Below are 144,179 nucleotides of genomic sequence, written 5' to 3'. Positions count from 1 at the left end.
TCCTTGGGAAACCATATTACTTTACCCTTATTATTCTGGAGTGCTTCTCTCTCTGTGTGAAAGGTGAAAGGGAGTTCCTAGGAGATATTTAGTCACAGCTTAAACAGACCTTGATTTTACAGTTGAGTTTGATGGCTTGCAGAAAGTTACTCCTCCCTTAATGAGCCCCTGGGAATACGGTTGTGTGTTTTTTCAAGATCTGTGATGCACATATGTATCTATCTGGCATCATCCCAAACCTTCTCAAAGATAAAATGTGAGCTGAACATCTGGTTCACACTATTACAATCTTTATTAAACACTAATTTCTTCTCCAGAAAAGCACCATCTGCCACAGCTCCAGCCCTTGTTTTCTAACAGGAGTTTTTCTTCAGAAGTACACAATGAAATAAATCTTCACACTTACATTCCCCAGAATTTCCTGAGATGAAAAAGCACAGTGACAGTAGCAGGCTCCAAGAGCTGATTTGCTTCAAAAATTCTACTTTATTACTTAATTCAGTAAGAAACCATATTAGCAAGGATACTATCTCCACTTCACATTCGGAAGAGTTCTGTTAAGCATTTCGATAAATCCATTGCTGAAGGATTTGATACCTTTTCAGAGCTTAGAGCACTGCATCCTCAAGTCTAGAGAGTCAAGGTGTGGATTTTGCAAAATCTCCCTTGCTTTTCACAAAATTTTTTGGAAAAGAGAGACAGCTTCATGCCAGTTCAGTCCCTGTCTTTATGACCCATGTTCATAAGCCCGGTAGTACCCAAAAGCCAGGAGACAAAACACCTCTGAGCCATTATCTGCTTGTCTACTTCAGAGGCAAAAGGATTCCCTCATTTTCCTATGGTTGGGGCACAGTCCTGAGACACTCATGTCTTTTTTATGACATTTGGAAATTCATCTCACTCTGCATGGGAGCTTGAGTGTCTGAAAGGATTAGTCTCCTGGGCTCTTAAGTCCTTATTCCTGCCTGTTACCAGAAGCAAATCTAAATAAATACTATTAAGAAGCTAAATTCAATTTGCTGTCTCTTGGTGTTCCAATATCACATCAGTAAGAAGCTGTGTGTACACCGCTGTGCCCAAGGAGCACCATGTACGCCTTCAAAGGGCTTCGTAAAGTGCCGAGTCCTTAACGTCACGGCACTGGGTAGCAATGGTGCATGACTCCAGCCCCTGCAGTCAGCCCTGCCTGGAGAAGATGAGGCTGAATGAGCACATTCAACCTGATTTCAAACCCCCTCAGGTAGTGACAGTTGAAGAGATTTGCAAAGAATGAACTGCTGTGATCAGTGTTGGGTTTAGGCTGCAGGAAAGGAGGGATTCCAATATGGACTTTGTCCCCCTACCTGGGCTGGCTGGGCATCTGACTTGACATGCCATGGCCAGGCAAGTCCCTGCAGGGTGTCCCTGCAGGGTGTCCTTCTCCATAAAAGGCTACTACAGGTGCAGACAGACTCCAAAACCCTGATTTTATACGTACTGAATGGTTGGTGTCAATGACAGCAGAGAGGACGGATGAACTCCATAAACACTACACACTGATGCTTTCCTCCACATCAACTTCCAAGAGCAGCCCCCCCCCGCTCTCTGTGATAGCAACACACAGCTACACTTGTATTTGTAAATCCTTCCTGTATTTTGCTGCCTCTGTAACTGGATTTTTGATGTACTGCATGGTCCACAGTAATAGCCTTGGAGACTGGGCCTTCCACCCTTCTCCACTAGCCTGCTCTTCTGGAGTGCCCTCCCTGCCTGGGTACTTCTCCCAAGAGTTTTCTGGAGTTTATGGTCACAACAATAGCAAAAAGGAGTAAAGAAAAGTAACCTTACCGTGATAAAGCTCCATGGTGGAATTGTTAAAGGTTACTCTACATCCTACAAAAATCACCTATTTCTAGTCAGAACCTGTTCTTTGAAGAGCATCAGCAAGTTGCACCAAGTAGTGACAGTAAGACAGATAAGGAGTATACCTTTTAAATTAAAATCTGAAATGGATCCCAAATGTGCCGCTGAAAACAGTGCTTAAAGAAAATCCTTGGGGGCATAAATGGTGTAGTGATTTTCATCAGAGTTATGACCCAGTGGGTGGAGGTTCACCTCTATATCAGCTTCACAGTATGTGTCCCAAAAGTAAGGGATAAAGAGATAGAAACTGAGATTAGAGATAGTGGGCGAGCATCATTTGGAGCCAGAAATGCCTGCTCACATCACAGCGGACATGAAAAAGGTACAAGTGATGCCATGCTGACTTAAGAGAAACTGGAGGTTTTCCTAGAGAGGTTCATGGAATCTGTACACCTGAAGGGAGGAAAGGTTCAACTTCCCATGGAAATGGATACCAGCAAGACGGGTTCAAAGGACGCTCAGGCAGCCCATGGCCACAGCTATCCCAGGGAAGAACGACCTGAGTGATTTCTGGATTTCAGTGGAGCTCCAGCTCAGGTAGTCCCCACTTGCCCTCTAGTACCAAAACCAGATCTTGAGTGTCTTCAAGAGATCAATTGAAACCATTGCACCTCTCCTGTTGGACATTCCCCTACCCTTGGTGCTGCCCCTCCAGACACCATACAGGTACAGAGCAATCTCAGAAGCTCTATTATCTCAACTGGAAAAGGGGTTGAAATCATAGGGAGCACAATGAATAGGTATCCTCTCCAGATGTGCCTATTGCATAAAAATCCTCCTGTTGCTCCTCTGACGATGCACCCTTGCCAAAGAGCTGAGGGCTTCAGCATACCCGATACTAAAACTGAAACATGGGCAAATGGAAAAATTTGCTTCGAGATCACAGAACATCCTGTTCTTGAGGACAGCACTTGCAGAGCAGCCCAGGGCTGGCAAGTTGCTGCTCTCACCATTACCCAGCTGGGTCCTTTGGAGGAAGGGAGGTCAGAGGTGGAGGTTGCCTCTGTGTCACCCTCCAGGTCAGAGATCAATCCTGTGGAATTCCTTAAAACAAGAAGATTGAATGTGTAACCCCAGCAATGTCATCAACATTCCTTCTGACCATTAAACAAGCTGAAATAGGCAGCCAGAGCTACTGGAGCTGCAGTGCCTGAGAATTACCTACACAATGTGGTTGCATGGTTGCTATCAGCTGATGAATTTCCACTGCAGTTTTACATACCCCAAGTGTGAAAAAGGCAATACAAAGTCAAATTCCTTAGGATTTATTCCATGGCAATTTTAATTTTAAATGGCTTCTGCCTGCATGCAGGGCAGGTACAGAAGGTGAACTCAATGGGCACAGGGCATGCAGTCACATAAACAAGACTCTGAATGAGAAACATTTGTCCAGAACCAATATCTACTGCTAAGCACATGCACAGACTGATGAAACCCAAAGTGACAAACTCTAAACGTGTGCACTGAGCTGATTGTGCGAGCCGCTTCCATGCACTGAGCCAGGAGATTACAGGAACTTGCTGCACTGGATAATTCCAGTGGGGTGCGAGGAGTTTCATCCCATTGCCTGAGGGTGGTTTGATTACTCCGTGCAGCGTGTTGCAATCCTCAATCAAAACGTTCCACTATGTTCAGTACGCCGCATGGGAACATCTGGCAATTTACAGCCGAACGCCTTGTAGCATCTAATGCCTGAGTATCTCTTTCCTACAACCTATTTTCATTTGACTAAATAAAGACCCAATTTCCTGAATTTTTAAAAAGTCTTGCTAATATAATCAAATTACCATGATTACTCGACAATGATTCTAAAAAGTCCTAAAAGCGCTGCTCCAACTTTGCAATGAATTCCTATTACATGTAAAAGATTTTGTAAACACTTCAAGTAAAATGCTTTTAATTCAATCAGAAGAGTAAACAGTGTTTGTTTTTAGCTATTCAATGTATTTGAGCCACAAGCATTTTTCCAAGTGAGTGGCTGTGGGGGTTTGTAATGCAATGCAAAGCAAACAGTGAGAATATAAAATCACACTTGTTCAAACAGGATTGGAGAGTTTATTCTAGCAGAGCTTCCAAGGATTTCAAAGAGAAAATAGCAATTTTTTTTTTTTTTTTTGGGGTTACGGAGGTGGAAAATACACTATGCCTGGTCAGTGATTGCACTTGGTAGGATCCCAGCAGTACCGTGCAGCCCATTCTCCTGCTGGTTAGCAGGGCGGGGATGCCATTCATTTTTCACAGCCTCTCAGCCCTCTGCAGCTCACTCCAGTTCTGCCTTTGCTGAGCAATTGCTTTCACTGTATTTTGTTAACATGAACTGGAAGCCAGCAAAGCGCTAAAGCCTATTTCTGGCATGCATAGAGCAGTTGATAAAAAAAGTAACTACTCTATGCTTTTTATGTATGTCTTTTGCAGGCCAGATGTAAGTCATGATGAGAAAGGAAGCAGTTTCTTGTCCTGGGGTGTGGACTAGAGTTACACAGAAAGCAGAATGCCTCAGCCCTAGCTTGGGTGACAGCTCTCACTCTTATGCCCATGCTGCTGAACTTCTCCCTGCATCCCTCCTTCCTCTCCATCCCTCCTTCTGCCTCCTGCAAATGTCTCCAGTACCTTTTGCCAACATTTCCCAGCAAAACTTCCCACCCAGTGCTGGAAACATCCAAACACACAGGGTGAGCATCTTTCCTCCTCTGCTTTCAGATGTGTTGAAGCACATGGTGGCTGCCATCCTCTCTCCCACACCCTTGCCCAATTCAAATTATTAGGTCACCCGGAGAGGCACTGTAGACTCCCCTAGAAGTATTTTCTAGGTACTACACTCCTATTTTTCCATGATCATAAAGTAGCTGCTGCCAGGGGCTGTGAATACTTCACCCTGGATGGTGGCTAACAGGTCAGTCTGTGAGCCCCAACCCATGTCTCCAAATGTATTTGTTATTCATAAGCGGTCACTGAGTTACTTGGACAGATGATTTGCAGATTACAGGTTGTGCACAAGTTTTTTTTGTTTCAGCCATTCAGGACCCCTTTTGTGCAATTGGCAATTTAGGTGACACGGTGTCATTTCTGATCCCGGATTAGATGGCTGGAGTATTTTAAAGAGAAGAGATGAGAGGGGCAGAGAGAAAACAGTGTCGTTCTGCTGCAAAGACGCATTTCCTCTGCAGTTCATCATCAGCTTCCATGGGATTTTTGTAGCATTGACAGCAGTCCAAATACTGTCAAAATGTCAGTAAGGTAGTTCCACCACTCGCAGCAAACTGAATCCAGGGTGTTAAGGAATATGTTAAAACCATAGATTTCTTTTGCCAATCAGCACTGTGTGTGTGTGCATACATCTGTGTAGGGGCATATGCGGGCAAACAAACAGAAAAAGAAAATATTAACCCTGTGCAAATACTGTATGCACAAACAGTTTCTGGGCTTTTACTGTGAAAAGGGATCATTTTGCAACCCCTCTGCAATGTCTGAAGAAATGTTTAGCGTCACCTGTTACCATACAGAATTTCTGAAAGCTGCCTTGATTTAGCCCTTTGTGAGTGCTTTGTCTCAGCAGAGAAACAGAGAGAGAGCAAGCTCAATTTTTGTCATTGAGCTGGTGGTCAAAATAAAAAATTATTTAGGCACTGCAATGGTGCCTAATTATTTCTGCTCAAATTCAGGACTTTGGGGTGCTCAAGAGAGCCTGGATAGTAAGAGTGAAAATGTCTGCTGTCATTTAAAGGTATTACCAACATCAGAAGTCCTGATATAACATCAAACCAGCTATCCACATGGATATTTCCCAAAAAAGGGTGATGGTGATCCCAGGCATTTTGGAGAAGGGCAGCAATGTGCTGTGTCCTCCTCACAGCTCCACGACTCTTCCCACCAAGGGCTGGGCAGCAGGATTTTGAGGCTGTGAAAAGCAAAGCTTGGCAGCAAGTCCTCCCCCACCAGCGCATTTCAGGGCTAACAAAAAGTGAGTGTTTGGGTGTGTTTTCTTTTGAGAGTTCCTTTTCACCTCATTGATGATCTAATGATCACAGTCATTTGACCAAAATAGAAAGGATGTGTTTAAAATAGGGAAAGTGAATGTGTCCACTGGAAAATTTAGATTCTGAAGAGTTATCATATATATTTGTCACATGGGTGGGAGGATTTCCCCATACAGCTTGCAAGATGATATTGCAGAAGGACTACATATAAGGATAATATTAAGCAATAGTCATATTTTTAGCAACCTTTTAATCAACTGAGCAGCTGGGAGTAAGAAGAAAGAATCACTCCCACGTGATTCGTGCTGTAGGATCTGCTTTGCAGGCTAGAGTTTGGGATGCTCTGTGCTACCAGTAGCTATTTCTGCAACATCTTCCAGTGTGACACTGTGAATCATTCAGCACCAGCATGTAGTGCTTTCTAATCAACATGTATTGTTGTCACTTCCTTAGAAACCCAACTGCAATGGCAAAGTTTTCACAAGAGGATCTTCAGACACGAGACTGTGTCTCAACCTAGAAATTACCCTTGTCCATAAATCTAATGGTGAGGAATTCCTTGACGACAGCTATTTCTCAGCTGGCTGCATGACATTTCCATGGTGCTGAGGGGATGTGAGAAAGGCTATGATTCTATTGCCCTAAGCAACGATAATGGAGGGAGTTAAACAGCATCAGTTCCTACACTGGGAGTCCTTTTTCAGTTTTTCAAGGCCTCTTGCTTGGCTATTCTTATTAAAAGAAGTGCAATCTAAATTAACAAACAAATTACTGAGCATTTTGGAAACAAGAGTTCAAACCTTTATAACTACCTGATATAGTCACTTATTTACAAAATATCGAAGCAATGAGATTCTTGCTGTGTTTGTTGAGAACTGGAGGGCCAGGATATTTGTGGGATTTATTTTTGCCTTTCCAAAACCATTAGTACTTGATGCTAGTTGCTTGCAGTGCTGCCCCACAGATTCTGTCCTCGCTGTGCAGGCCTGTGAGCAAGAGCTGCAAATTGGGCCATGAAACAGATTCGGCTTTTCGTCTGTTAGACCCATCCCCTGGCTGCACCTGTGCCCTGTCTCTGCACCTTCCTGTGCATCCCCTTTGCCAAGCCTACAGCCAGAAACCCTCATATAGCAGCAGAGGGCTTGGAATGACTCGGTGCCATGGTAGTGAGCAGAGGGTGGTGTGGTGGGCAGGGGGAAACCCACTTCGAAGGCTATGTGTTTTGCCCATGCAGGAGGGTGAAGCCTGCATGTGCCACTTCACCATAGCGGAGCAGCTGCCATATGGTAAATTGATGTGCTGACAGGGAAGGAGGATGAGAGGAGGATCTGTTGGACTCCAGCAGGTACTTTGGCTGCCCCTGAACAAGGTCCATGGCATGGTGAATTACCACTTCAGGTCCTTCTTTGAATGTGCAAATGTTACATTCTTTGCCTTCAGGTATTGCTCATGTATTTTTCCTAGATGAAAGCCCTGGTAGGATAGAGATTGTACCATAAGCACATAAAATGAATGAAACCCTCCTCTTCCACAGCTGGATGCTACAGTGTACGTGATACCCACCGCTGGGACCTCCAACCAAACCCAGTAATTCACTGGCACAATGGATCGGTTGTGGACATTGGCAGCTAGTTAGGCACAGTGTGAAAGCTTCTAATTCCTGCCGTTTGTCATTTTATCTCATCACTTTGACATTGAGACAGCATTTGATTGGTAAGATTTGGAAGCCATCAAATAACACCATATAGAAAAGTGGTATGAATTAAGCACCAATAACGTGAGTGGGCTGAGATTCCAAATACTTCTGCAGACCGTAGATGGAGGCAGGAGTTGGGCACTGGGATGTTTGCCCTTATTTTGTTTGTTTGTTTAAACTGTTGCAGGTTGTGTAGTTCATTTGCAATTAAAATACCAAAGACCAAGCAGCCCCAGGAACAGTCATGTTCAACTGCAGCAGTTAAAGACAAGAATGTTGAAATTTCACTGAATGTTATTCACGGCCTCTAACTTATCAAAAGAACCATGCTATTTAGAGGTAACTAATGGGTAAAATATGAGTAGAGATTAAACTACAAAGGCTAAAAAGGATTATTTAGAGCACTTCCATTATGCAGTGTCCTGACATTAATATTTAGACACTCATGAACACTTACATAACTGCAGCTTATTTTTAATGGGCTTCTATCTTGCTTTCTTAACAGGCTGACAAAATGTAATTCAGGACTATAAGCTGCAAGCCCCACATGGAGAAGAAAAGCCTATAATTCACATCATGCTCTTGCTTTTAAGAGTTAGGAGATGATGGCGGTTTTATGGCAGAATGCAGCTTGCAGGGCAATATCCATTTACATGCTAGCCGAGACCCTCAGGCTATGCAAAGTGCTGGAAAGTGCATTGTAAAAAAAAAAAGGAAGAAAAGAAGCAGGTTTAGTTACAATTGAACTGACATGAAGGCAAATTAATTCATAAGGTAAAGGGAAGAAAAGAAGCCGGCATGGTGGTGTACCCGCTGACTCGCACACGTTGCCAACTTCACCTTGCATCACTGATTCATCACTCCAGATTTTCTGTCCTTCCCTTGGTATAAAACCGCAGGCAGGGGACAAAGCATCAGATCAGTGTTTTCCCAGGCAAATAGAGAGTCAAGCAGAGCCAATGTTAAAAAATAGAAAAGGTTTTGTGTATACAAGGAAATCAAGGTTATTAGTTAACGTTTGTTTTCTCCTCATCCAGCCGAAAGTTAATAATTATTAAGCCTGTTTTGAGAAAGGCAGGGCCAGGGCTTGACCCGTGTTAAGCACAGATGTCACTAGAAATTAGCCAGGACTGTACCTGATGTGCTCCCTGGGGAATCAATGTGGATGACAAGCCACGGAGGTACAGCTGCAGCACCTGAGTGGCTTATCCACCTCTATTTGCATTGCTGCAGCTATTTTCCACTTGGAGGCTCCCATTAGCAGTTCCCTGAGGGAGACCTTTGACACTCTCTATGTGCTTGGTCTCTGAAGTGTAAAGATAAAGTGCCTGGCCACCCTGGGGTGAGGGCTGACAGTATTCCTGGTCATGGGACACATCCAGAGGGTTGCTAGAGGGATATCCCACCTCCTTCTTGGTTAGTCCCCTCTGAGGAGCTGAGTGGAGGTCCTATCTCTTTGCTTGCAACAGTTTATCTGTTCGTCTCCAATTTCACAGCCACATGCTTTGTCCTTGAATTTATACGCACAAAAATATGTGTTTGTATTCCCAGTCTAGCAAAGGCTGGCTGTATTCAGGGATTATAAACAAGAGAGAGTGAATATAAAAGTAAGATGAAGACAGAAGAAATGACTGCACTTCATGCACAGCCAACATACCTGCCGTCAGTCAGTGCCTGCTACTGCACCATGTTTCCAATCTCCTTCTCAACCAAACTACCAGCAAAGACTCATGATGACATGTAGGTCTGGCTTTTAGATCCTGTCTCTGGGGTAGACCTTAGACATCACTCCTCTCACTCTCCTCTTGCTGCTCCTCAGAAAACAGAGCAAGAACCTAGTTCAGTACCAGCCTCTCCTTAGCGAAGCCCTGGAGCATGGGTTGATGGGACAGGCTCTGCTGTACAGACTACCACCTACTGCTCAGCACTTTCTACTCTTCCTCTCATTTCACTGGTGTATACGGTCTATTTGCTTTATGTTGGCTTTGCAGTAACTGCTTTAGTCAACATCTTCAACCACTGTGGTTGGTTCCAAGGAAGTCACAGGTGCAATTACAAGCTCTTTGTGTGATCTCCCAGGTCTGCTTACTACCTAGAACCTCCCTGCCTGGCATAGGTGTTCCGAGCCTGGCAGATGCCTGGCTGCGTCCTTCCTTTGATGGAGCCTTTCTTAGGAAAACAGTGCTCTAGAAGGTGTATTGTGGTCCCACAGTGTTGCAAGATCAATAGCTGAAAAGGTATAGCCCATCTCCATAGGCAAAAGAAGCCTGCTAACAGTGGTAGCATGCTAAAGATAGAGAGTGGTGGCCTCAGGGTCTAGGTAAACTTTGGGGGATTCAGGAAAATCTTGGTGGATTAATCCAGGAGAGGGATGGGCATTTACACTGTCTGCAGGAGCTGCTGGACAATATGATTCTCATGAAGATATACTTGAGATTTTCCTAGGATTATGTCACTTGGGTCATCCTAAACCTTGCCTGAGGGTCATTCAGGCAGTCAGCCAAGGGTTTGCTCTTATGAGATGATGTGAGCTGCCAGGCTGCCTCCCTCAGCTCCTGCTGCCAGCAGGTAACACAGGAATCTCCTGAAAGACTGACCTTCCCCTGATCCACCACTGCTACAGAGAAGACCGTGGGCTGATGGCTCTTTCGTGGTGTTAATGCAATAGTGTGGTGATGTAACTATATGGGTCTCAATACATCAATGAGTACGTGTATAAAAATAGTTGTGAGAAAAAGTCACTTCAGATATGACAATTATAACTTCTTTCTTCAGTCCTTGCTATAAATATAAAACCTACCTCTTCCATTTTTTTCTGATCATCTTTACTGAGAGAAACTGTATGTTGAAGACATTTTTAATAGGAAGCTGGAAGCCCCAGATTTAACCTGTGACAGGCAAAGGAAATCATTCAATGCAGAATGAACGCAATGAGATGTGATGTTACAGAACTGAGCTAATGAACTCCCTCCATGACAATAGTGGGGAAACCGTGTAGATCCAAGCCATGGTAGAGGGCTGTGGATGGCATCAATGCTGCCATGGGACTGGGGTTACTGCTGTCTACCCATGGACCAAGAGCTTGAATCACACCAGAAATACCAATGTTGGGGTGGATGAGGCAAGAAACTCCTGAGCATGCACTGACATCTTGGGCAAATACGGCAAATCACAAGGTGTATCATGCATGCTAGAACTTCTGTTGTTTTAACGGCGATGTCAGTGGCCTTTTGGTTAGGCTGTGAAAAACAAGGAAGAGGTTGGCTACAGCCCTACCAGAGTATCACCAGAGCTAGTTGCTGTCTTGTGCAACAGCTCATGTTAGCCCTTGTTAAGTAGTTACAGCCTAGACTCAGCAGAAGCAGATGTCTGCTGATTCAGTTGCTAAAAGAGGTTTCTAAGCAACACCTCTACAGCCTGACGTATATTTTTACATATATATATATACACACACATATACATAAATGAACACTCCAGCTCAGGGCAGATTGCAAAAGTCACAGGTAGAGCAGCTGTTAGCCCAAGCACTTCAACAGAGTTGGAAAGAGGATGCGGCAAGAGATGCTGGGGACTCCACTCACTTTGCAAGAGCTCTTAGGAAGCTGAAAGCAAGCTTGCTTATTATATGCTTGATGCTGCCGTTAATGGGTAAAACTAAAATTTCCTTCTGATCTATCAATGTCCCAAGAAGCAACATGGGTTAGCTGATGTAGGGAGGTCCTACTTGCAATATGGCAATATCCTGTCCTTGCTTGATAAATTTAACTGAAGAATTGTCTGAGCAACATTGTACTAAATTATACATGTTCCTTTTACTGAATGTTTCTGTTGCTCGGGTAGCGTTAAACAGGAGAATTGTTTAGGTTTTGTAAGGAAACCATTATGAAGAACATCAAAAAACTTGCTGGAGCTCCTTTCCTGTGGTTTTTAGGGCTCTTGAAATCTACAGTAAATAATAACATTTATTAATAATATTTAACATTTACCACATGGTAAATAATAGTAATGAGTTAGCCATGCTCTTCAATAATGTTCTGCTGCTGCTTTGAATTCTTGTAACATCGCGTGCTCTCAGAGCTTTGAAGTAACATCATTTTACAGAAATACTTGCTAATGCTATGGATAGAGGCTTTGCAGCACAGGCTTGTACCAAAGCCAGCAGATGCCAAGGGAAACAACCCTGTATGCCAGCTAATGTTCTTTAAAATGCCAAGACATGGCTGGAACAGGCACCTTTGGTCAGAGTAAAGACTAATTCTGCCCTTTTAGCAGGTACTGGACAGTGTCATTCGCTTAATTTCTTTTTTTGTCTCCATGTTCATGATGTAAGGTAACCCAATAAATATCAGATGACGAATCAATGATTTGTAAATGCTGTGTGCTGCAGAGAGACTTCTGTTCGTTTCCTGTGTGAAACTATTTATTTCCTCCAAAACCTGTAGACTGGAAATTCAGGCTTTTGAATTGAACATAATTCTTCCAACACAGCAGGATAGCCATCATATTCCATACAAAACCATCTGCAGTAATAAAAATACAACATAAAACCCAGACCTCACAATGAAAAAGTTGTCTTCATTTTTTAAACCTTATTCTTCATGGTAGTGATAGTCTTCACTTCCCTCTTGCTTACTGGTATTGCGAGCCCAGCTGGGTCTGCCACACTGGTTTAATTTTCCTCTTAGAATATGAAAAGCAAAATTCACTACTAGAGTTGTGTTGTTATCAACCTGCCAAAGAAGGACTTTTCCATGGTACAATGGCTGCTGCTTTCTTCTGTCAATTTGAATTTTTAACCTCTATTCTTGATGGACTGGACATCAAAGGATGGGGATTATTTGGGGGAACCTGCAGAGTAAGAGGCCTCAAGGATATTTGGTTTTAAGTATTTCTTTCCTTGATGACTGCTCAGCTCCTGGACCACAGGGCATCATGAGGAGCAAGGAAGCCCTGCACAATTCTTGCCCCCCCTGTGGACTGCAGAGCAGCCCAAGAGACTGCTCAAAGGTGAGAACCTTCACTGTCCACAGGCAGCCCAAGTACTTGAAACCTCTCTCCTCCTAAGGTCCTTAACCCAGCTGTAACATCCTCACAGCACTCAGTATCGATGGGAAGTCAGTCTTCTTTGGGGAATAAAAAACTTGGGCGTGGGTCCATGAATATCCTCTGAATCCAGTTATTCAGGTTTCTGGTAGGCAATTTTGCATTAGATTTCATCAGGGGTTTGTCTTGATGCTCTCTGGATTATTTCCTTGGCTTTACCTGCGAGCACTAGGACTGTGGCTAAAGGCAAATTAATTCTCTGATTTCCATGAAATGAATTAAAAAATCTTTTCAAATACAGTTGAGAAAGGTTTTCCAGGCTTGTGTAAGCAGACGTCTTTCAATGCTAGATGATTCTGGCTCCAGATCTTTTTCTTGATAATACCTTGAAAATAAACATTAGAATCCCATAAAATCAGTTGAGTAAGACTGAGTGCATAATTGCTGTCCATAATAAGTGCTCAATCTAATGAAAGAAATTTAGCACTAGCTCTGTTTTAACTTCCAAAATAGAAAATTAGATCAAAGAGAATGGAATGACTTCTCTAACAGAGAAATTACAGGAACAGATTTCCCCTTCTTTTGCATAGATATGGACTCCCCCCAGGTGAGTGAGGTATCAATGAGAGGAGAACCTAGCTTACAGATTCGGGTGCAACCAAACCCAGGCCTGCTGCAGTCAGTAGGATATTGCTGTTCACTTCAGCACATGTAGGCTCTGACTTTTAGATGCACATTTTCCTTTAAAGTAATTGCACGCCAGTTAATTGTGTGTGTATGTGGACCAGATGCACAGATTTGTGGACACCAGAGAATTTCAGTGCTTTCAAAGGATGTGATGTAAAATTCTGTACACTAAATTTATTTCTTCAAATGCAACTGTGTACAATCATTTCTAATAGGAACTAGACACTTCCTGCACGTCTGTTTTTTAATGGAATCTGCTAAGTTTTATAAGGGCCATATTTAGCTGTACATCCTCTCAACTGTTAACTGTATTATCCTTTTAAGGAAGTCATTAACTGTTCACTAAACACTCTTCCTATAGCAGTTTTACAGTGCATGAACATTGAAATGTGGTTCTCTGTGGACTAAATAGCTCTCCATAGTGAAAAAATCAGCGTGTTTATATGTGACTAGAATAAATGAGGAGAACCTCAAAAATGTATGGCACAATTAGCAAATAATTTCTTCTTGTCTGCCCTGCAATAGCTCCTTACACAAACTTCACACTTTTAAATGATTTCCTTTTCTTTACAACTGTTCCCAGGACTATTGCTCGTGCTGCCCAGAAATTATAAGTTCAGTTACATTTTTATTTCAGCTTGGAGGAGAGAAATGATTTTCACATCCTGACTGGTTCAGCATTTGCAGCTGAAGCTGTTTTCTTTCTTGCGTCATTCTGGACTAGCTCCTACATTACATCTCACACTGTCTGTTACGTTCTGTTACGCTTTCCGTGTACAAAGTGGAACCATCAACTTTCAGCCTAAAAGGTCTATTTTAAGATGAAGGAGAAATAAAATGAGGAAGATGGTAAATGAAGTCTCCATGAAGAAGTTCAGTGCACTTCCTCTTTGTGAAAACAAACTGGAGGCTGCCCCTGGCAAATATGAGGTTTCTTTTAATGTTACTGTACAGTGAAGACTTTAATCCTTGAACCTGCCATGGTTCTGCTCTGTGAAGTCTGCACAGAGTTTACATGGGAGTTATAAATCAGAAAGAGATAGCACTGAAATGAACAGTCTGTACTTCCTATGGGATAACAGCATTGTACACTGCCAAGCTGCAGGTTAACTTTTTACTGAACTTATGCACTTGAATAATCAAATGTCCAGAAATTAGCAACCGCATCCTTTCTTCACTCACCTGCATCCGCTGCCTTTGCAAAAGCAAAAAAAAAAAATAGCCCCAGCAATTCTTTCTTTCCAATGAATGTTTTCTTCCTGTGATTTCTGGTTCTTTGTCACCCTAACTGAGACTTATGGAAGTCTGTGAGCAGGTGCCCAAACAGTTTCAGGCAATCCTGTGCCAGGAAAACTTCACTTTCCAACCCTGTAGCCCCTGGAGGTAGGTCGATGTTAATGGGATTGTGCATTGGCTCACATAATTCACCTACTCTGCTATTCACTTTTGTGGGTTTCTCCTCCACAGCAATGGTATACTGGAGACAAAAATACATGGCAGGAAAATAATTATTCTACCTGATATTTTTGAGAATTTTTATGTTGGGGCTCTTTCCTCCTTTCTGATTCTGTCATGAGGAAAGCAAGGATGGATGGGGTCACAACCCCATCAGTAGCAAAATGCCCAGGTATGGACACACACATAGGTCCCGCTATCTCAGCTGGCTGGCAACATATATTTGAAGAGAAAGAAACAATGAGATAGCCAGGGAGGATGAAACCCTGACAGTGTGTGTGCTCAGAACAGGCTGGTAACTGTTCTTGGTAGCAGAGCCTTGGGTACGTATTTGTGTGCATCTGCATATGGCAGAGGTAAATAAGAGAAGCCTGACAACCACATCATCTGAGACCAGCCCAGCAGAAGTACATTTCCCAGCCAGTTCCAGAGCCCAGGCACATGGTTTCTCAGCTCATGCTGGGATGTTGGTGGCATCATGACTTCTGCCTGACTTGCAATGAGGGAGTGGGAAGGAGATGATAGGTCTTGTCTTCAGTCTGGCAAATGGACACTTCATGCACTCTCAGGCTTTATGAAGCCAAGAGGCCACACCACATCCTTCTTCCCAAAACTGCAAATCCCAGGAGTCTAATAACTGGGAAAATCTGGAGTAAAACATGGAGAAACTTTTTAGAGAGTTTTCCCTTCATCTGCATTTTTGGGAGGCATGCCCAAGCTCTCAAGGTTTTTAGCTTAACATTTGGCATCCATTTAAAAAATATTTATTTTCTATGTCCACATAAACAGGATCTTTTATTTTTTCCCTCCCTTCCTAAAGAAAAATAATACTGGCTGGTATGTGTCTAGGAAGCTAACAGAGAGTGCATATAAAACTGTGTGTGTCCACTGCCCATAAAGTTGTGCCATGTTCAGGTGTTTGTAGGACTTTGTCCTTTATGAATGAAAACAAGAGAAATTCATTGAACTCAATACGCGTCAAAACAAAGAGTCCTGGAGGAATAGTGTAAGAACAATGAAAATAAAATATTTCCATTTTTACAGAAAATAATGGAAAAAAAGGACTATTTTCCCCCAAAATCTCCAACCTGCTTTTCTAGCAATAGTCAGAGCTCAATTTTGCAAAAATTCTGCTTGCTAGTTGGGGACTACATCCCTCAGCGGAGTAAGGTACATGTCAGGATGGCAATGTGTACAGCAGACGCAATCTGAGTCACACAGAAGGGCTGTCATCTGCACATTAGGCTTTCAGAAGGATCCCAGATTCCTTATTCACAGCTTGGACCCCACTAAACAAGGCCCTGAGTAAACTCTTTGAGACATGCACAGCCAATTTACTTTTAAGAGCAGTTGTTATTATTAGACAATAGGAAATGGATGTGGAAGGTACGGTTTTGATTAAGGAACAGTTTACCTCTATTACGCACAGGAATAAATGACTACGCAGAGAATGGGGCAATGGGGAAAACAGTCTTTTTGGTGGAGAGGTTCAGTCTAAAAGCCAAAGTCTGGTGTTTTTGGTAAAGGCAGATCCTTGCATTGTGGAGCTGGCGGAAGAACCACTGTGCAGTGACTCTTGGCTGATGCAGGGAATCAGACTGCCTTGCCCATCAGACCAAAGGCTTCTGACAAAACTCCTCAGCAGGGCCCTGGGGAAACTGCAGGCTTGGTAACAAACGTGAAAACAAAGCATAGCTTTTTGCAACCAAGGAAGGTCACTGAGAAGCTTTTGCAGTTTGTTCTGGGACCTGCTGTTCAATAGACTTCTAAATGACCTAGAGCAAGTGGTGGACCACAAGGTGAGAATATTTTCTGCTGATAGCAAGTATTCAGGATAGCAAGGCACCTTGCATTCTCCAGGGCAGAGTTATAAAATTCAGCCTGATGCGTAACACACATGAGAGAAACTCCTAGTGGCAATGCTGGCAAGCTTCAGATGCCAATAGCATGTCTATGTGTAAGTCCACTCTAAATAGATTTATTTCAGTTTATCTTTTAATTGAATTCATGACTGTAAGCTGCAAAATCCAAACACTTCCTGGGGACTCAGAAAAGCTGTGCCGGATGGAATGACGTTCTTTGGGTTTGAATCAGATCTCACAGCTAGTGAGAAAGTATGATTAAGAAAGACTAAAACATCTGGAAAACAGCTGATGATGATGTGCCCCCAAGGGACATAATCAAAATACCCTGAAAGAATATTTTTGTTGCAGAAGCCAGGCCAGTGTTGCACACAGAGAAGTGATTTTTCTTGGGAAAACAGAAAAGTGTCCTTGCCCAAAAGGCTGTTTTTCCTCTCCCCATTAAAATCTAGGGGGAAAAAAAATAGAAACAGTAATTCCTCCTTTTTCAGACAATGAAAATAAATGCTTACTAATATCTCCATATTTAGACAGGCCAGCATACTTGGGGGATACAGTCACTCATTTGGTATCAAGGGCTCCTTTGTTTGCAAAAGCAAAAATAGCATTTGAACAACCCTTGTGGACACTTCTGCCTTTGAGTGTAACGTGGCTGTAATACAAAATTGCAAGTAATTCAAGCCCCCTTTGAAATCAATGTCAAGATCCAGCTCTTTAAAGAGTTGCTGGAGAGGCTGACTCTGGAGGGGTTTGCAGGGTGTTTAGGTGAATGTCAGCCAAGTCCCATGGGGTTCATCCCCAGAGCTGCATTTCTGGGCTGTGCGGCAGCTCAGGCAATGGCCAGCAGCCTTCTGTCAGGACAGCCCTCATTAGCCTTGCTTCTTAATTGGACAGAGAGATAGCTGCACATCAGAGCTCCTTTCCACGAAGGGAGAGTGACCTGCCAGTGTTTTCTTTAAGGCCTGAACTCGTTTCCTCCCTGGCAGAGCCAGAGACTTGCTCTTGTTTGGCAACACAGGGCTCAGCTCTGCCCTCCTCAGCCATGTGTGCATGGGACGGCACAGAGCCAGGAGCATCAGTTTCCGGCACAGGATGATGAGCAGGAGCGGTTGATGCTTGAAGGTGACCTGGGGCTGCCTCTTCGCTGGCCCCCTTCCTGACAGAGCCATGACTTTTCCCACCCACTCTGTGCCTTGTCTTTTCCCTGTAGGATCTAGACATCCCTACATCCCTGCTCAGTCAGTTCACCTTTTGTATCATTTAGACGCCCTCATTATCATCAAGTACTGTGATGTATCAGGGGAGAAGCAACACTCTGGGAGCAAAGTCTGCTCAAGTTTTCCTTTAAGATCTGCTTTGCAAAAGTGAAGATTTGATAGTGATGAGCTGTAGTAAATCCTCACATCAAGAACAGCGCTGGACATCTTAAGAATTAAAAGAATGAAAGCCCTATATTTAAAAAGGAAGCAGAGAGGAAAACAATCTGGATAATCCCCAGACTATTTCCCAAACACCCATAAAATCCAGTTCTGGAAGGCTCTGTACTATTTAAAATACGTTTTGTGGGGAAAGGTATTTACAAGCATGAAGGTAACTGGAAAATAGACTAAAATGGTAGATATAGAGATTTTTCTTTAGTAAGGAACTGATTGCATGGATGACGGGAATTTTAAGGATAACAGATCTCATCTGTCTGAACTTCAGTGAAGCAACTGATGGGAGGACACAAGGGGAATTATCTGTTGAGATGAGGAAGAGAGGATCTCAGTAAGAAGTCTCAATAAGAAAGAAAAAGGCATAAGTGATAGGAAAGTATGAATGGTGAATTGTAAACTAAGAGATTAGACTGAGAACAGAAAACACAGAAATGGCTTTAAAAAGTCTGGTTGCGACAAATAGCTCCCAAATATTGCCAGGTTGGAATGAAATATTGGATGAGGAGAATGAGGTGACTTTTCTGAAGGCACAAGTAACAGGACTTAGAGAAGTGGAATGAAAAGTAAGAATTTGGGATTTCAATGATAATAAATGAGGATTCCTACAATAAATCAGGAATTAAAAGAAATAGAGGAATGGCAAGATGTAGGTGCCACAGTTGTTGCCAGGCTGTAAAATCAGCAGTGCAATGTGACAGTGCAGTAAGTAGTGAGACAGTTCCATTGGAAAAGGGAATTTTCGGTACTGTTTTTCAAGCTGCTTGTAAGAGGTAGCCCAGAGGAATATGTTTAATTCTGGCTACCAGCAGTCTGAAAAGATGAACTAAGACTGGAAAAAGTGCAAGAATGGAGCAGGAGACCATGTCTAACTTGTCCAGACCAGGAGGACTTTAGTGTCTTAGTGCATGTGTCAGGCTCATCCCCACCTGCTGTGAAGCAGGAGCTGGCAGCGTGCACCACTCATGTCCCCCCTGTAGATTTCAGAGAAGTGAAACCTGGGAGCATGGTCAGGGGAGATGAGGCACAGCTGGGCAGCTCCTTGTCCTGGATAATGAAGGGAAATGACACTTCAAGAGCTTCCTGAAGAGTGTTTCCACCCTGCTTTCTGGCTGCCCCACACGCTGCTGGCTCCTCCAGCCTACCAAAGCAAGGCCTGGGCAACTGCCGTCTCTAAGTCCTTTTCTAGCCATCTAGGACATAGAGGCATTGGATCAGCTTCCTAGTCCGGACAGTGGGGACAAGAAAAGCTGATGAGTTTCAAGATGGAGCTTGATCCAGTTCATAAAGAACATTAACGAGTTGTTGGACACTTCTCTGTTACCTGGGAGTCCCACATTCCTAGGAAGCTATAGGCTCTGTGTTTTTCCATCTGTACAGTACTAGCTGTGCTCCCAGAGGACCACTGGCAGCATCAAACAGACAATTCCTGGAGTACTGTGCAGAGCTACAAAAACCAGCCAGTTCTGTTTTCAGATACTGAGCTTTAAAGATGGTGTTCAGTCAATCTTTGCCCACTCTGGCAGCAAAAAGTTCCCTCTTAATCCTGAACGTATTGCCTAGTTCTGTTTTATTTCTAGGGTATTTTTCTTCACTTCTTTTACATTTCCAGTGAAGAAACCAATGAATAAAATGGCTTTAAAACAACATTTTTCAGCATGATATTTTTCCAATATGTCTCATGGGCAGCAGTTTATATTACCAGCCTCGTGTGCCTGCCTCCCTGGTATTCGTTTTTCCCTCATGGCAGTATTAAGTTAATACAATTCTGCCACTACCTGCAGCATTTCCAAAGTGAGTCAAGTCACTTTGGTGGCATCCCAGAAGCAGGCATGCTTAGCTGCACCAATTTCTGGCACATGACAAGTACCACATTCCAACTTGCCAGCAGCAATTTCCTCTGCAGTGTGAAGTTAGCCTCCATAACAAGGTAAGGGAAGTGAGAAAATGGCAAGGAAATAGGAGAGCTGCAATCCAAAATTTTGGGCAGTCAGAACCATCTTAGATCCCACACTGTGAAGGCTGGGAAAGATATCTACTAGTAAGGCTTCATGAGTCAATGCTTCGGTCCTTCTTTATGTTCTCGTGCAACTGTGCTCAAGTCAGGGACAGTCCACGTGGCTCCAGCTATTTGGAGTGTCAGGATTTTTGCCCAAGTTTCAAACAGTTACCAGAATGCAGTGGAAAATGTGATCATAAGGAGTCCGGACTTGGTAACTTTCCTATTTAGTTAATAAGCCTGTTTATTTAGACTTAGCAATTTCCTGTGGTCTATGGCGTATTTCCAGAGAGGAAACTCAAGTGCTGCTCTACAACTGCTGGATGTAAGTACCACCACAGCAAGACAACACACGAGCCACTTTCATTTATTTCACAATTCGGAAGTAATCACCCTCCTTTGTAGTCATGTGCCTTTTACTCAAAGCTCTCTGTGTACTTCCCCTTCACACAAAGCCATTTTCGGTTGCTGAATTAACACTTCCCGGATACCGATCTCACGCCAGAGGAGTGGGTAACACCACTGACTCAATGTCACCTGCACATGCTGCTCTCTCCAGCCAACACCTTGCCAGAAGAAGTCAAACCTGCCCTCAGTGCAAGCTGGCCCAGCACAGAGTCCATTCCCCAGCACCCCACACATGGCTCCTAATGACTTATTTTGCCTCCATCTCCTTAGCACTGCACTCACACTGTCTTATTCCACATAGAGGTACCCAGAAGAAGAATTGACTCAGCCTGTATGGCCACGCTGGGTGTAGAACTGATGGCCTCTTGATTTCTAGCCATGAGTTAAATTCTCATCTGGCATTACAGTGACATTTATTAAAACAGTAACAAACTCTCAAAACTGTAGCATCTTGTTGCTGTCCAAAACGTATCCACTTATGAGAACATCGTCACTTAAAGCTACAAAAATAAATAGAAAAGGAAAATTCAGTGGGGTACTTTATGATGGTTGCCAGCTCCAGACAGCTCATGCTTTGCCATCAGACCCCTCAGAGTTCATCTTTATAACATCAATTAAATCAGTTGTCAGCAGTCTGGCTAAGGATGGCCCTTGGGGCCTAGTTAAAACACAGGGAAGAAAATCACAGCAACAGAGAAAAGTCAATCCAGGATAAGATGCATAACAGCAAATAGTAAGAAACCTGACTCCTCTTTTCAACACCATTTATGTTATTAAATTTCTATGTGACCATTACAGGTGTGTGTGCGTTAGATGCATCAAACAGTTGTAATACAAGATCTTACAGAAGATTTCAGCTGTTTTTGCAGGGACTGGTGAGAGTAACCCAAAATGTTATGCTGTTCATCCTGTGCTGCTGGCCCTGTACAAGCCTACACCCTCCAAAATGCTGGGTGGTTTGGTGTGGGTAAGTCTGGGAAAGGATCTGGAAATCATGCTCACAGAGATGTTATTTAAAGGACAGAAATTCTAACCAGCAAATTTGTGGTTGGATTTTATCGTAACATGTGTATTTATTGTTTACCCAGAAAATTGACTAATTAATAGTTCTTCCTGTAGCCACAGCAACTGAAAGGATTTGTACTGCCCAGGGTACGCACAGTTACACTGAAGCCAAGCCAGAGACTGTATTTCTAGCCAAGGCTCTTTGCTGAGTCCTTTGCCAATGGGGGGTTTGGAGTGAAACTACCTCCCTGTCCTTTCTTTGGAAAGACTATCTCATTAGCCCTCAAAATCACAGAATCATAGAATAGTTAGGGTTGGAAAGGACCTTAAAATCATCACATTCCAACCCCCCTGCCATGGACAGGTACACCTCACACTCAACCATGTCACCCAAGGCTCTGTCCAACCTGGACTTGAACACTGCCAGGGATGGAGCATTCACAACTTCCTGGGCAACCCATTCCAGTGCCTCACCACCCTAACAGTAAATAACTTCCTCCTTATATGCAATCTAAACTTCCCCTGTTTAAGTTTGAACCTGTTACCCGTTGTCCTATCACTACAGTCCCTAACGAAGAGTCCCTCCCCAGCATCCTTATCCCCTATCTTCTCTTATCCCGTATCTTCTTATCCCATATCTTCTTTTCTCTCTTGTTCCCACACCATCTCTGCACATGCTACTACTAAGACTGGTGGTCCCTTGCCCATGGCAGCCAGTGCTGATGGGGGATCTATGGGAGTGCGGGGAGCAGTCCCCAGCTGGTGGTGAAGATATTGCTTGGGTCCAAGGACCTATGGCCAGCCCCAGCCTTACCCACACCATCATAAACCAACAAAAGGCCTCTTTCATGTTCATCAGCAGTGGGGTAGGGGCAGTTTAGGTACCCAGAAAACCTCAGCGGGCAGGTAGGGATGGTGTCCAATCCAGAGGTCCTGCCTCCATCCATCCCAGCACTGCAGGCTGCATGTGCTTGCCTGCGGTGGCTGGCATGGCTTGGAGCTGGGGATAAGCAAGCATGCTGGTGGCCTAGAAACTGGAGAAATATTGACAGATGGATGGACTTTAATTTGCGTGGACAAACTTGTAGGTTGCTGTATTGAGGGTGACTGTGTACAGTTCCTACCTTTCCAGTTAGCGCAAGGTCATTTCATTGGAAAGCGCTTGTTTTCTCACGTGCATCTGTGGGGGGTTTTCTTTGAAGCATGGACTGGGCATGATTTTCAACCAGCTTTTAAGGGTTTCCCAAAGGGAGCGCCACGTGTGGAGAGTCCAAAGGCTGTTGAGCTGCACTGTATGGATGTTGTTTTATACTCATGTGGTGCTAGCAATGTTATCCCACCACACACAACAGAGAAGGCTGTCTTTCATCTGCCCTTCCAAGCCATCATGGCATTTAATTTCTGTTTTTAACCAAGGAAGCTACTGGAATAGTTTCTCGCAGCCGCAGCCAGTGGGCCTGGAAGCTGGGCTATGGAGATAAACCTAAAGCTTCATTCAGTGCAGAAGTCCAGCCAAAAGGAAAGTGGCATTTGAAGAAACTTGTCCTGATACATTTGCTGTCTCCTTTTCCTCCCAGGCTAAAGATTTGTACTTAAGTTAACTCTACAGTTCTAACTGGCTTTTTGATTTAACAGGGTCAGCAGGGGAGGGAAAAGCTGCCATAAATTGTTTCCCCCTTTTTTTTTAATATTTTTTTAAATCAAAAAAACTCTGGAGGAAACTATTTTACAAACAAGAAGTAATCTATAATTAAAGTTGGAAACCCCCAGTTCCCATTTCACACTGATTTCTGGAGCAGTCACTCATAAAAAATATGGGTGTAAAATGCTGCAAAGAACCTGGTTCTGGAAAACTTCACCTAATATATATCATGAAAAGTATGCTTATGTGAGGAGTGGTAAATATATATATATTTATATACACATAAGATTTTCAGGCCAATATTAATGACCAGAATGTTAAAAGATGGCTCACTATGTCCTTTTCCTGCAATAGAAAAACTGACCAGTGATTTCTACCAGCTTCCTCACATTTAGGTCCGAGCCCACCTCCTGTTTGTCTCCCAATGCCTTGGGAGGCATTACCTGTGAAAGAAGGAGTGAAGCAAAACCCAGCTTGTAAGACATTAGCCCATATTGGCTCCAGAAGAGAAACTACAATGACAATTAGATTTGGCCATTGACAACGGAGCAGCTAATCACTGAAGCTAAAATCAGATTACTCAAAATGAAAGTCTGTTGCCTGGATGCAGCCGAGTTTCAGATGTTCTCATTGTAAGTGTACCGTGAGGAATTGCAATCCCGTTATCCAAACAAGGACCAAAAGCCCAAATCAAATGCCAGACAGATTAAACAGTGACTTCCCACATCCCTTCCACCACACGTGCTTGTCTTGCTGCCGAGCCCCAAACCTGACACTGCTCCTCTTTGAACACATCCTGCTGGGTGCTGCCTTCAGCTCTCCACTAGCAGCATCTGAGTCAATTTACAGCACCCAACCTCCAGCTCCAGTTTAAAAGACAATGTGGGTGCAAACTGAAAAGTCTGGGTGTTTGTCTGGTTGGTATCTCAAACTTTTCCACTCTGCTTTCACACATTGGTTGTGGGATTGCACTCGAATTCAGCAACAAATTTTATCCTCTGCTGGACACACAAGCAGTGGTCAGAGGTGGTGCAATATCATGTTGGCAAACATTTGGGTTCCTTGGTATTTTTGTAAATTTACTAATATTCAGCTGAAGTTTGCAGAAGGGTTTAACTGAAAGGTCAATGAAATAATATCTGCATATTGTAAATCTAATAATAGGGGAAGATGTAATTTGTTTAAATTTAGGAAAAAGCCAAAGTAAACTCTTTAAAGAAATGGCTCATATATTTGAGGCTAGCTGTGGGGTAATAAAAACAGAAATTATGGAGATAGGACCTATTGTGGTGTAGAAACTTAACCTCAACATATTGATTGAGGCACTTCTTGTCCCTGAATTAATATACACCTATGAGTGAGTATTTGTTTTGGGAAAGTTAAATAGAAAGGTCGTGAATAAATATAAAGGCTGAGATGAAATAGCCATCTGGACTACATTAGACCAAAATGCATAATTGAAGCAAAGAGTACATACATCCTTTGATCCAGTCACGCACAACTGAAATGAAAGTAAATGGGCAATTCCTCTTATCTAATCATCGGAGAAGAGTTTGCAGCACATGTGAGTGAAAAGGACTGCTGAAGGGCTGCAGCTGAGGCCACCTCTGTGGCAAGAGGACACCAAGTATGCCAGCCACAAAAGTCCTCATATCAGGTGCTATGTCAAGGCCAGGACTTCAGCATAAACCATAGCTGGGCTTATGTTTAAACTGCTGAAACCATGTGTCCAGCCTCAGCATCTCTGCCATTTCCATCGGATTAACAGCAAAAACATATGGCAGGGCAAGATTGAGCTTGGCTCTTTGTGCAGCTGGAAGAGCTGGGGTGGCTTCATGGTGCCCTGTTGTGCCATGGCAGGGACACCCACACAGCCAACCAGGGAAACACTGGTCCCTTTTAATCCAGATCGGTCTTGTGAGCCATGGCACAGAGAGGGACACACATTATCACGCAGCTGCCTTGAAATGTCCTCCATTTGATTAAAGGTGAAGACATAGGGATGGCATAATTGAGGTCTTCTGAATAGCTTTGTAACCTACTGTAGAAATCCCAGCTAAAATGTTGAATGAGTTAAAAACTAATCAGAAACTGCCTTTGGTAAGCTCTGCTTTCCTGAGCACTGCTCCCCCTCACCCAGGCAATATGTTGCCTATCATCAAATCAAAGCCTGGAGCAGGTGGCTCTGCCTCCTGGCCCCTTGGTCAAAGATGTACTGTTGGTCAGGTCTGCAAATAGCCCTGGTCCTAGATCAATAGCATTGTGCCAGCAGAAATCTAGTGGGTAAGCCAAAGAACATCAGAAACTTTTCACTGAGGTGAATGACTTAGCTCACACTCACGTTACGAGCCTAGGTAGACCACCAAGCTTTCCTAATAGAGCTGTACCAGTATCAGGAGAGCTTCCCTGTTTGAATAAGTGTACTGCTGGAGAAGCATCCTCAGATCAGACTTCTTCTCCAGCTTTCCAGCTGAGTCCCTCATGTCTGTGGTGCTTTTGAAAATGGTGTCTTAGCACTGAGACACATCCTAAAGATGCTCTGCTGCAATGGAAGCTCAAGGGTTGACAGACTGAAGTCTGATAAAACACTAACACAAAACCCTCAACATCCCTTGACCATTCCATCTCAAATAGGGCTTGTCAAACTAGTAGGTGTGATTCTACCAGTGTGGTGAGGTCCCCATGCTAAAGAACAATAACATTTGGAGGTATGAGTGGGCTGCTGAATGAGTTTGAGGGCTTTGGAATCAGGGCATATCATGGGGCCAGAAGGCAGAGGCAGTGTTCATGGCCTAAGCTGGAATAAGCTGCCTGTTGATCTTGTGATGGGCAGCACATAGCAGTGCTTGGAAAAGCAGAGCTTGCTGAGAGCAGGTTCTCATTATTTTTTCTCTTGTTCAGGAGATGGCTGTGATTTCAACAACTGGTTCAACCACAGAGGACCAAGCTGTCTCCTAGCAGAGCCCTGTCTGGAGCGGGGAAAGAAGAAATTCTGTTGAATCCAAGGAAATCACTTTTCAAGATCTCACTGACAACTGCCAGCTTCTTGAATACTTTTCCATTTCCCCCATGCTCCTCAGTTCTGCGCCTGTGGTTTAGTCCTGTGTTTAACATGACGGGTTTGGGAACAGGCAGAATGTAATGTCAGCTCTTCTGTGCCGATAATAACCTCAAAATATAAAATAACCTGGATAATAACCTCAAAACAGCTCTGTGGCCAACAGCAGAATATTATCTAATAATTTTTCTTCATCATTTTCCCAGCTCAAAGAGCAAGGGAAATGATTTGCAAATGTCCATGCACACACACACACACATACATATATGCATTTTCTGACATTGCAACATAAAGTATTCATGCGGAGAGCTTTCCAAGCTCAAGCAGAATTTTCTTAGCACCGTTTGCCTGACTGACATTATGTAGCTATTTCATAGTTCTTACAGGACGAAAATGATAATTCCAGAAAAAGAGGGTGCCGGATCCACCAATGTGGAGAGAGTGGGAAGCTTTTAAAAATTAAATTTTCAAGTCTTTGAAAAATCCTTCATTGAGTGACTTCCAGACTGAGACAGACCCATTTCAAGTAGCTCTGTCATCAGTGGCAAAGCTGGCTGGGTAACTAGAGATGGGTCTGATATGCCTGTCTTAATGCTGCCAAAAATTGTGTAATGAGTCCTGAGACACGCTGGTCATGATGGGTGCTTCTCGGTGACAAACTTCAGCAGAGTGAAGGTGGGTGCTTCCTTCCAGTTTGTTAGGAAACACTGTATGCCAGGCTGCTACATTCAGAGCAAAGACACAGTGATACAGGGAGGGCAGCTGAAAAAATAGCTTTGGGTAACAGCTCTGAGTCGTGACAGCTCCCTTATTTAAATCCAATATCCAAGCCAGAAAATTACTTGAAACAAGGTTTCTGTCACTGGCTGTACCCACCACTGTCCTGTCTACCCTCTCACTGGAGGATGTCTTCCCTTCGCGCTCAACAGTTTGGAAGAATATATATACATATAATTTTTTTCCACATTTACATTTCACCATATTAAATGAGTAAAACTTGTACAAGTTGTCTGAGGAAAAGAGGATACCCCATGTCCCAGGCACTCACTCTTTTCCATACAGCCTGGCCACCCCCCTGCACTGTCCATCTGCCAAGCAAAATTCAACATCTCACAGACAAATGGCAAGGGGAAAGTTTTTGCATGAGAAACGGTGAATTTTCAGAGCAAATACCATATTCATATTTGTCAGGAACAAAAAGTACAGTTTACAGCCACATGTGGCTGAATATAAATTAGTTTGCACAGCTGAGTTAACCTTTATCCCTGCTGGAGAGGAAGAGATTTAGCTTAAATGGGAAACCCCAGGTCAGATTTCTCCAGCTGCAGCCCCACACACTCCTGCACTGGCCCTTTTGATCACACCACTGCAACCTGCCACCAGCCACCTCTGAAATGGAGAGACCTGTAAAGAAAACACCAGACTCCAGGACCAGGGGAAGAGAATAGAGTTCAGGACTTTTTACACCGCATTGCTCTCCAGACCTGAATCCAAGCCCACCTGCATTTGCAAGTTACCAGGAAAGCTCTCTGTGATCTTACTTATCCAGGCTTCATCATGGGGCCATGAAATGGAAAAATTGGCTGAAATTCAGGCCAGGGTGACCTGTCTGAAGCGGGAAGGGTGAGATCAGAGGGTGAGCCAGATCTTTGCAATGATAAACAAACACAATTGCTATGTTTTGTCCCATTTCCGAGTCAGTCTCTCAAGGTCTGGATTTTCTTATCTGGCAATGTGGGGTCAAGCTCCTGCTTTGTCCTGGCTGTTCACATAGACGTTACTGATGGAGCAGCTTTGGCTCCTCCTAGCTGTGCTTGCCCAGCTCTTACAGCATCATTATCCATCCCTGGAGGTAGCTGGTGCTGTGCTTGGTGGATGCAAGACCCTGTTTCTTTTCCCATAAGTTTGGAGAACAACTCAAGTCTGGTTTGGGGCTCCCTGGTAGGATTTCCTAACTGCTGAAATGGTGTTGCAAGAAAGATTAGTGGATAGAAAAGAGGGGGACTGCCATGTGCCTGGGATTTGTCCTCTTTCCAACCCTGTGCATGTTGCCTGAGTTGAGTTTCAAGGTTCCATACATGTGCCTGGCTGCCAGCTGAGATGAGGAGCAGCAGCTGGGCTGTGACATCCCACAGTGCTGGTGGTGTACAAGCTCCATGGCAGCACAGGAAGAGCAGGTCCCATGCTCTCCTGGGATTGCTGGCTCCTGCCAGGCCACCTCAGGAAGGCAGAGGTTGCTCTAACAAGGAAAAATGCATTTATGTGGCAGTAGGCTGGGGAGCTGATGTAGCCATCCCTGTTGAGCTGGTAGCTTTGATGTTGATGGAAATACTGAGCTGTGGTATCAGTCAAGTGTCATGGGGGCCGAGGGCCAGCTTTGCATTAAGCAATCCCCCCCAAGTGAGAAACTGGGGTTTAAGAGTCGGGTACGCAGATTGCTTCCAGGATAGTCAATTTTTTATTTCATTTTTTGAATCAAACCTAGTAAATAGGTAACCTGAGTAACTTGGCCTTAGATTCACTTGAATGGATAGACGGATCCACCTTCGGTAATACTCCCTCAACATTTGCTCACATCTCGTTCCATCTTGCTAACAGCTGGAAAGGCTGAAGCAGGCTGTGATGGAGCAGCTTCTTGTGATCTTTAGTCTACCCAAGGCCACTTGGACATCAGTTGGTTGCTTAAAACATTTGCAATTCCTGAAGGGAAGATAGAGCCCTGAGCTTGACAGGAGAGCTGACAGGCAGCTGTTTAATCCTTGATCCCTACGGAAGAGAGTAAATACAGGAAGGCAAGAAAATGTTTTCCATGGGAGAACAGGGCAAAAAAAAAAATGCAGCTTGTACACATGATTTTTATACTGAGATGCACTTGTCAGGAGCCATGAAACCAACACTTTACTAAGAAAGCAGAAGCCACGAAGGGCTCATTTGCTGACAGGCTCAGTCTCCTGTGGCTGTTGAACCCGAGACCTACAGGGAAGAACAATCATTTATACTGCGCAATAAACCACTGGGCTTTATCATAGCCTGCCACAGGAACACAGATGCCTACAGAGCTGGGAGTGTAGCTCCAATCAGCGGGCAAGGCTAGAAAGGTGGGAAAACTTCCCCAGGGGAGCTGAAAGCAAAACAACTCCCCAGTCTTCAAAGGCAGCTCAGCAAGAGGAACAGATCCCACAAGCTGATTTCTGCAGGCACTGCTTATCATTTCAAGTGCTGGAGGTTTCACACTTTAAAGTCTCACTTCCTCTACAGTGCTCACACACCATTGGTATAATAATATTTCCCCTTCCTCCACAGTGTCATTCATTACCTTCCAGCCTCCCTTATGTCTTATCCAGATCATAAACACTAACCATTTGTGGGTTCTTCTGCACAGTCACCCATTCACATGTAACATCTGAACAATAAATAACTGCAAATCATTCCTGAGGTTCGTTTTCCCAGTGCTGTCAGGTTCTTTTAAGACACTTTATAAAAGCCAAGTGAAATGAACGGGCCTGACCCATGCCAGCCATGCCTACAGCTCATGGCGAGGGAGCTGTTAACTGCAGCCTGTATCTGCTGTTCTCTCCTCTCCCCTTCCATCGCTTGGGTCTCTGTCTGTTTGTCCTGCCATGGTTTGTTAACCTGCATCCTCTGGCTATCAGACAGCCAGCAGGCTGGCAGAGGTGGCATGTAAAATCAGGCAAAAATCCTGCTCTTCACCCCCTCACATGCATCACCATGCATGTGCACAAACAAAACAGGACCAAACACACTCAGTGAACCCTCATAATTTAAGGCTGTTTTATGTCTGGTGGTGCAGGCAATAGCCCTGCTCTGTTCCTGCATTTCAAAATGCCCACGTGGTCTGGGCATGCACACCCCTCCATCTTTCTAAGTCATGCTTCCTCTAAGGAAATTTGAAAACCTACTGCTTTGTATGTTATATGCAGAGACAAGCAGAGCAGACTGGGTCCTCTGTGGAAGAAAAACAACACAAAAAAAATAGTAATGTTCAGAATGAGTCTACCCAGCCTGTTAAGAACTATAGTTCTGACAAAGACAAATTGCCAGCATCTGCAGATGACATAACAAAGAGGACCTGAAATGGCCTATATTAGCACATATGTCGGCTAAGTAAATTATCTTGTATTTTTCTACCTTTGCTCCCTGACTATCCCTAACATTAACTTATGCAACAAAATGCTTTCTAAATAAGGCTCTGAGCCCAAAGACCCCACACTAGGTAAATTAACTGCAGTAAACAAGCACGCAACTAACTGGAGCTAATTATGTGTCTGCCAGCAGCCTTGCTTTTAAGCATCTTACAGGTGAACATTTTAATTACTTAATGTGCTCTATTGTCCTCCATTTAGATATGAGAAAAATAACATTGATCCGATCTTTTTTTATTTTTACTCACTGGAGTTGGAAGGCAAGTGGCTTTGTAAGGGGATTATGCGTGCACTAATCCTCCTTAGCTATGATAAAGTTCTCTGCTTCCTAGTTAGATTGTTTAACCCTCTTCTAACAGCTGCAGCTAGCTCTTATAGAAAGGAGCTGGGCAAGATGAAATACAGCTTGAGAGAGCTGAGAGAAGAAAGTAGGGTTTTGTCTCTCATCTTTTCCCATGCTAATATCGCTTATCATACCAGTAGGAAAACAGCCTCAAAATTAGGAGGTCCTGTAAGAAAGCAAAAGAATGGCACGTTTGCTCCAGCACAGATCCCTTCCTTTTCTTTTTGGTGCTGTAACAGTCTGTGTATCACCAGCATTCTAAAAGTACACCATCAGGAAGAGGGATGACAAGTAATTCCCATCCCCTCAGATGGAAATGATCCATTGCTGGAGTACAGTATTTCTGCATTTGGAAAACAGCATCACACTGTGAGGACCAACAGGAAAAAAAGGTGGATGCCTCAAACCAGGGGAGCAGCACAGGACAAAAGGTTGGACTCATTCCTTGTAATTTAGGTGCTTCCAGGAGGTGCTGCAATGAGGGGCTGGTGCCTGCTGCCAGCAGTGGAGGCTCCTTCAGAAGTCACCTGGGACTGCAGAGGGTGATTAAACCATCTGCAGCCTCCCTTGCTCTTTGAAGGTGCCTACTGAGTATTACTGCCTAGTGAGGAAACCTGCAGAGACTTTGCACCTAATTTAGGTTTTTCCATCAACTGTCTCAAGTGGAGATGAATCCAGGCATCCTGAACTGCTGTGGGAAGGGGCCAGGCTGGCCACTGCATGAGGGAGAGTAATATGGCTGCTGAGGGAGAGGAGCAAAAAGTAATTACGAGTGGAGCAGAAAAGAGGCTGAACCACTGTCACCAGGACACCTCTGTCACCCAGTAATGGCTGACATCTTGTGGGATCACATCAGCTGAAAGGATAGAGATGAGCCAGGAAACCAGCTCAGAAACAAAAGCTGCATTTTAGTTCTTTTTTCTTTTCACTTTAAAATAGTTGGCATCCTCCTGTCGAGTTCAAGGAGTAATTAGTCCTTGATGAAAGATCTCCAACATGTCAAGGCAGAAGAGCATGGCTGATGGAAGAAAATACCAGAGCCTGGACAGGTTCAAGAACAGCATTGAAACAGCAGAAATTGAAACTTTTTAGCCTGGTACAGAGTCACTTGGATCATCATCTCCTTTACTCTTGCTGTAACAAAACAGGGAAAACAGTAGAGTGCAAAGGATATCACCCAGAATTTTTGACAAATGCAAAACCAAAACCATGAGGGCCTTGAGGTCCTGGTATTAGTGACAGGACTGTGCCAAATCACTTCTACAAGTTACAGTTTCCTCATGCTGGTGCCAGAAGGCAATGCATGCCTGGGCACATAAACCCATGAAAAACAGGTTTCTCTGCAACAACGTGGAGCTGTTGATCAAAAAAAACCATGAAAATTCAAACTGATATGACGGCCAAACTACTACTTTACCCCAGCTTTAGGATCTGCAGACATCAAGATCTTCAGAGAGGGAACTGATGCTTCAATGCTTTGTGTTCCAAGTGATTTACAGCCTGTATTTCCGAGTCAGCAGCTGCTTGTAAACACCATGGTTATTTGGCATGAAATCATGGCCCATGCCAGTTTTAACAGCCAGTGGCACATAAAGAAGTATTCATAGCCATCTCTACAACCAAGCTAATGAGAAATTGGCTGTTGGGAGAGATGCAGAAGGATAGTGCTACCAGGCAATGACAGTTGCTTTTCTCAGAAAGGTCTTCTGGAAACTTGCTAGGGGTTGAAGCAAGAAGCAAGTGAGGATCATTGTGGAGGCCCACAGTAAAGACAATCTTGTAGCAAACTGAGAGGCAAAACTGATTGGGGCTCGTGAGAAATGGACAGACCCAAGAGAAGGAAAGTGTCTGAAATAGTATCACACACCAATTCAGACATAGAGCATCTCAATAAAGAGTGTGGCTCTGCAGGGAAGATGGGTACATACAGCACCTACATGTGCCCCAAAAAGCAGCAAGGAGTCCATGAAAACAAAACATTGTTTGCCAAAATATTTATAATAGTTCCAGATGCAACTTTTTCATGTACGTGGGGAAATAGCCTTCCAAAAACTTAAAATTTCCCTTGAAAGTCAGTTCTGATTCAAACACAGGAGAACCCCACTCCCGGCCTCTGGCTGCTATCCCTTCTGTGGCCCTGGTTCAACCATGACTGCTGGTCTTGATGAACTTGAAGAAGGTAAAATGGCCTGCCTGTTTCATCCCTTGGGAAAACAAATGTGTTGGACTACAGGTGCTAATAAAAAATGCAGACTGCTGCTAGATTGATTCAGAACCATGGTGCCCCAGCATACCTTGGAGATGCAAAGATCTACTTTGCCCTACATGTGTTGACCTACTTTAGCAAACCCTAATGTTAAATCAACAGCCAAGGTACTGGTCAAGAAAGCTCATTGGAAAAGGTAAGTAAGTCAAAGTAAGCTAGTAAAATAAAATGAAGACCAGAATATGTGAATGGAGGGGAGTTATCACTTCACTCCTGTTCCATCCTTGTGTAACACAATATGTTTTCATTTCTAGGGATTAAGAGATGCAGATAACATTCTTGGATTTCCTACAGAAGCCCTTTTTATAGCAAGTCCCATGATACTTTTCTGGTTACAGCATGGGAAACAAAGGTCTGGGATCTTATTCTTCTCTTTGTCTTCAGCTTCCTGACAAAATGTAAACAAGTCACCCTTTGTCCTCATTTGTAATCTTTTAACATGAATATACTGGCCACCCCCCATCAAGTTTGCAATGTCCTATGCATTGTTTCAAAGAAATTCCTTCAACATGGAAGTGGTGCAAGAAGAAAACTATACAGCATGAAAGATCATTACTGCTAATCACGTTACCATCCCTGTAGGAGAGGCACTAGTACTGAATGAATGGCATGTACTGCAGAACCTGAAGTCAACAAGCGGAACACTTCACCCAGAAAGATATTTTGGGATGTTTAGAGAACATGTCACCAGGAAACTGCAATTCAGCTCTCTCTGGTTTCTCCACCCTAACCTCTGTCCTGCTATTCCAAATGCATTTTAAGTGTGGGTAAACAGAATGCACAGATCCAGATTTGGGATCCAAATATGGCAAAGTCAGCAAATGGGCAGAAATCTGAATACTTAAAAGGTTGTAAGCATCATTCTGCATCACCTACAGCTCTCACAGCACATACATTGGGGGGAAAAAAAAAAACAACTGTCTCAGCTAATTTAATAAAAGGTCTTGGTTTTCTTCCAGATTATCTGATTAATGGAAATGTGCGTCCTTTAGTGATATTTTTGACTGCATTCTTTTTCCTTTCCATTAAGTACTAAAGTCAGGCTACCACAAAACTAATAGGTTTCTACTAGTGGCACAGAACCCAAATGAGAAGAGCAAGGAAGCTGTGCTTCCTCCTGCAAGACATGAGGGCTGTGATTTCTTCTTCAGCTGTCCATATACAAATTGAGAGTTTTTCCTATGCTAATAAAAAATATCTAAGTGTTAGAAGATAGAATTCATAGTAATTGGTACAAGTCCACTACCCTGTTGAGGTTTGTAACGAACAGGATTTTCCAAATCTTTAGACTAAATGCTCAGTGGCTCTTAATAGAAAAACAGGAATTCTTTGTAGATGGTATGAAGTTCTGAATGCTCGCTCAAACATGCTGAGGCATCCCAAACTCACATAAATACATGAAACAATAATAACCTGCTCATGGTGGCTTCCCTTTCCAAAACAGGATGCCAGGGATGCAGGACAGGCTCATCTGAGCAAGCAGATAACCTCACAGCTTCATCACTAGAGCCAGAAACTCAGGCAAGTGGGCAGCACTGGACACTGTGGCCTGGTCCCACTGAGTTCCTGGGAGCAACAAGCAAACAACCTTTCCAAACAGCTGTCACCCCGTCCCACCCCTGTGCCCTACACAAAGGGCAGCGGGAACAGAAAGCAAGCCAGAAGAACCCTGCCCAGAGGTTCAACCCAAAGATCCTGTGGAAAGAGCAGTGCTCCTTTCAAATGGAGAAGGTACTTACACAATAAATTGGTAGTCTGTGCGTTTGGTATAAACCAAAATAGAAGTCTCGCACTCTTGTTCTCCAAAGACTAGAGCTATCATTTAATGTTTTAATTAAAAGTTTCCTCAAAGCTACTCATTTGATTTTATTTTGCTTTGGTTGTTCTGCAGCAAGTTTGACAAGACTGGCACTTTGCAGGCCTGTGCAGCAGCATATGTAATTAAAGTCAACAGGAGTTATGAAGTCTTTAAAACTGAGCCAGAGTGGCTAAAGCCAGTAGCCCAAAATTAGAAGCAATATTTTCAAAGCCAGGTCATGTTCCCCGTGTGTTTGTGTTAGAGCATCACCTAGGGGCTGCAACTGAGATTAGCACTGAATTATCCCTGACATTATAGGGGTACATACAGACTTGGATGCTTCCATGGCAGACACTGTCACAGAGACAACACTCAAACAAGCCCTAAGCATTTTGATGAGAAAGCTCATCTGGTAGATGTATATATGCATATACACAAGTAATTTATGCATTTTTTTAAGCAAGAACCACTGAAATACTGAACTGGAGGGCATAGCCACTGTAGAACACACTTTGGATCATGGCCATAGGAATGCTACTGCTGTAAATTCCCCTAGTCAAAAAAACATTAAATAAGCCATCCAGTTATTTCATGATCATCTGCAAACTGAGATCCATGAAAATTAAACCCATGTGTATGCATAGTCTGGCACTCACATAGTTGCTGATTATAGGAATTCAATGTTTACAATTCACATTCTTTCCCACACTTTTTTTCTGAAGTAAAAAGTCATTTGGTCTTACCATTATATAATTTAGACTGCTGAGGACAGGACTGCTCCTTTGTGAAAGAAGCAAAGTCCAAGCACGAGAGACCAATTCCAGCTTTAACCAAGAGATGATGGAAACACAAGAAGATACAGTTTAAATTCATCATCATGGCTTGACTTTGCGAACGAAGATTTAGGAAGGGTTTTACCCACGCTTACTACAAGCATGCTGATGACTATAAAGGCCAATGTGGGGGAGGCAAACCTGGTTGCAAAAAGCACAGCGAAGGGTCTCCTTGGGTGGTATAGGCGGGACATGATTCTTTCTACATTCTTTTCTCCTCAAGACTAGTTCTGCGTGCGTTCTCCAAGGAGACAACGGCGTTATGTATGGTGTGTCTCCAAGTCTCCTGATTAGAAGACAAGGTGGACCACTGATTGTAGTCAATATGGCCAAGACTGAGGTACTGTTTCAAGGAGTCCTTCTTTGGGGCGCTTCTCTTGCAGCAGCCAGTGGCGAGTTCACTGTAAAACATAATCTTAAGGAGGCGGCGATCCTTCATCCTAGAGATGTGCCCTGCCCAGCACAGCTGCGATTTCAGCAATTTGGCCTCGACACTGGTGACCCCTGCCTGTTCAAGGACAGTAACATTTGGCGTAGTCAGTCCAATGGATGTTTAGAATTGTATGGAGGCAGTGGGGATGAAAGCGTTTGAGGAGTCACAGGTTATGGCTGTAGAGCCTTCAGAAAACTCTATAAAAGAGTCTGGTGCAATAAACACCTGAAGAAAAGTACAAAGATTAGTGTCTATAGAGCCATTGTACTGTCTACTCTTTTATATGGGTCTGACTCATGGCTTATCTACCACCATCACCTGCGACTCCTCAAACAGTCCGAATTAAAGACATAGGAAGGAGCTGGAAATAAAAAATGATCCTCAACATTTCCAAAGCCCTTTGAGATAACCGTGACTTGGACTAATCCTTAGAATATGAAGGAACTTGATGAATTTTGCTGAGCAGCTATCCAGAGTGAAAAACACACTATGGAAGACTCATGCAGGATCTGCTCTTTATGATGTTCTGGAGATGCATAGCAAACTGTACATTGCCAAATGCAACAGCATGTCTGGAATCCTCCAGAAAACAGAAAAAAACCCAAATACTTCTGCCAGACCTGACTGGGGTTCTAGAGCCATCCTGGTGGTTTATACATACAACTCTCATGTACAGGAAGGTTACTGGCCTGATTGGTGCCATGATGTAAATCAGCATTCAAAAAGATAACAAAGAAAAGCCTTTCTCAGCAAAGCAGAAAGTTCCAGTATTCAAGGCCTGTAGAGGGAAGGAACTGAGGAAGAAAGAGAATGCCATGCTTCTCTACACAGTAGACATCAGGCTAGTGCCAACAGCAGAGGAGCAATCAACAGCTCACAATAGGTTTTGGATATAAAACAACTGGAAACTGCTGATGTGGAAACTGTGGCAGCAGTGGAAGTCAAAGCAAAGTGTTTCTGATACTCACTGACACCTTTATACTGGCAGAAGTTTAGTTGCCAATAGTCAGTCTTGCGGTTCTTCTGGAGGAAGTCTCATTTCTTCTACATGAAAGCCTATCATGAGGCCATCTTGCAGCTCTGCTCTCCCATCCAACAGTAAAAGCAAGAAAGAATAATGAAGACAAGATTTATCCTGTATACTAGAGAAACTTCAGAAGGCATAATGTAACTGTTCATGTGATCAGATCTGCTGCTCCAAAACAATAAATTACAGCAAAACCTTAGTGTGTACTATAGGCTGTTCAGGAACTGCTGAATTGTCAGCATGAAGTTACATAGAATAAAATGTAAGAGCTTCTAAAGGCAGTATATAATAATTTCCTATGCCTTGCAGGTACAGACAAACACACACGCTGGTCACATGGGTTGATTTACTGAGTTATTGCAAAATACAATACTTTGCAATCAATACAGAGCAAGTCTATTCAAAAACTATTAAATACATGGTAACATCTGCGTCCTCTTGTGATAAAGTAAAAAATATCAAAGTTTTAACAGCTGGAACATCAAATTATGATCTTCACAGAAGAGTAACAAAAGCACTGGTTGAAATCACACTCCAAATATTAATTTGATGTGGTTCGTAATCTATGCAGCAACTTTAATACTGGAATCCAGTACTCAAGCCTAGCTCTCGTTCACTGTATACCTGCATTTTTAAATTTTCCATTTTTATTTAATCCACTATTTAAAGTTCTTGTCACTACCTCTGCTTACACCACACTGCCCTGAATTAGGCTCCCCTTCAATGACTGACACCATTTGATGGCCAGCCTCTGGAGGGCCAATTCAGATCTCTCCATAACAGCCAGGGAGATCACTAGAGGACAGAGAAAGGGAAGAAAATCAGAAGAAGGAAAGTAGGAATGCGAGGCTGTGACAGAACAAGTAATTAAGAACATGACAGTGCACCCATGACTGTTACAAAACACTGTTCACGCAGCGGAACTCATACATGGATGTTTGTCACTAAGTGATTTGTCATTGTAGGTGTTACACACAAACAGAATTCAGCAATAGCGCAGTACACGATAAAATTGAGATCACTAATTTTACAGCAGTGATCAAAAGCACCTTTTCAATGCCTGGCAGTGCAAAGCTCACATCCAAAATGATGGGGCTGCAAACACAGTAGTCAGTCAGCGGAGGACTTGTGAGAACACATGAGAATTCCAGCCAGAACTGCTGACAGAGGACACAAAGGGCCATTTTCCAAGCAGCACTTGAATAGTTTACTTAAGTTCCCCCTCTCCCTGGCCATCTCTCTTTTAGAGTAGCAAAAAAACCCAAATCAATACAAAATAAAAACCCCAAAACCAAAAAACAACCAAAAAATCCAACCAAACATAAAAAATTGAAGTAAAAAGATTTCATGGGAAATATTTTTTAAGGTGTTGTCAAACAACATTTCTTCAAGGCCAAGCTGTTGTAATAGTATACAGAAGTCGGCTTCCAACAAGATGACACTTCACATATGCCTTTCCAATAATTTTAGGGTGCAGTTCAGCAGTGTGAGCACCAGGTTTGCATTTACAAAATGTGTGCTTGTCCCCTCAGGCAAGTAGATATTGTACTTCAGTATGTGCTTACACATGTAAGCTTTGTATACATAGTTGGTGTGTATAACCCCGCAAGTACAAAACAGGCTCTCATCTTTGAACACTATGGTACCTAAACCATTAGACTTCCAATCTTTTGCTTTGGTATCAAATCAATAGAAAATTTACAATGTCATTCTTCAGTCTTGCACAGACTGAGTTATTAACCAAGAAAATTAAAAAGTAACAAGTCTCAGTATGCAAAGGAATCTACAAATTCATTCATCAATATGCAGTACATTACAAATAAGGAATTGCTATAGTATGAATGAAAACCAAGTAGCTGTAGGAAAGCTTGAAAGTCTTCCTAACATATCTGCTCACGTAACAGATGTTTAATGCCACTGTAGCAATGATGATACAACAGCTTCTACTACGTTACTTCCCAAGTTGTACATTTTATGCCTGATTGGAAAGGTGGGTGGGAAATGAAGGGCCTCTGAGGTGTTCGGCAGCAACGCTTAAGTGCATTGAAAACACTGATAGTCTGTGGCACACGGGAATTAATGGATTACACAGGATACTTTTTTTGTATTTACAGTATCATACACTTGCATAAAGTCTCTGCTGCAGTTTTGGTTTTTTTAGTACTTAGCCTGTGGCAAATCACAATAATATTATTCAAAGAAAAAGGCAATCCCATTTTCTTACGAAGACTAAGTGACTAATGGGTATTACTTACCTTTGCTTAAGCTATCTACCCCTCTGAACCCCATAAATCCCAAAATCTAACTGGCACAAAAACCTTTTGATAACTTAATACAGGAACTGATGGCTCTTGATTGTTAACCTCGACTTATCATTAAGCTCCTTGCTGGAGAATTACCCACTTTGCTACATGTCACAGTTAATACATTAAAAAATAATAACAAGAAAAAAAAACAAACCAACAAACCCCTCCCCCAAAAAACTACACACAAAAAAACCTGCAAGAAAGACTGACTTTGCTGTTGGGTTTCTGATTGCATAATAGAAAATACCAAAGCAATGGGGTCTATCACAGTAATATCATGCTGCCTCTCAGATACCAAAGACTACAGCAAGCCTTCACAAATAATGATGCTTATGGAAGCAGCAAGCAACTCAGCTTCAGCAAAAAACTGCCTTATCACCAGGCTCAGTAAGACATCAGAGCCTTCAAAGCAGTTTCTGATATCAGCCTAAAGACACTGGGATTTCAGTTAAGGCAAAGGCAAATTGAGGGGAATAGGAAGGAACATTATACTTAATGTGGCACAGCTGAAAAAATGATGTAAAGGTGGAAAAAATAACTAAAGGACATGATATCTGTCCCTGAGGGCAGGAGGCACAGCCCTCTGCTCTGCAACAGGTTTTTATGTAAGTATTTTAAAACCTTAAAAAAAAAAAAATAAATCAGATGTGTAACAATCAAGCAGAAGGACAATGCAGAACAAAAGAACTGTGTTCAAAGACTTCACATCCTTTAAAAGAAACCTGTACCCATTCCTTCATTGGTAAAATCTCATCACCAGGTCTAAAGAGCCTTTTACATAAAAGCAAGCAGATAAAGTATGGAAATTTTAAATACTTACTGTTGTATAGAAAAGTTTAGTTGTGAGACTGAGAAAGAAGGGCAGAGTTGCTTTTAGTCAAAGGATTGCATACTCTTCTAGAAAATAACAAAAACATAGTAAACCAAACCAAATCAAATCAACTATGCCAACTGACTATCAGTTTACTAGCCTTCAAGATATTAAAAATGCACTTGCAACACCTGAACACAAAACAGGGTGTACCTGCTATGACAAAATTACTTTCCTTTCCAGCACACTCTCCATTAGCTTTTGGTGCCACAGGCTGAAGAAACTAGATTTAAATCAGTGAATGGCAAGTGTCAGCAGGCAATGATCACCACTACACTGGTGGCTCCATCCTGATCATCCTTTTCCTCCAACACGTCCTTTCTTTAATCTTTAAATTTAAAAATCAATCTTCGGTTTGGAAATTCAGAGCCATGTCTGATTTTCTTTGTCACTTCTGGTCACACTGTAGGGTATCTTCAGAAACCATTCTTACTTCTTGCCAATTCCATTTGTTACTTTTGATTTGGAGTGGCGATTCCTCCTTCTAGATGAATGGCTTTCACTATTGACTGAAAGTTTTGGTGGACTATTGTCAGCACCTGCTGAAAGGGAAACATTTTTTTTACTATATATTTTACACTGTGGAGCTGTTGAGACAGTAAGGCTATCTAAAGCTACAGTGTTTACAAGTACAGATTTCAAGCTAATGCAAACTGGTTGATACACTCCATCTAGTGGCCTATTTTTTTTTAATAAAAATTCTTAAGACTTCTGTAAAATTCTTCCTCCAAAATAAAAATAAAAGTGGAAGTTTGCTATAGCAGGATACAGTGGTGAAACATCCTCCATGTTAAATGACATCAGTAATTAAGCCTCCATATTTTTATTACTGGCAGGTGCTACTACCAGAAATTAAAAATTATGGAAGTGAGGTCACAGATTCTTGTAAGATTATATTTCTTGTTTTCAGTCTTTCATATGACAGACCATAGAATTGTAGAATGGTTTGGGTTGGAAGAGACCTTCAAGATCATCCGCTTCCAACCCCCCCTGCCATGGACAGGGACTCCTTCCATTAGACCAGGCTGCACCAAGTCCCATCCAACCTGGTCTTAAACACTGCCAGGGATAGGACAGCCACAGCTTCTCTGGGCAACCTGTGCCAATGTCTCACCACCCTCATAGTGAAGAACTTCTTCCGAATGTCTAATCTAAATCTACTCTCTTTCAGTTTAAAACTATTCCACCTTGCCCTATCGTTACATGCCCTTGTAAAAACTCTCTCTCCAGACTTTTTGTAGGCCCCTTTAGGTATTGGAAAACTGTTATAAGGTCTCCCGTGATCCTCCTCTTCTCCAGTCTGAACAAGCTCAACTCTTCTATTTGACTCTGAGAAAGCAGAGGTTGACAATGGGGACTGAAACAAGAATTCAGGAGGAAAAGATGAAAGAGGCTGAAGTTTGTAATTAATACATAACAGAAAATCATAGAAAGATTTACTTGGCCTAAATTCTCTGGCATATATAAGCGGGGCAGGGGGGGTGGTGCAGAAATTAAGTTCAAGCAATTTTCCTCCAAAGTACAAAAAAACCCCACAAATTTACTACACTGAGAATATCAGCATCCAGAAAAAACATGTATGAAATAGAAAGCAGCTCTGCTGTAGGGCTTTCCAAGCCTATGATAAATAAGAAATTGTTTTTAATGATACAAACACATGAAGCATAAACTCTGAGAAATAACTTCCAAGTGGGAATCCTGATAATTGTTCAGTAAGTAAGACCACACTATAGAGTTAATGGAGGAGGCAGGTAACTTACCTTTTCTCACTAGAGGGCAGTTAAGTCAGAGAAGTAGGCTGCTTTTGCTGTTTGTGACCATCAGCACTACATTGACTAGGCAAGTGTCAGTTAAGAACACAAGCTCCAGGGCATTCTTGACCATTTCTTAACGAGCAGGACCAAAACCACAATTCATATTCATGTTTCAAATCAAACACACAATGTTCAGAGAAAAAAAAAACAACTGTCCACAACAGTTATGAAATGCATAATAACCTAACAAGAATGGCTTGGAATAACAGCAGAAAAATTCAGCTGCTTCATTAAAAAAAAAAAAATGTATTTCTAAGAGTTAGAAGAGAAAAAGCTGCAAAGCAGAATAGCTCTGCAGATGACAGATCTGTATAGCTCCTGCATAGATGTTTAAATAGGTCCAGTCGTTGCAAGGTAAGTTTCTCAAGCCTCATTTCCTAGTGTTGAGTCTTAATGCTACCACTTTGAGAATATAGAAGCAAAAGTGACAATACCTTTACTGAATTTAGAATGAAGCCAGGAAGCATCTGGACTGTATGGGCTGTCTTCACTTTCTGATAAGGTCTGCAAAAACAAGGACACACGTCATCGGGATGCTCATGGCTCCTGTGATCAGCACTTCTCCTGTTTGCAATGAGACTTGTAAACTTAAATGGTGACAGAAGTCCTCATAAAACATTCAGCCAGTACTTAGGACTTTTTGCTTTCTAGTTAAAAGGTACAACATAAATGATACAATAAGAACTCACCACCTGCCATGTAATTTCTTATGTAACCAAGTATTCTTAATATTCCCCTAGCATTTCACCTGTACAATGGGAACATTAGCTAACCATTCATCCCTGAAAGCTTTGCTAAAATTACAGCCTCATGTTGAGTAACTAAGAGGACAGCATTCTTTAGAAACCACAGTCTAATCTGGGATCTACCCAAGGCCCTCTGAATTCAGAGTTCTTTCTATTGACTTCAGCTACACTCTAGGCCATCCTGCCCTCACCCTCATTTATACTAGCTCTGGTAAAGAATTCTAATATCTATGAGCATAGCAGTATTAACTCTGGTATAAAACAAAACTGGGCTTCTTAATAAAGTACCTTTTCTCGGAGGCCATAGTACTCTGCATACCAAACCATGCCATATAAACACAGGAAAGTTGTAAAGGCCTAAACAAGGAAAGAGAAGAAAAATAATCTGTAAAACTTCTTTCCAAATTTATTGCTGGTTCAAGGTCTCAGAGTCCCTGGAGATTCTACATTCAGAGACTCACGCTCTTTCTCTCTTCATCTTTTGACAGCATGAGTAAGACTCATGCTTCAGCTGCAAGGTACACATACATTCTGCCACCGTGGGGTGTGCAGACCAATTCTCAGCAGAACCATGAGAATACATACACATCACCCACACGCATGCATTATGGTTCTTGTCTTCACCCGGTACAGTCATCATACAAAGGCACTTGTATGTATATTATCAGGGACAACCAGTGTGCGAGAAAAACTAATTCTCCTTCAGGCTGGGTTACATGTTTGGTTTTGTGGTGCTCTGATCTCAGGAAGCAATTCAATGCTTTTCTGAAGTTTCAGGAATAAAATTGTCATGCTAAAGAAGAGAACAACGCAATCCGACTCCCTATTACCTGTTCAAACTGTTCCCAACTAGAAGGGAGTACTTATCTGTCAGCCAATTATAAATGCCTTATTTTTCACTGATGATTAAAAATGTGTTTGGCATCAGAGTTACAAGTATGGCAAGACAGACATCCATTTACTGTTATAAAATGGGCATTTCCTGCTGCATTTGCAGTAATCACACTAAAGTACAGAAAGTTGCAGGCTGAGCGAGAATGATTTGCCTGATAAAACAGGGTTCTTTATGTCATTGTAAGACTTCAGTGTGAAACAACATGCATTACTTATTAATGTTACTCATTAACTCCTGTTCCTTTCCAGTGGATACTATAGCAAGTACCACTAAAGTTAGCTTCATTCAAACTCACATTTTATCTCATAAAGCACCCTAAAACTACTGTTTGTTTAATCATTAAACACTGTTAAAGTGACTATATTCTGCTATTTGAATAAATAAGAAAAGTTATTCTAGTCCCTTTAAAGCGTGTTCTAAACAAACTAGCATTTGCTTTTCCTAGTACATGCACAGAGCTCTTTACTGGAATTCCCCCCACAATGATCCCCTGCTGCAATGTTCCAGAGAGGAAACTCTTTAGATGCTTTCAATGCTTTTGCCATGCTTTATGTTTCACATGAGAAATCTCACTTACCACACAGAGAAGCCAAAACACAACGTACAGTATTTGTGTTTTGGAAAAAAGATCCTGTCCAAACTTTATGCACACAATAGCTTCAAGGAAAGCAATAACCCTGTGGGTAAATGAAAGACAGAGGAGGGGGTAGAGTGGTTACAAACACTGAGGATTTAACTCACATGTTCACAATCCAGACCTCAGACCATCAACAATAAACAAGCACTACTCTCTAGCAAGCGCTCCAACACCACCATTAACTGAAATTCTTTGGGAAATTTATTTTTCTTTCCATAATTTTCATCAGCATGAACAGCATACAAAAGCGATCAGCTGGCAGTTCACAATTCCATGAGCCTCTGTTTGTCCAGGGAACAAACAGGAGTGTGAGCCAACAGCAGAGATTTCTATTTATTCCTACCACCGTGCTTCAACCCTCAGCAGACATAAATTTCTCTTCTATACTGAACAAGCAACAGACTCCCTGCTGGGAGAACTAGAACTGTGCTTTGGGTATTTCATTACTGGATGTAAATTTACTACAATTCTAAATAGGCTACTTGGCTTAATTTTCTCACTAAAATCCATCTGAATTAACATGAAAAAGCATTTAAAATTCTCCGAGATTCCACGCATTTGCTCTGGTTTATGTGTAAACTCAGGATCCACAATATAGTAATCAGAGGTTTTCAGGAAAAATCTGAGAGGAAATACTACAGTATTTATTTTCCTCTCTGGCATTATAAGAATAAAACCAAGTATTTCTGGCTCTCTCCCTGTTATCAGATGTGTGCATCTTTTCAGGCTCAAAGCTATGGAGGCTTGTCCACCACTTCATACAATAGGTCATGAATCTATCACCTGCCATGGGAATATATTTAATTTGTATAGGTCCTGGACAAAAAAAAAATTACATATTTTTAACAAATACCAGTGTAGAAACATGACTGGTGCAGGAAGAGTGTAGAAAATTGACTCTTCTCAAGCTGAAGCAAATCATGAACTATTAATCTTATAGAAGTTTAATACTTGCTCAATAATGTTCATATGTGCTACCTTGAAGACACATGCATGAAAACTACTCCTCAAACACATGCGGGAACACTTAACATCAGGTCAAGTTCTCCAGTCACCCAAACACACCACCACTGGACACATTCTCTACCAGCACTCTCCATGACCAGAGAGCTGTCAAAAATGGCTCTCTTGCTTGGCAGACAGGACCTAGCTTCTTCCATGAAGGAGGGAGGAAAGATGTGTGCATGACTTAACCACTGGTTTTGTAGAGATGGTCTCGGTGAAAATAACAAATGATGGCTTTCTCTGTATCATCTAATGTGATTTACAGCACAATGAGTGGGGCCAAAATTAAGAATCATGGAATTAATGCCTTATTGACCAATACTGCAAGTACATATTAGTAAAAATGCAAGTGCATATTAGTAAAAACTTGAGAGCAGTGTTACTCTACTGGATCACCAATTATTTTTCTTTCTTGGCTTTGTACTATTCTTACTGATCAAGCTGCAGATTAGAAAATAGTTAAACTGAACTCCAGCAGCGGTAACAAAGACCACCACCAGGAAACAACCATATGATGGCATGATATACTAGAAGGTGTAAAACAATAGGCTACTTTCAACAAGGACTCAAAAAATTATACAACTGTGTGCTGCATTTATACATTCTTTCCATTGTTCTTGTCAAGAATGCTTGGGTTAAGCACATTGTACAACAGGACAGCTCTTACAGTTAAAGAGGTGGCAAATCGAAAAACGGAAAAATGCTAACAATGGAAGGTATTAGTGTCCTACTGAAGGGTCATGAGAATACTCCATAGAATTAAAGACACTAAGTGTTATTCAGTCAAAATGGCCTTATAACATCCTAACAGATATCCCTTTTTGAAAGGCTTCACCTTAATGAAAATGGTGTAGTTTCCAGAAGAGCTGTTGCACTGGCCTTGTTTATGCCTTGTATCACACTGACTGTCCATCTATTGAGAGTGCTGCTACAGTATATGTTGAGTCATAGAGCACAGTTTCGTACTAATCAAGACACTAATTTTAATTATTCCCATGGTTAGGCTGTTACAAATTCAGTTTGTGCCTTTAGAAGTGTCTTAATCGACACAGCTACGAGTATTCTATATAATTGCTTCTAATTGCTTCAGAAATTATATTCTGGGTAATTAATCTTCTGGGAAATCCCTACTTTTCCAACAGACAACAGGAACTCCTGGTGTTACTCTGTTTTTTTCTGCAAATTAAAGAAATAAGCAGTATCAAGGATAATACTCCATGCACACTTCCCGCAATTAGATGGGACTATAGATGAATATTCTGTTGAAGTTCTTGTTATGAGATTATAAAGAAATATTTGAGCATCTATTTATTGACATGTGACATTAATGTGTTCAGAGAGAGCTTTGAATCAAGGATAAGGGTTTCTGCAATACTTAATTTTTTAGAGCCAGAAAGTAAACATTCAGCATCGTATTTCCCTTTGGTTTCCAAAGGAATATGTTTACACTCTTTCTCTTGGATGAAACAGAAATGCATCTTTCTTAATGCAGAACTTGAAAATTCTTCCCCCAGAATTAAAAAATTGTTTAAATGTGTCTGGTATAAAACTCTAAAATTACCATCTATAGTTGAGAAAATTTCCTCTTTCATATAAATATCTCAATTCCTAAACTGTTTACAGATTTCAGTAACATGGCTATTCAAACATGGCTCTCCAAAATATTAATACAGTTGATCTGCAACTACTAAGATGTTTTTGCACAAACAGAGCAAGGTTATTTGATTCTGATTGTAAATTAAATGGTAATATTAACTGTGCAATTAATGAGTTACCTTCAGTACTAAAAGCATGCTCCATACCAAACCCAGAAAGACAGGTTACTCTGCCAGAATCACTTGAAAAGTTCCTTTTTAAGGAGTGTGTATTTTACAGACCCTCTTTAGGAATCATAATATGTGTTTTGAGGAGAGGGATCCTCCTTAAATAAGGAGTTTTAGGCTTACAGAAACTACTATCAACTCCTACACAGCACCAGTAAAACTAGACAAGAACAGTTACCACCTTTTGTATGTAAATGGATGTTACAGTCCTGAGTTTAATACAGTAAGGAAGGTGGTAAGTCAGTGAAAGAGGTTGAATATTTAAGCCCAGTCAAACCCAGGAAGACATGTGTCACCTTGTCCAGGGTACATTAAAGCAAGAGTAGAAACCCCTTCAATTACACTGCAGTATGCTTTGCTCTCATCTCAACTGAATGTTAAGAAAGGGATATTCTTTATCATGGTGTAGTGCATGTGGAAACAAGGCTTCCAGCCCAGCACTATTCCTACAGACTTTGTAACGTTCCAAAGACTAACAGTAAAGATAAGATAAGTTTGCCCAGAGCACTGTCTGTAAACTAGACCTAAGTATTTAATGGCTCATTGAAATGCCATTCCAATCTAAAACAGTACTAGATTCTTCTATTAAACATGAAAATGGTTCAGACAATTCTGGAAATCAAGCATGCACTAATCTTGACAAAGAGAATGAAATGGCTGGTTTTATTTAGAATAACTGCCATCAGAAATTAGCTTCTTGAATACTTTCTTAAAATACATTTTTTTTTTTTAAGATGTGATTTAGGATCTTGTATGTTGTTTTCTCTTGTGTAAGCTTCCAAGCCCTAAATCAAAAGGGACACTACTACACTGCTTTATTACAAGAAGCTTTTGCAATGCTACAATAGCATATGCTTCAGGTTTCCAGAACAGTAAGTTTTAGTCAAGCCATCTGGAGAAGGAAGTTCTCACCAGAAGCAATCATGCAAACTCTTCATTTAATGGTCTCCTCCAAGAGATATGTTGAAAGACATTGTAAGTAACCATTATTTGTAGTATCATTCCTTTCCCTCTTTGAGAATGGAATAGAAATAGATGATAACTATGGTTTGTTTCACTGTCTCCTGTTGTGATTCCACTAACAGTAGCAATGCCCACCTTGATAGCCAGGTAAACACTGCTCTGATGACAGGCAAGTGGTAGAAGCAAAAGCTTTATCCTTCTCACCTGACTGAGAATATGGGCAGCAAAGCCAATGCTACTTTGAAAGAGCCTAGCTTTATCCAGCAGTTTCTAGTTCTTCTTTCTGTTCTTCTCCTTACTCATTCCATCATTTCCCATGTTATACCTCCAAATCCAGAATTTTCCTTTCCTCTGAACTTGCAAAAAGAAAAAAAAAATAAAGAAAATCTCTCTATACTGGTCCTTTATACTAAAACCAACACAAGACAAGGACTGGCTTCATGCAAAGCCTGTTCCCGTGCTGGACTCACACTGAACATTTGTCCAAGTGCTTTAAGAATGCATCAAGAACACTTACCCGAACACCCAGCACTGAGTTCCCACCCTCTTGCACTGTGTATCTGTGAGGTATGCATAGTATTGCCTGAGAAGGAAAATGAGAAAGTTCTTCAGAGGATTTACATTTGGAAAACAAGTTTATGTTACAAATGTATCTATACTGAAAATGAAGTGCTGATGGTTAAAATCACATGCACTCATGCTGGATGTTTACCAGATGGCTTCAACTCTACTAGAACCTATTATTGCATAGATCAAATAGCTCAAAACAACACAGAAAATCCTGAGAGCAAGGACTGGGAAAGCACCCAAACTAGTAGGCTAACAAAGCTATATATTTGTCTCCTGCCTCTCCACTGAATCTCCAATTCTTCTGGGCAAAGTGCAACAACTTTGGAAGAATTAAGAGAATTCCCCACTTCTTCCACAGTCTTTAACTTACTAACAATTGCATTTTCTTGAGAGTTACAAGTTTGAATCTTGAAAGAAACTGAATATAGCTACTCCATGTCCTGGGTGAGTGGTCTAACCACTGGCATGTTTTCCTCTCAATAACAGAAAAGAATTTCTCACTAATTTCAAATCAGTCTGCAGATCATTCTGCTCTGTTCTTTATGCTCCCAAATTTTAGGATCTTAGAGGGGGGGATTCCAAAGAAGCGAAACCAAAGCTGTTCTTCTCAGTCTCTGATTTCCAATGACAGATAAGAAAGACAAATACTATTAATCCAACAATAAAGGGATTGTTTAAGAATAAAGACTTCAATAGGATGGCAAGTGCCATTAAACACTTAAAAGCTCACCTTTAGGTGCTTTAAGGATGTTTAAAGTGATTTAATTAACAGTGTGAAATCACTGCGCATAACTTCATTAAGCCTAACGTTAACAGCTGTATTTTGGGAATAAACCAATTCATGGTTGCCATTTAACTGTTCAAAGTAACATCACTTTACTCATGAATGGTAAATACCCTGCCTCTTAACTTCAGCACTGTGTGCATTCTATCTACCTCCAGCTATGTCACAGGACAAAAAAAAGACAACTCTATTAACAATGTGAAATACTGTGCATGACTAAAAGCAGGTTAGTGTTTTTATAAAACTATTAACACCGCATATATACTGTTGTGTTACTCGGAATATGGTAATGCTCTGTCTTTTCACATAACATGCTAATATTTCCAGTAGACAAACAGAATAAGCATCTCAGAAGAACCAACAACTCCTATTTTTCCTCATCTACATTTCTGTGAGCACCCGATTCACCAGCTTGGATATTTTCTCACACAGACCTCAAGGATAAGATATGCAGCTAACTCACGAAAAAGGGAGATGATCACAGAATCCTAAGGGTTGGAAGGGACCTCAAAAGATCATCTAGTCCAACCCTCCTGCAAGAGCAGGGTAACCTAGAGTACATCACACAGGAACTTGTCCAGGCGGGCCTTGAATATCTCCAACGTAGGAGACTCCACAACCCCCCTGGGCAAAAATGATATACAAACAGAAGATAGAACAGGATGGTTTTGCATCCCTATGGAAACACATTTGTACACATTATACCTTATTAATTTACTTGTCAGAAAATACACTTTACTGAAAAGCAATGACTGTTTTGCTTTTTTGTGGTAGCAAAAGCATAGATTTCTTGAAATGTGCTGTACTTGCCCACAGACTATTGCAGTTCTTGGGTGCCTAGAAGTCAGACTACTTTAAACTGAAGAACAACCAACATGGCAACAAAATTACCTTACAGTGGGCGCTGTAATGATTCCTATGAAGAGAATTCTCCCCCAGCTTAAAGGGTGGCTTGCTTGGAACACAAAGATATGTTTCAGAAAGAATGTGTTCAACTCAGTCAGCTAGGGAAAAAAAAATAAAAAAATGTTAGCCAATAGCATACAAGTTATGTGCAGGTATTAATATGGAAACTAAAACACAGAAGGAAAACTATTTATGCCCCACTATAGCCCTGCTGGTTAGATCAAGGATTCCTGCTCTAGGACAAGCACGGAATACACCAGTAAACCAATGAATCTTCCCCTAGACACCTCTGTGAAAGTATTCACTCTCTTTCCAGAAACTCATTAAGGGACCAGACACTAATTCACACTGCAGAGGTCTTTTAATAATTTTCATATCTTAAATCAGGGTAAATAACTGAGGCAAATTTGGTAGAGAAGAGAGCATTAAATGGAAAAAAACAAACAAACAAACAACAAACAACAAAAAAACAAAAACCCCAATAATAGAAAACCCCCAAACCAGAACAAAAATCACCACCACAAAAAAACAACAAAAAAAAAAGTGTATCAAACACTTCCAATTCTCCTTTTAAAAACTAAATTCAGCAGACTAAAAAGACATTTTAGTGAAGACTGCTAGTATTTGCACGGCCAAAACAGTTGAGACGTATCATACTCTTACTAGATCAAGGCCAGAATTCTAAGTATCAGTGATCCATTCAACAGTCAACAGGAAAAAAAAACAACCACCACCAAAAAAACCTCCAAAACACAAACACACCAAAAAAAAAAAAAAAACCCACACAACCAAACCAAACAAAAAATTCGCCCACCCTAAAACCCCGCTGTATAGCTGTCGTGGTTTAAACCCAGCCAGACAGCTTGTTCACTCACTCCCCCCCCTTCTTGCCCTCCCCCTACTCCCAGAGGGACAGAGAGGAGAATCAAAAAGAATGCAACTCCCACAGGTTGAGATAAGAACAGTTTAGTAACTAAGGTATAACACAAATCACTACTGCTACCACCAATAATAATAATGATAAAGGGAATAACAAGGGAAGAGAACACAACACCTCATCACCAGCCGACCGAAAACTCGCCCCCCCAGCCCAACCAAGCAACGATCGATACCTCCTCCAACCCCGCAGTCCCTAGCCCTTCCGGGTAACCCTCAGTTACATCCTAGGCATGACGTGCTGTGGTATGGAATACCTCTTTGGCTAGCTTGGGTCAGGTGTCCTGTCTCTGCTTCCTCCCAGCTTCCCCTCCTCCCTGGCAGAGCGTGAGGCTCAGAAAAGTCCTTGCCCAGACCAAAACATCAGTGTTATCAGCTTTGTTCCCAGGCCGAAAGTAAAAAACACTGCACTGCACCAGCTACCAAGAAGGAGAAAAATGACTGCTACTGCTGAACCCAGGACAATAGCGGTTCTTAAAACTGCATCAATTGCAAAGAGCAATCTGATGACCAGTATAGCAATCTGTAACATTTGGGTTTTCTTCCCCCACAGATTCTGTAATTGCACTACTGAACTATCATGTAACTCCTGTGAACAATGCCCTGACCAATTCTGTATTATCAATTCCTTTATCTGTGTATTTCAAAGACAGACATACATTGCATTAGAGGATCTTCTGGCCAAACACAGCCAGTAAGTAACTGAGCTGATAGCAGCTTTGATTTCACAGAATTTCTTACCTGCCAAATGATCATGAAAAGGTAGATTCCAGCCACTCTTTGAAATGAAGACTTAGGGTCAAACCAGCGGACATAGGTCCAGCTGGCTGGTGTGAACTGTAATACAGCTCTTTTGATTTTCCCTGTGGTCGTGTGAATGTCCCTAAAAAAAGAAAACAGCTGGAGTAAATATGACGAACATGCAAGGGGAAAAAAATAATTAAAAAAAATGCAATAACCATGTTACTGGTGTTTTGGAACAATCACACTGTTCTGCTGGACAGCAGAGAAGTTCACAGACACCACAGCGTACCAGGCAAGGGTGAATTAAGAAATATACTCTATTAGGCATTTCAGTAAGGGTACATTCCACCCTGAAGTCCACCCTCCTCTACCCTCAGTCAGTAACTAACTACAAAACGTACCTATCATTCTCCCCATGAAGGGAAGAAATGAGGATTGCAATGCTGCAACTCCTTTGGAAAAATTAAAGGGTACTTCTTCCTAATCTATGCTGTCATTGCTCATATCCCAAAGGCTCCTTGTTCTACAGCTCACCGACATCAACCCTTCAAGAATCTGTCAGATTCATTACTCATTAATTGTAGGAGGGGCTGGCTCCACAAGTCTGAAAACAGTGCACTTCCAGCACACACAACCCCTGATGTTCTGCCATTAGAGGCATGCAAATCTTCTGAAGAGATCCGATAGCACTGCTAAAAGTTAGAAGGCTTTTAAATTCCCTTTTGAAAAGGGATGTGAATGGAAGTTCATCTGGCAGAAGTGCTACTAGTTTTTGGTTTTGATAACATTAATTCAGATGAGAAACAGCATTCATAGGATGGGGAGTCTAAGAAAAACTCAAGTTTCCTTTTCTGAAGGAAGACTAGCAAGGCTACAAAAGTCAGTTTTCACCCTGTTATTTCCCTGGCTCTTCTGGACAAAAAAAAACAAAACTAAAAGATACTCAGATTTGATATTTCTGATATCTGTGTTCCTTTAGGCTAGTAGGATCTTAGAAAATGGGGAACTTTCTAATCCTTAAGATCTGTGTTTATTCAGGGAAGAAAAAAAATAAAAAAAAACACAACAAAAGGGCAAATGCAAAAGCTTCTTATTCTATGCAGCTCCTGTTCATATTAAAGATCAAAAAATATACCCATGCACGTAAAAGAATGGTAGGAAAAATTATGTCACAAAGACAGTAAAGACTAGCCCTGCCATAGGTATTCTGCTGCTTTTTCAGTGAACTCTCTAAAAACAGAGGGACCAACAACTCTGATGAAAATGCAGGAAAACTGAATCGAGATTGAAGGCTGAATGGTTCTCAGAGCAGCTAACAAATTTGTGAGTAAGAAAAGCAAGCAGTACAGAAGTTCATGTAGGATACAAATTTGGAAGCCAAGATTTGAGCTCCTTTTCCATCCCCCAAAGCAATATCCTTTGGCTTTGTACTTGATCTGTTTCATCCGTACCATTGGCAACATGCAGGTAACTACCCCTGCCACCAACTGGCAGGGAAGGCAGGAGAGGGATAACAAAAACTATGGATGAAACTGGACAGCTAGGAACTATACTTAGTAGGCCAGAAGCTGTGGCCCTTTTAACACAACAAATGCCGCTTTATTTTGCAATTACTCCATTTGTTTTAGAGGATCAGCAATGGAGTAAGACAATTCACAGCAAAGGTACAATCAGCCTGATTATTCTTCTGCAGTAACAGCTAGTGCTGACAAGATTGCCACACTAATGCCTCATCAAGGTGAGCCCAAATCTAGTTTAAAAATATCATATAATGAGAAAACAATTACAGTTTTTTTTCACTGCCTTCTTCAAAGTTTTGCTTGCACAAAATGAGCTGAAAATGCAAACAGCTTTATTACTTCATATTTTCATTTGACATTAATGCTTGTAACTTAGATTGCAATGGAAAATTATATATACATAACCATATTTACAAATATATGTTGCACAGTAGCATTACTATGAGATGGATTTTTTAAAATTTAAAATAAACCTACAGCACTGCCAGCACATGTAGATGCATGCCCCCTCTACACCACAGAGCACTTTAGATATGCAAAGAAGGAGGTCTATTTCCCAAGGAAATTAATTTCATATTATAACATTAAACATAATGTTTATTTTAATTTAGACCTACTTGAAGCTTGCCCAGTGATAGGTCCTCATCTCCAAGAAACGACAAACTACCATGCCCAACCAGATGCCACCCCCGTTACAAAGCAGGATGTCCAAAATTACTTGATCCCACCAGCATTCAGCAAAATTAGGCAGAAGGTGCATGAAGAAGAGCTACAGAATACAGCAAAAAGATTCTGGGTGAGGAACAGTACAGAATTCACACAAATTCACTTTTCAAGTACACATTCAAAAATCAGCTTTTCAGTGCATGTCATACTTCAAGGACATGAGCCACAATCACTGAAATTTGATGGGCATCCTTCCATTAACTTCAGAAGGCCTTGGATCAAACCACAAAAGACATTAGAGGTTTCCTTCTCACTGTTCCCTGTTGGGGCTATGTGTACATAAGGATATCAGGTAGCACTTGGCCTCTCAAAAGATGATACACAAAACATTCATAGAAATGCATGAAACAAGCAAAACTACTTCATTCCCTGGGGAAAGAAAGTGTTTTGTGCTAAACTGAAGAGCATCTTTGGTTTATTCTTGATAAATAGTTTTAAGAATGTTTTCTAAACCAGCAACAAGATGCAATAAGTAAAATGAATGCATTTGTAACAACTGTCAGTATTAAGCATATTGGAGTTCAGGGCTTAAGACTTGTTTTATTTCAAAACTCTTTCATTTACTATTTTTAGGAAATTGAGTGACTGTAAAAAGATTGAGACATCACCAATATTTCAGAGACTACAAACTTTGCTACTACACTTGATTCAGAATGGCTCAAGTTTGAGGAGATATTCCTGCTTGGTCTATGCTAAACACTAATGATGAAGGTACTCATATGATTAAGATACTGGAAAAAAAGCCAGAAATGAACCAACATCAGATTTTAAAGCTGACACCGACTGGACATTCAGTTTCTTAAGTATTTCCCCTGGAAACTTCAGAAATCATTTACCTCTGAAGAAATCTGTTTCTTTCTGAATACCACTATGAGGCATTAGTAAGGCAATTAAATGTATTTATAGATACATTTGATGACTTTGCACTTTTATAGCGTGAAGAACAAGTGGCCAGAGTTAAGGCAAGATGTAAACATGCTACTGAGAGGTAGCAAGGGATTCAGCACCTCTCACTGTCCTTGAAGAGAAAATAATATCCTCTATTCTACAGGGAAAATCACAACAACCAAAAAATAGGCTGAAAAAATTAGCTGTGGACTGGATATCAAGACAGCCATGTGTTAAAGCAGTCCCCTTGGAATCCTCAAGGAGATGCTTAACAAAACACAGAGCAAAATTATGAATACTCTTACTTCCAGAAAAACAGTACCATTTTTGTCAATTAATGTACATACACTGTGGCTGTGGAACATCACTGGTATGACTTTGTAATAAAGTATCTTTTGTTAACAGATGTATAAATATTAAAAAAAAAAAACAACCAAACAACCCAGATCCAGGAAAAGGAACAAGGTTTTCTGTAAACAGCAATGAATACTGGACCATTTATAATAAATTACAGTGACCAATATAGGCCATGACAGTTCCTGTGAAAACTCTTGCAAAAGTTTATCAAAGCAACTCGATTTTCTTTGACAAAGCAATGGAAATTTCAACCTGTAGAAAAGAAAATCTGTCTTTCTCTTCATGCCCCAAGCTATACAAAGTTGCTGATTGTCTTGCTACGGTTTCCCTTTCATATTTTAAACTAATTTAATCTGAAAGGGGCAGTAGGCTACAAATCTCAATCTCCAATAATCCAGCCAAACCCATCAGAAATTATAGATAACAAGGCAGCAAAAAACAGCACAGAGGTGTTAGCCAGACTATCTCTAAGGTGCTGTTTTCTCAGAATGAGACACCAAGGTCTGCCTGCATCCCAAATTCAATCTGATAGCATGAAGCATGAGCCAAGTGTCCCATTTCAGAACAGGGAGCCAGCTGAAATCCATTAACGTTAACAGGAGATGCATAGCTAAATCCCTGTGTAACTGCCCTGATAACTTCTGTAGGTTTCCAATGACTCTCCTGAATTAACTAATTCATTAAAAATCCATCTGAGTGGTGATAACCTCTCTATATGTTGAACCTTACCCAACACACTGTCTGTTCCAATAACCTGCTTTTCAACAACAGGGAATACTAGACACCCCATGTGGTATCAAATTGAAGATGATGGTTGTGCGATGATCAACTGAACGATAAGAGTACATGTGAAACAAATCCAAATTTATTCTTTTCCAAAGGGAAAAAATTAGTACAATAACCAGCAAAGTTGGTTTTTACAGATGGGAACTTGTGAAATTCCAGTCTTAAGTAGTTTCAAAATAGCTCAGAAAACAGCATAACCTTCAATGTCACAGAATAAAAATGTGTTTGAAAATACTGGTGCCATGAGTTGCTTTTCAAAACTCAGAAGATTTTATACAAGTAAATCCTTATCTGTGCTTCTGACTGATAAATGCCTTGTCAGGTGAGCCAGGCATTCTCAAGACAGCAGCCTCTATAGAAAACTATGATTTTAAAGATCAAATTCAGGTGTTTACACCCACACTTACTAAGTGTGACAGGTTAGACCATGCTGTCCCAAAAGCAGAATCTAAACTGGATTTTCAATTTTTTTCCTCTGAATTGCCCAATCAAAAAATTCAATGAAATTAAACTCTTTTCTAGAAATGCATCCTTGAGTCTGACATGACACATATTCTACTAATCAAGCTCTAAGTTACATGCAAATGAAAATAATTAGAGTAGCAATTAATCAGCTTGAATTCTTAAAACAGGTCTAACAATAGGAACCACTAGTCCAAGCAACAGTTAATTGACTGAAGCAAGTCAAGTATTTTTTCTTTGTTTTTTTTTTAATCCAAAATAGGACTTGAAAGTGCCAACAGTCAAATTACTTACACAGCTGCTTAGGAGAACTGCAGTAAAGCTTGATAGTGGTTCTCCAAACCATGGAACAAGGGACTACACCATGCATGAACTAGCTTAGATCTAGGTCAAGTAAAAAACTCACATATTTATGTCAATGAACGACTTAACTAGGCTTGTGGGTACAATTTAACAAAAGGAGGGCTGTAAGCTCAGGCCTCATGACAGAAAACAACACATTGAATGATGTTTTGCCATTCCATGTAGACTTCTGCTCATAGGTCCTCACACCTTCCTTGGTGATCTCTCAGCTCCACTGTACTTGACAGTATGCATGTCTATACACAGCACCTAACAGTGTTGTATTTGGGATAAGGAGACTGTGACAGTAGATCACAGATATTGCAAGGTGAAAAAGGAGAACAACTGCTCTGAATCAGAGAATATTAATCAACATCTGAAGTACCATGGGTGTTGAACCTGTCGACTCCCGGAACAACAGAAAAACAAATTGTGCGTGACACCAATAGGCTGCCCTAGAGCTCCCTCCTATTCAAGTGGAAGTAAATCACCTAAACCTCAGTTTGCTGTTGTCCAATAATGCAACTGCATCAATTGCTCAGCATCTGGTTTATAAGGCTTAAAATGCAAATCTGTGACTGAGAACTAGTGAACTGTCCTTCCAGTAACATTCACACTTCCCCAAGAACAATTCAAGTCTCACACATTTACTTCCAATTAAGATAAAGGTGTGGCCTACCTCAGTGAGCTCCCAGGTGATACTAATAGTCCAGCACAGCCCATAGCTGCGGATCAGCAAAGCCTTCATAGCCCAGCCCCAGAAATGCCCAAAAGCAAATATATCAAAGTGGCTGAGGATTCTCTCCCAGGTGATAACATGACAGTTCACAGCATACTCCTGTTAATGAAAAAAAAAAAAAAAAAATCATCTCAATCAGCAGGCTGGTTCATAAGCACTGGAATTAAGAAAATTCTTTCCATCCAGTGCAACAAGCCTGAAATTATAAGAATATTAAAATAAGCACTATTCTGCTTTCTTGTCCCTCTAAATTTTCTGGAGCAGAGAGTTTAAACTCTCCTCAGAGAGAAATGAAAACTTTCAGTATTAAGACTCAGTATCACCACAGTTACAGCTCTAATTTAAAGATAGACCTTGGTGCCTGAAGGAACATGCATTTCTAATGTGACAGAGGAGCAGCAGGAGCAATAAAATCAACACTAGTAAAATCAGCAAACAATATTCCAGAAAAAAAGAAAAAAAGCTTTTCTTTGTGGGTCCTTATTTGACATAACCACCTTCCCCCATTTTCATGCAGTCTGGTGTTCAGATGTGGCTCACAAGTGGCTAATCCTCATCAGTTTGTAACGCTATGTTACTCATCTCATTGTTCACTTGATTATCTTTTGTGTTCTGTTTTCCTCACGAAAGCAATTTCCCAGACCACATTCTGAGAGAAAGTTCACTTACATGGCTGAATTACTTAATTAAATAAATAAAATTATAGAGAAGTTGCAACTGTTTTGTCACAGATGAGGAGCAGATTCCTTAAGAATATAAATATTTTAGCCATCCGTAACAAAAGAAATGTTTTCTCTTGCCATGTTGTACAGCAAGTGTTAGAAATCACTGCCAAACAACAAAAAAATCTCTATGCCATCAGGAGTCTGCATCTGTGAGGCTCTGTCTTGTCACTGGGCACAAACTGAACTATTGCCAACTGGAAACAAACATAAAAAAAAAAACACAAAACAAAACAAAAAAAACCCTCTGCTGTCCAACATTCCTAAAATGTACATTGCCACCTGCAGGTGACAACACAGCACTGCTTCCTTAGTGCTGTTAAGAGATTCTCTTTCAGACCAGAACTATTGCTAATCTTTCACAAATGAATCACGACCAAGTTGAAAACGGGATGGCAGAGCAAGGCTTAAATCCCGGTCTCTCTAAAGAGAAAAATGCAACAATTTCACACAAATACTACTTTAGCCCCACTGTGCTTGTGCTCTCTGAAGTGAAATCATGGTATTGCTTCTCATACATGCCAGTGCTGCTGGTCATTCAGAGAAAGCTGCATCACCTGTCCTGAGGACAGCAAAGCTGCCGCTTTAGTACATGTACCCCAAAACATCTAAAACTGGCTCATTTCACAGCATGAGAAGCACAGAATTCACAAAGGAAGGCACAGGCTCCTAGCTACACCGTGATATCTGAAACTCTAATGAGTGAGCAACAGCAAGGTTACTAAAAAAAGTAAGCTTTTCTTCAGGGCTTTTGCTTTTTTGTTCTTACTTTTTCTAGGGCTTTTCCCCTCTCTATCTCATCTTTCCAGCTGCGGCTCTGCCAGTCAGTGAAATGCACTGAACTTTCTTCTATACTCAAGCAACTTTGCCAGCCCTGTACAAAAAAAACAAACTGCAGCCTTCACTGCAGTTGCACTTTAAAGATTTGCTCCAACTTTAAGGGACAGTATCAGGATTGCAAAGTACTACAGAGTAAGTTTCTGCTAACTACAACAGTACGGTGGTTGTGTGCCAGTAAGTAATATTAGTCCTCCCCTGACTTGAATCTATTTATTTCTAACTTAGATGACAGGAGAGCCAGGTGAATCTGACCTGCCAAGACTCCTCAGCTCCCTTTTGTTGCCCAGCAACATCATCAAGCACCACGCTCATGCTCCATTTTGCAATGTGTCCTCCCACAACCCTAACAGCAGGCTGCCCACACCTCACCACCACACATCTCCTGCAGGACAGAAATTCACAGCCCTATTCTGGACGCTGGAGTTGTACAAAATGTACTGCTGAGGTGCAACACTTGGAAGTATCCAAAGTTTTCTAGGTAAGGAGCCTGTGAGCAGCCCTCACTATCAATCAACTTACATAAGCTTACTGCACTGTAAAGATTTTCATTCCTGCTAAAGAGCAGGAGTTTGCAGCCACTGCTGATTAGGTGCTGTGCAGTAGTTTGCATATGCAGAAAATTGCTGTTTGCCAAAGAAAAGCAATCAGTGTATTTCCTTACTCTTGAGGCACGAGTCTGATAACAGCACTCTCATCTCTCCACACAGTAATCCTCTCCTGCTTGGTGCTCAACTGCTCACACCCTCTTCTGCCCGTCTCCCCAGATACCTCACATGCTCTTCCCAGGCCTCCTTTTACTGCCTCAAATCCCTGTGCTAGTGTCCACACCTGAAAAACAATGTTCTCTGTATTAAAAACTCCTTGCAAGCTGCTCAGCAGGCAGAAGAACAAGCCTGGCTTTCCATGCCACTCCGGATCATGGTCTGTGGAAGTAGTTTCCCAATGGTAACAGCACCAGTGCTTAGCTAGTGACTGGAAGGAAGGCAGGAGAGCCCTGCAGTTGCTGCACCTGGATTTCCACATACTCAGTAGCATGCCAATCATGTACTAAGCTCAGAGCAATAAGGAAAGATCAAAGTTCCTTAAGTGCAGCATTGAGGCATCAAAAAAACCCAACTGATCTGTGACATACACACACACACACACACACACACACACACCATACCAGCCTTATTTAGATACTACCCTGCTAAGTCTGTTTTCAGTATCCAGGCTCATATTTATTGTTTAAAGAAATCCAAAGCCACCCCAGTTCAAACATATCTCACGCTCCCAACTGTACACTCACCTGTATTAGAAAAAAAATACAGTGAAGACCATTTTTCACACCAATTGATTATAATGTAAATAAATATGCTCATGGACTCTGTCAAGTATAGGCAGTACAAGTTTGTGCTTATGCCAGCAAATTCAGATTTATACCTTCCCACTCACTCAAAACATGCCTAAAATAGCCAAAATGTCCAATAACATGCCATGGGTACATACCATAATATCTGCTTCCCTTGTGGCATATCGAAGATTAGGATCCAGCCAGTACATCACTGCTTTTACCTGCTCAAAGTTAAGGAAGAGCACGAACACCAGGAACAGAAAATAGAGCACACTGAGACCTGCAAAAAAGACTCAGCTTTAAAATCATGTTCACTCACAGCACTCCTTGGGACATAGACTCCGAAAACCTGCTATCAAACTTTTGCTCTAGACGTGCCCAGTTTGCACAGATAAATTTTCTACATATGGCAGTTAGTTGTAAAAAAGCTTAAGAAACACAAGTCAGATGGTAATCTCTGAACACTCAGCCCCTTCATATCACCTCCTGTTTCAAGTGACATAATATATGCTTGACTGCATGAACCCAATCCAAACATAAGTTTAATTAGTTCAAACACAAGCACTACACAGCTATGATCAGGAAACTCTTTATTAAGAGATATATTAGGACCTCAGGACTGGATTAGCTCTGTCCCTTTAAGTATTCTTGGTCTCACTAATGCAGGTCCCTAAGCCTACATGTAGAGTTCAACACAAAGATCAATGTAATAATACCACGTGACAATTCTGACCTATGCAGGCAATAAAGAGTACTTATAAACTAATGCATGTTTGAGTTACTTTTGTGAGCTAGAAAATTTGCTGCTTGAAGCTTTTAAAGGTAAAGATTATTCTTATTTGTTTTCACACCATTATAAATTAAAAAACACTATCACATTTGGGACTACTACCTCTCTCCTCCTAATGTCTCAATATGGATTTTTTAAAAAACAAAAAAATTCTGAGAAGTTAAGACTCTGAGGTGTGGGTCTGTGGGCAGATGAAGCCACTGTTGGGAGCATATCTTTACATTATTCAAGTTCACAGATATCTAAGAGCACTTTTGGAAGAGGCATATAGACACTAATACCATTTTCACAGTCTAGCACTCAAACTTACTTGTATCCTGCAGCAATGTCATGGAAAGTAGAAAGATTAATGTGAATAAACTCAGTATCTGCTACCCAAAATAAACCACAGCAATTCAAAAAATGTATTTTCAACTATAACCAGACTCTACATGTTATTAATCCCCAGTGTATGCTAGAGAACAACTTCCATTCAAGTGCACACACATGAACTGAAACATTGTCCTCTGCAATACATCCTAAATATACATCATGTAAACAGAGGCCATACTGCTACAGACGGTACAGCCTGCAGGCAAGAGTGCATCCTGAAGCGCTGAGGAAACGCTACTTCTGCCTTTCATCATTTCATGAATAGGTCCAAGACCTCAAGCGTGGCTAAATAAGCCATGCTAGAAGCAGCAGAATTACACAGGGAAAAACATTGTTCTAGATTCTGTATGCAGCCCTTTCCTGAAAGTACAGGGGGTCAAGCTTAGACAGGATCATCACCGAGAATGACCTTTTATTTTCCTTTGCTGAAACCTGAAATGAGCAGTAGGACCTCTGTCTCCCCAAACTTCACAAGGCGCAGGATTCTTTAATGGGTACTACCTAATCAGCAGTATCCTCTCAATGTCAACAGATGAGTAATCAGCTACTCTGGAAGGCTACTTATTTTTAGCTACATAAGGTGTCAGGAGACAGTAACATTTGGTCCCCTTAAAAAGAATAGGATCAGCTTTTAAATCCAGTGTGCCTAATTCTCTGCAAATGTGCTTAAAGTCTGGGATATGCTGAGTGAACCCTGAATTATTTAAAAATAAAGTTCCTTATGTTTTTTCCATGTAATTCAGATATTTAAAGAACAAGAGTTCTCAGTCAATTCTGTAATTAACAATTATTTTCCAAACTATGAATGCAAATATTTACAAGTATTTCTACTGAAATTTTAAGAATAGGAATATATAAATTTAAGTATATTAATGAATGTATGTTAAGCTATACAATGACACAATTTAATTAACATACAAAGTAATAGCATATTTTGTCAATAATGAAAAGCAACACCTTGCTAAACTGGATTTAGTTAGAAGTCAGATAGCATATGCAGTAGCTATTAAAAAAAACCCGAACATTTTTTGGGGTGGAAAAAGATGGCAGTAGGAAGAGTGTGGGGGAAGGAGATTAGGAAGCACGAACACAAAACAGGATTAAAACAGAGTATCAGAATGTATGATCCCTTTCTGGTGATTTAATTTACACCATCCTAACACAGAATAACTACAACATTCCCAAACATAACTAAGAAGAGATTATAGCACTTGGTCAGAAGTGAAAGTGACATTCACACAAGTCTGATGCACAATTATGTTTCATAACAATTCCATTCATCTGGAAGTTAAAGCAAACAGTGCTGCAGAAGCACTGGAGAAGTCAAAAACACAACCTGAACTTACCAAAAACCATCCTCCATATTGCAGGGTGGGGACGTGTAAAGGGTCCTGCGGACAATAAACAAAAAGCTTATTAGAAGACAATCTATTTTTTAATATATCTCACAAGGATTTGGCAGGAGCATGAATCAGTTCTCCACCAAACTATGAAATACACCCAAAAATTGGGGCTCTATGTTAAAAAAAAAGTTAACAGCAGATTACAGAGAGGAAAATGAGACTGCCAATTAGCAGGGTATAGACAAAATTTTCCATTATTTTCATAGTTATTTCCAGAACAGTAGTAGTCTGTTTGCTCAGGAGACACAATATCCCAGATGTACCCAAAAACTTCTTGATCTGGTTTCTAGACCACACCTCACACATGGCTTGCTCTCAGTGATCAATTATAAATTTCTGTGTGTTAGCAAAGAACCATGGTGCTTAGCCTTCAGACAACCATGAAACTTTATGAAATAGGCCTCCTAAAACTTCCAAACTGAGTATATACAGCTGACAAGAAGATATCTATGCTCTTTACCAGTGTCAATATTTACTTTAGAACCAGTGACTAAACTGACTTTATGAGATTAAAAACCTCTCAGTTAATGTGAAGAGCACAGAAGGCAAGACTAGTGAAACTAGAAAGCCTGTAAACATGAATCATACACTTAGGTAGCAAGAAGTAGTTGAACAAATATTCTCAGCACACACTGCAGACTGCTCTTTCACCATTGTATACATAAAACTCATTTTTCTGTGGCATTCAGTTTTCCAGGGATCACTTTGTGAAAAGTGCGGATTAATGATTTTTAAAACGAGAAAAACACATCCCGGCTCTGAAGCACAAAGCAGCCCTGAGCACAAGTACTGTTTTTTTCTGAGCACTGCTAATCATGAGAGAGTTCAGATTTGACCCAAGAATTATGCTCTTGCTGACAGTAATAAGTAAAAATTAAAGTAATACTATAAATAAAACCCCCCGACCAAAACTAAGCAGTAAGAACATTTCCTCACACAAGGGTTTTTTTCACCTTTTTGCACTTACTGCTCCTCACACAATTATCAAAACCTTTGCCTAACTTAGCCTTCTACTGTCGAGCCACAGCTTTACATTGTAATGCAACTTAAGAGCATTTCTAACTATCACTACCCTCTGGTAAAGCGATTTATGTAAGCTGTTATATCTCTGCGAATTTGTAGATTGACACTTTTGTTAAAACACACTAAGGCAGACTCCTTTTAAGCATTATTTAAGGATCTGCAGCATCATTACTTCGCAATCTGAGCTGCAACTACGCACCTGCAAACAGAGGCACCAATTCTGAGAACCTCACTTCCTTGTTAGATACAGACAGGCTATAAATAAAACTGCACTTTCCAGTTATCTCCACTCAGTATGACTGCAACCCATTTTTAGACTGTTCCTTAACATAAAGGAATTTAAAAAAGTAAAAATACATTAAAAATGGTACTTCAATAAAAATCAAAATAAATTCAGTGGCAATAAAGAGAAATTAACATGCAACAAAAAAAGTGAAATATAAACAGTTTAAACCTTACTCACCATTAGGAAAAGCTAGAACACTGATGATTAGAAAGAAGAAAATCACAGAGAGGATACCCCTCCAAATATTATCCTCTGGGACAGAATCATCCCTGAAGAGACACACAACATCAAAGTGTTAAAGTACATTATAAGGATGAAGTTGAAAGGCTTTATTATTTAAATAATGACTATATGTAAATTCAGTATAACAAAAAAAAAAAAGCATGCTGATTATATAACAAATCAAGACAGTAACTGCACTGAATGATCTTCACTGTGCACTTCCGGGTATCACTTTCTCACAAGAGAGTTAAACATATAACCAACACATGCCAGCCATAAGCATTGTTAGAAGTCAATGCAGAAGCAACAACTAAACACAAGGTGAAAAAAATCTTCCTGCTTCTTTCCACTGAAATGTTGACAGAAGCATCATCCAAAGTACATTTACACAGCAGAGACCTAGACCAAAACTACTGGAAGCCTGGATGCAATTCCTAGGTGTCCCTCTCCTATTCTGGTGCTGCTCGCAATGCCTTTCACTTCCCTCAGCCTCTTTCCAATGCCAAATGCCTGAGGTGAGTGCAGACAGGGCAGAAACAATAATTACAATCAGCCTTTGGAAATAATAACTGCATGTCTTAGAATTCATGTATAACAGAGACACAGCACAACTTAGAAGAACCAAAGACAATATCATCTTGCTTTTAGATCTCTTAAGCCAAAGTTCTGAATAAAATACTAGGTATTATTTGTGCTACTGTCATACTATGGCCAGAAGAGAGACCTAACAATTCAGTTTGGAATGCCAAGGCAAACTTGACAGAGCTCTTCTTTCTTTTTGGGCAGGTAGAATATAGTGAACAGCAGTGAGGTTAACAAAACCAAGCCCACCCAAGTTTTATTATAAACAGGTTCTAGGATACCTTGGCAATACCAATAGAAACAATATTCAGACTATCAAAATGTGTACAGCCAATATTTCATAATGCATTGCCAACTAGAACTGAAATTAAAGTTTTAAATTTGGGTAATTTTCAGGTACTTAGGATCAGTTTATCTATTTAAATATATTCCTTTATTTATTCCCAACCCATGATACCAAAAAATTCCCAGCAAACTTCAGCAGGATAAAGTTCCACCTGGCAGATCATCTGTCACATTTCTGGATGGTTCAGTAAAAAATGTGTGACAGTATAAATGTGCTCCACATTTGACATTTGCTACAGTTACAAAATATTTCTCACTTTGCCGAATTATTTCTCTTTTCCTCAAAATTGAACCTTAACAGCTCCACAGCAGACTTGCATCATTGTGAGGCATTTAAGTACTGTGTTAGTTCAACTGTATGGCAGGAAAAAGTACATTAAACATGAATGGTTTCTCTGCAGGCCTTAGGGACTCCCCACAGAATTTTTTTCTTTAAACCAGCTCAGTCCAGATTTAACAGTCATTTTCCAGCAGCCATGCAGCACAGGCTGACCCTAATTACACCAGATATGAACCCCAAGTTCCAGAGCTTAATTCTGGCTCCCTTGGCAATCTCAACAGCCTCATGCCATCCAGTGTGCTTCCTAGCCAGAGCCTCGGGCTCCAGTGGCTTGGATAGCAAAACCACATTCCTGTTTTAACACGCACAAATAACACATGCACACGCTGTCACAGGTGTCACCAAGAGGAGGAATTTCTTTTTCTTTTTTTTTTTTTAAGAAAGAATAGATTACTAGAGTCACATCACTGCACAATTCAGCATGAAAGTGACAGAAGTGACAGTCACTGTGATCGCATCACTTAGTTTCACACCAACTGCACTGAAGGGTCTTCGCCTTTCCATATTAGGGTTCTGGGTACTATTCAGTTTCAGGACAGCTGTCCTAGTCATGTTGGCACCACTTCCCCCTAAAATCAACAAAGATGATGTATGTAGTGTTAAACACCTTGCAGATACCTTTCAAAAGGGACAGACATTCAATCTTCCTGCCAGAAGCAGGTAAAATCGGGAGAGACTCACTTCTGTGCACTAATTACTTAAGGTAAGAATTATAGTATTTGCCTGGAAAGACTATTTACTCCTGCTTCCATAACCCCCTGAAATTTCACACAGAAGCTACTGATTTGTCACCTTTCTCAGTCCTGTTGTTGCGCTCCACAAAATATCCCCCCAGCACCCACGTGCCCTCCTGCTGGTTGCCTCTGGGCTCAGAGAAGCCCACATCCCTCTCTCTAGGGAGGAAGAATACAGGGAAAGCTAGAGCCATCCCATGCCTCTGCTCCAAAGCACAGCCTGGAAGCAGAAGAGCCTGCATCTGGATCACTCAGCATGAAACAACCAAGAGATTTGCAGCCATTGTCAGAAGCGCTGGGACATGCTTTAAAAACCAGAATACCCTCCACTCCCAGGTTTAATGTGGAAAAGTTAAACACACATTTCATTTTCTGTATTATTACTGCTACCTGAAGATTACTGCTGTCTGAAGTCTGCATCATCCTTATCTATCAGCTCAAAGTCAGCATCAGCTGCTCCCAGTGATCACAAGGGAGACCCTACATTATTGCTTGGTACATCCAAGGCAAAAGCCTTTTCTACAATATTCTGAAGCCCCACATATTTCTGACATAAAATAATTATAGAAGAGACAAGAAAGACTTTAAGGGAAGAAGAATTTCCTCTGTCTATGCTGAAGTTCCTGAAAAAATACTTTACTTGGCAACATCAGTATGAAACAACATAGAAAATACTCTGTGTAATATGTTTATCAGGAGAGCTATGTCAGCATAGGAAAAGCAAAGAATCACTTGTCACACTTTACTGGGAAGTCTATAATGCCTTACGCCCAGGAGGTGGAAATACAAACACAAGCCACTGGAGACTCAGTGCAGTAAGGTGATGAGAATAGAAAGGCCAGACGTGGAAGCATGTGGGGAACTATCTCCTCTCCTGCAGTTTCTCAAAGAGTACATACGGTTTGGGAAGTGTCCCAAATAAGGCAATGGAGACAGCACTCTCCTATCTCTCAGGAGATTGAGGAAACTCCTGCGACAGTTGGAAACAGCAGAAGAGTATAGGGGAAGGAGATAAAAAAAATAATCAGAGTAGCTTCCACAACCCCAGAAGAAACAGAAGAGTTAGAAGTCAACAGTTATTTAAACACAGGAAGTGGGGCAGACCAGGGACAGATAAAGAAGAAAATGAAACTGGAGAAGTCAAAGTGAGAAAGCTAGCAAGACAAACAGAAAGAAAAACCCCTCTTGGGAAAATGCAAGCAAAAACCCCAGAAGTGAAGCACCATTCTTTGGGCCTAGGAGGCTCCATGGTTCTGAAACTGCTGCTTGGCTCAGCCTCTGCTTGAACGAATTAATGGCAAAATTCTTCTTCCCCAAAGGTGAGTGATCGATTCTATTAATCCTTCAGAATGATGTCTGTTACTAATTCACAAGTCTGACCTAAATTAGCCCTATAGTGAGAAAAGTGATCGGGTGAAGGGAGACTGGACAAAGAGGAATGCTTATAGCAAAGGTCTCTACTTAAACACTGTACCAAAACACAGAAACCTGTTTCTTATTTAACAGTCAAGAGGAGAGCCCCTGGGACTTCTACCTTAGCTAAGGTAACAGTATCTAAGTTAAACAAGGGATGTGTTCACCAAGAATATCTTCCTTAGGGCCATGCACAAGTTGAAACTAGACAAAGCACGCCTCAGACTATCTGCAGCTACACTATTTTACACTTCCTTATGCTCCTTTCTCAGCTCAGCCCGGGCTTGACCATTACTTTCATAGCTCATAAAAACTATCTATTAATTCTTAGAATGCAATGGAAGATCACACACTGAACTCAGGCCTAGAGACTAATGATATTCTTATGTCAAATGCACAGTGTAATCAACAAGGCCATTGATTGTGCACATACAATCCCATAAAAGTAAATGAGTCCTAAACATAACACAACTCAGCAGAAACCTCTCAGGAATCACTGTTTGCCCATAGACTGTACCATTTAGCCTAAAGGAGGATTAAGTTATAATCTTCACAGCCCCATTCAGTAGGAGGCAATTAAAAGCATCCACAACTCAGAAATAATGCAAGACACCCTTCAGGCTGCACTGCTATGCAGACTGCATTCACGAATAACGCTCCTGGAAATAACTGTGTCCATTCTTAGCTTTATTTCCATGAATGACTTCAGTGGCAAAGTCCACAGAGCTGTTCTGCAGTGGGGAAAGGATGTGGCTACCCGTATCAGTACCAAGGCTTAAGTCAGCGTGTGACTGGCCACAGACAGCATGCTGTATAAAAATGACACAGAACAGCTGCTCCCATCCCCTTAACACTTGGTAAATTATCTACTTGAATGATGTAATTGCTGGGCTTCTTGATAGTCTAATAAAAGCCATTTTGGACAAGTGCTTAACGTGCACGTTTTGGTAAAGACTTTTAACACAGACCCTGAAAACGACCAACAGGTTCTCAGGAAACGCAGCAGAGGATAACGGCTCTCTGAAAAGAGGGCCTCCCTCCCGAGCAGGGTGCTCCCCAGCATCCCACCGCCACAACACCCCAGCAGAGCCCACAGCGAGTCACGGCCCGACACCAGCTCTCCGTTATCCCTCCCCCAACAGGAACCACCGCCCGCTCTCGCCCCGAGCACCAGCCCCCTCCCCAGGAACCCCCTTTGCCCCAGGTACGCGCGACCGCGGCGCCTCCGACACCCAAGGGCGGGGCGAGGAATCCCCGCGGCAACGGAGCAGTGGGCCGCGCACCTGGTGAAGGCGAAGGCCATGAGACTGAGGATGGTGAAGCTGAGGAGGGTGATGGTGTGCGGGCGGTAGAAGAACTCCAGCGTAATGTCCTCCACCTGCTGCTCGTTGATCATGCGGAAGTGCAGCCGGTAGTTCACGTCGTCCTTGCTCAGGGTACGGCTCCCCACACACGACGCCATCTCGCCCCTTTTCCCTCGGCTCAGAGCAGCACTGGCTCTCCCGTGGCGGCGCGGCGTGACCCGAACCAGTCCGGCTCACCCGGCTCACCCGCCTCGCTTCCCGCTGTGGCGACGCCGCCGAGAAAAGCGGCGGCACGCCCGCAGCGCTGAGGGGCGGAGCCGGCACAGCCTCTTCGGCGGCGCTCTGCGCCCACGCGGCGAAAGAGGGCAGAGAGAAAAGGACCGGAGGCGCTGGAGAGAGGCGGAGCCACACCAGCCTTTGAACAAGCGGTGGAAAGGACCCTTTTCTGCCCGCCCCCACACCCCCAGCCCTGCTCCCGAATGGTTTCACCCGAGTTGAGGGTGGGGCCGGACGCTACACACGTGGGCTAGGCCGCGCGGGAGCGGTATGAGGGGCAGGTGAGGCGCTAGGGGGTTCTTGGGAGCGGATGGCGGGGCCGGCGCTGTGCTCACCATTCCTCCCCTTCTCGCTTCCTCCGCCGGGCTCGGTGCGTGCGGAGCGGCACGGCCTCATTCCGGCTGGGAGGAAATGCTGCCGGCCTGCAAGGGGTGGTGAGCGCGGCCCGGCGTCCACCCGCCTTTCCCTCGCCCTGTGGCAGGGTGTGAGGCCGTCTGCACGGAGGGCCCCGTCTCTTGCGGCCACTTAGGTCCTGGCTGCGTTTCCCCTGTGTTCCCAAGGGAACTGCTATCATTCACAGCAGTTGGGCGGTGGCGTTTAGAGCCGCTTCTTCTCAGTTACGTCTTCTCCGTCCGTCCCGCGCTCAAAGCCTGGAAGCGGTACTTAGCGCTTTGTAGCGAGTAATTTCTGGTTTTAATGCGCAGGGAATTAACGCTTACGCTCCCAGCCCTGCGGGCGAGGGGAGACAGCGCCTGCGTTGCTCCTGAGCAGTTTCTCTCCCAGCAGGATACTGTGCTGAGGTGCAAGATGGCGTTGTGGGTTCGGCAGGTCCCCCACTGGTGTTGCCTGCTCAAAACAGCCCGTGCTGCTGAGTTTCCTCGGAGGCTGAGGAGCTGCAGCATTACCGCTCAGGCATATGCGTTTGCGCCTCTGGCTCTGCGGCCCTCTAGAAATAATACTCTTCTGTGGAGACTGCAAGCGTACAGACATGTATCTGTAGGAAGCTGTTCTCCGTCTGATAGTGCCATGGATGGATCCCTTTCTTCTCCTGAAAGTAACTTGCCTTCATCAGTAGAACAGGAACAAGCAAAAGCAAAACCATTACCTGATCTGAATGCAGAAGTACTGTATAAAGGTAAGAGGCCTTAGGGATAGCATTTCTCCTGAATTTCTGTATCATGCTTTTAGTATTAGCTCTCGTTCTTTTTTTTTTTCTGACTGTTTATCTAAAATATTTTTCTGAAGTTCATGACATTCACTTGATGTTAGTCCCATAGGTAATGCAGAATTCCACTCTAGCATACGAAGAATACCTTTAAACCAAGATAAAGGTGTAAATATTTAGGTAAAAATGTCAGTCTGGATCTGCTGCTTGAAGGGCTTTTCATAACTCTACTTGCAGCAGCTGAGCATTTGCCTTTCTTTCATGGATGTGCTGGTACAAAATAAAGGGGTTTGTTTGGCTTTGGTGTGTTTTTTGAGCAAGGGTAGGGGAGGCCATCCCTGAAGCAGCTCGCGCAACACAACCGTTTCTATCATCAGGGATGAACAACAGGAGGCAGCAGTGTGAAGCTTGCTTAAGCACTGCCCTGATGAGGCGGGCTCGTCCAACTGTCTCCTGAGAAAAGGAGTTACGTACAAGGTCGCCTTGGTGGTGTTGCCCCGACGAAATTGCCTCACTTTTCTCTGTATCTAAGTGAGGATACAAAAAAAACCATCCTCTGGAAATAATTCTAGTATGCTGAGGAAGCTTGCTCTGGATTACTAAGTAGTCTTGTATGTTCAGAATCTGCTTTGAGCCCTGCCAACTTGGATCCTATAGAGCTTATTTTTGGGGTGGCTCAGAGCTGCAACTGAGATCTGTGTGTTTGTGCAGCTGGTTCTGGAAACAGTGCTGCACCAGAACTGACAGGTCAGCCAGCTAATATGCGTCTGCACCTGTGGTGCAGTTTATCTACATGCCAGATTTTTACCTGCCAACAGGCTTGCTGTTGTGTATGTGTATGAGGAGCATTTTGCACAGTTGGCAGTGTATATAGTGGAATAAACATAACTGCTAATTTTTATGTTCTTGTTGGTAACTTGAGGTATGTTTTCTCACAGGAGGTCTAAAGAAATTAAAGTGACAAAAAAAGGGGATCTGTACTTCCGGAGTAGATCTTGGTGTATATTTGTTCAGTCCTCAATAAGTTCAAAGAAAATATTTGATATCCATATAGACTCCTAGCAAGTTCTTATTACCATTTGAAGTGTAAACCTTGCTAAAAATATTTTACTGTGCTTTTATTCCTGAGGCTTTGAGAAAGATAAGTGGCAAGACCTTCAACAGCTATTGGGCTAGTCTGTGCAACTCTTTCTGGAACATTAGGATCATCTTACTTTAAAATCTGTCTTGGTACTTCTGGTGTGGCTTTGTTTTCTTGATACAGAAGAGTGTTACCCTACAAAGTCATTGTACAAAGGCACAGGGCAGAGAAAATCGTCATCCTGAAGAGTTTATAATTAGGGTTGTTGGTCAGTAATGGGTTTGGTAATTGAGGTGGACACTAGCAGCCAGCCTGCAAACAGTAATCTTGATCCAACTGCTGTGAGCTCCTGTCAATGGAAAAATACATCAATTTACAGAATTAATTATTATTATTTTTTTAAGAGCTCTGTGACATGGAACACTGAAGGGGAAAGAAGCATAATGATGTTCACTTGGAAAATCTTGATGAGTAGGAAATAGAGCTTTATTTCTTTAGCTATTAGAGGTGGTGAAGTCAGCAGCTATTCTGTAATGGATAAGACATGATAGCTTGGTTGGAGTTGGCTGTGAAATACCTTGAAAGTTAAAACAACTGCAGTTCAGGCATCAGAATCAGAAGAGGGACAAAAGTAATGGGCTTGTCAGATTATGAGAAATAATCTTTGCAGTAGTGTTTGATCTGGATATGAAAGGGCAAGAATGCATTTATAAAACCATGAAAGAGATTCTTTTTCAAGAAGGTGATGTGATTTGTCATCTGCAATGATCAAGGCTGCAGACTGAAGGCAAGCTTGCTGGGTGCCACACTCAAATTTGAACACATGAGGAAGAGTTGATGGGCACTGACAAGGATGTGGAACAGAGACAAAAACTATCTGAGTTTTTGGAAGTAAAATCTGTTTTCTTATGTTGATAAATAATAATAGATTGGCTGTTCATCTCATACACAGTGTTCTTGCATTTTGAAATAGATTAAGAGATCTGTATAGCATCCAGTAGGAGCAGCACTGTCTTTCACAAAATGCATTTGAGTCTTCTATATTTGTTTCTTAGACTGGGATGATGTTCCACCTTCATCTGCTTTGGAGGAGATTTCTGAGGAAGAAGCTGTGCAGATCATTGCAGAACCGCTTCTTCCCCTTCAGTCTTCCACGCTCCGAGATTATGTTGATCACTCGGAAACTTTGGCAAAACTTGTCCACCTAGGTATGTATGGTTTTGTGTGGTTTGCCTACGTCTGGACCTTTGGAGGTTCTATAATTTGTGTTCTGATCTTACTGGTTGCCTTGTAAACTTGAAAACAGGCACAGTGACCAATGGCTAAAAGCAGCAGTTTCCAGGGTAAATAAAAGAGAGGGGACTGCATAACTCCTAGCAATGCCATATTACTTGAAGACAAATCTTGCTATTTCTTGCTCTTCCACAGCTTCCAGAGGTGGGGAGCACTTTGTGTAATTTGTTTGGTCCTTCTTTTGGATTCATTAAAGATGTTTTAATTTGCTGCAAAAGAAATTGCGGTTTTCCATCCATGGAAAGAAGGAAGAATAATTTCTGTGCAGAACCTTACCAGTGGGGCACAGCAAACTGGGGAGGCAAGAAGGAAGGAAAAGAACCTTACTTCTCATTAAAGTCTCTTAGAGTGTGAAGAGATAGATGAGCTCAAGGTTGCTGGCCACCTCCTTGTTCCCCAAAAGTGCAGGGAGATCTAGAAAGAGGTTGGAGAAATAGATATTTGAGGGGGAGATCTCTGTCCATGTAGTAACAAATTTCTACACGTGAGCCAGTATCCAAAGGCATTACACTGCAAAATTGTCCTCTTCCCTTGTATAAAGGAGTCGGGAATTCATTGTACATATATGTTCCTGTGCTACAGGAGTAGGTACCTATATGTGGCATGAGCTAGTGTACTTGATTCCTGACATGCAGGATTCACTGCAAATGCCTTCTTTAAAAAAAATAAACTCAGCAAAAGTGTCTAAAATGACTGCTTGTTTTATCTGGAATCTTTCCAGGGTATACAAGGTGCTGTGACCTTGCTGTGTTAAGCAATTTCACATATTATATCAATGCATAAAAGGAGTAGTCCTATGAATTCCAATGTGCCTTCGTGAAACATTTATAGGAAGTAGGGTCTGTATACAATTAATTTCTAATTTTGTTTGTTGTAGGAGTTGACTTATCACAAGTGGAGAAACGTCAAAAAGCAGGTCAGCTCTTACTGACCTTGGACTTTGAAAAAGATGTAAAAAAAATACTTCTGTTTCTTAAGGATGTCGGTGTAGAAGACAATCAGATGGGAACATTCCTGACCAAAAATCCATACATCCTTGCTGAAGATCTGGAATCTTTGGAAACCAGGTAAGCCTTTCAAACAGCAGCAAGGCGCTAAGCGCTTTGGCTTGAAGATCTAGTTTCCTAGTTGGCTTAACCTTGCCTGAACTTGCATTGCTGCTGTTTCCTTTCTCCCTTGATCCCCAGCTCTGTGTTCCTGTGCCTTCTCATCAGTCAGCATTAACGTGATGATATTGTAAGTCGAGTCAACACCCTGATCCACCCGAAAATGGATCATTAACGAATTTTACTGCTCATCCCTGTTTCTCTGGCACAGAGGAAGCAGCTTGCCATCGTGAGCCATTTGCTTTACATGTGTCAGCTTAGGTTCCAAAGCAGTCCCTGACGCTTTATCTGAAGTTGTGGAACAGTATTAACTTCTTCAGCCATGCTTTGAGACCGCTCTTCTAGATAACATGTCTACCCATACCTTCCAAGTTCTGCTATAAAAGAAGCAGACCAGATCTCTTCTGTGTTTACATCTACAGCAGATGGTTTTGGTAACTTTTCTTTCATCATAGAGCTCAAACTGAGCACAAGGCTACAATAAACTAGTTTGTGTGTGTTCACACTTGTATGGACCTACACTGTTTCTCAGGCCATAAAATGGACTTTTATTCTTAAAATTACTCCAGACTGGCTTGCAATAATACACACTTTGTAATGAACTCAAAACATCTTGGTATTTAAAAATTCCAGAAAAGAACGTCTTTCTGCTTGGCTTTGCACTTAGTAGCTGTCCAAGACGGAAATCTGAAAATACAGCTTTTTTGGAAATGGGCACGTTAGCAGACTCATGTCTAATAGATCCAACTTTTCTTTTGTTCTCCTCTGTTCTTCCATCCTCCTTTCAGAAAAACATACCAAAAGAATCTGTGTCATTTTCCCAGCAATAGCTTTGAGTCTAAATGTCAGAGTTGCTAATACTCTTCAGAAGAGAGTACTTTTGGCATGATAAATATTCTGACTCTCCTGTGAAGTCAGACGTCAGCTGCTTTTCGATGACTGTCCTGTGGCATTGCCTAGTCAGTGGAGGCTGAACAGGACAATTCCAATTTCTTCTTAGTTTTCTGCAGCCTATTTTTTCAGTAAGTTTATCTCTGTCACTGGTGAATGCTTTCCTACAAAGTAAGTGTGCTGTGGCGAGTGTGTGGCAGGCTGTGGATTGAATGCGTCTGAGATAGCTCTTTTGAAAGCCGAGTATCACCTTTGCATAAACACTTTGGTGCAGATGGACATGGTATTGGTTACATCACTTTGGAATGTTTTATTGCTGTGGATTCCATGTTGCCAGGAAACAAAACACAAATTTCAATAGATTTGGCATTTGACTTCAGATAAACACTGTAAAAGTCAAAACATTCCATAATTTATAACAATTCTGACAGTTGCAAATCGGTGTCTGTACTGCAGCTGCACCAGATTCTTTGTTTTATGGTGTTGTTAATTATGACTTGAAACTGTTAACATGCTACATAGAACTGCTGACCCCTGTAGTAGAACGAGGTGCCAACACTCAAATTTATCTCAAACTTTGGTCAGGTTGGATAACTGTGCTTTTTTACTACATTAGTTTCTAGAGTTAGATTATTACAGTCTTGCCATCCCTCTTTGAAGCTTCTTGCTTCTCCAGGATGCAAAGAAATGCATCAGGTGTGAAGCAGCATGACTTGTTAACAAGTGAAGAGAATCAGGACAACCAAGAGGTTTTATTTTTAATTTGCTCGCTTAGCTGTATTTCTAGGATGCTTGGCAGTCGTGCCCTTGAAAAAAAAGAATGGAAGTAATATAGTGCAGCCAAGCTGCAGCATTCAAAACATAATGGGATAATTTTTGAAGGGCTAGCTATTTATTATTGTGTTCTGCATTTCTCCCCCTTCTTAAACTCGCTTTGTCTCTGTGGCTCCTGCAGCCGGTTCATCGGCACTCCCTGGAGCCTATGCTGCTACCTTCTGTGTTGGTGTGCCTGCTCAGTTAGGAATTGGTCCTCTAGGGCTTGTTCTTAGATCTTACATCTAGAGGTTTTTGGCTTGCAATTACCTCATTTTTGGGGGTTTGTTAAAAGAGAGGGAGGTTGTCGTGACTAGAAGGTATTTTTATTTTCTTTCTCTCCACAAGACATGATTTAACACGCAGCCCATTTTTTTTGCCAAATATCTGCTTCTGCAGAATGTTCTGCAATCTATTTAGTATTTTAATTACTGCCAAATAAAATTGGTCCTTGTATGCTCTAAGTTCATCTGGCAGTAAATACTTCTGTATATGCTCATCTATAACCAAAGGAAACTTCTTCAAATTATAGTTTGTTTGACTTTTATTTTTTGTAGAAGGTGGTACGTGGGTCAGTAAGTCTCTTTATTGTATGTGCTGTACTTCTGACCCCCCTTCCTTTTTCTGGGAGCTAAGGCAATAATCTGTTGCAAGTAGTATTTGAAATAGGATTTCACTTTCAATGAATTGAGCAAGTTTGGAAGTTTATTATAAAACCTTTAGTCAGCTCCTTTTCCTTTCTGATAACCAGATGTTTTGTAACTAAATCCTTGGACCAGTGACTGAAAGTAGGGACCTATTGTAATAAAAGTAACTTCAGCTGATTTAGAAATGTCTTTTTGGACAATTTCTCTACAGATAGCATTGTTGTATGATATTTCTGCTCTAGTGCTATTGGCAAAACAGGGATGTGTATGAGTACAGTACTCCGTTCTTTCAAAAGTAGAAATGGAATTCATTAAAATAGCAAAAGGTTGTATATATCTTCTTGTCCATACCCTATGATGATCCATTAATGTGCTTCCAATCCAGAGGACAGGCTGGTAGTTAAACATAGGTTAACATAGTTATCTGCTCAAGTACAGCTGGAAGGAATTAAAATCTGTCTTCAGTATTGACATTCTGGTGCTCCGAGGTTTATTTTACTTCTAATTAATTGAAAGGGGATGGTATTTTGCTTTTACGATAACTGCAGATTTCTCCCTAATTATTTTTGGCAGGGTTGCATGTTAATGCTAGAACATCTGTCCGTTTATAAGATATCACTGAGGAATTTAAGCAAGTACTGAATAAATGGAGGCAATAAAATTTTCATCACTGGATTTTATTTTGTTTTTGCTCTCTTTCTAGAGTGGCTTACCTAAAATCAAAAAAATTTGGTAAGGCAGAAATTGCTCAGATGGTCTCAAGAGCTCCGTATTTGCTGTTGTTTTCAGTGGAAAGACTGGATAACAGACTGGGTTTCTTCAAAAATGAACTTGGTTTCAGTGTAAAAAAGGTAAAGACTGTACACTGAAGTCTTCAGGTATTTTGTTAGTGATAACTGTAAGGCCTCTAGAACATGAATACTTCAAGTGTTTGGAGGTTATCCACAAACACTGGTAACACAGAGGGTTATGGGAGGATAACATGATTTTAACTGTCTGCAGAAGCAATATGGATATCTAACATTCAAAGGTTCTTGAAGATGATCTGCTACAGTTATTGTCAAACAGGTATGTGTGTGTCCAGCTTTGTTATCTGAGCTGGGTCAGAGTACCAAATTCATTACTGAAACAGGAAGCAACATTTTTAACTTCTAGAAAATTAATTGGCTCTCTTATCTCTTTAAGATACTGTAACATATTAACTCATTTGTGGAAAAAATAGTCTAATCTGTGAATATCACATTAAACTAAATGCCAAATCACATGCTCATCTAGCCCCTGGGTTCACTTGTGAGCACTTACCACATTGCATGCTTAGCAGGTGTTTAGCACTGTGCTTTGGGATCTTCAGAGGGGGTAGTACCTGGATTTCTGGGAATAAGTGGGCACTGTTAGTTGTTTCCTTCACTAGCTGGGGATTGCAGTCAATGTCAAGTTCCAAGTGGAATCTGGTGTTCTTCTATTGGCTTCTATTAGCTCAACAGTCATATAGCTGTCAGTGCCTGTTGCTAGCATTTACATGCTTGAGGTAGATCTCTCTGGAAAAGGGTTTAGTAACTGCCTTGTACTCAGGGTGGATTACAAATAATCACACATTTTAGGGCTTGTGAAGTAATTCCTTGTGTTGCCATAATAATGAGGTTAAACCATATCCTGAGATAGACAAATTCCACTGCAGCTGAAAAAATCCTTTTATAGCCTCTATCAGGTAGTGTTTTGTTTGCTTAATAAATAAATAAATAAATAAAGGTGGGAAGCACAACTTGAGCACCGAGAGAGACTGGGCAGTTGAGTGTACTTTCTGCTTTTGGGTTATCATGCTTTTACTCCCTTTTCCTGACTTTTACAACAGTTCTGTTAGGTTTTGTTTTCAAAAAAAAACGTATTTTTGCATCTTAATATACTGCTGCTTAATGCAAACTCATCTTTGGGATAGAAATAAAATGAAATGTGAGTGAAAGTGAATCCTCTTCCGGCTGGGGGGAGTAGGAGAGAGGTTTGTATGCGATCTCTTATCTTTCGTTCACAGATTCACAAGCAAGCTTTCAGTAATAATCTATCTCTTGTTTTCCCTGACTGTAGACAAAGGATTTGGTAATCCGTCTTCCAAGGCTTCTGACTGGCAAACTAGAGCCTGTAAAAGAAAATCTTCAGGTGAGCTTATTAATAGATATTAGAAGTGTATTGTGTATCCACATAGTTTAAGAGTTGTCAGAAGATAACATTCCTGTAGAATCCTGTGCAGAAGTTAAATGAAATCATTTTAGTGGGGATATAAAATAACTGAGGGTTTTGTTAAACAATATGTTTTCCGTTATAGCTTGCGAGTTTACAAGATACATGGAGCAGAATCTTATTTTATTCTCTACTCTGATGTAGGTTAGAGTCCCTTCCTGCCAAAATTGGTATCTGATGACACAAATTGTTACCTATTTCTTTACAATAAGTGGAAAAATAGGGCCTGCTTCCTCTTTTTTTTTTTCCCTTCTCTCCCCTTAATTATTACATTTTTTTGCTAACTTGGATTGTCCATGAAGATTTAGAAGTAAGAAATGTGCAATTGATTATTTTCCTCTTGGCAGGTAGCTAGTCTGCCAAAATGTGCATTTGACACTTATTGTCTGATAGCAGATGGTCGTTATTAACAACTGTTGGGTAAATAACTTCAAACCGTAGGGACTCCTTTCCCTTTTGAAATGTAACTATGTATTGGTTTGATTATTGTGCTGTAAAGCCATCTAGGCCAAGCAGCATGATGTAGTGTAACAATTTCAGAAATCCCATTATCCTGTAATGCATAACTATGGATTAAAATGTATAATTTTTGGACAGACTCACTGCTCTGGAACTATTAAGCAGTGGAAATCTTGCAATATGAAATGTGTGTGTGTGTGTGGTGAGGGAGGAGACTGGAAAGTAGCAGACTGTTCCAATTAAAAGTGCTTTCTTTTTAATGAACATTGTTTCCACAGGCTAGGGATTCAGTATAATGAATGTGTTTTTAAGATCCTCAGTCCTATGCAACTATCTTGTCTATCTACCAAAAAGTGTGTAGTGTAGCATCTTTTTTTTAACGTATTCTAGAAAGGGAGGAAAGATTTTTAGACCCCCACTATTCAAATCTTCTGCTGCTTAGCAGCTCCAGCCTTCAGGAGGTTGGATGTCTCAGATTCAGAATCTGTGTCCAGACCTGTATGTCCTAAGCTGGTGATGGGCAGGCAGTACTCAAAGTGAAACCACAGACAAGTAATTCAGAAGTGATCTGGTGGTATCCCTTGTTCCAAGTCTGCTGTCAGCTGCAACAGTTGTTCTAAGTAACATGGTTGTCAAAAGATACCAATCATGGACTAAATGAGCTGGAGGATGGCTTATTGCAGCCTCTGAAGGTTTCATCAGGTACAATTAGATTCACTGGTGTGTAAAACTGGAAAGTTTGCATTACCACTGCCTGTTGTGGGAATCATACAGAGTATGTTGGATATTGCTGGGGCTCACGCAGTAAAAGTGTTAGCATATGTGATCTAGAATATTAGTGAATTTAAAGGTTTGATATCAAACTGAGTGCAGTCAAAGCAACTTACACTTGAGCTTACTGCTCATGTCAAGAGAGCTGTTCCATTTCACAGAGTAGAAAAGAAAAACCTAAGATTCTTGCCACAATTACCTCTACAGCGGGGCCAGCTATTTAACATCACATCTTACTCTTGTATGTTAATGCAGTAAATAAACCTCTTCCAGCTCAGATCTGTGGAAGACGTCGCTAAAGTGCAAACACATCTTTTCATCCTTGAATGCTGTCTTAGCTGAGTAATATTTCATGTGATATGCAAATATTTATAAAGCAGGTAAGAAAGAATGAGGAGTTGAAAGACCTGGTTATTTGCCTCTAGAAACAATTTCCTGTAAGGACCTGGAAGTCCTAAGGTAGCTTCAAAACCCAGATCCTAAACCCAGCCCTTTGTATTTGCCAGGCAGTTTTGGCACATCAAACTGGAAAAACGAAAAGCACCACCTTTTTGGCAACTGAAAAAGTACCTAAGTTGGATTTAAAAGTCTGGTTATGTTGACTGGCAAGCACACCCACTTTGTGACTGAAAACAAGCTGCTTGTAAATGTCACTGGAGAATAGAAGAAATGGCTCAGTTACCAGACACCCTTGTATACTGAATTCCTTTCTCAACAACTCAATGAACTGCTTGCCATTCTGCACTTTGGGAGGAGTGCTCATTGGTTTACTGAAAAAATGTGTTTTGTTTTCATTTTAGGAAACCATAATTGAAGTCAAGGCAGTCTCTGAAAAAGAAATCTTACTTTAGACATTCACCAACTGTAAAATAAATTGAATACACTGTACATTCTGCACATCTCTTTCAGGTTCAACAGACTTCAGCTGAAGATGACAGGACTGAAATTAAGCTCCCTAATATAAAAATCTAATTTGGGTACATTAGTGAAATAACTAACACATTAACAAAAGTAGTCACTAGCTATTTGATTGTTGTGTTTTACAAAGCTCAACAGCTCTACAACTAGAAAGTCAGTCTCTCTTGACAGCTTGGTATTGAATCTGATAAAAAATGCTTAGGGGAAAATTCTTATGCTTGTAATGTCTGTGCATACTTTTTGTTCATCTCTCAGACAAGGTGAAAAATACATAACATTCACAGAAGTAATCTTTACTCCAGGGATACTTCATAAACAAATTACACTTTAATCCAGAACAATAAATAATTTTCACTGACTTCAGAAGAACGAGTGGCAGATATTATTGTGGGTTGCGTCTTGTTGCTGTGGGACAAAGGGTAGAAGAATTTTGCATCAATTTATTTCAGTGGCACATTAAATTAAGCTAAACTTGCTGTAGCTGACTTTAGAAGATAAAATTGTGCTCTTTTTCAGGTTTGTCAGATTGAACTTGGCTTTCAAAGGAATGAAATTCAAGAGATTGTGTTTAAAACCCCCAAGATTTTAACTGCAAGTAGAAATAAACTCAAACAGACATTTGACTACTTACACAACATAATGGGCATTCCTCACCACATGCTTACTCGCTTTCCTCAGGTGAGCTGTTTATCTGGGAATAAACTGTAGGTACTCTTTGCACAGCTGCTTCACTCGTTTGGTGCGGAAGGTGGAACCTCACTGTATGTAGGACACACATGAATTATACTTGTCCGTGACTTTTACTCTAATTGGGGTAAATTTTATTCGCAATTTGGCAACCATTGAGAATTCCAGTGTGCATGCGCCTTTCTGCTTCCCCTGGCACAAGTGACCCCACCACCACCACCCTCAGTCTTGTGAATTTTTAAGTTTTCAGCAGAAAACTTCAGTCATGGTCATCTTTCCTGGATTCATTCAAGATCAGTACATACTGCCTGCTTAAGGATTCCTTGTCCTCAAATTCCACCTAAGAGTCACAAGGGAAAACAGATCACTCATGCATATATAACATTTATTTCAGATTTGTCTACTTAAAGAAAAATAAATTCTACACATCCTAGGTTCTGGAAATATAGTTTTAGGTAAGAGAAGTCCTGTGTGTTAGGCAACCAGATTCTTACTGACCTTCCTAGTGCTGTGTTGACAGCTAAAAAAAAATCACAGGAGTGAAAATAGATCAGTTTCTTGATGCCTATTTTGTTTTTATCTGTCTCCTCTTTCTGTTATTTCCTCACAAATTAAAAGTTAAAAGCATTAGTCATTTCATCCAGTGCTGACATGCAATCACACTGGCTTCTTGCTAGGAAAAAAAAGCACAAATTACATCTTCAGAACTGCAGTAATTTTCTTTCTAAAGCAAGACTCGTAGGGAGTCTCACTGTCTAATCTAGCTGGCTAAAAAGCTGAAATTAGATGGTGAAATCAAACTACTCCCCAGGATTTTCAGTACTTGCTATTTAATGTATCTTTGCTTAACAAGGATCCTTGTTTTAAGTAGAGTGTCACTTTTGCCCTCCTTGACCGTTAAATGACCCCAAGTCTTGCTTACTTCCTTCTCAGTTGTCTTATTGTTGGCTTTGTGGTGGTTCACCTCATTTTTTTCCTATTATTTGGAAGAGCAAGGAGAGAGTATACTCTATTCCTTGTTCTTGATGCAGGCACCCTTTCTCTTCCCTGTTCTTCCCTTCCATCCTCAAAAACTGAGTTTCAGGATATGGCTAATGCAACTCTGCATATGGCCTGGCCATTAATTTGTGCATTCACAAATTCACATACTTGTTTCCATCTGTTGTTGCTTCTATCCTGAGTAGCAGTAATGCCTAAAATAGAGGCATACAGGATTTTTTTGTTACACGCTCTCTGATGTTTCAGCAGCAGTTGTAAACATCCTTCCTGTCAGCCAGCTCTATAAATGGTGATGAAGGATTTTTTTTTCCTTTTTTTTTCCTGACTCCCTCTTAAAATTCAATGAAGGCAGAGGACAGTTTTGCTTTCTGTCCTAGTTCAAATTAGTTTGCATCCTTATGCATCCTTCCTTCAGTAGTGTCTCCTTTTTAGTAAAAACTCCACTTGATTTCATTGCTTTAGTGTTCATATTTTCACCGTTATCTTCTCTAAAGCAGCATCTCCCTTCAGTTGTACTTCTCAGAAATGCAGTTAGATCTCTGCTTTTAAGACTTCTTAACTGCATCCTTGTCTTCCCTACTTCTAGATGTCCCACTGATTTATTTCATTTTTCCCTTACCATTGCTTTTGCCTTTGACTGTCTAGAATTCTTTTTGTGACAAGTATCTTCAAAGGTAGGCACTGCTGTGCCTTTTGGCTGCATTATGAGAGGTGACACAGACACTCCTTTTCTGTTGCCACTGTGCAGGTTCACTCTTTTGTGGTCACCTGCTCATTTCTTCCTTATGATAATGCTTATCTGAATCTGTCTGTATAAATAAACGCTTCTGATAGTATATGGAAAATACTTATGTATTCCTGCTCCCTGTTTCTGAATGTCTCCTCTCCATTCGCTTTTTTGTGATTACACAAAAATAATATAGCTAACCTGTATAAACAAAAAACCTAACTGACTTGAGAGTTGTATCACTCCCCCATTTCCCTTGTGGTGTGTGTATGTCAGCATATTGTATGGACGCATTTATTTAGAATTTAAATAATTTATATATGAATGTAACCTACCTGATGTTTGACATAAATGAGAAGATGCAAATTATTTTGCTTCCTAGATCTTCAGCTTGTTAAAAATAATGGTCTTATTTTAGATTCTGAAATACCAGTCTGAAATTTAGACAACCTAAAAGATTCTTTCCTATGTTTCTTAGGTTTTCAACTCAAGACTATTACGAATCAAAGAAAGACATATGTTTCTTACGTTCTTGGGAAGAGCCCAGTATGACCCAGCACAACCCAGCTACATCTCTCTGGACCAGCTAGTATCCTTGCCTGATGAGGTGTTTTGTACAGAGATTGCCAAAGCTTCTATACAGGACTTTGAAAAATTCTTAAAAACACTTTAATTAGTAGCACATGTAAAAAGGAATAAAGTTACGAAATAAACATGTTTTATAAAATTATTCCCTTCTTAATTACTGGTTTAAGGAGTTGTTACTTCTGAAACATTTGTAGGATTTAAAGGCTCACAGTAAGATTCTTCAGAATGTATTTCAGAAGGATTGAGTGAATATGTTGATTGCTACTGATGCAATCCTTGTAATTAATGTCTAACTTCAGAGTGAATGATGCAGCACACTAACAGAAAAGTAAATTTAAGTGGATTCTTTCTTATTCTTTCTTCCCCCACCCCCCTCAGTACTTCCAGAGGTCTAGGAGATGGAAAAACTGGCTAGTGGCTTATTCCCTGTCTCACCCTTTGTCTTCTCCCCTTCACCCCCTCCTCCCAGAAGTTACAATAACAAGCTAATGCAGTAGAGAAGTGACGTGTTTGCCTGCTATTATCTTAAGAGCTAGCAATGTTATTCTTTTCCGTGTATGGCAGCAAGAAGTACACTGTTACATTATGTGGAGTCCCTCATATAAAAAAGCATTTTCAACAGGTTACAAAGGTGCTTCTTTGCGAAGCTGGCTGCTGAAGTTAATATCCTAAAAGCTGTGCAGTGAAACTTCATTTGAAATAACAAAGAAAATCAGCAAACTGGATCTAGGCAAATTACAGAAAGAAAATATATCTATAAATGTCCCTGAAATCTAAGAGGAGCGTATTTTAAGTCACTTGTCTCTTCTCGTTTAGGGGGAGCAGTTTTTCTCCCATCCGTGTGAGATTTGTATAACTTTAGTAAACAAGTAACTATATGAAAAGAAGCTGTAGTATATACTTAGAAGAATTGTCTTGTTCGGTGTTAACAAGTGAAATAAATGCTAACATTAATAACCGCAGGAGCATTTAAAGTATTTAATCCTACCAGGAAACAAGTCACATTAATATGGAATTATCAGATGCTTCACAGTTTGTTGTGATAAAGTGAAGAAATGGAGTAAACCCAAATGCAAAATGTCTGATTGTTCAGAAATTTCCATTCTTTCAGTTAAAACCTTTCAGAAAACTGAAATCCAGATGTTTTCATTTGGAGTTAGAATCATAGAATCATTAAGGTTGGAAAGGACCTTAAGATCATCTAGTTCCAACCCCCCTGCTGTGGGCAGGGACACCTTACGCTAAATCTTATCACCCAAGGCCTTGTCCAACCTGGTCTTGAACACTGCCAGGGATGGAGCATTCACAACCTCCCTGGGCAACCCATTCCAGTGCCTCACCACCCTAACAGGAAAGAATTTCCTTCTTATATCCAACCTAAAGTTCCCCTATTTAAATTTTAACCCATTACCCCTTTTCCTGTCACTACAGTCTCTAATGAAGAGTCCCTCTCCAGCATCCTTATAGGCCCCCTTCAGATACTGGAAGGCTGCTATGAGGTCTCCACGCAGCCTTCTCTTCTCCAGGCTGAACAGCCCCAACCTCCTCAGCCTGTCTTCATACAGGAGGTGCTCCAGTCCCCTGATCATCCTCGTGGCCCTCCTCTGGACTTGTTCCAACAGTTCCATGTCCTTTTTATGTTGAGGACATCAGAACTGCACACAATACTCCAGGTGAGGTCTCATGAGAGCAGAGTAGAAGGGCAGGATCACCTCCTTTGACCTGCTGGTCACGCTCTTTTTGATGCAGACCAGGATACGGTTGGCTTTCTGGGCTGCGAGTGCACACTGAAGCCGGCTCATGTTCATTTTCTCATCAACCAACACCCCCAAGTCCTTCTCTGCAGGGCTGCTCTGAATCTCTTCTCTGCCCAACCTGTAGCTGTGCCTGGGATTGCTCCGACCCAGGTGTAGGACCTTGCACTTGGCATGGTTAAACTTCATGAGGTTGGCATCAGCCCACCTCACAAGTGTGTCAAGGTCCCTCTGGATGGCATTCCTTCCATCCAGTGTATCAACTGAACCACACAGCTTGGTGTCATCGGCAAGTTAAGCTTATTTAATGAATAATCCTCAATGGTTTAAAAGCTGAGTGTTGGAGCTTAAAATACCAATTTGTATGCAGACAGCAGAATAAATTTCAAAAGGTTAAATTCCCCTAATAGGTGGGAAGTAAAGTAAAGTTAAAGAGAAGAGACATTTAAAGAATGAGTACAGTAATGATATCTGGATTATTACTTGAGTCTTTTATCCAAAATAAAAAAAAATTGGAATTGGAATTACAATACCCAAGTAAAGAAGTGTTGTCAGAACAAGCAGAGTGCAAAATGATTTACTGGGCTATCACTTAAGCACAGTAAAAAGCTACATTTATTTTCTGTAATAGTATCTGAGATGTCCTCTTTTGTTTTCTGTTCTTGTTTCCCACCCCACTGGCCTGGGAAGATCACTCAAAATCTTCTATTAAGTAGCTTATTCTTGGTAAAGATGCATAACAAATTTAATCTAAGATGGTGGCTGAAATGTGATGGCTGAGCACTTTATATCTAATTCAATATGCCTATTTAGATTTTGACTGTATTAAAGGTATTAATTAAAAGTGGCTCCATAATGCCACAGAATTTGCTTTTGCAGGTTTATTCTGCTGTCCTTATCACGATCTGTATTACCATGTGATAAACTGTTACAATACAAAATTACATTACATAATGCATGCATTTTGAATGTCTCCAACTTTGGGCTTTTAATTCCTTTAATATTTTTAAACGTAAAAATAATTGCTGCCAGACCTAAACCAGAGGTTTTGAAATGTTAAATGCATGAGCTTATGCCAAAATAGCTTCCCAGAAATACCACGAAGAAACAAAGCAAAAGATTTTATGGGAGTGCTAAAAGGAAAGGGGAAAGAGTATAGAAGTTTTTGAGGATCATGCCAAATACTTTTTGGCTTTAAGATGAAAAAAAGAAAGGGGGGGTTTAGACGAAATGTTTGGCCCAGAACTTACTATACTCTGCTGTTCTTGATAAGGGCTAGCAGCCTTTGATTGAGCATGTTAATTGAGGCTTGATGGGTATAACACGGCAAAGGCTCCTTGAGCTCTGCTGACACACGGTTTGAGCTGTGCTGTTTGCTTGTGTATCACAGTCAGCTGCGTGCTTTTGAGTGACATATCTACTGTAGCAATAGTGCTAGTATAGTTCCATATACTGATTTCTTTAGAAGTGCAGCCGTCTGCTTATGAAGGGATTGCTGGGGAGAGGCAGTGATGGGTGCCTCAGGAAACAGCTGCTCACGTGGGAGCTGTGATACCTGAATAGAGAGAGGTTTCTGCATCTTTCAGTGATTGACTTTGTGCTTACTGTATTCTGAACTGATTTTTAGCCGATACCTTCACAACTGCTGGTCTGAAGAATCTTCATAGCACCCAGTTCTGCTGCCCTGATTGACAGCTGGTTTACCTTACACCAAAGCAAGCACTTGTTCACACCAGCTCTCCACGCACTACAGCAGTGGCCACGCAGGTGAGTACCCGGGCACCGCTAGCAAAGGCAACGCTCGGCCTGGTGCTATAACATGTTGGTTTTTGCATGGCTGTCCGTTTGCAGAGGCACTGCGGTGCAAACACACTGTGAGGAGACGGCGCTGTCACTCGTTCTGAGCAAGCGTTGCCTAATCTTAATTACCGATCCTCCAACACCGAAACCGCTATCTAAAACCGCTGTAGGAATCATGCGCTTCACCGTGTCCACCAGGGCCTCCCCTTTGCTGCTCTCTGCGCCCGCGGGTGGTGCCTCAGAGCAGCCCGGTGCCCTGCGGCAGCAGACGGCCTAGCGAGACGCCCCTACCTGGAGGGGCCGTACGGCGGAGACTCGTGAAGCATCCCCGTCCTCCGGGACGCTCCGCCTGCCCGTGTGAAAACGCTGGCTGGGAAAGCCTGCAATCCTCCCCTGCCGGCACCAGCCCGCCCGTTGCCTCCCCCCTGCCGGGGCGCATGCGCCAGAGCCGGGGTGGCATTGGCGGGGCCGGTGCGCCCCGGGAACGCTGCGGATTACCCAGAAGGCAGTAGGCCGCGCCGAGGTCAACATGGCGGCGAGGGCGTCGGGTGAGGCGGTGGAGGGTTTCCGGGGTGGTCGTGCGGGGCCGTGCTTGCCGCGTTTGTGGTGTGGGGCTTGTTCTGTCCCGTCCCGTCCCGCGCTGGGAGGCGAGGCAGGCCGTGATAGGAAGGTGGGGAGCCGGTGGGCTGTGTGCGCTGTGTGCCCTTGACAGGGGAAGTGCCGCAGCTGATGTATCGCCGGCAGGGCTCTGTCGGTCGGGTTTCCTCACTGTCCCTCCCGAGCGGCGGCCTCTCTGTCTGGGCCTCAGCGGAGGAACCTGGATCCGAAACCGAGGTTTTTTTGAGATCAGGGGGCAGAAGGTGTTCGGGGGCAGCGCTGGCCTACCCAGGTACTGGCACCAGGCTTAGATGGTCTAATGTTATTCCTTTTCAAGCCCTAAAAAACGAAGGAATAAGGCCTGATGAGGGGGTATGCAAATGATGTACTGGTATCACACATAGCACTGGTTTTATGGGGTGTCACAGTGAGATGACATGAAGAACAGTTTGCCCTGGATTCATGGCCCATGTTATATGGTTTCAGAGTTGGTATTTGGTACTACACTGCTTGATCACAGGTAAAAATACCTTTGCTATCCAAGATCATCGTTAAGGAAAGGTGAATATTCTGCATGTGGTGTGCTTTATTATTTTTAGTTTTAAAGCAATTTTTTGAGGTTTCAGTGTTGACTTTCCAGTTGACTTTGTCAGCCTTTTGAAAAAGGAAACTCTGGAATAGTATTTAAGTAACTGGAGAGGAGAGCAGAAGGTTAACAACATAGTAATACACTGCCTTTGAAACTGCATTAATCTGTAGTGAGAGATGTGGAACTTCAATAAATTGTTTGGAAAGCATGATGGTTTTGCTGTACGTAGAACGTGGTTTTAGCTCAAGTAAAAGTTACACAGTCTGAAAGTGTTACTGCTGCCTTTGACACCAAACTGTTAGCATTGATGCAAGTTTTAAAGCAGTCTAATATTCAAATTTAGTGAAACAGAGGCCAAATTACTGTATGTAACAAGCGCTCATTCTGCCTGTTCAGCATCAGTTAAGGGATGCTGAAAAGCAGAGAGGCTAAGTCAAACTTGATGCAGTATTGAAGGACTCTTCATTAGGGACTGTAGTGACAGGACAAGGGGTAACAGGTTAAAACTTAAACAGGGGAAGTTTAAATTGGATATAAGGAGGAAATTCTTTCCTGTTAGGGTGGTGAGGCACTGGAATGGGTTGCCCAGGGAGGTTGTGAATGCTCCATCCCTGGCAGTGTTCAAGACCAGGTTGGACAAGGCCTTGGGTGACATGGTTTAGTGTGAGGTGTCCCTGCCCATGGCAAGGGGGTTGGAACTAGATGATCGTAAGGTCCTTTCCAACCCTAACCATTCTATGATTCTATGATGAGTGCATGGGAAGGAGGCAAACAACTGTTTGTGTGCTGTCATAGTAGTGTTTAAATGTTGAATTTTATCTTGCTCTGCAACTGATACTGGTCCCGTTCAGTCGCAGGAGGCGGTCGCCTCATGGACAAATTTCGCAAGTGGTATTACAATGCAGCTGGATTCAACAAACTAGGTAAGTGTTTCACTGAGCTTTAAAAAGTCTGGAAGACTGACAGTCTTCAAACAAGTTATGGGTCATAACTGATGTATGTGCATGCAGCTTACATAAGTCTGTTTGGTCAAAATTAGCTGCTACTTATGTGGGGAAAAAGTTAGCAATAGCTTTAGTCGTCATGATTGTGCCTGGTAATGTATCATTGACTTTTCTATTATTTGTGTGTTTGCCGTTCTTTTCAGTGAAATAACTTGCAACAGCTAAGGTTAAACTGGAGCAGTTAAAAAAACTTTCACAGAGTGGTCCTGAGAGCTTTATTATTTATCTCTTCCCACCAAGTCACTTTCACTGGTCAGTATCTTCTAACCCAAAGTCTGCCCTTGAAGGTGGACAGGTTCCCGCTGATAGCAGTCAGTCTGTGTGCAATACTTATACTAAGTATCCAAAGTGCAAAAAAGGATTTAGTTAGTTCTGCCCTTTGCATCACCGTAAATTCACTTGGTGTCTCTCTGGCCTTCACAGTCATGAAGTAGGTGTAAAAATAGTGTTTCCTTAAGTAGAGGAGGTTACCTTGACAATACTGTCTTCAGTTTGTTCAGAGTTACGAAGTTTGTTTCAACTATTTATGCAGTAGAACTGTCCTTGGGTGACAAGAGGATCTGAATAGTCAGAGGCCTTAATTTACTACTGATCACAATATGAGCAAATATTTTAAAGAAATGTAACATAACTGCCCTGAGGAAGTTAGGAAAAAAAATGCAAGGAAATTGTGGAAGAGTAAGTCTAGGTCTTTCCTTTGGAGATGCAGTGCTTAGCCCCTCTTTTTTATATCTGTCTGCTGAAATTGTTCATAGAATCATAGAATGGTTTGGGTTGGAAGGGGCCTTAAAGATCATCTGGTTCTGACTGCCTTTGGGCAGGACACCTTCCATTAGACTAGGTTGCTCAAAGCCCAAAGTTCTTTAGGGTGTTAATACTTTTTGCTGCTTTTCTAGGAATATGATAGAAACTGAGGAGAAACACCACATTTAATGTAGTGACTAAATTAGCAGCCATGCTCCCTGTGCCTTTGAAATAAATTACATACCTGAATTCAAGAATATGTAGCTTTGAGGAAATTTCTGGCTTAATGGGAGACTGTTGCCAACTCAGTCACATGAGATCAAAGCTGTTAACCCCAAGTCAGTGGGTGTATACTCCCTTAATCTGCATCAGTCTTGAGATGTTACAGAAGTAACATTTTGTTCTATGTTGTTAATACTGAAACTTAAAGCAGGGTTGGTTGAATTTCAGGAATCGTTTGTTCCGCAGACAGTGTGGAGGTGTTCTTGGTTTAGAAAACTAGGTGCTTCTCCCTGATTTAACTTCTGGTTTGGGGCAGTGTGGGAGGGAACCGACTCGTGCACAAACATCTAGCTTCAGGTTTCCGTAACTTAATATAGTCAGTGGAGATACAGTCATTATGCATAGTGAAGTTTACTTCAGTGCTGAAGAATTATTCTTTAGTCACACCTGTGGCTGACTGATGGTAATGGATTCAGAGCTCTTAAACCCTTTTCCTAGACAGTCACCTTAAATACAGATATAAAATTAGATGAGCGTAAGTTCATAAGTTTTTATATATGTTCTGCATATATACTCTTATGAAACATTGAATTAAATACCCATTTTCCCTATTCCTCCTTCAGAAAAGGATTAAGAACAAATAAATAAAGTATGTGAAAGCTAGTGTTTAGAGTTTGTTCTCTGTGAGTGACTAGTGGTTCTCTTCTGGATTGGTTTGGGTTTTATGCATTGGAAGCATTTTTCCCATGTCACGTAGAAACATCTGTGTCAATCCTAAATCCTATGTAAGAATATTTTTTCAGTGATACCATAAAATCTTATTGATACAGGATTAATGAGAGATGACACATGGTATGAAGATGATGATGTAAAAGAAGCAGTGAGGAGACTCCCAGAACATCTTTACAATGAAAGAATGTTTCGTATAAAGCGAGCACTTGATCTAAGCCTGAAACATCAGATCCTCCCAAAAGACCAGTGGGTGAAGTATGAAGAGGTTTGTGTACATAACTTTACAGAATTTTTCTGTAAAAAAAACGGAAACTATAGCTCAGAGCCATTGAACGTTGTTTGTATTCAGACAAAACATTTCTTCTAAACTATCAGATAAAGGAATACACTCTAACTAGCTTTGAAAGTCTTATGAAAGATCTCTTGCTTTTGTGGTTAATTTCTGAATTTTAAGAAAATCCTGAGCCAAAACTTTTATTCATGAAGATGCCAAGGAATGATAACTTAAAGAGAAACCTTGCATTAAAATAAGTGTCATCTTGTAATTTGGAAAACAAACTACACTTTTCTTTTCAGATGTAATTAAATTTTTATTTGTAGTGATTGATTCACAGACTTTGTATTGTTGTCCATCTCTTTCTCCAAATTACCTGGCAGAGAGGAATCTTATCACTAAATGTTTGACTATAGGATAGCCTAAGGGCATTATGTTTCCCTATATAAGCAGGGACTGTTTCTTGTGGTATTTAGGTAACTGCTGCATTGAATAACTGTCTGTGTAGTTCCTTAAGCAGTATTTTCTTTGTGAGCGTTAAACACTGTTGAAATGTTCTATCAAATCCAAGTACATAGCACTGTTTGAAGTTAAGTTCAAAATTAGTTCCTTGAGTATATTATATTACGGTTGGACTTAGAACTGAAGTGGATATTGTACATTTTGTTATCTGCCAAAAGAACATCGTTTCTAAAGATACAGCTGGAAGCATCGCTTTGCTTGTTCATGTTGGCGGGGCATTAGGAATTAGTGGTTGCTGTGGTAACGAATTTGTCACTGCAGACTTGAGAGATACAACATTTACCTTATCAGAGTAAGTAATGTTTGATTTTAATTTTTTGGTTAGGTTTTAGTCAAATCGGAGGACAAATGAGAGACAAGTAGTCGGTAGGAATGGCTTGAGATGTTTCTGGACCTTTAGTAAGTTTAAATATATTCTCTTCTTTTTCAGGATCACCATTATCTTGAACCATACTTAAAAGAAGTAATCCGTGAAAGACTTGAAAGAGAAGAATGGAACAAGAAATAACTATTGAACTACTTCATGCAAATATCCACATATTTCTGATATTTTTAAACATTTGGATATAGAAGTCTACAGGGAGGCAAATATGAGGCTGAGGAATACTGTTTCAGCTTGTTCATTGAATCTATTCATCCAAGTAAAATAAACATGTCAAAGTATAAAACCTACTTGGAAGAGTTCTTTGCAAATGTTAACAAGCTAATGTTCGGATCTTTCCTATGAGCGTATACATTACATATCAGCTTAGTGGTATGCAGTCTTCATTCCAGCTTTTTGATTCTTACTCTTTTCATAGTACAGCTGTTCTCTGCAGTTGTAGGAGTAGGTAATAAACACACAAAGCTGTTGGTGCTAGTTGCCTAGTTAAATTAAAAAAGGGGTTGCTTATTTCCATCATCACTTCTGCCTGGAGACGACAATACTGGCCCAGTGCTGGATGTTATAGTGCATCATGAGACAACAGAATGCAATATTCTGTAATATGTATGGGTTTAGATGCACAATAATGGAAAATACACGTGATTCCTTAATCATAAAATCAGGAAGTGTTTCACTAGCTTTTTTGTGCCATATACATTGTTAAAGGCTGTTTTCATATAAATCATAATGACCATCTTATTCAGTTTCTTGAGATTTATTTTTTTTATCCTTTTATAGGGCAAAAGTGATATGCTGATGTACTTTCAACAGCATTAATTAACTTCCCATATATTTTCTTCATCGCTTAAGGCATGCTGTTGTTCACAGTGATTGGTATCAAGTGTTTTAAGTGGTTAGGTTAATGACATTAGAGATACACATGGAATTTGGGCTCTGCTAAAAAGCAGAAGGATTTCAGTTGTATTGAGAAAATACTGGCTTTTGCTGGCTGAAGACCTCGCATTTAGTCTTCCACAGTTTAATGGTAGTGTTAACTTGAAACAGATTTTTGGAATTATATGTAAAATTCAAAGCCTATCATATAGCCCTCTGTGTGAAATGCACAGTCTTGTGTGATAGTCCCAATGTTTATGTTTTTCTTTGTTATGCATGCTTGTCTGCCAAATGCAAGAGCCCAGTGACCAAAACCTAGAGCAATTTAGAAAAAGCAAAATTACATAAATATGGAGTAAACTGTATCTGTAGTTTTGAATTGATATGCCCAGATGATACAATACTGGGTTAGAAATTAGAATGGAAACAGGCTTTTAGCTGTGTTCATCACTCTCTTACTAACCTTCATCTTCTTGCTTCAGTTGTTCCCATCCAGTGATCCTTGGATGAAATATTTATTACAGAACATCACAGCCTGATGCGGTAAAACAAAATGCTGCTGAAATACCTGCATCACTGATATTCCTTAAAAGTCTGTGGGGAGATTATACTAAGAATGTGAGGGTTTTTTTCATCTCCTATAGTAAAATCTTACGATGGAAGTATATGTAGTTTGAGAACTTTCTGATTTTCTTCCGAGAGGCAGAAGAGGCCTTAATTTTCACACTTCTTTTCTATAATAATTATTGCGGAATTATTAGAATACTTGATTTTTTTATGGAATTAGAACTATTTAATCTGTTAGAATAATATTAGAAGACCTAACTATCTAATAGAAATAGAACTTGAAAGGCATAGATGGTCAAAATTCTACAAAAGCTGGGATTTTATAGAAATACAGCGTCTGCTTATTTGACCGTAAATTTGGATTAAGATTAGTATGGTTCAAAAGTATGTAAAAAAATTACTTTGTTTAGAGTAAAGGGTTTTGTTGGCAACAGGCACTTATAAATACTTACAAATTACCTTTGAGGGGAATGCATAGCAGCCGTACTCCAACTGGCCTAACATACCTGAAATCACTGGCCGCTTTACACTCAAATTTAGCATTTTTAGAATAAGAGGCAAGTAGAAGTAGTTAATAACAGTATTTTCAAGTGATCTTTATAGCAGTTCAGTGGAAGGAAGGAAGAGGAAGCCATGTTAAGAGCTTGCCTGCTCACCGAGGGCGAGGTTGTTGGCAGCTTTCATTTACACGTGTTTTCAAATGCTTCTAACTTGGATTGATCATTTTTAAGTTCATGTAATGTGCAGTAGTCTCCCGTTGAAGTATTTGAAAAAAATCAATACTGTTTAGTTGTATCTTAGAATGATACTAGTCAGGAAGATATGTTTGTTGGTTTTTTTTTGCCAGAGATGGTGCGTGTTTTTTGAGAATCTAAAAATAGTGAGAAACATGGAGGAAGGGGGTAAGTGTAAAAGCAGGATGTCTGTTGCCTGGGAACCAGGAGCTGTAGTAGCTTTGTGTTAGAGACTATAAACTTATCTAGAATATGATACGAGATCTGAATGCTTGTGCTACTGGCTAATAGATGAGTAACTTGGAAGACATTTTGTATTTCATACTCTGGTGTTGCCCTCTGTGCACTCTGCTAGAAGCATTAATCTATCTGGAAGAAACGGGAGTTTTCTTGTGTGAAAGATCTGAATCCTTTTGGTGAAAAGTTGGAGAGTTAGTGTCATTCCCATTTTTGAATCCTTGCCTTTATCCATAAAAATATTTGGGATAGGAAGGAATAGCCTTGCAAAAGTTAAGGATTTTCAGATCTTCAGTTTCTTCTAATGCTTCCACCCCACTTGTGCAGTGCTTTATGGGATCCTGCCATATTCCCTGTGCAGGCTGTGTGCTCCTCTGTCAATGATCCAGGACTGTGCAGCCATGAGCTTACGATCTGCAAAATGAACTTCTTTTAAGGAAAAACTTGGTAACAGTGAAGGGGGTCAAATTGCCAGAGGTGAAAAGATAGTCTGATGGTGAAGGACCAAGCATGCCGGTTTGGAGGACTGGGTTTTCTTTCTGCTGCTGTCATCAGGTTCTTTAACGCTGAGCAAGACTCCATGAGTTCACAGAAACTCAGAGAGTATTTTGCTAAATGCTTAAATTATGGTGACTGGGGCTACATCTGCAGAAGTGCAGAGTAATCACATCTATAGGTTCAGTAGATCTGTTCTGAAAATACTGGGTGAAAGTGTCAGTATTCATCCATACACACTGGATACTACAGGTGGTGGTACCAGGAGCAAATCTCACAGGACATCTCAGATCTGAAAAAGACCTCACAGTCTTTATTCTTCTGACAGTAAGTACTTGCAAAGAAGCTGAGACATCTGTGGCCTGTACAGAGTGCAGAAAGCAAGGTTGAGCTTTGCACTGAAGGGGATTGAAAATAATTCTCTGAATGAGAGAGGGGTTCCTATGGGGAAAAATGTGAACCTGCAATTTAAGGTCATATCATATAATGCACAAGGCGATGGTGCATCTTGCAGTTCATAATTTGACTTTGAAACCTTCATTACTGTAGGTTTTGGATATAAATTCTATACAGATTCCATAAATTACTGAGGGCTCTTTGTGGTTTGGGTTCACAACATCTGGCACATCTAAATTACGTGTGTCAAATTAAGAGAGAGTCTGAGCTGATATTGCTAATCCTGCAGTTTGATGACAGTTTTAGATTGAACCTATTTTCATCACATAAGCAAACTTGCATGTCACTTGAAGTTCCTTTAATAAATTCATAGTGAAATATAAGAATACATTTTGATTGCTGAAGATCATGTTTGTTATGGCAGGCCAATTTCTTTAAATTTCGAATCGGTCAACCCAGAAACAATGGATTTTTTGCAGCACTGTAACAAGAAACATATGCTTGTTTTACATCCAACTTCCATCCAACAGAGAGCTGCAGCAGATACAATTCTCATAAGAATTTTGATGAAATGTCACTCTTGTCATTATAATGGAACTGTTTTAGCATTACTATGATAAACACATTCCTACTTGAAGCATTTTTCTCTCTAGATAGCACAGGTCAAAGATTATCTTCAGGATTTCTCCACAGTGCTGCTGCGCCTTTGCGGTCACTTTTGATGACTGAAACTTTGGCCAGGGTAAGGCCAAGTGAAGTTCCTTTGCAGTGTGGAACAGGCAGAGGCAACCTGAGTCACTGCTGCTCCTAGGTGACACTGAACTCCAGCCTCAGTCTTCCTGTCTAGTATGCAGCTGACCTGAATGCCTCAAGTGACTGCAGTCCTCTTAGCATCTTTCAGCACAAGCTAAGATCCTGAAGAATCTGTAGGCAACTCTCTCCATTGTAAATAATTTGGGTTTAGCATCCAAGTATCCTCAAAGAACTGGGCTTGATCCCCGAACTCAGTTTCCTCAAACTCCTTTGCAGGCTATGCAGAGCTGCAAGCTTCCTTTGGGGCAGTTAATGTAAATACTTCAGTGTCAAACAGTTTCTGGCTTGCCCAGGACCTGAGTGCTGGTTGTGCTGGAGCTAGGTGACAGCCTGGTCTGGTGTCCCAGGGTGCAAGAAACAGCACGCACTTCTGCTTCCCTTGCATGGTGGGTGTTCTTATGGCATCTCTGGAGGAGGAGCCCTCAAAGCCTTCTGCTCACTGGTGACTTCATGCTAGCTAATGCCAGCAAACTGTGGGCTCAATTCCTTTCTCTTTGCAAAAAGGTGTGGATTCAGTTCCTTGCTCTGTGAATGCTTTAGTTCTTTTCTGGAGTGCAAGTGGGGCTGTTAGTCCCTTTGGCTAATTCTGTTCTGCTTTTGAAAGGTGTAATTAACTGCACCAGGAGAGTCTGTGACTTGAGTAGGTGGTTAGAGCTGTTTTCTAGGCTGCTTCAGAATGAGGGCAATGCCTGACTGCCCCTGCATAGAGGCACTTGCCTGCTTGGGAAGTTACTGCCCAGAAGCTAACTGCCTTCAGCTGTGATTTCTTCCATGCTCAGCTCTCTCCTGCAGTACCCAAGTTCTGAGCAATTCCTGGCACCTGGACCAAGGAAATAGGCCAAGGGCTGGAGGGAGAAACACAAAGTGGGTGAGGGATTGTGGTAAACCCAGGGTTAGGAAACCATGCACAGGGATTTGGAAGAAGTGGAGGGAAAATAAATTGACCTCAATCCCCTTTGCCTGCTTTGGGGCTGTGTGGTGAGGATGAGGTGAGGTTGGAGCATTTATGTGCAGACGGCCACTAGAAAGGTGGGGGAAAAGAAAAATGTGGTTAAATGCATTTTGGGGTAATGGGACCACTGAGTAGGAAAGGGAGGTATGTGGTGGTTTGGCAAAGGCCAAGGTGATTTGCAGGCCACTGCAGAGGGTGACACCCATATGTCCTAACCTTGGAAACCCCAAGTTCATGCACTCACTGAGGATTAAGTTTTTCCTAGACAATTTTTGGATATCATTCATTGAACTGAATCATGAGTAGAATCCAAGCTGCCTTTGTCCTGCCTCCAGAATGTTCATCTCCTCTGGCTCATCCTCATCTGTTTTCTATGAAAACCAGAATGGATTCAAGAGGATGTCCAGAGCAGGTCTGTGCTTGGGGTGCTCGTATCTCTGCAGCAAAAGAGGAGCACTGCATCTTTCTCTTCCAAACCCTGAACAAGTGCTGGAATTACTATTGCTGTTTTATGAGAGTGTGCTGCTTCAGTTCCTGCGCTGGGAAGGGATCTGGGGCTTGAAACTTGATCAGAAAGAGGTACCTCAGCACAGCTGGGCTATGCTCTCCTCAGCAGTTCCTAAAGTGGTTCCCTACTGGCCTGTGCAGATCTGGTTCTTTGTGTCTAAATCTTCTGGATTGCATGGGAAGACTGGATAGCGAGACATGGAGTTAAGCACTGCTGCACTCAGTATTACAACACCTTAGCCCTTTTATGAAGCCTCATACTCCCACTGCGGCCTAGCAGATTGAAACGATTGTTTATAAGCAGCTGAGTTCAGAGTCCAAAGCTCAGATCTCTTCAAGGCACTTCAGAGGCCTTTTTTGTCTGCAAGTTGTGCTCCCTGGTGGAGTATTAGCTTAAAAAGACACTATTATGAAATAGTCATAAAAGCAGCTATATACGTTTGGTTTACTTCAATTAACTAAAAACTATCCAAATCTTACATGTTCCTCAGCTACAGGCTCTAACCCTGAAGAAGATGGAAGAGAACTGCTTTAGTTTTCCATGGGTGTATAAGCATGACTCCACCGATGCTCGGCACCCAGCCTGCCTTGCTGGAGCTCACGAGGCTGTCACAGCAGCATGGAGGTGGCTCTGAGAAAAGGCAAAATGTATTCTGCTGCCAGGTGAGGTTTGGCTCAGCTCTGGTCTGCTCTGTGCACTGCAAAACTGAGGTACCATAGGAGGGGTGAGACCAGCATTTCGTAGCTTTCATGGAGACAGGCATCCCTGCCTAGGAGCACTTAGGCTGTAGCAGGGCAAAGTCAGGACCTAGGGCTGTGCTGGGAGTAGCCAGAGATGCTTTAGTTTGAAAAACAACAACAAAAAAAACCCTGCAACCAACCAACCCCCAAAAAACAACCCAAAAAACAACCCGAACAGAATAAAAGACATTCCAGGGAAAGTGTTAGAAAGCACATTTCCCTTCAGAAGTGTTTCATAGACAAGCTGCTATTCCCATTGTAAGACAGATGATGTAATTATGGCAGGTTAGATGTTTAGATCTGTAGTTTAATTTTTGCACATATAGCCTAGGTTCATCTGGCTTACACCAGAGAACATCATTATCCACCCCATCTTTTGTTGGTCTTGAGAGAGACTTCTGCTGGGAGCAGGATCCTCTGCTGGACAACTCGTAAGTGTGTAGATGTTCCCCAGAGCTGGATCTTGGTGCAGAGCTTGGAGTGCAGAGTGCTGGACTTTGTGCAGCTTTGTTCTTACCTGATCACAGGCTCCTGCTGTCTCTCAGCAGAGATGCAATCACCTGCACCTCTGGAGCTTTGGGGGATCTACTGTATGAATGAAAGCTTGTCACATGTGTGTCAAACCCAGTGGAGTGGCTGGACACCTCCAAAACAGCCGTTAAAGTCTTGATACTTCATGATGATTCAACAACCTACTTCAAAAAGAGCATGAGGAGGTATGATTTGAAAGGGGACTTCTCCAGCTAGCACTTTAAAAATGCATAAGACACAATAAAGTACATGTTGACATAAATGAGCTTCAAAAAAAAACATTGGATTATTTTGAAGGAGTATAAACACACATGGGGAGTTAGCATCCTTCACCCAGCAAAACAATTACATCAGTGCAGCTTGGACTGGGATCTGTTTTAAGATCTCCCAGATGTTGCAAATGGCACAGTTGCTGATCGGTTGCTCTGGGTAATTATAAACTGTCAAATGAAGAAGGAGAGGTTAATTCTCAAAGGAAAAAAAAAATCTTAAAAAGGAGATCTTTTGGAGGAATAAAGAGAGGGTTTGCTGTTCATAGCTGACACACAGAGCCATGACAGACTCCTCTGATGCCTGGCTTTGCCAGGCTGATGCGATGTAGATGGCTCAGACTCTACCTTATGCCTGCGCTTGGGCATGCTTTGTAGAAGGGGTAAGTCCCCCCAGTAAGAAGTAGCTGAGAAATCTTGTTGGCAGCTTCTCCCAACCTGCGGTGAGGGATCTGCTGCCTACCTCACTATAACAGGTCCTGTCTGCTCCTGAGGCAGGGGGTGCCAGCCCTAACACTCAGATGGGGAGGGGGACCTGGGAAAAAGCTGCAGCTTTGCTGTTCCTGGGGGGAAACAACTTACCTGGCCGCAGGGCTGGTCCCCTGCTTGGTCCTGGGCTGTGCAGCTGGAGGAGGGAGCCCCAGATGGGGTGTCAATGCTGTGCTGCAGCACAAGAGGAGTTCAAGACTTTGGGAGCTGCAAGAAGGTGGGGAGCAAGTCCTTGGCGCTGTAGCTAGGTGGCTCAAACACTTCCCAGAGTCTGTCCCCAGCTCAAAGGTGTGGTTTTGTGCAGCTCATAGCATAGAGAAGCTGTGGGCACAGGGAGAAAGAGTCTTGGTGAGCTTGTGTCAGGACTGAGCCCCACCTCCTCTCCTTCCCAAGGGTGGGTGCTACCCCTTGCACCCATGAGCAAAGTACTGGCCTTGTGGGGTGTTTTCAGATGGCCCGCAACCCCCTCTCAGCCCTTTGAAAGACACTGGAAGGCACCAGTACACTGAAGAGCCTTTGGGACTCAGGAGGCCATGGGCTAAGAGATGCTTCAGAGAGCCTCAGAAAGAGAGGGGATTTTGGAAAGCCCCCATGCTGATATTTCCATGGGGTGACATGGGCTGGTGAGCTGCCTCTCCAAGGTCCCTTCCAACACTCACATTCCCACTGGACTTCAGCCATGCCATGCCTCTTGGCTTTTTGCCCTTTCCCCAGGTGGTGAGTAGTGGTGTCCATCCAGCTCCCCGCAGCATGCAGCAGAGCTACCAGCTCATGTTCGTCAGCTTGCAGCAGCACACCAGGCTGTGAATGATCACAGGTGAAAACTGGAGGCAGTGCCATGCCGCTGCAGTAACAGCCTCTGGCATAGGGCAAGGCAGTGACCCCTCCATGTGACAGCCCTACCAGCCAATGCTCCCAGGTGCTGCAGCAGAGGGAACATGGCTCCAGGCCCAGGGCTCTGGCTTCTATTACTGGCACATCACTGCTTCACCAACACCAGCCCAGCGAGGCTGCTGACCACCGGTGTGGAGCAGAGTGCACACTGGAGGGTGCACTCGCCCATTGCCCTCGCGGGAGCTACCCAGTGCTGGACACAAACGTGGCTTCATCAGCACACACAGATAATGAGCTCAGCAGCAGGCTGGCTACGCAAAAATGAGCCCCTGGTAATGCCAGTTCCCCATGTCAAGGGGTGGTTTCATCTGGACATGATGGCAACAGAGGAGAGAAGCATGTCATCCATCCCAGCATCGCCACAAAAGCCAGTGCACCCTGACACAAGGTGGGGCTGTGCTGTAACAGTACAAGAACCACCAGACCCTCCTGGTATTGTCTTCTTCTCTTTTTTAATTTCATTTTTCAAGATGACAACACTTTAGAGGTTTATGACCAACAGGAGAATTTACTACTAAGTCATATACTGATGTAATGAAATCTAATATATGCTGTGTAATGAGTTATGAGATGTTATTTAGTTTCAGGGTTTTATTACTTCAATCAGTTATGACCATATTTCCTTTTATATGATTGCTCACTCTTTAAACATACCAGATGACTGTATAAAGAACACCTAATAAAGTCTGGAGATGTTAAAATATAAATGTTTTAATTTTTGCCATAAACTTGCTCTAATTCTACCAGTGGTGGCTTTTGCACTGGAAGTGGTGCAGTCCTTGTTAGCAGTGCAGGCCTTGGTAGTGCTGTCTCGGATCCTTTGTGGGAAGGAGCTGAGCAATACGTTTCATTAAAAAATACAGTTAGTCACCAGTGCTCACCGTTGGTGATTATACACACAAATGGAAATGTTTTTAGAAGAAAATGAAAGACAGAAGACATTGATCTGTGAAATGTCGTTGTCTAAATATTTACCAACATAACTGCAGTAAACTGGAAGTATTTAAGGCCATGTTGGATGGGGCTTTGAACAACCTGATCTAGTGGAAGGTATTTCTGCCTATGGCAGGGTAGTTGGAGCTGTGTTGTCTTTAAGGTCCCTTCCAACTCTACCCCTTCTATGATTCTATGAATATACGTGTTCTGTTTTCTACCAGTCTTCATAAGGGGAGAATCAGGCTTATGATCTTCAGCATCAAAATCACATATATGAATGTTCTGCCCATGGACCTTTTGGCAATCCTATTTTTTCCATATTTATGCATTGTATTTGAAAGTCATTTGGGATAACGTCATAGCAGTAAAATTACGTGGTTGTAAAATAAGATCAGAATCAAGTCTTTAATAAATCAGTGTTTGAGCAAGTGAAAGACTTCAATTGCTGAACAATTGCAGGAACCAAGTGGTTTAGGGTCCCAGCCATGACATGTTTGTACTGAGTGCTGAGTTCTCAAAAATTACTGTAGAACACTTTTTACAACGGTTAACAACTCTGCATCAAGAGCTTGTGTCCACATTAATACAGATTGCAGCTATTGTAAGACTTTAGCATGCTGCTGCTATCTAGTATGCCACCTGCTGTGGGCGCGCAGAGGTCTCCGGCACTGCTGGTTGGGTCCTGCATGGGTGTCACCTGCCTGGAGATGGCATCTACATAGAATACATCTAGGTACAGTTTTTTGTTTCCTCCCCACCTCTGCAACAGGCAACACTCGCATGATTTGCTCAACCCGACTGAAGAGCCCACTGCCCTGTAGCAGGGACTCACTCTCTCCTGCATCAAGCTGGATATTTCTGCCCAAGCCAGGTGCTGGTCCTGGCCTGAGGACAAGCTACTGTTGCAAAGCTACTGCAGTGAAGTGATAGAGCAGGAAGCAGTCCCCTCTGCCTGCAAACTGTTGTTACGGAGGCTTAAGTAGCAAACTGTTCCATACAAGACCTTGAAAACAGTCTTAGCAGCAGAGTATGTGTTTCTGCTGTGCTCAGACAAGTGCAGGACTCTGGTGCTGGGCTTGCTGTGAAACCAGCCTGTGGTGCACTAGGCTGGGTGGCTGAGCTGCTGCATCCATGCGAGAGGGGTGAGCTGGCAGGAAAGGACGTGGTAGACCTGAGTGTGTAGACTTTTTTCTGGTCAGCCTCAGAGGAGGGACAGCTGCCTTCTCGTTACAATTTAATTTAGAATTTGCAGCAACCAGAAATATTTTCAGCATATTTAATCTGCCTTGCCTGTGGCTACGCCTGTATCATGGCCCAAGTATGACTTTCTTTGGAGTGATGATCCCTGCTGCTCTATTGCTTGCAGCAGAAAGATAGAAGGCAGTTTGGCAGAAGTACCCTCCCCATCCCAACTCCAAGCCCTTCTCCTGATCAGCCTGTGTCTCATTTAAGCTATGGTTAGTATTGCTGCCATCTGTAAACTCCTCCTGGTTCCACAAGGCAGGGTGCCATCACAGCACAGTCCCTCAGGACAGCTGTTTGTCAAGTCAATAGTATTAATTTTTAATTGTACGTACATGAAGATGCTGTAGTTCTAGTATTTATTCAATTATTGATAGAGATACTAACAGCAGTGACTCATCTTGCTTCTCCAGTCTATTAATATCTCTATCACTAATTGGATAAATTTTAGGAGAAGAATTACAGCAAGTAATGAAATAAAGACTTTACTATCCACAAATCTAGGATAATAATTCAGCCAAAGAGAATCATACATCAAATAAATGGCCAACCATACTTAAAAAGTGTCTTTGTACAGTAACAAGGCACAATTTAATCCCATTAAGAAAATGTTGGCAGTGGTTCTGTGTTTGGGAACATGCCGCTGAACCGTCCTGCTGTAACCGTGGATGTAGGAAGAGTTGAGACAAAGCAGCATACTCAGTTTGACACGTCTTTGCCCTTTAGGTCCTTAATGATGCAATGAATTACTAAAACATTTCATATTGTTTAGCTGCAGAAACTGTCTTATGCGCAGAAGCTAACTGATAATGTGCTGGCTGAGTGTGCCCTATCTGCTGCTTCATGTGCAAACTTTATTTGCATCTTCATAAAACACAGATTTCTGAGCTACCTCAAAAGAGCAAGTCCACATATTATTTTAATCTGCAAGAAACAAAATCTTTGCTCCATATATCTTACTTAAAGAATAAAGACAGGTAGGTTAGTTTCTCAGTAACCAAATATTCAAGAAAAACATTGGTTTTTTTTTTTTCAGGTGTTTTTTTCAACAGGGTTACCCTGTTTTACTTTGTCCACAGTATTTTCAGCAGGATCTGGAGTATTTGTCTTTTCTCTTGTACCTTTCTCTTGTCTCTTTCACTTGTATGTGGCACTCAGCTGCCAAAACGATTGACTCTTCTTATTTGTCATTAAGAAGGATTTAATATTTACCATAGAAAAGATAGTATGCCTAGATCCATTTCTCATGGCCACATATTTTATCCTTGGCGTTTTAGCTATAGATCTTGGGGAAAAAAATACTATGTGGATAGTTTAAAGCATTAGATTTTCAAGATGAAATCACAGCTCGTTCAGTATAACATAATACCAGCAGCATGCTGGGCGTCAGCATGATGGGGGTCCACTGATGTGGAGTGCTCCCCACTTCTCTGCAGCTCAGCAGGGTGCTGTTACTGCTTCTCCCCATGCATGCAGCTTTCTTCAGAACCGTTGGTGTTGCGTTTCCTCAATTTCTGTAAGTGCAGAAGGAGAATGGGTGCTTTGAGTGTTACTAAAATAAGCAAACAGTGCAAGTCAGAGGTACCAGTATTCAGTGCTGTCTACCTATTCTCTAAGAAGGACTTTCCCTTAAAATGTCAGCTGTCTGTTTTTCCTTTGCTGTTACTTGCAATATCATGCTATCGTGGGATGAATTACTTGACAGAGCTTTATGTCTCTTTGTACTGTAACAGCTTCTAGAAGAATTCAGACTGACAGTTCCTATAGTAAGGCATGAGGAAATATATTTGAATAGTCCATGTGTTTTATAGTGCAAGGTCAGAGAGTACACACACATCACAGGCTACAATGGGGAATAAGAGGGTAACTATAGATATACGCACAACACACAGGCATGAGTGATTATTTTTTTAGCTCTTGATTCGTTCTCTGGCATTTGCTGCCAAACCGAAGGAAGAAAAAATGCTGTTCCCTTTCTGTGTGACTACATAATGAGGTTTAGAAACCAAGGAAAGCAAAGAGGATGGTCCATGGCAATAGGATAGCCCCATTTTTCTTGCATGAGTCGCAGAGCTAAGGAGCTGGCACGGGTGCTCAAAGGGGCTATATTCCTGTGCCAGCATTCCCACAGTCACAGCCAGGATGAGGTGATTTCCAGTGGGTTTCCTTTGAAGAGCAGAGGAGCAGGGTGGCTCAATGGGTTGATGTCCCCTAGGTGGGCTCAGCACAAGTGCTGGCTCCTAAGTGGCTCTCTGCTGCCGACAACCTCCTGTTGATGCCTTAAGGGCAGCTTGCTGACAGCAGAAGCAATATGACAAAAATCAGGTAGGCAAGAGGGATTAAAACATGTACAATTGTGCAGAATTTTTTAGGTTCAATTACATCAGTCAGGAGCTAGTGAAGTGTTTGAAGACCTGGAAATAATTCCAATTTGTCATATCAGGAGTCTTCTTCACAGAAAAGGCTGTGGAAGCAGAGGCAAGTGCACCATATGGAGAGCAGATGTCTCTAGGGAGCTGAAAAGAAGATACTTTGCTAGTACCAAAAATATTCAGTACGAAGAGGTGATAACAAGTGCTTCTAAAGAAGAAGCAATTATTTATTATCGAGTAGACAATTACTGTTTCCTAGAACACAAAATTATGTGCTCAAATAATCTTGGGCTGTCACGGTGCAGAGGCTCTGATTCACAGCCTGGGGCAGAAGATAAAATAGTAAGCAGATTGCACATCTTGTTTAACCATCTGCTTTTTAAAGCATGTTTTATCACAGTCTGTATCACATTGAAAATAGGTAATGAAACAGGAAGACAATGAGTTACTGATCTACAATAGGTTTAATGTACAAAGCAGTACGCTTGCCTTTGCCATTTGTAGCTTGGATGTTTTACATTTTAGCTCTTTACTTAGGAATTGTGTCATGCACAAAGACTCAGTTTATAACCTCAGTACTGTGGTGTTACATGGTTCTTGTAAGAGCCACCTCTGAGTACCAAACCTGCTTGAACACACAGGAATGAGGTTTCAGAGAAGAAATTCATAGCTGCTTTCAGGTGCTTTAGAAGATGTGTAAAAGAAGGATCCAACTGAGCAAGGAAGCTCAAGGACAGCTTGAATTTAAGTGGAGCTCTGCAATGTCTTGCTCTATAAGGAAAGACATGCAGCTGTGGCTAATGCCTATGTAAAAGTACCAGCTCATGTTACTCATGTTCCAGTTAGATGTTTTCATTTTCCTCCTGCCAGAGCTTCTGCTTCCCAAGCAGCAGACCAAGAGCTATTGACACAACTCCCTCAGCTCCTGCAAAACTCCAGTAAATTGCTGCAGGGAAAGATAAAGCATCACTGCAAGGTAGGCCATGCGGTTTATGCTGTGGTGCTGAGGTGAGACAACCTGTAATAAACTGTCTCTGACAGATGTTCATCTAATCTGTTCTTAAAAACCTCTAATGACTGCACTTGCCCAGCCCATAAAAGTAGCTTGCTCCTGAGCTTGTTCTTGACTATAATTTGGAAGTTTGTCCTAATACCTAATCTAAATCTCCCTTGCTTCCAGTTAAACCTATTATTCCTTGTCTCACTTCCTGTGGACATCAAGGCAATAGATTTTCATCCTCTTTACAGTAATCTTTGAAGGCTGCTCCCTCTAGACCCATCCATCTTCTCCTTACTAGACTAAACAACCCCAAGCTCTTTCAACCTTTCCTCACAGGTCAGGGTTTATAAACCTCTTAACACCCTTGTCAGTCTCTCAAGGCTTTCTGTTTCATTCACATAGTTCTTGGTATCACACTGAAAAAAAGGTCAGGAAATAGGAAGACTACAAGTTACTGGTGTACAATTGCTTTGATGTACAAAGCAATATGGTTGTATTCAAGGCAATGCCCAGTGCTGGACACAGCATGTGAGCTGAGAAGTTCCCAGCCTTTGGCTTTCCTGTCCCCATGTATGCACTCATAGGTGTCACAGTGGTCAAGTCTGTGCTTACTCCCAGGTCCTTTCCGCTGTCTGGTCAGTCACCCCCTGTTTCAGTACAAGTCCTTTTGACCTCCTTGCGCTATGCAAATCTCACTTTGGTTCCATTTGTTTATTCTGGAAAACCTCTCTGATTTTTCATAGCTATTTTGAATTTTAACCCTGGGCCCCAATATGCTTGCAATCCTCCTGGCTTAGCATGATGGGCTGATTTTATAAGCATACTTTATTCCATTATCCAAGTTGCTAATGAAAATATCAAACAGAAACAGGCCCATAACAGACCCTGAGTGACCCCATTAGAAATGAATTTTCAGTTTGATGTCAAACTGTGGTAAGTTCTGCACATTTTTCAACCATTTCAGCTAATAATTTCATCTGGCCTGTATTTCCTCAGCCGGCCATATAAGAATGTCATGGGGGATGCATTCAAATGCCCCACTGTAGTCAAGGTACATACTACTGCTCCCTGCCTTTCACCAAAAGAGAGGAAACATCTTTGTTCTTCTGAATGAGATTTGCCTTGGTGATGCCATGCCAGGCCGTGAGGAGGAGGAGGACTCCTGCAAAGCCTTAGTTAGGGTCAGGAAAGCTTTTGGCAACTGCTATTTTAAAACTATAAAAAAAAAAACATTGTTAAATTCAGTGTTTCTTACTGCTGATAAATGCTGGAGTCTGTAGTGATCATGAGCACATAATGCTACTACTAAGCACACAAAGAAACATCTAAGAAGGGAAGGAAGAGAGCGAGGCAGCATCCCACACAGGCAGCAGCCTGTCTGAAGGTTGCTTCTCTCATCCTGCATCTGCACCTGGGTTCACCCACAGTCTCTTCCAGACCAAAAACCAAACCTCTGCTAGCCAGCAGTGAGAGCAGCAGCACCACAGCCCTGGAAAGGCTGAGAGACGTCACACTGTTGTCATTTCAATGTAAAAATCACCCTCCTTGATTCAAGACAGGATTAATACTTCCATGCAGCCCTCACAGTGAGTTCCGGAAATGGCAAGGCGTTGTTTTACCCAGACCAAGAACTTGACTGTTAAAGGGAAGGAAGGCTTAGGGAAGCCTCCTTCAGTGGAGCGTTACCCAGAGGGAGGAGAACTATCCTCTTGGGAAAGCATGGGAGAAGGCTGCCTGTGCTCCTCAGGCACAAGGTTGAAGGAGATGCTCCAGGAGTGACAGGAACTTGTTATTCATCATAAACTAATAAACTATTAAAAATAGTTTTTAATACACATTTTGGTTGCCCGCAGCTGGGTGTGCACTGGATGCCACAGCAGCCTCTGCAGTCACAGGATCCAGGGCAGAGCCTTTTGTGCTGGTAGCTCTGGGCTATGTATATTGCACCTTTACATTCAATTTGATACTGCCTTTAGTCTGCTGGCCCTGTGCCAGCACAGCTGCAGAGTGGTTGGGGAAATTTGCCATAATATGCTTGGGAATTCTTGCGGAAAGCAAGTTTCACCTACTGCAGTGGAGGTGGATAGGTTTAAGGGGTTTGGGTTTCTTTTTGTCCTGAAATGCTCATCCTCACTTAAAATCAGAAGTAAGGTGGGGTTTAATGTGAAAATATTTCAGCTTAAGCTACAGAACCACTGGAAATCAGCGTTTAAGACAGTTTAGAAAGTGTACTAACTCATACCTCTGAATAAAACCTGCAGAAGCAAAACACTACTTTAACCAGGATCCAGTTGATGTTGCTAACACCAGTGAAAATGACGCTCTCAACCCTGATTTTGGGTTCAAAAAGCACAGAGGTATGTGACCCAGCCGCTGCTCATCCAGCAGCACAACCCCAGCCCACTACGGGACTTTAGGCAGCTTTGCCCACACACTGCCTGGCTGGCAGCCAGCCCTCCCCTGCCTTCAAGCCGTGAAATCCCAGGACAAAATCTCTACTGGCACCAAGTGCCACAGCTGATACACCCTTCAGCTGCAAGAGGGTTTTATCAAGCCTAGAGGAAGACAATTGCAAGGGCATGAGCAATGAAAGACAGAGACACAGCAGTCTTTTATCTGTTTCTGATCAGGAAAAGCATAAGCGATGTTCAGTTTTTCAAGAATTCAGCGTTTTGCTGCAGCAGGGTGGTCACTGTGCTTTGGACCACAGCCCAGCCAAAGAGAATGGAGCTTTTCATCAGTTAAAATCCAAGAAGAGAATAATGAGCTCAGGGTTTTGTATTTATCATTGAATTTGCTCTGCTGACCCATCTAAGGAAAGGCAATGGCTTGAAACAGTTTTCACAAAGCCAAGATCTAAATGACTGCACTAAGAATTTATTTTATCCTGTTTTTTTTCCTTTTTTTTTTTTTACTTTTTTTTTTTTTTTTTTTTTTTACAGATACACATATTTCTATCATATCTGGATAAATTTTGCCCCCCCAGTTCCCTCAGAATGGTCAATGCAGCTCTCCATACTCTGAAAGTCTATGCTGACCCAAAGGTGTCACTATCTATCTATTAGATAGATGGGGTGTCTTACATGTTCCTCCCTGCAAGCTGCCCTATGCCACAAAACCTCTGTATTTTTGTCAGAAGGATGTACATGCTACAAAATCCCTTTATGCCTGCTATGTCTCAAAGCCCCATGTGTCTTCCTTCTAATAAAATCCGGTATGAAATAGAGGCAAGACCTAGGCCACCTAATACTCAACTGAACTGGGACTTGAAGCTCAAAAATCCACCTAGATCCTAGGCTGTGATTTAGTCTCTAGGGTTTTCTCCTCCTGAGAAAAATACCTACATTCTTTGGGCACTTCCCAGGTCCCTGACACCTAACTTCTGCCATCCATGCACCCCTCAAGCATGATAGTAACTGTTAATTGATGCTAATTTGGTGGTGGGTGGTTTTCAGAGATCCAAAACGACTGCGACAGGCAGCATTACTTCACATTTATGTTGGCTGCCTGGGCAGAGCTGCCAGTGATTAAACAGATGGAGACTGTTTTACCAGCTGAAGATGGTCTCTGCAGGTTCCCTGCGAATAGCACTGCTTCCTTCTTAATCCAGAGCTGAGTTCACTTTCAGATGAAAGCAGATTCGCCTACAGTTCTGACACCAAAAGCAATAACAAACTTAAAGACAAAGGATATATTTAATTTTATTCTTCTTTCCCACAGCATGCATGATCACTGGTGGAAATTCTTTCTTTCCCATGCACAATCTTTCTGGGTTTGTTTTTTTTTCTGTTTATTTGTCCTGATTCCGAGCTAACAGCTGGTTTTACCTATGAGAACCAGCTCACAAGACGCACTTCAGGATATAAAGCACATTTATGATAAGACACCTGATAAATCCCTTTACGTTCTGTATCTTTCCTGTAAAGCTGAGAGTGGAGGAGGAGAAAAGACCTGCTTTAGCATGATGTCATAGCTGTTGGGCACATCTGCCCCAAATTAAATTACCATCTAAAGGGCTTATTTCCCAAACATATTTCTTTTCAGCTTGGAAGGAGACATAAAGCAGTGTATCCCTTCAGTTTGCATTTGGGGAGTCTCTGAAAATTTGGGATCACCCTTCAATGTATGCCAGCAAGATTTACTAGTGCTGAGTCTCTCAGGTGATGATGCAGTACAAGTTGCATGAAAAATGAATCTTTCCCAGTTCCTTGATTAAGTTGTGACTCATGATAAATCTTCCAGAGACATCAAGCCTGTCTGGCTAAAAGCATGAGGGACCTTTACAAAGCCCTCTAAGAAGGTGTGAGAAAGGGATCTCACCTGGAAGAAGAAAGCTTGCAAAAGTGGATCTATTTGAGTTTTGAAATATCTGTTCTCCATCTTTCACAGCAAACCACGTGCATGCCAGAGTTTGAAGACAAAAATGCAAAAGGTGTGGAAGTAAACAGCAACGTTCAAACACACCAAGGATAAAACACTTGCAAGTAAGCTGCTTTTTCTACTGAAATGCAAAAAACCCCACAACCAAATCAAACAAACAAACAAACAAAAAAAACAACAAATAGGAAAAAGAAGAAAATGCAGGGAAATTATTTTTAATACCTTCTATGTGATCTTTCCCTATGAACGCACTCAGACTGTATGGCTTCAGGTGATAGAGAAGTGCTGCACCAGACAAAAACCTCCTCCTCTTGCTGCCCACTAGTACAAAGTGCAAGTGCCTCAATGTGTTCATCATGGCAAAGCCTCATGTTTCAAGGGAGCCATCTTTTTGCCTTTGGCATCTGTGCCTGAGCAGATGCAGCCTGTGACAAAGCTGCACACATGTGGCACAGCCGGGCAGCAACCTCAATGCTGAACGCAATCACACTGGCTTCATTTTACAGGAGCTCCCCTAAAATCCATGAACCTGTCATATGTTCATGGTAGTTACTTAACAATGGAGTAAAAATGCTCCAAAATGTCTCTTTCAAGGCACCTGACAAATAGCATCCAAACTCAGCAAAGCCTCTCAGCCCATTTAAAAACCAGGGCCCTGCTTTTGTGCTAATGTAAACCAGCACAGTTGGTGGAGTTATGCTGATTTACACCAGCTGAGGAACTGTTCCTGTATTTTCACCTGGTTCATGAAGATTTATGTACTAATTCTCTGCAAAGCATTACAATGAAAAAAAAAAGAATTGCCTAGCTGGGTCCACAAGCCCTATTTCATAAGTAAGTTATCTCAGCCTTGCTGGGTCAGATCTTACTGAGAGGACGATACATCCCGGGCTGTCATGTAAATCATTTCCTTTTGAATACTTATGTCTAATCAACTTCAGACCTTGTTTTGGACACATTGTATGTTTCATAAGCTGCAGAACTCTCTCTGATGAAATCCTTGCCTCCTGACCCCAAAATACATCTGAACAAAATTGTCCCATCAGGAGTTCAGATAATTGCTTGGCCTTTCCTGTCAGTCATAAACCAGACCAATCCAACTTTTTTGGACACTTCCCCACACTTTAATGTGCTTTTCAAACGCCTTGCAAACAGCATAACAGAATAGGAATGGTTGCTTTTATAAATGTGTAGTACTTTATATGCTTAAGCAAAGAAATCAGAGACTCTTTCTTCTGGTGCCATATGTATTATTGTGTGATAAAAATTTACCAGCATGTAGCTCTGCAATTACTGTTCTTACAGCTCCATTAGTCTTAAATCTTATTTACGTACTGTGGGCTTTTTTCCTTCACTGGAACTCCCAGGCTCTCCCCTTTCTTGTGCCAAAGCTCACAGAGCACCAAGCAGTCCATACACAATTTGAAGACTTGATAGTGATCTTTCTCATGAGTATGTTTCAGAGCGATGATGCCTTTCTGCTCCACCTCACAAACTCCTTCAGGGTCCACAGCTCTTTGAATCTAACAGAGGTGGCTGGTAGCTGACACAGCAGGACACCAGCACCAAGTAAAGCTGGCTCTTGCCTCCTGGCCACAGCATCCGCCACATCGGGATGCAGCTTACAATAGGGAGAAGCCAAAGTCCTGGTCAGGGGCCAAGGTGGGATACTGCCCAAGCATTGCAGGGGTCAGCAGTGCCTGCATGGAAGACATGGCGGGGACTCAGCAAAGGCCGTTGGAAAGTTTTCCATTGGCTGCTGAGGGGACCATGATTTCCTGCCCCCAGCCCTCTCTGACAGCCTGCGGGTGTGTGCAGGAGAGCTTGGGGAGGTGAGGAAGGTTTGCTGGAGGAAGCCTGGCACATCTCTGCCAGTGAATGTCAAGCCGCCCGTGCACTTGGGCGGTGCTAAACCCTGAACAATGAGAGGTATTGCAAATATTCAGACATCACAGACAGGGTTCACAGAGATCACAGTCTCCAGCTGAAAGCCTGGGAATTCCTCAAGGAGAAGGTGTGGTCTGGGGCAGTGCATGTGAGCCGAGAGCTTTCCAAGTGCCTCTGCAGCTCTCAGCGTCTGATAGGAAGATTAAGTTCATGGGCAAACACATTACGGAAGTGGAAAGCAGCCTGCTACATTGATCAGTGAGTTCAAGGGAGAAAACCCATGTGGATATTAGAAAAGAAAAAACATTAAAAGGCCATTCTGCAGAAGAAGAAATCTTTCCATGGATTGGAAAACAGGAACCTGCAGGGCTTGGGTACCACAGAGGAACCTCTCCTGCACCTGAGTCCTGGCCGTGTGAGCAGAGGTGCAGAGCCATATGTGTCACCCCACAGACCGTTAAGATGCTAAGCCTGTGTATCTCATGGTTCCTGTCGACAGACAGGCTCCACTAGACATCACCATGCCTGTTTGACATGTTAGCCTCTTGGTGGTTTGCTGGAAGTCATTACTACCTAGCAGGGGTGACAAAACTGAATAGAAGTGACTCTATCTGACACAATTTAGACTTTAGCACTTTACACCCTCAACAAAGAGTAATCTGGAAGCAGAGTGGTGTTTCTGACAATGGTGAGTTACACACACAGCAGGGTTTTGGCTCCAGCACAGCCTCATGAGAACATTGCTCACGGGTTTCAGGTCTGTACATGCTACAGAGCTGCTCCTGAAGCTCACTCTGGCATTATCATTTTGCAGAGTACCTTTGAGCCTGTAATCTCCGGCAGAGTTCTTGCAGGGTTTATGAGGTGAATCCTCAGAAAGTTTGTGTTCTCTGCAAAAGCATCTGCAGGACAGGTCACAGAAGCCCCTTGGGTAGCTGTTGCACCCATCAGGCTGATGATGCCTGTTGGCCAGAACATACTGAGCTGCTGTTCCCCAAACTTTTCACTATTTCAGGATTTATGCCAAGTGTAAAAAAATAACTCAAATTTTCATAGCCCTGCATATCTCGTCTTCACTGTTGGGAGAAAAGCTCCCTGCATTCCCCTGCACTGTGAATGGCTTGTGTGATTTCCAGGTTGGATGCCTTCAACGTTTACCTTCTTGTTTCCTCACCCTGGAAGCTCTCAGTAGCTGCTTCATATCTCTGCTGTCATCCCTGCTTGATCCCTGCAGCATGCAAGGCAAGTGTCACATGGAAAAAGCAGTCTCTGAGCTGCTTCTCTGAGCACACAGAGCAAACACAGAAATGAGGTCAGAGATTTCCATGAAGTTGCGGCGCTTCAGCAGTTCAGCTCCATATACAGCCCTATCCAAGGAGATACAAACAAGACTTTTTACAATGGCATGTAGTGATAGGACAAGGGAGAATGGGTTTAAACTGAAAGAGGGGAGATTGAGATTAGCTATTATGAAGAAATTCTGCCCTGTGAGAGCGGTGAGGCACTGGCACAGGTTGCCCAGAGAAGCTGTGGCTGCCCCATCCCTGGCAGTGCTCAAGGCCTGGTTGGACGGTGCCTTGAAGCAACCTGGTCTAGTAGGTGTCCCTGCCTGTACCAGGGAAGGTGAAACCGGATGAGCTTTAAGGTCCCTTCCAACCCAAACCATGCTGTGATTCTATGAAGACTAAGCAAGCCGTCCTCTAAAAGACCTGTGTGACTGCCACAGGGGCACTCAGGAGACACTCAGAATAGCGTGTGTGTCTCTGTGAATCCGAAGAGGGCTCATGGCACCCGCAGGGCTGTGGCCGGGGCTCCGCCGGGTCCCCTCGCACACTCGGAGCTGGGTTCGGCCCCTTAGCAGGAGGGTGGCGCGGCTCTCTCTGGTCGCCAGGTGGCGCCGTCGCCCAGGCCACTGCCCGGCAGCTCGGGAGGGTGAATGATGTGGAGCCAGGGACCAGGAGTACGGCGGCTGGGGAAGGGAAAGGGAAGGCAAGGCAAGGCAGGGGAAGGCAAAGGAAGGGAATCACAGACTGGTCTGAGTTGGAAAGGACCTTAAAGTTCATCCAGTTCCAACCCCCCTGCCATGGCCAGGGACACCTTCCACTAGACCAGGCTGCTCCAAGCCCCATGCAACCAGGACCTGAACACTGCCAGGAATGGGGCAGCCACAGATTCTCTGAGCACCCCTGTGCCAGTGCCTCACCACCCTCACAGTGAATGGTCCTCGTTTTCAACAGAGCACGTCCCCCAGGAAGATGTATTGACAGCCTGCGTGGGTTTATCCCTTGGGTTCTGTGAGTCCCGTTTGAGAGATGCATGGAGGAACACAGTGATTTTCCCAAGGACCCCCATACTGGTCTCTAAAATATATCACATAGTTCAACCCCTGTAGTTTGATCCTACTATGAACTAGTCTTCTACAGAGAGCACTCTTCTTGGGTTTTCCTCCTGATCATCCTGTGCTGTTGGCTCTGAGCTCCCATCTCTGCCCAAGACACTTGCAGCAGCTTCACAGTACCATTTAGTAACATCTCACTTGAGTCCAGAGACATTTGGTACTGCAGCCAGCACACAATTCAGAAGTCCATCACAGTCCAGACAAATTCCCCCAGATTCAGAGATCAGATCCCTGTCTCAGCTCTCTGTAGTCTCTGAGTCCAGCCAGCATTTCGGTGCCCACCAGTGTTTGTCTCCACAGCTCCCTGCTTTAGGCATTGCCAGGTCTCCCTGTGGGGTGCTCCTCTCCCTTTCCAGGCACCTGGGCAAAGGGCAGTCCATGACATTTTCCAGTCAACATCTGCTGTTTGTTTTGGCCCTCCTACAGGTGTTTCCAAATGACTTTCGTGGGAGAAACATGGAAAACAAGATTCAGGGCAACCTGCTGAAGGAACTGGAAGACTGAAGGTGAAAATTCCCCAGGGTGACTTCTGCTTTTTGCGGCTTTGGATCTCCATCCTGCCTTGCTCTGAACCCCCGGTACAAGCGTGCAGCACCGAGTCCTGTGGGAGAGGTAAAGCCCATCCACAGTTCTCAGAACTGCTTAGGAGTTTATCCAGAACCCAACCTCTGCTCTGGGAAACCTGTGACTTCAGAGACAAGTGGGTTTGGACAGGCTGAAAACGCAGCAAGAGCAGCAGATTTCCTTTGGATGTGTGGACGCTGTTGTAGGTTTCATGAGGCATCAGTAAATGAAAAAAATGAGTTATTTAGTAGTCAAACATTCACATGTAAGCACTGGAAGGTGAAGTCACAAGTTTGGAGCTAGTTTGCATAAAATGCAAACAGACACAGAAGTAAAAACAAGTGGAGGAAACATACACGTCTGTAAGACTGCCTGAGCAAAGCCGTGTAAGTCAGACTGAGAGCCATCAAACTTGCTCAGGCTGAATAATATCCTATTACTCCCTGAATGAGTAAGGCTGTCCTTGATGGAGCTATGGAGGAACATGATTCCAGTAAGTCATGTACAATTCTGGACTTGTTTTCTAAACATATGTATTAATTTGTGGTGGTTTTTTTTTTTTAAAAAAAAGCTCATTATGTTATTTTTGACCAATGCTCTCCTTTTCTATAGCTCTGATAAAGCTCAGTCTGTAAAATATTTCTTCAGCAAGCATTGACATTACCAAGAATAAAGCAAAAGAAATGTATATAAAGGAAAGATGGGACTGTGATTAGATGTGGTGAAACAGAAGATGCCCAGCCAAACAGTAAAGTGTTCCTATTGACTTACCAGGGAAATTGGCCCTTTTGCTGAAGAACCACTGTGGGATTTCAGGCACAAATGAGTCTTGATGAATTTTGAGCCAACATTTGATTATTCATTATTTCATAAGTACTGAAAACTGTATACACGCTGGGGAAGTCTCCCGTAATGTGCATTTCTCTGGTTTCCATTCCTTGTCATGCTGCTGTTGGGGATATTGAACACCTCCTGCTGTGGAATCCCTGCCCCGAGAAAGGGATGGTGTCAGCAGAGCACAGGCAGTGCTGAGATTTATAGAGAAGTAAAGACAACTTCTGATACTAAGCAAAGAAAACTGAGCTGGATAAAGAGCTTGCTCGAGTAAAACGAAGCTTCTCCCCATCACCACCACCACCTTCTCTCTCTTCCTTTCTTAACAAAAAAGAAAAACGTAAAATCCCCACTGAGTGTATTCAGCTGTTAAAATTTTATGATACTGAGATCCCCAGTTGTCACGAGCACTTCATGTAGTTTAATATGCAGTCGTATTCTTTTCAGTTTCATTTTCTTCCGCAGCTTCAGTTAATAAAACACCTTTCAGACAGCCTGTTCTTAGCAGTTACAAAGTGCCTGGGCTTCTTTTATAAAGAGGAGAAGTGTGTGCAGCTTTAAGAACTAATTTGTATGCACACACCTGGGTTGTCACCTGTGGGATACCTTCACACATACAGAAGTGAAACTGCAACCATAATTCCCATTAACATCAGGGAGAGCACCATTTGCATATTTCCCTGTGCGAAGGAGACATAGGCTGGGCGGAAGCAGCTTTTTTCTGATCACCACAGACCAGCCCTGCCATAAAAAGGTCGACCCTCTGCCCCAGCCAAGACTCCCCTTGCCTGCAGATGGCTTTGGGCTCAGGCCCAAAATGAATAAACCTCTCTGGACTTCAGAAATTCAGAGGCAAACTAGCACCTCCTGAAGTATTGCACATTCATTCTCTGTTTCATCTGAAATGAGCATGGGGATTGTTATCTACACTGTTTGTACACCTTCAGCGTGGCTTTCCTAAAGGACTTTTCTGTTGCTTGACTGGCATAGATAAAATACCCAAGACAAAATCAATGCTCACATTTTCTGTTTCTAAATGCACCGACACATTTAGTCTGCTGTCGATCACGGTTCGTTCCTTCCTTGCTGGCGTTTGCCCACACCAGCTGCCCTGCACATGTGGTGGTGGGAGGGACAGGGGTGTGATTCCCTGTGCCAGGGCAGTGTTGGCATTGGCAAGGAGGAGTGACTCTGACATCCACTTCTGCTGCAGAGCTCTTTGTTTGCTACTGCACACTGGTATTGCTCTGGCTCGCTACCACAACTCCCATGTATAGAAAAACCCATCTTACATTAAGAAAGAATAAGTGTACACACGGGTAGCTCAAGGATCAGACCAGCTGGCTTAATTAATCTCAGAACAAGCATTTAAAATAAGGAGATCCAGAATCATGATTAAGCTGAAAAAAAAACAAACCACCAACTGAAAATATGCTATGGGTGAGAGGTTTTTGCTGTCATCTGACTGGTGAAATCCTTCTTTTTCAGCCTCAGCGTTCCTTTCTATTACTCTCTTGCCTTTGTGGTGTTGAAAATCACCTGGGAAATCTATTTAATGATGCAGTTTTATGTAAAAGGTAGCCACATTACTGAGCTAAATATAAAGCAGTCAGAGGAACTGAAAATAAACCAGTTTTGGTTTCTTAAGAGGTAGCACTGATAAACATTTTGGTCAGCCAATGTATTTTGTGGACAATGTTTAAGGAAACATTAGCTGCTAACATGCTTAGCTAGAAGTTTTATTCTCCCTGTGCCAGTATTTACAGTCACAGTTTACTAGGAAGCCTCTAATGATAACATCTTACTCCTTGTTTAATCATCTTCTACTCAGCAAAATAATGGAGTTAATTTGGGTCCGAGACAGGATGTGGACACCATGGCTGGTTCGGGCTGGGCACCACAGCTCTGTGCACCAGGGAGGCTCTCCATGGTGTGGGGCTGTGTGCCTCAGCACTGGCCCCTTGGACAAACACTTTAACTGTTTCCCTGGGGAAAGTGAGCATCTTTCCCCCACTGTGCTTGTCTCTCATGCTGGACCAGGGGTAGGAAACTGGCTTTTTAAAATTACAGGGATTTTAAAATGCAAAAATAGAAAGCAAAGGGAAAGGATCACTGGCAGTGTGTGGGGATGTTTTCTGAGATGGACCTGAATTCACACTGAGGGTGCCCCTCTGTTTAGTAGGGAAGGTCCAGCTGAAAGCTAACATTCTGATATGAAACCACTTCCAGCCTGCCTTTTCCTCTCCTTCCTTGATTGCCTCCTCTTTCTCTCTATGCATTTCACTCCCTCCTTAATGAATCCAGCAACAACAACAAAAAAGAACAGGGGAGAAACAGTGTGACTAACATGACAGCTGTGGCCATCACACAGTTCAGTCTGCGCCTCCTCTTTCCCTACCACTGTCTTCAGGCATAACCTCCATAAACCAGAGAATGTCTCCAGCCTGAGTACTACTGCAAAACGCTCCTTCCAACACCAAAGTGTTGACAAGAGTCAACATGAATTTTGGACTTCCCAGGATTTGTTTTCCTTTGCCAGAGGCTGCTCAATTGGTACCCCCTGGTTTGGGTCTAAGGGGTTTCTTTAGTGGAAACGGCTGTAGGTCCTTGCCTAGGAAGGCAGTAAACAACACCCATGGGCTCAGCAGGGCTAGCACTAGCAGACTGCTTTGAAATTAATAAATACAAGGAAAAAATAAATTTTCCCTGCCAAGAAAATGTTAAATATCAGTAGGATGGTGGGAAGCAGCCCCTGTCCTGAGGTGTTTGCAGCTAAAACAAGGAATGAGGTAGAAACAGCATCAAAGAGAGATGGAGTGACACTCCTGGGGTAGTGTGAACACAGATTAGATTGGTACCCACACCTTTGGGGTCTCAGGTAAGCTATTCACCTGCATCCTGACACGGACAGTAACTGAGATGCCTTAAAGTCATCTCAGGGCCTGTGAGAAAACCCAGCTGCGGTGCTCAATGTGCCCACCCATGCAGGAGTGATGAGAGGGAAGCAAGGGAAATGAGAGAAAAGAATTGTAAAATAAAAGGATGCAAACAAATTCCTTTGTGGTGTTAGGCCAAACTGTGAGAGCGCAGCACTTTATACAGACTCATTTTTTTTAAACAGGAATTTGGTCTATGTTCCTGTCCATCTCCAAGCAGAACTTGTGTTTGTGATCATTCATGACAGTGAGCATTGCTCCATAACCCCAGCCTGAGCAAAGCCAAAGCTGAAAGCCTGAGCTGAGGTGCTTATCCCCAAAAAAATCCTCCAAAACCCTACAGTTATATCAACCTTAGGAAAACTGTAAGTGTGCTTCTGTAGAACATAAAAGTGCAATAAATGTCTGGAAATTATTCCACAAATTTTTTCTAAGATCAGAAGTTACCATTCATATATGAGCTCCCGCACTCACTGCACTGAAGCAAAAAGCAGCCATAAATATATGGTCACTAAGTATTAATGACAACAAATAGTATTATTCAGCCCACAAATGGAGAGGGCTGGGGCTGAGGTCCTTTTTTGTCCTACAAAATTAGGAATTGTGGGTACTCTGCATAGAAGAAGCAGAAATGCCGATACCCTCCGAGGCTGAGCTCACAGACTAAAAGTCAGGCTAAGAAGAAAACAATAAATTCATATGCCACCAACCTCCTCAGAAGAGAGAAAACTGCATCAAAGCAACAGCCTTTCACTTTCAGCCCCCAAGAGCTGAAATGAGCAGGCACCGAGATGGTAAGCTGTTCCCATCCTGCCGCTGGCAGCAGGATATGCATTATTCAGGAACGACAGAAATTGTGTGAGTTAGCAGTGTAGCTGAACAAATTAGAAATGATAGTATAACTGGGGGATCAGTTTGTATAGCTGGAGCTCTGAGACAGAAATGCAGATTATGGCAGGTTAATGGGTACTGTGACATTCCCTATACATGTAAATAAACACTGCATTTGAGAACCTCTGTTTTCCCCAAGCACTAGTAAATAAAAGTATAACAGAGACCTCATGTAAAGTAACCATATGCTTATAATTATACAAACATTGTAGATCCCCTGTGTGAAATTTCACATCGTTATTGCTTCTATTTTAATGTTTACAAAGTTCGCAGTAATTTTTCAAAACCAAATCTATCCTAAACAGGAAGGACAATTTCCTACATCATTTTAATTTTCTACTCCAGAGCAAATGAAAGCAGAACCGCTCGGGCAAACCCCTTCCCTTCTCCTGCTCTACATGCTGCACTTCGTTTCCCCGATGTCAGGATGTGTTTTGATACACCAAGAATGCAGGAGTGGCTTCACTCTTCATGCCCATATATTAAGTTTTTAACTGTGAGTGAGAGACAATATGGTTCTAATCTAAGACAGTGACAAAAATGCAGAGAGCTTGCAGAAAAGCAACATCGTCACTGGTTCGTGGCAAAATGAAACACTGTAAAAAGCAGCAGCGGTGCATAGGGCTAGCCCTGCTACTTCTCCTGACTTTTCTTGTGAGAAGACTAACTGCCGAAAGCAGGAGCAAAAGGAAGAGAAATGGGAAAGCCTGTCCCCATGCTGTAGGGCTGCACAAGCCTCAGCCAAGATGGAGTGAGGGGGACTCACCTGGAAGAGCCCCCCCCCCGGACATGGGGCATGGGGAGAGGCACAGATCCCTTGCAGGACACTCGGAAAGCAAAATAGAACTTTCCTTGGAGGACCACAATGTGGGAGCTGGTTCAAATTCTCCTCAAACAACCCTATTTATTTGAGTATGCTTCTTCACCTCCTGTTAGTTCACATACCATAGTTTTGACAGTTAAAATTCTTTGTCTTCTTAGGCATTTGAGGTTTCTGTTAACAGTTTGGAGAGTGGGCAGGATGAAACACATATGCTGAGAAATGATGGTTTGCTCTATTAAGCACAAAAAGATCTGTATTTGGCCAATGTGATGGTCCAGGATGCAGACAGCAGAGAAGGGAACTTGGTGCTTTGTCCCCGAGGATGCTCTCAGCTGAGAGCAGGGCAAGCCAGCTGGGAAGGAGGCAGGGAGAGGAGCTAGAACATTACTCAGAAGGGAAGTTCATCTGGGGAAAGGGAAGCAGCTCCTGTGTCAAAAACTATCTTCTGAAAACAAACATTCCTGCTCGTATGGAGCACCAAACCCCAACCTTTTCAGAAGTAATTCAGCAAGGAAGCAGAGGTGTTAAATCACTGAAGCTAAAAGTGATCGGAGTTTAATGCCTCAGATTTGGGGCCTTTGAAAAACAAGTCACATTTTCAAATCTAAGGGTTGTGGAGGCTGGTGTTCTGCTGAAACCCAGCACATATGGAATGCATGGGCATCTCAGAAAATGTTGTGCTAACTGCTCTGCCAATAGGATTTCCTACCCCCTAATTACATGGTGTGACCACAGCCTTTTTGGAGCTTTTTGTGGTAAAAGGGGAAGAAGCTCGTATTTTGAGTGGGTACATTTTTTGCTCAACTTAATAAAGAATGATTTTGTTTCACAGAAATAAAAACCCTACAATTGATCACTCATGTTGAAAAGAGCCTCAACATAGCTGTAAAAATATTAAAGATATTAAGGATTGTCTACAAACTGGTCAGCTCTTTAATAACACCACTTATGCACAACAGTAAGTCTTCCAAAAGGCCACAAACTAGAGGTGAAATGAGCGATGCTTAAGCTTGGCTTGACCACTTGTGCAGGGATGAATTTTAACCTCTGACACTAGTCCTCAAGATTGCTGCTCATTTTATGGTTATCCCATTAAATTTCTGAGGTAAGAGAGGGGGAAATACATTTGATTTGGGCTTTCAAACTTGCCTCTGATGATTTTTCTTTTTCCCAGAATAAAAAATTAACAGAAAGGAAAAAATTCATAGGATGTGAAAACCGTGTGTGCTAGTGCAAGAAAACAAATTAAACTGGTTTTAAAACTGCAGTTTTTCAGCCTCCAAATTGCTTTAGTTTGGAGAAACACATTTGAAATTTAAAAAAAAAAAAAAAGTTACAAAATATTCATAATGCAATTCTGACCACAGATCTGGCCAACTTTTATTGTTAAGAAAACCAGAAAGGAAATTATTTTAAAATATGCTATTCTTCTTTTCTGGTGGTGGCTATTATTTTACTCTACTTATTGTTGCTGCCATTATTACGCTCTTTGCTGAGCCCTGAAGTCAGGATCCCAAATGTTTCACAGACACTGATTTATTGTCCTGCTGCCTAGCGAGGTGCCTGCTCCTGCCTGTGGTTCCCAGGTCTGCTTCCACACAGTTTTCCCAATGCCCCTCAAGACCAAAACTTCTGAAGATGGTTTGATGTATTCAAGTCCCTTGCAGTGATCTGACTGTGTAGCTGCATAAGACACCATGACTGCTACATCTTCTCAGTTCCCTACACTTCATCGTTCCCTTAAGTGATGAACCTGGCAATTATCCGTATTGAACAATGGCATTGTCTTCCGAAATGACAAAGGACACCCTGAGCAATGGGGCCTAGCACAGGAACAGTCAGGAGAGCAGCACTGCCTATTTTATGGCTGTTGCTGCCAGCTGTGTAAGCTATCATCTGGTGCGCATCACTGTTTAGGGGTGATAACAACGGGATATGTGCTTCCCTCTGTGCTGCCTGAAAGGTCACTGGAGCCAGGGGAAAGCCCTGTTGACTGCAGAAGGCTTCAAGTCAGGCTCCCAATAGAGAATCAAGAGTGGAAAGCAGCCATGTGAGTCAATTTCAGAGAATGAGTTAAAATGTGCAAAAGCAGCAGGTAGAAATGAAATTGGGCTGATGGAAGTTGCTCTTGAGACCACTCGACCCTTGCAGCTTTGCATTAGTATGAAGCCACCTTCCCTTGGGAGAGGAGGAGGCCAAGGGAGGAAAAAGCTGAGAACAAAGAGGGAAGAGGAGAGACAGACTGAGAGACAAAGGCAGGAAGGGAACAGACACTCTGGGAGCAGTGGGGGGACCCTGGAAATCAGCAGGGTGGGAGTGGGAAAGGGCAGCCGTGCAGCAGCAGCACTGGAGACCACAAGGAGGGGATGTGGCAAGTGAAAACAATATCAGAAAAGGAAAATAGGACAATGAAATGCAGCAGGGGAGAAAAGAAAGAGCCTGGGGAACTAAGGTTGGCGGAGAAGTTGGCAGAGAAGAAACTGGAGCTGGGCAGCTGATTAGAGATAGCAAGCAGGAGCATGGAATAAGTGAAGAGGGCACAAAAGGGGCAGAAGGAAACAAAAAAAAAGTGATGATAAAGCTCCAGAAGGAACTGGGTCATGGCAAGAAAAAAATAGCCAAAATGCTAAAATACAGAGCAGAAAGGATGGGAGTGGCAAAGGGGAGCAGAAGTAACAAAGGTGAGGCATCAGAAAAGTGAAACCGAAGGGACAGAAGGCGGGGGAAGGTCCCAGAGCGAAAAGCAGCTGATGAAAAGGGAGAGGAATGGTCAGGAGGGCAGCTGTGAAGCCAGGGGACAATAAATAAAAGGGGGTGAAAAACCAGTATGGAACAACGTGGGAATGGTTTTGCAGAACACTTGCCTCATTTCTGCACTGTCACTGATACTCTTTTGGAGCCCTGATTCTTCACAGTTCATCTGCCAGCATGTCACAGCACATCTATCCTGCTAAAAAAGAAACTAAGGCAATGTTAGGCCTCTTCTCTAATCCAAGCTATACCATGTGTCCCACATCCATGTGGTCACATCCAAATGGCTGTCTAGGGACAGCCCCTGGCACAAGCCATAACTTGTAACAGGCCTGGGCACTGTTTGGGAAAGTGCTAGCTGATGTGGGCCAAAACCACAACAGAGCCATATGCGGAGGGTTGTGGAGAAGCGCCTTACAGTAATCTCCTTCAGTAGTGGCAATGCAGCCTTGGTCACTTGGAACCTGAGTCCCTCACTTACTTTGAACGTGCTCCTCATCTCCCCTAGCATCTTTTCCCAGGAGCTGGGGAGCAGGGTGGGACTGAGCTCCCAATAAGAAAACTGGGACCTACCAGGCTAGATGCTGGCTGCATATGCCCTAGCTGTGTCCGCCTCACCGACTGATGTCTGTGTTGCACCGGGAGTTGTGCCAAAAGCCCAGGTATAAGTTGTCCTCTCTTGGTGGAAGATGAGAAGGGGAAAGAAAAAGACAAGAAAGTCCAATGACTGCATGATCATGACATGAAGAACAGCTGTTGATAGAGGAGATGTCAAATTCAACATGGACTGAAAGCCAGATGCCCATTATTTCCTATAGACTGAGCTTTCACTGCACAGCTGTCAGGCTGTAGCATCTCTTGGTGGAATGAGAGGAAAATCCACCAGTGGAAAGGTAGGAAGATGTGGAGAATGGGACATCAGGACAGGAGAGGAGGGAAACTCAGCACAGAGCAGAAGAAAGCAAGTGGAGAAGGAGGATGAGGAGGTCTGGAAGAAGCAAGGAGGGAGCAGGACAGGCAGGGTAACGCAAGCTTCTTACCATGCTTTGCCCATGACTGTGAACCCTAGATAGGTGGTTGGATGAAACCATTTGGAGATATGACACCAGTCTTACATGAGAGGATGCACCTCTGAAAAGCCAAACGAAAAGGGGTGGGTGAATCCTGCTTCCGCTCCACTGCTGTCTTCTGCATGACCAGTGCAAGAAAGATATTGTGCCCTGCTCTGAGGAACTTTTCTGCCTGCCCCATTCTGCTTATCTTGCCAGCACTGTCTTCCCAGCGCTGCATTTTCCCAGGCCCCAGCCTGGAATGCGCTCCTCTCAGACTGGTCCCCTCTTGGTGGCTTTGCAGATTTTGAGAGAATGAGAATGGTCTCTGCCTCCGTCCCAAGGCTGCCCACTAACTGGGCCCTAGTGCATTCCAAGGTGAGATCCCCGCTTTCCACCAGATTCTCCTTCTTGCAAGACCCGTGCTTTGTGGCAAGTTCTTGCTCACATAGCTGGGAGAACACGAAGGATCTCAAGCAAGACCGTTAGCATTGCGTGAGTCTGCCCTCACCCGACACTGCAGCACCCAAGGGACACCTGAACATGCCAAAGCATCGGCCAGTTGACGAGGATCGGTATCCGACGGGCTGCAGCAAGACACGCAGCATCTCCCCCCAGCCCTCATGTCCACTTCCCACGCGGAGTACACATAGAGGAGGGAGTAAAGGGACCCCCGAGCACCCGTCAGCGGGGTGTCCCGCCCCGCGGGGCGGGCTGGGTGCCCCCACGGGGCGGTCCGCGGCGGGGCGGTACCCACGGGGCGGGGCGGGCTGCTCCGGGCCGAGCCCGCCCGGGTGCAGTCCCCGCTCCGCGCCGCGCCGCCGCGCAGTCCCCGCGCTGCTCCGTGGGCCGCCGGAGCCGCACGTCGGGCCGCCCTCCTCTTCCTCCCCACCGCCGCCTCCTCTCGCTATGAATGCACGCCGGGCCCTGCTCTCCGCCGCCTTGCTCGCCAGCCTCCTCTGGGATTTACCTTGCTGCCTCCCGGCTTCCCTCCCCACCGCCTCGGAGATCGCCGCCTCTTCCAAAGGCGGACGGGGCCGCAGGGTGCCGCGGTCCCCACGGGAGAACCGCCCGCGGCAAGGCGGACACGCCGTGGGCCGGGCGTTCCCACGGGCGGAACCCCACGAGTACATGCTGTCTCTGTTCAGGACTTACTCCATCGCAGAGAAACTGGGCATCAACGCCAGCTTTTTTCAGTCGTCCAAATCCGCCAACACCATCACTAGTTTTGTAGACAAGGGACTAGGTAAGTTCTGTCCCTTATCCTCCCTCATGCCCCTCACCGTCCCTCCGGGGCTACGTGCGCCCCTTCCCGCAGCGTTCTGCAGTGCGAGGCTCCCGTCCCGCGGAGTCTGGCCCTGGGGAGGTGGGGAACGTGCTGCACTGGTCACTGGTGTTTCCTGCCTCCTCGGTATCGCAGAAAAGTGGATCTTTCGGTAGATCACAGAATCGCGTTGTTTTAGTTGAGGGCGAACCCGCGGTGCGGGTGCAGCGCAGCGAACTGTCCCGCAGCGCTACACCCGCACCGCGGCAGCCGTAAATGCTGCATACGAGAAACACGCGTGTTCCTCGCGGAGTCGTCACAGGATGGTGGGAAACCCTCCCCAGCTTTGCAGGCGCGTTTTGGGTGTAAATACAACTTCGGGGGAGAAAAGAAAAATCGCTCTTCTGGTTTCTTTGAGTCTGTCGGAGAAAGGATCGCTCTTATCGCTGCGGTTGTAAGGCAAATAGAAAGTTCAAACTGACCGAGGGCAAACATTTGCTGCCTAAAGCTGCTCTCGCCTAGGGTCGCTTTATCGGATTTACCTGGAAGAGCACCAGCCCCTTTGGGAAGCACTAGGGCTGGGACGTAGCCCGCTCCGCTTGCGGGGAGGCAGCCCGAAGTCCAGGTAAACGTCGCCCCGGGCTCCTCTGGGCTGCCCGGACCCGCCGTCTGCTTCGGGGCTGCATCCTGCGTCCGCTGAGCAGGGGGAGCCTGGTCCGCAGCAGTCCTGTCCAGGACCGGCAGTGGGGCCGCTCCCCGGGCCCGCCGAGGGGGGCAGAGGACGGGGAGGGCGGCAGAGCCCGGGACAGGCCAGGCTCCAGGCCTTGTCCCCACTCTCGCGGGGCAGCACCGGTACTGCGGGCTCCCGGGACTCCCTCGGCGACCTGCAGCCCCTGCCGGGGTCCTGCTTTGTTTTTCTCTCTTTGTTTTATCGCTAGTACCGGGGCGGCGGGTGAAGGTTTCTCGGCGATCCGGAGGAACATTTCCCTTCCTCTTTTTTCCTCATTTCTTTTTCATTACCCTGGTTTGTGAGCCATTAAGGACAGACTAATTAACAGGTTCCCAACGCGTGCTATGCATTCTTTCCTTCTCCCCCTCTCCCATATCTGAAGACCCACCCCTCCGCCCGCCCCCAGCGAGACCCTGCCCGTGTACCTGCCGGCGGCTGGCAGCGGCTTCCCCCCGGGACCCAGAGAGTTGAGCACACCGACCTCCCCTCTTCCAGCAGTTTTAGGGCAAAACGCAGCTCAGGGAAAACCGCACGGCTCCCCTTAACTCCAGGAGCCGCTTGCTACCCTAACCGAACCCCAACCACCCCCCTCTGCCTTCCCCCCCCCCCCCCATCCGGAGCTTTCCCTCTCCTCCTCGGACCCACGGCCCCATGGCCATCCCCTGCTCGGGGCCGTTCCTCGCCGCGGAGGGATCGCGGCTGGGCTCTCTCTCCCCCTACCCACCCCCGGTGCCCGTCGCGCCCGTCGGGGCTAGGGAGGATGCGTGGAAGCGCCCACAGTGGGTGCTCGCGGTCGGGAGCGCCCCTGGAGGAAAGAGGCACGGGGATTCGCTTTCCGCTGTCTCCGCGTGGAGGTTGTTGTTTTTCGTTGCTGTTAAACGAAGGGGTGGGGGAAGAGGTCTCGATTTCTAGAAACAGGGTTTACAAAGCTCAGCGGTCAGAAGGAGCTGGCCCGCGTTCTCCGCCGGAAAGGAAAAGGGGTGCTAATTCTGAAATCCGCGGGGAACTAGAGCCGCGCTCAAGATCATCTTATTCTTGATAACGAGAAGAAAGACAGTTAATTTAACAAATTTAGCTCATCTCGCTGCATGGGAGATTCTACTCCGGGGGAAGTGATTTGCTAACAGGAGTCCTGGTTTGATTAAGGAAAAGCCTCACTTTTCCCCATTGATTTTGATTTGATGTGTCACAGACTGTGACCTTCTGCTGGACCTTCTGAGGGTTGCTTAGCATCGAGCCACTGATTGGAGTATTTCAACTCAGTGATCTAATTGAGTGTTCATGTCATAACATATCAAATATTGTCTAGTCTCCCATAATGAAGCGGACCAGCCAATGGCACATCACCAAAAAACTTCAAGAGAGCTTCCGTTCCTCTGAAGTGGTAGCTATTTTACTGCCCACCTCCCCGTGGGCTCCTAGCCCAGTTAATTGGCGAGCTGGAGTTGTGCTGATGATGAACAGCCTTTGCTCAGGGAAAGCGGGAAAAGGGAGGGGGAGTTTCTGTCAATTAATTTGCAGACAATATAGCCGACCAAATTAACCCAATTAGATGGGCTGCTCTTTACCTAAGCGGCAGGACCGGGGGAGGTGGCGGTGGACGTCCCTCCTGCCCTGCCCAGCCCACACGGCATCCTTCAGAGCAGGATTTGGGGGGGGAGAGCAGCTCCGAGAGAAGCACGGAGCAGCTTTTAGACCTGCCTGACGAGAAATACCTTTCCCGCACGGCATGGGCTGCCGTACCTGCGTGTCCGTGGGAGCATCCCACGGGATAGGTAACGCGGCGTCGGCTCCTGTCCGTGACGGCCCCGGGACAGTCTGGCCCAGTGCCCTCGGTGGCGGAGGGTGCGGGCACCAGCCCCGGCCAGGCACCACTCCCCGCCGCTCCTTGCTTTCCTTCCCGCTTGGAGCTAGGAAGATCACTTTCAGGGCAGCTCGAGAGAGAGTAAAGCCTCACTACCGCGTTATACATACACACACACACACATATATATATATATTTCCCTACACCCCCCATGGGTAGAAAAAGGGCGCAGAAAGGGGAGAAGGATTTGCGATTCCCACTTCTACACCCCCTCCCGCCCCCCACTCGCTTCCCCTTGTTACGGTCGCAAGATCAGACAGGACCTAGCTGAATGTAGGAAAATTACTGTTGGCACATGAAGTAACTCATTAAAACGCAGATGGTGCTCTCGCTGGCCTCAGGACCCCCAGCATTGGAGCTCCACAGTAAGGCAGGACAATTAGGAGCTGCAAGGACTCCACCAGGCGGGGGGGAGAAAACAGAGTAAGAGAATGGACCTATAAACAAGCAACTCCACAGCTAGCAAGAAACACGGCACGGCTCGGGACAAACCAAAAACAAAAAAAAAAAAGAAATAGCCGGGGTGCGAGGAGCGCGATTTTTAAAAGGATCTCCCGTGGGAAGCAGATGCCTCAAGGGCCTTTGCCCTCTGCATCTGCGGAGCTGCCCGCAGCCGCGGTACCGCACCAAGCTCATGTGTGCGGACCTTTGAGCTCCGCACCCAAGGGATGAGGAATTCGAAATGGGTCTAGACCGTCTCCTTCTTCCATCCCCGTTTTCTTTGTGCCGTTTCGTGTTCCAGTCGAGAGGCAGCTGGTTCAGACGGGCAGGGGTCCGGCCATTATTTCTCTCTTGCCATTAGGGTCGGGAGGGGGTGAGGACGGGAGGGCAGGACGAAAGGGGGATCCCGTGTGCAGAAGCTGGAGACTGCCCGGCTGTGCATGTGTCAGAAGTAAAGAGAGTAAATCCCACTTGAAGTTCATCTACTGCAACATGTTTATGCAAAACAGCGGGTTTCTGGGTGGACCGAAAGCTGCAATGGAGTGTAATCTGCGCAGCGCCTTTGCCCAGGCAGTGTTGTCGTTGGCAGAAGGAAAATGAAATATAAGCACGGAAGTATTTTAATGGGGAAGGAGGGAATTCACAACTGTTAATTATTTGGTGACCTTGTATTCGATTTGTTTGAGCCTCTTATAAAAACACTAATGCAGACCAGACGGCCGGAGCGCGGCAGCGAGCAGCCGCTTCTCATCCCCGCCAGGCGCCCGGGGAAAGACCTAGTGGCCCGGCCCGGCCCGGCCCGGCCCAGCGGAGCTTCCGCGCCCGCGGAACCGGCAGCGCGGGGCAGGCGGCGAGGAGAGCGGGCTGCGGCTCCGTGCTGCTGCGCCGGGGGGGATCTTGAGGGTCTTTGGGGTTTCATTCCCCGCGACGCGGGAGGGAGCGGAGAAGCGCGGGAGGAACGGGAGCAGCGGCCCCTCGTCTCTCCCCGTTCAGTACCGGGGTTTTCGGGAGGGGGTGGGGTGTGGTTATTATTTTGTTTGGGTTCTTTTGTGCGGGGTTGCACAGTGGGGAGAGCGGTCGGGGACAGGCAGAGCGTTGGAGGACGCAGGCCGCGGAGCTCGGTGGGCTGTGCGCTGCCGCGGAGCCGCTCTGCTAACGAAAAGGAGTCACTAAAGCCTCTCAAGCCATTGCGGTGGCTCTTTTGGGACCCGATCCTGATTTTTTAATTTGACTTTTTAAATCCAGGAGCCCCTCTGCGGGGCTTGCTGAAAGATCGTGTTTAATTTTTTTATTAGCAGTATTTAATTTTGGATTGGTTGGTTGGTTTTGAGGACAGTAGGACCAAGCTTTCCCCTTCGCAGTTGTTAAGCTTCAGCCGCCCGCGGGGCGATGCTGTGCCGCAGCCTGTGCTGATCCCGACCGGGAGCCGAGCAGCCACCCTGAGCCAGCCCGGCCCTGGACTTTCACTCGCCAGACTTGTTCTCCTCCTTGCTTCGTAGTCCTATAAAAAAGAAAAGCAGCTAATCACAGAAATGCTCCTTTCCTCGAGATTTCGGTTCAGGCTGGAACTGAGGTTGAGCGTCCTTCCGTGCACGAAGTCTGGTTTATGAGCGAAAGGGGACTTTTCAGTCCTTGCTAGTTGTGGCTAGATCTGCGTGTTGTGTGCTGTATTCCACACACGTCGCTCAGAAATATCCTCCAAAGAGTCCCCTCACTCCATTTCTTAGCTCTGAGGAGTGGGAATATTCAGTCCGATTTTCTCAATAAGAATAATTTTGCAGGAATGATTTCTCCTCGATAGAAATATTTCAGGTAGTGAAACCGCCGCAAACGGGGAAAGAGAAGAGGACTCGGTTAGTATCTGTTAAAGCAGGTAAAATCTCTCTAGGGAAGCCCCTCTCCGCCTCGGCGTGTCTCCCAAAGGGATGAGGACAGATGAGGGGCCCGGAACCCGCGGGATGTCCGCGGATGTTGCCACGGCTCCTCTGCACCCGAGGGCCGAGGGTCGCTTGCGGGTACCGGGGAAGCAGCGGGAAGAAGCAGCCGTCGGAGGCAGCGGGAGCTGGGCAAGGGCAGGCAGCCTGCCGCGCAGGGACGGGGAAGCGGTGATCAAAGGTGTATCGCAGCCAGGTGCCTCCCCGCTCCGTCGGGAAAAGAATTTAAAGCAAAAGAAAATAATGATGGAAGGAGCCCTCCAGCAGCCCGCTGGGGTTTTGGCAGGGTTGGGAAGGCGTCCGAGGAAGGTGTGGTCTTTCCCGGTTACTCGATAGGGAGGAGAACGAAACGTTTACATCTAATCACTCTGTGTAATAAAAAACCGCGACGAGGCAGGCGCTGGGAGATGCGGAACTGAAACCCAGAGAAATACCACACATGGAGAGTCTGTCCCCCGCTTCCACAGCACGGGTAATGCTCCGAAAGAGATACCTGTCAACCCTGTGACTCTGCAGACAACGTGTGGGAAGCCCCTCTCAATTAGCGGGGATATATGTTTTAATTTCCAGATTATTGTTGAGCGAGCGCCTGCGAAGGGTCTTTAAACTGAAAATGTGCTTTTGGTTTGCGAGTTTAAATATGGCTTGAAAAAGAATTTGGGAATGGGAAAATTCTTCTTCAATGTGGTTTGGGTATAATTTGCAGTGATGTAAAGTTAAGATCTGAGCCCTGATGAATTGGCAGGGAGCCCAGTACCTGATCTGCCATGAAAAGGGAAACTGTGTAGCCTTCGTTAACCCCCCGCTCGCCTCAAAGCCCCGGCTGCCAGCGAGAAACGAAGCCCGGGCAGAAGGAGAGGCTTTGCGCAGGGAAACGTACCAGCCAAGCCACTCATTTACCGTGAAATGATGAACCCGCCGCCACCGCACAGCGGAGGGAAGCGGGGGGAAGAAGGCGAGAGGCGGAAGAAAGGGGAGCCTCGGCTCGGCTTGGTCCGGCTCTGCTCGCGTTGCGCAGGTCTCGCTGGCTGCCCGGAAGCTTTTGGAATGGCAGAGCGGAGCAGGGCTGCCCTCGTCATCCACCGCTGACACACGTTGAAACTCCAGATAGATATACCCCCTTCTTCTCCCGCTCCGTCCAACTCCCAGTGTTTTATCTTCTCCCGAAAAAAATAAACGGAGAGTCGAAATAAAACTAATGCTTACAGCATAACTAACATTCATCTAAATTAACGTTACAAATATAAACACACCTCTCTGGTGCATTTCCCGCAATGTGCCTTTCTTCAGCCAGGCTGGATGTAACATGACTTTGCTGCTCTCTCCGAGTATTTCGGTAACGGGAATAACGGTAATGACAGCCTCAACTGGCCCGAGAGAAAGGCAGATCTCGAACTGGCTGTGAGAAGCCCCGGGTTTCGCCCCAGCCGCTCCTTGGATCTAAAGCAAAACTGAAGTGAACAAGCCCCCATGCCTGTGTGCTCGTCTCACGCAGAGGAGGGAACAGTCCGGGTATCCCCCACCCTACCGCCGCTGTCGTTCTTTGTATGCGTGGAGAGAGGCAGCTTGGCTGGAACAAAGGGTTCCCAAACCAGACCGAGCTTTCTCCGGCTTGCGGAGCTCCGGAGGTACCGTTTTCCCTCCCCGCCCTCCACTGCTTTTCCCACCCTCTCGACGGCGCTGGGAGCTAGCCAGTACTGGTTTAGGATTATGTATTCATCTGGAATTATTAAGTTACGAGAGTGAATAAATAGCTTTTATCTGATCGGATTCAAAGCTGCTTATTTGAAACAACCGTCAGCCCTGCCCCTTTTTCGGAGAGAGAAGCGGGAGCCGGCAGCTGCAGAGGGAGTTTTCCAGCGCAGAGTCGTGCTGCCTGAACCCAGCCTGGGGACCCGCTTGCCCGGGGTCACATTTCTCTGCCATTCTGCTGTGTCCCCAGCGTGCCATGCCACCGAGCCAGCCGGAGTCGTCGTGCGACTCTTTCAACCTTCGCCAAGCTGGAGATTCGTAGGATGCTGCTGGGGAGAGCGCTGTAGGCGTACCCGCTGAGCAAGCCCTTGGCACCCGCAGGACCGGAGCTGGTTCTTTCCGTCCCCCCTCTCCCAGCCTTCCTTTCCGACGCATGACAGGTGTCTGCAGACCTTTTATAAACCGCTTCAGCAGCGGGACCCAGGGGAGTTCAGCGTCTCCCCGCCTCCCTCCCTTCTAACCCGCACGCCGAGATGTCACCCCTGAAGGGGCCGCCTCACAGCCACCGGCCTGGGGAGCTCGGTGGGGGGCTCGCTGCTACCTCTGTGTCCCCCTATCCCCCGGGAAAGGGCTGTCCTTTTTTTTTTCCCCGAAAGTGACCCTGTTCCTGCACCCTGGCAGGAATTCGGGGTCCCCACGGTCGGGGCACAGGCTGGGAGTAGGACGGGGAGGAGAGGAGGAGTGGTGTCTGCCCCGGAGGGACAGTGGGCTGGAGGCAGCGCTACCCCACCTCCACCGCATCACGACAGAGAGAAGCAAAGCGGGCGAGCATCTTTCTTTGAAACCAAGCCTGACGCCCCCCGTCTCTCTCCAGAAAAGAGATGGTTTAAAAGTGGAGCTGCGCCCAGGCCCGTCTCTGCCCACATCCCAAAGCAGGGCATAGGCGCTGATCTGGTTTCTTCGACGGTCGCTGGAGCCGTTGGAGGAAGGCGGGATACAGATTGAGGATCCAGGAGACCCGTCTGCACCATGTCAGATACCCGGGCATCTGACAGACGCTGGGCACAGGGAAAACCAAAGGCGAGGAGAAGGAAGAAGGGGACCCGAACGTTCTTGCCCGAGGGATTCATATCTCTTCTTTTTGAATCCCCCAGTTCTGCCCGGGACTCCCTCGAAGAAGGAGGCAATGGCTTCAGAGCTCTCCTGAGTTCCCGGATCCACCTCTCTCGCAACCCAGCCCCCGGGCCTACTGGCCCAAGCATGTGCAAGGGGGAAACACTCTCAAATCCACAACCGACCCATGGGCCAAGCCCTACTTCATCCTTGCAGCACTGCCGAGATCGTCCAGCTCTTTTGGGCAGCTCTCTCTGGATTTCAGTTTTCTTTCCAGCAGCTCGATAGAGCAGCTGCTGTCGTCACCTGCGGCTGTGACATTTTTCGGGTTGTGTGTATGTTTCTTACAGACTCCCTCCGCGCCCCGCGGGAGGGATGAGCGGCCGGCGGGCTGCCTCCCGCTCCCGGCTCTGCGCTTCTCGCCGGGGAAGGAAATCGCCCATCCAGAGGCGGGAGGCGGAGGCCGGGATGCGGCAGGCCCGGGATGCCTGGAGCGTCTGACCCATTTTCAGGACCTGGTGGCTGAGGGGGGTGCTCCGGCCCCTCCGTAAGGGTCCGGCTCCTGCCAGTCTTCCGAAACGACCCTCTGGGGAGAGGTGGGGACCGAGGTCGTGCTCCGGCCTCCTCGCCTCGCGGACAGGGCAAGGGGCCCGACGGGCACCTAGCTCTGCAGCCGGAGTGCCCGGTGTGGCAGGGTCAGGGGGAGCTGCGCGGGCAGGGGGTTGCTCTTGGCCGGCGGACGGGCTCCCCCTTGGGTCCTGTGGCCTGGCTGCAGGGCAGGTCTTTTGCCCAGCAATTCCCCCTGGCACTGCTGCACTCCACTCTGCATCTCCCTCTTGGCGTGTGGGGGAACGCAGCGGACTTTCGAGCATGCTATTCTGCTCTGAAGCACATTAATTTTTACATTGCCGTGGCGCATCTGAAGGTCTTGGTTTGCATAAATCGTACCCCTGTTCCTCCTGCCCCGCAGGAGGTTCCTCCAGATATGTCAGGTAGAACCGAAGTTGTGCAATACAGTGATTAAAATCGCAATGACCTTTGATATCAATAAATAACAGAGGGCTTTAGTCTCCGTTTCTACCCCTGGAGCGGGCTGAGCTTGGAAAAGCGGCCATGGGCTGCTGAACAGAGGCTCCACTGACACTTTTACTATTGAGATCTACACAAGCTTTACTAGCTTCTGGGGAAACCCAGGGGCTTTGGGAATTCTTGTATTTGCTGGGTTATAAACATTTTATGGGAAAGCAGCTCAGGGGAATCTGGTTTGCTTTCTGCTCTGCACCGCGCACACCAATGTGTCAAAAAAGAAGTCCAGGTTTTTCTCTTGGACGAGAATATATATGTGTATATATATGTGTGTGCGTAATGTACACAAGCACACAAACACTGACGGTCCCACACTGGTGGCAGGGCTGATGGGCAGAAGATGTGCGTGGAGCAGGGGCTGCTTCTGGTGTGGGAGAATGGTCTTATATTTGGTGCGGGTCCTTCCATACCTCCTCTCTCTTCCATCTTCTTCCTTTTCTTCTTCTTCATTTTTCCTCTTCTCATTTTTCTCATCCTTTTTTTTTCTTCCTTCTTGTTCTCAGTGTTCTTGTTATCCTTCCTTCTTCCACTTTCTTCTTCTCATTTTTATTTTCTCTTGATTCTTCCATCTCATTCTTTTCTCTGAATTCCTCCTTCTCCTCCTTCTTTCTCCTTTTCCCCTCCCTCCCCCACGACCAGCTCAGCCCTGGCTCCCAGTGGAGGCCCGGGTACCAGACCGGAGCGGGCCCGGCGGGTGGCCAGGGGGTTGGCGGGCAGGAGCTGCCCTCGGAGACCTCTCGGCAGATCCCCCCTGAGCGCAACTGACTGTAATTATTTTTTATCTCGCAGACGATCTCTCGCCCGCTCCCTTGAGGCGGCAGCAGTATGTGTTTGATGTATCGACCCTCTCGGAGACGGAGGAGCTGGTGGGGGCCGAGGTGCGGCTCTTCCGCCGGGCGTCCCGCGCCCGCCCGCCGCCCGCCGCCCTGGTACATATGCAGCTCTTCCCCTGCCTGTCGCCACGGCCTCTGGACTCTCGCGCCCTGGACCCGCGGGCGGCCCCGGCCGCCGACTGGGAGGTCTTCGACGTGCGGCAAGGCCTGCGGGAGCAGCGGCCGTCGAAGCGGCTGTGCCTGGAGCTGCGGGCCTCGGCGGGCCGCGGGCCGCCGCGCTGGCTGGACCTGCGGGGCCTGGGATTCGGGCGCCGGCCGCGACCGCCGCAGGAGCGGGCGCTGCTGGTGGTCTTCACCCGCGCCCGGCGGCCCAGCCTGCTCGGGGAGCTGCGCGCCGAGCTGGGCTCGCCGCCGCCGCCTGCTGTCCGCCGGCCGCCGCCCCGGCGCCAGCGGCGCACCGCCTTCGCCAGCCGGCACGGGAAGCGGCACGGCAAGAAGTCCCGCCTGCGCTGCAGCAAGAAGCCACTGCACGTCAACTTCAAGGAGCTGGGCTGGGACGACTGGATTATCGCCCCGCTGGAGTACGAGGCCCACCACTGCGAGGGGGTCTGCGACTTCCCACTGCGCTCCCACCTGGAGCCCACGAACCACGCCATCATTCAGACCCTCATGAACTCCATGGACCCCAGCTCCACGCCGCCCAGTTGCTGCGTCCCCACTAAATTGACTCCCATCAGCATCCTCTACATCGACGCGGGCAACAACGTGGTGTACAAGCAGTACGAGGACATGGTGGTGGAGTCCTGCGGCTGCAGGTAGCGGGCGGGACACCCCTCGGGGCTGCATCTGGCAGAGAAGCGCCGGCGGTGGCGAGCGGGGACGGCCCGCGCCCGCCCGGAGCGGGCTCGGCGCGTAGGGGAAGGGCGGGCGCCGGTTCCCGCGGGCGGCGGGCGTCGGGCAGCGCCTGCCCTTGACTGCCGTGCGGGGAAGGGAGAGAGGGCAGGGCAGGCGGCCAGGCCCCGCCGGGTCCCTTCCCCTCTTTCCCCCTCTCTTTCCCCCTCTCTCCCTCCCTCCTTCCCTCTCCCGGGGTTTATCTGGCGATCTGTCCTCTTCCCTCCAAAGGTGAAGGCAATTTAACGAGTACAAAAAGAGTCGGGGGAGGGAGAGGGAGCAGACCGAGCCCTCTCTCTGAAGTTGCTCTGAAGAGGGCTGCTTCATTTCTGCCCTCTTTCACATTCCTGCAAGCTTACCAGCCAGAAATAGCCTCCGGCCCCCACCCCCAAAGGAAAAAAAAAAAAAAAGAGAAAAGTTAAAAAACAAAAAAAAAGCTCAAGATTGTAATTACCAGTTAGGTTTTATTTTAAGACAGCAATGAAAAACTGTGAAGAGCGAAGTGTTACAGAAAGCACAACCTGGGTGAATGGAAAGGAAACTCCCTCGAATTTCAGGAACAGCGCAAGGATGCCATTGCCAGGTCTCTAAGTAGCTCTAGCTCGGCAGCCCTCGCAACCTGCAGCAGTATTATACGCGAATGGTGTGCTTGAAAAGGCGTTCTAAGTAAGATTCCTGTTTCTTTCCCGCCTTTGGTCTCAGCTGCTGCTTCACCTGAGGAAAGTGCACTTCGAAGCACGCCTAGCCCTTTCTTAATGTAACTGTTATGTTCGTAGTTTCAGGCTTTTCCCCACTGAGTTTTAGAGTCGTCTTATTTGGTTTTGCAGAGCTGGTGAAAAAAAAAAAGATTAAAAAAAGAGAAGAGAATAATAATATAAAATGCTAATAAAAAGACTCGACCAGGAGCAATAATTTAAAATGCACATTTTGCTTTGGATGCACTGTTGTTCATATAAAAGTTGTAAATATTTGTTTATTTAAACAGACTGAAAAGTGCAAAATGGAGATGAACAACATGCATTTTTTTTTAATGTACAAAACATTATATGCACTCGAAATGTTATAATTTCTAATATTTTTAAAAGTTTATATTTGAGTTGTACAGAATTAAGCATTAATCAAATATTTCATCCTTACTTAACATTATCATTTCCTTAAGATATTATTACAAGATTTAAGTTCTGTGCTAATAATGGAAAAAAGAACTTTTTTTTTACTGTCTACCTCACTATAATGCAAGTATTTACAACTCTAAAGTTATCTGAGGTAAATTAATATTCAGAACATTTTTACAATACAACTTTACTGGACGGTACTACAACTATTACTGTATTATTAAACATTTCTTTTTCCAAAAAGTCAGCTTGCTTTTATATGTTTTATTATTTGGTTAAGTAATGCTGAGTTCTTAAGTAAACATTAGCTCCAGTTCTACAAATGCTGCAGAATTGAGTTGGAGCAAGTGCCACTTAGAGATGTACCTGAAACCATTCCTCCTATCTGAAGACTTTTTGTACTCTCACAAGATCTTTAGTTTCGTCTTTGGTATATGCTGGTGGCTCAGAGCTGCATTATGTTTGTCTGCATTTCATGCAATGATTACTATAAATGGGAGAACGCATTAAGGGGAAAAATTCAGACAAACCTTTGTAAATCTCATCTGTACCGGGTACGTTTATATACACTGTATGATGTTGATGAGCAAAAGACAATGAATGTTTTATAAATGATATTTATTTTATTGCAATGGGTAATATATTTATTAAATATTTCTTGGCTATCTCTTAGATAATGAAGAACTATTAAATAAGTAGCTGTTTCAGTAAGAGAAGGATTCCCCTCTTCTCTCACAGCAATGCTTGTGGAGAAGGTGGTGTAGGCAGTGTGGGGGCTCTTGGAAAAGAAAGTGCCTCATCTTATATGCAGAAGGGCTGAAAGAGATGCTCACCTTGTGGAATGTGTTGAAAACAAGGTTCTTTTCATAGAAAGTGGAATTTTTTTAACCTTATCACAAGATCTGATCACATTTTTCCCTGGCCAGCTTTCACCCCCTTGGACTGCTGCTTGAACAAAGGATTGCAGAATCATGCCCGAGTGTTTGAATAGCAGCAGCTGAGAGACCTGTAGAAGACTCCAGCTTTAGAGCTGGTACAATTGCCAGAGGAATATTTCTTTTTAATACTTAATAGTGTTTCAAGTTCATGACTAATAGAGTCAGAAACCACAGCTTTAAAAACAGCTTTAGTTTTAAAGCTGGGTTTACTGTTTGGAGTGGTGTGAACTTTGGTTGCTGCTCTGACCACACTGGTTCAGTCTTCTGCTATGGATGAAGCTCCCTCTCTCTTTACGAAGGAAAGCAGTGGGCAAATGATGCCCAACAGGCTGCAGTGTGCTCTCTGAGGAATGGTAATCAGGATCCATAAGACGCCATCCACTGGAAATGACCACTGAGTGAATCATCGTTTTAGTTTGCTGCCTAGTGAGCAAATGAATTATCACTTGTACAGACAATGCTTTGGCTAAAACCATGCACTGAGATTTTCAATGCAATTTCCTTTCCATGTAAAAACCAGCGTCCCTTCTATTGCAAGACTGTACATTGCACGCTTGGTAGCAAGCTGGTCTGTCACTGAGCCATCCGTTCTGCTCTGCCTCAGATGTGGCTTTGGGGAACGTCATCAAACAAAGTTCAACTGTGGGAGGCCTAAGAAATCTCTCCTGAAAGAAGGTTCTCAGAGAGGCAACAGAGAAGACATTGCTGTCTTGGATATACAGTACAGAGCAGTTTGTATCTTCTCCTACATTAGCTGATTTTTTGGTGACCTCTTTAATGGCCAGAAAAGGTTTAAAAGCAGTTTGTCCCAAATGTCTGATCTGTACTTGTTAATGTTTTAAGGGCAGTGAGAGAGCTGAAGAAAGGCAAAAATAGTCAGCATCTGCATTACCTGCTTTGGAGGCAAACCTTTTGGATTTTACTTACTGAAAGAGAGGGAACACTGGCTTTCTGAATGTGTGCTCTGTATGCTACAGCTAATATAACATTATCTGAGCCCGTTTTGGCAAGTCTGCTCTTCCTAAAGATGGGATCTCCGCTCATTTCCTTTTTTAGGTCTGCAGTATTCTTTTGTACAAAACTGAGAATGAGCGGTACAGTGCTGAGAAGGAGAAGTGGAAAGATACAGCAAAGCTGATGGATGGTCTTTCCTTGCTTGCACCTCCTTTTCTTTCTCTCACCCTGCCCCCAAGAGCTAACTAGTAAACTGAATGAAAAATAGCAGTAATTATTTTTTCAGCTTTTACCACAAATACTGCGAGCCTTTGTTACAGAGAAACCCAAATATGGAAATTCAGCGGATGCACAGCTCAGATCTCCCTGTCCTGCCAAAGTAATATGAATTTTCTTCTCCATTTCTCAACTCCCCATGCTCGAAATCATATTTAAAAAGGGGAAATGATTTCTTTTGTTATGCTGCTGGCCAGAAGAGGGAGCAGAATCTATAAAGTAGTGGGAATAGACACCAGCAGAGAGAAGTCAGCTGAAGTCAGTCTAGCTCATGGTGTGGTATGTATCAAAAGACATTACACAGTTCATCCGTCCCATTGGCTGTGTTGCTCAAATGCAAGAAAACCACCGGCTCCTCTTTGACGTATAGATATACATTGGAACAATTAAATTCTGAATATGAGAATGAAAAAAAGGTAGTGTGGAGTTTAAGCCCTAGGTTTGTAAATACTGCTTCTTTTTGGACCACAGACTCCCTCTTACATTGATTGATTTATGGGAGAGGTATATTTGTGAAAATGAATTTTGTGGTAAAATGCTGGAACTTCCCCCATGAAGAGTAGATCCAATCTTCTTTATTACCTGCACACAGATGAGAGGTTGGTTTGTTTACTGAAATGTATGAATTAATCATGTTTATTTTTAACACCTCAATGTTTAACCTTAAATATCACCTGAGAGACAGAGTTGATCACATTGCATGAAACATCTGCCTTCATAACCTCTTTGCTTCAGAAGGACATCTGAAGCTGTAAGGAAGTCGAGTGGCTGAACTTCACCTTTGTCAATCATTCAGATGCTGCGCAGCAGGACAGCAGATTTCAATAGCATGTAATTTGTTCCCTCACATAGGAGCCATGTGCTATAAAGCAGTATCCTCCCCTTGAGTGGGGTCTTTTGTCAGCATTGAGCTATATTATACGATCACATTTCCAAATATTTGTTCTTGTTTCTTTGCAGCGTCAGACCTGTTGTAAACTGAGGATGTTCCAGCTGTTCATAATTGTGAGGGACGAGAGTCAACATATTGTGCCTGCTGTGCTCATCGTCTCCCTATTCCTTGATGACTGCAGCCTTGAAAAGTACCACTGTTGTAGTCAATATACATTCCTATTTAGTGTATCATACTGCTGGGAATTAGAAAAGGTGCTCCCAAGGTTTTAACCAGAGTTAATTTTGCACATCAGCCTGACACAGAGTATTGGATCCTATATTTGCCTATGTGCTAGCATTTTGACAAATCTAGTATTTGTTTAAACCGTGAATGCTGTCAGCCCTCTCTCTGAAACTGAGAAGCCTGAAATTGGACCGGGGACTTCTATCCCACAAGACCACTTTCTTAGTAACAACTTTCTGCACCATTTTTTGTGAAGACCCTTAGAAGAATCTCCATAGAATCACCAAATCATTTGTGTTGGAAAAGACCTTTATGATAATTTCTATGAAGCATTGCCTAATCACTAAAGAAACATTGTTTTTCAGAACATGAGAGCTTTAGTACTAGAGACGAATTAGTAAGAAGACTCCAAGGACACCAGTTTTCAATTGGGTGAGCAGGAAAGACCTCAGGTGAATAAGAAAACTGAAGGACCGGTGGACAACTCATTTCTGCAGTGGAAGTGGGAAATTGCAGGAGGGCCATAGAAGAGCAAAAGGGATAACATAAGGGCACACTGCCAAACATCTGAGATGTCTTTGCACTAATGCTGAGAGTATGGAGAATAAACAGGAAGAACTGGAGATCTTGGGACACAACAAAAGCTACAGTTTAATCAGTATCACAGAGACTCAGTGGAATAAATTGCAGCACTTCAGCGTTAGCAGAAACAGCATAATTTGTGTAGGAAGGACAGGCAGGAAAAAAAGGAAGAGTATTATCTGGTATATTGGGAATGTGTAGAAGGCCAGAAAGGGGAGAGACAGAGCTGTTTGAGTTAAAATTGAGAGGTACTGTAAAGCTCTTCTAAAGATTACTTAATGAGGAGGAGGAGGCCAATGTCGTGTTTTTTGAGCAACTACTGGGAGTGTCCTGAGGATGTGAGGTAGTGGTAAAAGAGGACTTTACATAACCAGATATCTGTTGTAAGAAAAACAAACAAGCATACAAAACCCAACAAAACCCCCAAACCAACAGCACAGCGCAGACAGTTCCTCAAGATTTTGGAATGTGTTGGAACAACTTTTTGTTTTGAAGAGTGGAGGCAGTTACAGGAGACATGACTAGATAAGCTATGATAGATATAGCTAATAAAGAGAAACTTGCTAGAAGACAATTTGAACTCATACATCTGTGGAAAAGGAGGCTTGAGGGGAGGAGGGCAAGATGAAATGACTCTTGTAAGGCGGACTTCCTCATGTTGGGGAATTGATAGGGAAGGTTTGCAGGGAGGAACCAAAAGGAGCTTAAGGAAACAGGCAGTTTGGAGGAAGTCCTTATTTAAAGGTCCCATAGGAAGCTATCCTGCTGGCAAGGAGGACAGCATTGGAAGAAATCAGGGGGTCTGAGTCGGGAGCCACTTGGTTAAACTTTTCATCAAAAACCCATTACAAAAAAGTGAGCAAAGACACTGTATTAGGAAAAGTAAAAGAGAAGGGCTGAAGTATATAGAATGCAAAAGGGACCAGAAAAATAAGTAAGAAGAAAGAAAAGAATTATCACTTCATAGAGATGGTAAACAAAGGACGAATAACAGAGCGGGCTGAAGTGTGAAACAGCTTCTTTGCAAGTAGAGAACACCTGATGTGAGAGGCTGAACACATTTAGAGCTAGCAAAGGAACTGAAATGCAGGCCCCAGAAAAGAAGGAATGTTTGAATACAGCAGGAAGTCCTGGGGACATTTGATCTGACATAATTAAAGAACTAACCACAATGATTTATGAAATATTAATGAGTGTATGTAAGAACACACAGAAGAATTAAGGGCACCAAAAATTACATATCAGCCAACCTGCCTCAGATATCTCAAATACTTTGAGAACTACTGCAGAATATTCAAGTACTTCATATAATGGCTACTGCAGAATGAGAAGGTGATAAAATCATCCAGCATGAATTTATCCAGAACAAATCATATCCAAATGGTCTAATGTTCTGCTTTGATAAGAGTGAAATGTAACTCAAGCACTTAAGAAAATGGGTTTCCAAATGATCTTGCTACATTGAAAGAGCAGCTTGACATAAGTACAATGAAATGCAATATCAACAAATGCAAAATACTACACCTGAGGAAGGATAACCTCAAGCATAAGATGTAAATCTGGCTACATTAATGGTTCTGCAAGAAAGAAACTGGAATGATTGCTGAATATGACATAATAAGTGATAGTGTTGCCCAGGATATTTCAGAATATAACAACTGGGATATTAGGTGCCAGAAATACTCCATGGTGCTTTAATGGGGGTTCAGGCAAAGTTCTGTGTCTGGTTTTAGGGATTATATTTTTGCAGATCATTTTCTGATGTCTTCTGGACCATTGGTAGTCCGCTGATCACAAACTGACTAGTAAGGCCTGGGACCTAAATATATCTAGGCATGACAGATGAGTATGTAAGACTGGACAGCTCGTGGTCCACAGACCAGGCCTTCTATGTTTTCTTTCTTTCTATTATCTGAGAAACATTTTCAAATACATCTACCAGGATGGGCC

At 43.4% G+C, this 144,179-nt stretch overlaps 4 protein-coding genes across 6 annotated transcripts; 3 read left to right on the top strand and 1 right to left on the bottom strand.

The window, feature by feature from the left end:
- Positions 1-40,137: 40,137 nt before the first annotated feature.
- Positions 40,138-69,786, bottom strand: PTDSS1 (phosphatidylserine synthase 1). Of its 2 annotated transcripts, none has more exons than XM_057400507.1 (13): positions 69,539-69,786; positions 64,797-64,888; positions 63,254-63,298; positions 60,901-61,025; positions 57,791-57,949; positions 54,168-54,319; positions 52,028-52,169; positions 50,336-50,448; positions 48,608-48,673; positions 44,240-44,339; positions 43,056-43,124; positions 42,456-42,525; positions 40,138-40,749 (listed from the first exon to the last, which is right to left on the bottom strand). In XM_057400507.1, exons 1-13 carry the CDS (start codon positions 69,715-69,717, stop codon positions 40,637-40,639), a joined length of 1,425 nt encoding a protein of 474 aa, XP_057256490.1. In that variant the 5' UTR covers positions 69,718-69,786; the 3' UTR covers positions 40,138-40,636. The 2 variants fall into 2 exon arrangements, with proteins under 2 accessions (XP_057256490.1, XP_057256491.1); XM_057400508.1 differs by having other exon boundaries at positions 40,138-40,746.
- Positions 69,787-70,000: 214 nt separating this feature from the next.
- MTERF3 (mitochondrial transcription termination factor 3) lies at positions 70,001-84,357 on the top strand. 2 transcript variants are annotated; one of them, XM_057400506.1, is made up of 8 exons: positions 70,001-70,116; positions 70,622-70,970; positions 73,137-73,289; positions 74,252-74,441; positions 77,535-77,682; positions 78,914-78,985; positions 81,731-81,892; positions 84,106-84,357. In XM_057400506.1, the coding sequence occupies exons 2-8, from the start codon at positions 70,643-70,645 to the stop codon at positions 84,298-84,300; spliced, it is 1,248 nt and encodes a 415-aa protein (XP_057256489.1). In that variant the 5' UTR covers positions 70,001-70,116; positions 70,622-70,642; the 3' UTR covers positions 84,301-84,357. The 2 variants fall into 2 exon arrangements, with proteins under 2 accessions (XP_057256489.1, XP_057256488.1); XM_057400505.1 differs by lacking the exon at positions 70,001-70,116 and having other exon boundaries at positions 70,327-70,970.
- A 3,849-nt stretch (positions 84,358-88,206) lies between these two features.
- Positions 88,207-93,125, top strand: LOC130594545 (cytochrome b-c1 complex subunit 7). The gene is given in 5 exon segments (XM_057400504.1): positions 88,207-88,243; positions 88,246-88,317; positions 89,807-89,878; positions 91,756-91,922; positions 92,884-93,125. Coding segments are annotated over 5 exon segments (426 nt in total). The 3' UTR covers positions 92,962-93,125.
- Positions 93,126-126,207: 33,082 nt separating this feature from the next.
- Positions 126,208-138,067, top strand: GDF6 (growth differentiation factor 6). The gene is made up of 2 exons (XM_057400503.1): positions 126,208-126,645; positions 136,313-138,067. Exons 1-2 carry the CDS (start codon positions 126,309-126,311, stop codon positions 137,173-137,175), a joined length of 1,200 nt encoding a protein of 399 aa, XP_057256486.1. The 5' UTR covers positions 126,208-126,308; the 3' UTR covers positions 137,176-138,067.
- The last annotated feature ends 6,112 nt before the right edge of the window (positions 138,068-144,179 follow it).

Source organism: Pezoporus wallicus, unplaced genomic scaffold (assembly GCF_028554395.1).
Source record: "Pezoporus wallicus isolate ANWC-B61680 ecotype Strahan unplaced genomic scaffold, APGP_CSIRO_Pwel_v1 contig_7985, whole genome shotgun sequence".
Lineage (NCBI taxonomy): Eukaryota > Metazoa > Chordata > Aves > Psittaciformes > Psittacidae > Pezoporus > Pezoporus wallicus.
Note: the sequence above shows the minus strand (reverse complement) of the source record. Positions and strands in the feature narration are given on the sequence as shown.

Bases quoted from the DNA above. Each gene is read 5' to 3' on its own strand.
- PTDSS1 (XM_057400507.1), bottom strand. From the start codon at position 69,717: ATGGCGTCGTGTGTGGGGAGCCGTACCCTGAGCAAGGACGACGTGAAC. The intron at 61,026-63,253 runs GTAAGTTCAGGT...TCTTTTTTGCAG, and splicing joins AATATGGAGGATGGTTTTTG to GTCTCAGTGTGCTCTATTTT. The intron at 54,320-57,790 runs GTAGGCCACACC...TGTATTCTGTAG, and splicing joins TCACCTGGGAGCTCACTGAG to CTCTTCTTCATGCACCTTCT.
- GDF6 (XM_057400503.1), top strand. From the start codon at position 126,309: ATGAATGCACGCCGGGCCCTGCTCTCCGCCGCCTTGCTCGCCAGCCTC. The intron at 126,646-136,312 runs GTAAGTTCTGTC...TTTATCTCGCAG, and splicing joins TTTTGTAGACAAGGGACTAG to ACGATCTCTCGCCCGCTCCC.
- MTERF3 (XM_057400505.1), top strand. From the start codon at position 70,532: ATGCGCAGGGAATTAACGCTTACGCTCCCAGCCCTGCGGGCGAGGGGA. The intron at 70,971-73,136 runs GTAAGAGGCCTT...TTTGTTTCTTAG, and splicing joins TGCAGAAGTACTGTATAAAG to ACTGGGATGATGTTCCACCT. The intron at 73,290-74,251 runs GTATGTATGGTT...TGTTTGTTGTAG, and splicing joins GGCAAAACTTGTCCACCTAG to GAGTTGACTTATCACAAGTG.